Below are 103,112 nucleotides of genomic sequence, written 5' to 3'. Positions count from 1 at the left end.
GCTCGATGGGGAGGTTGATCCCGAAAGTCCCTTTTTGTGATCAAGTATGATCTCACAGAACAGTCGACGATGGAGTTCATAAATTTCCCACCCGTGACATCAGGTCTCTTCATGAAGTGAAAATAAACTCCCAGATAAAAAGTGAACACCCGGAAGTGGATCAGGAAAAAAAATGAAACTTCAAAGGTTGAGATTGTATGTGATGTTATTTCAATGATTACAACATAGAGCCAAATTAAAAAAAACTGCACGGTATGGGACCACTTACCACTATGATAATGCACCCCCTTTGGTCTGGAGAGATACACTGGTTCGTTTGGGAATAGTTTCATAAAGCCGTTGAATCTTCTCTTGAGCTGGTCCACAACTGTGTTAACTGGAAATGGGACAGAGTTGACGTCCGTGCTGGTCCCACATACATTCTGTCTAGGACAGACCGGGGTATCTCACTGCATACAGGAGTAACTCGACACAACGTATAGTTCATAGACGCATGCAGTGTGGATGAGCATTTTCCTGTGTAAAAGAGACACCGCGATACTTTCACATGAATGGCAACACATGAGGACGCAGGATATACTGCTTGCTGTTCCGTTAGAGTTCCCTCATTGACTACCAGCCGTGACCTAAAGTCGTACTCCATATCTCCCCTCAGGAGTAACACCGCTGTGACTCTCGGAAACACTGGAAGAATGGGACATCTCCCAGTTCACTCCCATATGCGCCGACGACTGTCATCCAGGTTAGTGCAGAACCGTGATTCAATGGTGAAAACAGTGCGATGCCCTTCACGAGTAGTCCATGGCAGCCTTTCACGCCACCACTACCACTCGAAATGTTGACGTTTGTTTTGCGGTGATAATGGCAGACCGCGCATGGGACGGTAATTCCCTAGTTCCGGTGTTGTAGTCTCCAACCAATGGTGCGGGATGACTCACAATGTAGCAGGAAGTGGATTAATTGTTCTCGGATTGCAGGCGGAGATGTGAAGCAGTGCAAATTTGCTTTGTGTACGTACGGCGATCTTCCTTTGTGGTGGACAGAAGTGGTCCACTGGAACCACGACGGTGAATATGCCTGCTCTCACGCTTGCATGTTGTCCTACATCGCGCCACTCTCACATCTGAATGCCCCACGAAACTGGATACAGCATCTCGCCATTTGGAGACCTATAGTGACGCCCCCTTTCAAACTACCTCGGCGGGGTCAGGGATTTTCTCTGCCTCGTGATGGCTGGGTGTTGTGTGACGTCCTTATGTTAGTTAGGTTTAAGTAGTTCTAAGTTCTAGGGGACTGATGACCATAGATGTTAAGTCCCATAGTGCTCAGAGCCATTTTTTCAAACTACCTCAACGTGATGATAACGCTCTCTCACACGCTTACGTGACATCTCCATGTACTAATGATCTCTCAACGTCTGACGCTGTCCACGCATCTTATAGTCTCCAGGCTTGGTAAAACCACTAAGACTAACAACACTAATGCTCCCTGGTGGCCGTTCTATTTGTTCCAGAAATTGCAACTCCAATCCTTTACATATTCGGCGATGGGGCTAATTTTATTCATATTTTAAGATGATTTAATTTGTCACATTAGCACCGATTGTATTCTTACAAGGGAACCTCCCCATCGCACCCCCCTCAGATTTAATTCTAAGTTGGCACAGTGGATAGACCTTGAAAAACTGAACACAGATCAGTCGAGAAAACAGGAAGAAGTTGTGTGGAACTATGAAAAAATAAGCAAAATATACGAACGGAGTAGTCCATGCGCAACATAAGCAACATTCAGGACAAGATGACCTCAAGAGCGCCGTGGTCATGTGGTTAGCGTGAGTAGCTGCGGAACGACAGGTCGTTGGTTCAAGTCTTCCCTTGAGTGGAAATTTTAATTTTTCGTTTTCAGTTTGTGTCATAAAGTCTTATGTTTTCATCCCTTTTTTGGGAGTGATTATTACATCCAGAAGAAAACCTAAATCGGGAAAGGTAGAAGAATCTTTTTACCCACTCTCCAAGTGTACAAGTTAGGAGGGTCGACAAAATATTCCTGTCATGTGACGCACATGCCGTCACCAGTGTCGTATAGAATATATCAGACGTGTTTTCCTGTGGAGGAATCGGTTGACCGATGACCTTGCGATCAAATGTTTTCGGTTCCCATTGAAGAGGCACGCCCTTTCGTCGACTAATCGCACGGTTTTGCGGTGCGGTCGCAAAACACAGACACTAAACTTATTACAGTGAACAGAGACGTCAATGAACGAACGGACAGATCATAACTTTACGAAAATAAAGAAAGTAAACTTATAACTCGAGGGAAGACTTTAACCAAGGACCGCTCGTTCCGCAGCTGCTCACGCTAACCACAAGACCACGGCGCACATACGCTTAGATTATCCTTGATGTTGCCTATCCTGCGCATGGACTACTCAGTTTGTATATTTTGCTTATTTTTTCATAGTTCCACACAATTCTTCCTGTTTTCTCGATTGATCTGTGTTCAGTTTTTCAAGGCCTATCCACTGCGCCAACTTATAACTAAATCTGAGGGGGGTGCGATGGGGAGGTTCCCTTGTTAGGTGCAAAATTTTTATTTAACATTTCTGTACACCGAAAAGTGCGAGAATTATCGCACAACCAGCACAACAGCTAATGCATCCAAATTTTTGACAATAATAATATAATACACAAGAATAGAAAAGGAAATTGGGAATTTGTTGGATGACAATCAGTTTGGCCTTAGGAAAGGTAAAGACACAAGAGAGGCAGTCCTGACGTTGCGCTTGATAATGGAAGCAAACAGAAGAAAACACCAGACACTTTCATCGGATATGAGCACTCATAAAAAGAGTTCGACATGTAAAATGGTGCAAGAAGTTCTAAATTCCGAGAAAAATAGGATTAAGTTATATGGAAAGATGGATAATGTACAGTATGTACAAGAATCAAGAGGGCACAAGACGACTGGAAGACCAAAAACAAAGTGCTCAGATTACACAGGGATGTAGTCCTTCACCCCTGCTGTTCAAGAGTGGGATTAAAAATGAAGGGGAAAGGATATCAATGTTAAGATTCGCAGATGACATTGCTATCCTCAGTGAAAGTGAAGATTTGCAAGCTCTGTTGAATGGAATGAAGTCTAATGATTTCACAATATGGATTGCAAGTAAATCGAGGAAAGACGAAGGTAATGAGAAGTAACAGGAATGACAACAGCGGGAAACTTAACATCATAATTGGTGATCACAAAGTAGATGAAGTTAAGGGATTCTGGTACATAGGCAGCAAAATAATCTATGATGGAGGGAGCTAGGAGGACATAAAAAACAGACTAGCACTGGCAGAAAAAATGGTTCAAATGGCTCTGAGCACTATGGGACTTAAATTCTGAGGTCATCAGTCCCCTAGAACTTAGAACTACTTTAACCTAACTAACCTAAGGACATCACATACATCCATACCCGAGGCAAGATTCGAACCTGCGACCGTGGCGGTCGAGCGGTTCCAGACTGTAGCGCCTAGAACCGCACGGCCACTGCGGCCGGCCGCACTGGCAGAAAGGACATTCCTGACCAAGAGAAGTCTGATAGTATCAAACATAGGTCATAACTTCAGGAAGAAATTTCTGGAAATGTACGTCTGTAGCACAGCATTGGATGGCAGCGTGACAGTGGGAAAACAGGAACAGAAGAGAATAGAAGCATCTGAGATGTGCTTCAGAAGAATGTTAAAAATTAGGTGGACTGATAAGATAAGGAATGAGGTGGTTTTCGGCAGAATCGGCGAGGAAAGGGGTATAAGGAAAACACCATTAAGAAAGGAAAGGATGGTAGGACATCTGTTAAGAAATCACGGCAATAACCTCCACTGTACTAGAGGGAGCTGTAGAGGGTAAAAATTGCAGAAGAAGACAGACACTGGAATACATCCAGCAAATAATTGAGAACGTGGATTGCATGTGCTAGTCTTAGATAAAGAGATCGGCACAGGAGAGGAATTCGTGGCGGGTCGCATCAAACCAGTCAGAAGACTGATGATTCAAAAGAATGATACATTGATATCCACCAAAGTTTGCTTTTTCGAATAAAATTAGAACTCACATTAGCAGTTTGTCAAATCCACTGTATATACTTACATTTGTCTTGTAGTTTTGTACAGAGCTGCAGATACGTGGCTTCATGATGTCTGAGCTGATTTTAAAATTATGAATAACAAGCAGAAACTTCTGCGTAAAGTTTCATTCTTGTTATGAACGTCAAGCAAAACATAAAATATCTGTTCCACTTCACTTTGGTCGCCATCGATGTTCCCTCCACAGCTCTACTCCCGACTGAATATAGACTGTGTCATTTGAAACTATGAATACAGTCCACAACTATCACTCCCATCAGTATGACAATTATACAGTTTCAAATCATAGTAAAGATCAATTTTAAGCAAGAGTTAGTGACTCAAAATCGAATTCAGGAGTCCTTAGCAGATTGCTCGTTCTGTTCACAGGCAGATCATACTTATAATAACTTGAGTGACCCAAGCTGACAAGAGGATGGAATGCCTAAAACATACAAAAACCAAAATCATTACAAAAATGCCAAAATAATAGTAGAATGATGTGGTAAATGTCTGTATCTAATGAATGTATGTTACTAGTAGATTATAAATTTAGGATCGGATTTTGTCAAGGCAAATTCTGTAGCCTGGTGCATGAACCTGTAATATTATTGGGATTTCCGTCGTATGAAAGCTATGGGTACCCTTGGAAAGGCATTCACCTATCTGTATATTAAATGATCAACTTATGAGATGAGATCTATTCTTTGAAAGACATTTGTTTTATATAATTTACGTAACTGTAAAGATGCGCATCTAGCGCGGACGCTAATACATCGATTGCGCAGTCAAAGAAACATTTTAACAGAAGCTGAACTGTCGTTCCGCTTCGATCTAAATAAAAGATGACAGTAAAAAAAAAACTTTTGTAGATCTTCAGATTTTAATGTACTTCTGCTTGTAGTGTGAAAGCGTAAAGAAGGTCGTTTTTTAAGCTATAAAAGTGAACGGTCTTGCCAGCGTGCAGACAACATTATTAATTAATAAAATTAAAGTAATTTATGTTCGAAACTGTAAATCGGCAAGTGATTGTTATGAAGGTGTTGAACAGTGCAAGAATTGTCTTTAACGAAGGAGATAAGTAATGACTGTAATTTGTGACAAAAACCTAAACCAAGGAGCTAGTACAGGACAGTCTGAAATCTGATCGCACCATAGAGTTAGAAAATTACTTATGTAAGTTATGCTGTTTATAAAGTAGCTCTAATTGCTTGTGAGAATTATTAGAATATATTTAGTGTTTACCAGATTTCTTATTCTATTCTTTCCCTTTACACTTTTTTAACCTCCATGCCATATTATTTTTATAAATGTCAAACAGCCTTTACTACAGCAGAGAATACTGCAGCATCCTGGTCGTGTACAGAAGGCCGCCCCTTGTCTTCTATACAACTCATAGCTGCCCCATTTATTAGTGATTTCATTTGCAAATGCAATTTTTTTTACTGTTCATTGTTAAAGGTCCCTTAGGTAATTATAAAATTCATACTGATTACGTAAAGAAATCCGGGTTGTTCTTTTCCAAATAATAGAAGTCTTTGCGTAATCAAATACTAGCCTCCTTCTGACAACGATCAGGAGCCGACCAGAAGACGGACGTCTTCGACCGCTTTCGTGTCTCCTGTGGCAAAGCTGTGCCAAACTGGAAACACGACATTCTAGTATGAAACACAGATTTAAATTGAAAGAACTGAAATATATTTAACCTAATAATAATAATTTTTTTATCATACTAGAAACCTGATAACACACATCTAAGAAAAATGCCACTACTGGTAATGTGTACTTGTAACTAATAATTCTCTAGTGCAAGAACCTGCAAACTTTAGGAAATGGCCAAACAAAAGAAGAGATTTTCTGCTCCAAGAAAGCCTGACTTTCCAAGCTTAGTGGTGTCTAATAATTCAGGTAATATACACTGGATTTAAAATATTGTAATATTTTGTTGATTGGATAAACATATGAATAACATGTTAACAATTTCAACATATTCAATTATTGTTAAAGGTGATGATGATAACTGCTCTGTTGAAACCTTTAGTAATTTGCGTGACTGAACAGAGTTTGATAATGAACCAAAGGAAAATATTAAATATAAGGTAGGTATAACATACTTACAACTTGTAATACTCAGCTATTTATAAACACACTTAGATATCATTAACAGAATACCAGACTACAGCATTCATTACAGAAGGAGACATAATCCTAATAGAAAATACATGTCTGCGTAACTCTCTGAAAGGAAGCTGTATGACTTACGTATGGAGAGTTGAGCTGATAATGCACAAGAACGCTCAACATTCAACTTCTTCACATACATATTCAGAACTGAATGTAATTTACGTTAGACGAACCCAGCTGTGTGACTGGCTAGCAATACTATCAGAAATACAGCAAAGGAGCATTTTAAGAGACAAAGAGCTGCATCTTCAGAAAGCTGAACAAGACCGAACACAAAAGAAAAATGGTATTGATAACGCTGCTGGAAGTGAAACACTTTTCACAACAGTATTTGATAAGTAGCGAAGCTTACCACTTTCACACATGCATGCCAGTGTCCCATTTTATTCCAGGCGATTGTGGACACAAAACCTTGGAGTCCATGCCTCTAAAAGAGAATCCCACATGCATTTGTGGTCAGAGGGTACTGCTGGATGTGGATCACAGGGAGTATTATCAAGTTTATATGCATGCCTCAAATATTAGATGGGTCAAAAGAAGCCAAACACTTGATCAGTTGGTCATGCTGATGTGGAAGCCAAAATAAAAATGTGACTTTGGTATCCTTCTGGTACTATGTTGTTGATATATGCAAATTACTTCATGCAGTGGGACATAAATTTCCTATACCTCGGTATACATTCTTATCTTGTGACGTGACTTCGCTGTTATAGAAAACAAGGAAATAAAAATCCCTGTTGTATATACACCAGAAGGTTGGTATAAATTACTAGAAACACGAAAGAAGACACAGCCTTTTCGAGTGAAACAGATGGCCTAGTAGACTTAGTGTCGGTTGAAAATATAAAGAACTATCTAATATTTAGGAAGAAAGACGCTGATAACAGCACTGTGAGACTACAGAAGGCTGCAAGCATCATCGTTACCCAACGGTTACCAGGAAAATATCGCATTGCATATTCAGTAAAATAGTGCGTTGCATATGCACACAAACCAGATATGGAGCAATACAAAGAAGTAAATACTGCAAAGAAAGGTAAGATACCAAGAACATGCCTAAGAGCTCTCCACCAACACCGTATACTTTATTAAATTTTCGGAAGTAACAATCTGCTGATTATCAAGTTCATGAACCAGGCCACAGCTTTTTATTACTAGTTATAGATGCAATTTTGTCGATGTTAATTAATAGTAATTAAAACTCCTCTTGTATATGCATAATGTTACCTGTATCGAGGTATTTTTAGCTTCTACTTCGGCTCAAATACCGCAGTTGCTTCTAAATAACAAGTTCGGCAGTCCACTCCTAACAGATGCATGGTATTTGTTCTTGGAAAATACCAATTACGTCACTAAGAATAAGTGGTAATTTTCACTTTGATGAAATGTTAATAATATTGGAGACAATTTCTAACGCGGAAACCAAATGTGAAACTATGTAATTTAAGTTTTTTGTTATGAACTGAACTAAACTGGACTGGTTTCCTATTCTTTGACTTTCGTGTATGTCTGTGTTGTAATCCTGAACAATGCAATTGATGTGGTTACGTAAACGCTATCTGATGAAATGAGTCGCCAAAATTTATTTAATATTGTATAGCTGTATCTGAATTAGCGTTTACCAAAAGAATTAGAAAATTCAAAACAATATGCTAAAGAAACTGTTGCGAAATTCTGTATTGTGCGATGCAGTGAACAGTGCTACAATGCTTGACGTCACAGTATGTGACTTGCAGCTCCAACACAGAAAGCTAACACAATAAAAATTCTACATAAAATTCCAAATAGAATATTGAAAGAATGACTGTCGAAAATTATTATGTGAAAATTCCATGTGAATTTACGTATGCAAACTGACTAAATAAAATTCTAAAGATTAAATGACATACACGCGAATGTAACACAACACTGTAAGAATTAGACAGGCTGATAAAGTAAATGAAATCTGAACTAATCTTTGCTTAACTGAATCTGATAATGATTCTGAAATTCAATGCTTTTCGTCAGTGCTTTTTCTGTGTCCTAACTACAACTTTAAACTGGTCCTAACAAATTTTCATATCTTACCTTGTCTCAACGGGAACTCGGTACTGTTTGGAAGTGATCAACATTAAAATACAGCGCATCAGAAAACCAGCTAAACAAAAGAAGGCCTCGCACGAGTGCAATGCAAGGACGTGGAGCTATGCTAAACAGCTTAAGCTTTACTTAGAGTGTCAGTGTTCCACCTCAGTGCAATGCAGCGACACACGATTAGATAATAAAACTCCGTAAGACAGTGGTAAAAACTCGACTTACTAAATGATTGAAAGAGACTAGAGTTGAAAAACTGTATTGCGGAACTCTGTTTACTCAAAAATGACAACCATTTTTACAAAAAAAGTACTTCTTATTAAAAAAATAGTACTCTGCCATGAGATTAGTTACTGTAATGGTAAGTTAGTGGTGCATCAACATCGCTGAGTGCAAGCTATATGAGGAGATTGCTTAATAATTTATGAACAATCAAACTAACTAGCCCGAAACAGCAACGAAAAATCCCTCTAAAACTTTCCTTTTCTTAATATATAATAAAATTACGCACAAAGAAGCAGTGCAGCGACAACATTACCCGAATATCTTCACACTTCTCAAATCAATCTTTGCAAAATCATGTTGCCAAAATTCAACATCCGCTCCATTTGCATCTCTGTGTTCTGCTAGCTGTTTCCAGACCAATCAGTAGCGGAACCAACACGCGACTCCTTTCACTGAACTTCTCAGTGAATGCTATTGGCAATGACAATGTGCAGTGGAATTTGCGCTGATATGAAACTATCTGGTACATGAAAACTGTCTGCCGGACAAAGACTCGAACTCAGGACTTTCATCTTTCGCGGGAAAGTGCAAGGTCACGAGCTCGAGTCTCGGTCTGGCACACAGTTTTAATCTGTCAGAAAGTTTCATAGATCACGTTGCTTGCACTTAAAACTTCTGTGGAGTAACATATCGACTATTGAACACTTCTGTTTGAATTGTGTCCAGAGTACAGACATGAAGTATGACACATCGAATAAAAATAGAGCTCACATCACTTTCAATGAATATCAAAAAATAAGCTGGTAACCTTACAAATGCAAAAAGAGACCGATATTATATTAATTTTGTGATATAGCCAGAAGTGCCTTTTATGTTACATCACAACCAACTTTTACTGCTAGAAAATGTAGTGTGTGATGAATAAAGAGTCTTTGATCTGCAGCAGTGGATTAGATGTAGATTGACGAAAAAGTGGAGTACGTAATGGAACTATATGACAACGCATCCAGATTTTTTCACACAAAACGCTTAAGAGTAGTGTCCAACGTCACGTTTACTAACGATTTCTAGAAAATGATTAAAGGGCGAAAAGATGTGTGCGACAAGCGTCTTGTCCTTGTCTCGCATTTGCTTATCTTTGGGAACATGCTGAGTGTGAACTTATCAGCTGTCTCGTTCAGCATTACGTGTTCATTATGTACGCTTGATAATGGTGCAGTGTCAGTTGCTAATATGATAACTTGTTATGAAAGCAACGCTTCTGACGTAATCTTTCAGAGGGTGTGCGTTATCTCTCTCAAATCACTGATGCTCGGCACCGCTTCTCAAGTGCACCTAATTGCATGTCTAAACACGCAGCAAGAAGTAGGAGCCCTGTTTTAAGATTTAAGGAGTCTTTAATCGTATTATTTTTGGTAAAGTAAGCAAAAATTATAAGAGAAACGAACTTAAGGACAATATTGTAGAAAGAGAAGAGGAAGTAGGTAAAGGTGAATTGGGAGATATGATACTGCGAGACGCAGTGAAAGCACTGCAGGGCCTATGTCGAAACAACGACTTCGGGGTGGGCCACATTCACAACAACTGAGAGTCGGGAGAGCCAGCCACGACAGAATTATTCCACCTGGTGTAAAAGGAAAAATGTAAAGATTCTAATTCCAAAGGAGGTAGGTCTTGACTTGTGCGAACAAAAGTTTGATTAGCCATGGCTGCAAAATATTGACAAGATTTATTTACTGAGGAATGGAGAAACTGATACAATCACATCTCGAGGAAGATCAGTTTGGGTATCAGAGATAGGAAGAAATACGCGAAGCAATACTGATCTTGCAATTTGGAACATCGTTAATTCCTCTCGTGTATGAAGATAACTGTATTTAGCCTTTTTGGTGGTAATTGGAACAAAATACATCGGTTTACATACAGAGCAAATAACTTCCCAAACCCCAACCAACAACGTACTACGGAACAAACTGCCTGTATCAGGCAGTGGAAGTCTAACAGGGATGCATTACTCAGTTTCAAAGAAGACCTACCTCTTGGTAGTGCCTCCCCGAAGTGCATTCTCACATTCCCGTCCTGTAAACTTACCTGTAGTACAGTTGCTACTACGCTGCACTCAAAATACTAACTCCGATGAACTTCGTTGCCACTGTAGTGTCCTCGTCGACACTGTAGAGTCTTGCATCATAGAAATAAGGGAGAGGGTGTTGTTTGGTGGCCGGAATCCCCTTTCTACAACACAACTGCACACAGGGTTCTTGATTAACATGAACAGAAAGCTACTTAACTTTAAGAGTCATGTGTTGTAGTACAAGCTCTTCAACATTATTCCACGTTAGCCTCACTGTTGTTGAAGTACAAGTCCCATTACGCGATGAATGACAGATGCCAAACTAAATTGCGAATTAGTGGGCCAGTGACTGAGCGACTGCGCTGTTGACTGAGACTGAACTAGTAATTGAGACTGAGCCCTCTGGTCAGGAGCGGCGATCTAAATTCACTACGTGATCAAAAGTATCCGGACACCCCCAAAAACATAAGTTTTTCATATTAGGTGCATTGTGCTGCCACCTACTGCCAGGTACTCCATATCAGCGACCTCAGTAGTCATTAGACATCGTGAGAGAACAGAATGGGGCGCTCTGCGGAACTCAAGGACTTCGAACGTGGTCAGGTGCCTGGGTGTCACTTGTGTGATACGTCTGTACGCGAGATTTCCACACTCCTAAACGTCCACCGTTTCCGATGTGATAGTGAAGTGGAAATGTGAAGGGACACGTACAGCACAAAAGCGTTCAGGTCAGCCTCGTCTGTTGACCGACAGAAACCGCCGACAGTTAAAGATGGTTTTAATGTGTAATAGGCAGGCATCTACCCAGACTATAACACAGGAAATCCAAACTGCATCAGGATCCAGTGCAAATTCTATGACAGTTAGGCGGGAGGTGAGAAAACTTGGATTTCATGGTCGGGCAGCTGCCCATAAGTCACACGCCGGTAAATGCCAAACGACGCCTCGCTTGGTGTAAGGAGCGTAAACATTGGACAATTGAACGGTGTAAAAACGTTGTGTGGAGTGATGAATCACGATACACAATGTGGCGATCCGATGCCAGGATGTGGACATGGCGAATGCTCGGTGAACGTTATCTGCCAGCGTGTGTAGTGCCAACAGTAAAATTCGGAGGGGGTGGTGTTATGGTGTGGTCGTGTTTTTCATGGAGGGGGCTTGCACCCCTTGTTATTTTGCGCGGCACTATCACAGTGTAGGCCTACATTGATGTTTTAAGCCCCTTCTTGCTTTCCCTGTACGTAAATGAAGGATGGCCTCGGCTATATGTTTACGAATTCTGTTATAATATACAGAATATACAATATCTCACTGTTAAATTCGTAAGCTTTCCATGTAATTTATCACTATGTGAAATACGGAATGTTCTTTTTTCAAAAACTTTCTCCACGTGTGACGTGCGCAATGGATATCGTATTCGAATTCTGAGAAAACTGACTGTTGATTGGCCCTGTGTTGCGCATGTGAACAATGTTGTCAAATAAAACTTAAATCTTAATGAAATACTGAATTCGAAATAATTTCAATGAATCTAATTAAATGCCAAAAGAAAATAGTTATGTCGTCAGTGAAAACGATTTAACTGACACTCGATACTGAAGTATATTATGAAAGTTACGTAATACGGACTGCAATGTCTGACTCGAAATATTCACGAAATAAAATATTGCTCAACACGGAAGAAAATAACTGTTTAATATTACCTTCACTGTTCACTATAAATTACTTTGCTTACTTAGTACAAAACCTGAACATTGTGACGGCGTAGTGCTTGCTCACAAGAATGTAAAGTGAGATCTCTCTTGGAAGAAAAGTAACTTACCTCTTGCTCACGATGGTACTTTATGTCTGGTGTGCCGATGTTCTCAAAGCAAATTGAAAGTAGCAAAATGCAGTAGCTAAGAAAAAATAATCTACTCTAAATTTTTCTTTGCTTTTCAGAAACAAAATTTTCACGACAAAATATACAAAACTTTACTATGAATGATGGAGGAGAGTTTTACTTTAAAGGAAAGCGCTCTTGAATATTTAAACTCTGATTATTGTAAAAAAAAAAGACCGTACAGGGTAATAAGACTCTAACAACTACGAAATTCACTCATTACAAAAATTACAGACATTTAAACCAGTTGCGTTATTTGTGACAAAATGAAAACAAAGAGATCAAATGAACACAAACATGAATATTATTACTTATCTAAAAGACAAATATTTTCTTCAACTCATAGTGCTGACAAACAAACATTTCATGAATACTTGTTTCGTAAATAAAACCGCTTTTTCTTGCTGCAACTTAATTTATTTTTTCCAGACGCGTTTCGCTTTTTCTTACTCTAAGGCATCTAAGTTCTGTTATTTTTAGATTAACAAACAGTTCTCATCGCGTTTTTATGTGAATAAGTAATTACTTACAGTCTGTTGGCATCTGCGTCTGCTCTCATCTCATCTGGAAGTGCCACTACCACTTCATTTCCGAAACATAACTACAGTTTTGTATTCCGAACTTTTTCTTTGACATTGTTCACCATCTTTCTTCTTCTTCTTTGTGATATACACTGGAGGGGGATGGTTGGTGGTTTGACTTGTTGAGTGTTGAATACGAATGTCAGAGAGTGGTTGATAGCTTTGGTGATCACATGATCTGAGTTTTGGTTTAAATGTTCTGTGGAGGGGTCGATGGACAAGTGAGTGAAAAGGTTTTGAGTGGTATTATTATTATTGTTATTGTGATAATAATCGTCCTTTGGGGTGTTATTCTATTATTTTATCTATTAGTGTAAACGGTGAATTGTTTAGCATGTGTACTAGGATTTTCCTTTCTGCCTTGGTTTCCTGTTTGTGGTAATTTTCTTGCACGTTTAGGAAGTGTCTTTTATTACTGATTCTTCATTCTTGCGCGTGCATGGGTTACTCTGAAATATTTCTATAAAAATCTTCATCATCAATACAATCAACACAATCATCAAATTACCTTCCGTTAGGAAAGTAGAATGCGCTCCATGACGGTGATATAACTTTCAAAATGCTAAAGAGCAGCAACCAGTTGTCGTTTCCGTTCTAGCTTTATTAGAGCAGTACAGATTTCGATTAGTTACTAGATTAGTTAATAGCCATAAACTGCATCTGCTCTAGTTACTAGATTAGTTAATAGCCGAAATCAGTATCTGCTCTGATCAAAATAGAACGGAAACAACGACTGATTGCTGATCTTTACCATTTTGAAATCAATAAAATAGCTTTATAAACTAGTTCCCATCTCCATAATAGAGTATTCTAGATAATTTCTCCCAGATTCAGAAATGTCAGATCCCCCTTTCTAAAACTGCTCGCTACTCTGCCTCTAATAAGAATGCCCCAGAACTGCACAACAGACTGGGGACACAGAGTCAAGGATCTTATTCACTACTCGCCCAGCGCGCACATGCAACTTTGTCCTCGAAAAACAAAACGTGAATTATTTACAATAGCAAAAACCGTATGAAAACCTTAACCGTATGAAAACCTTATAAACCTTAATCAGTGTTATCAGTGTGGAACCCCTTGTCCAGCTTCAGTCTCCTAATAATTTGGGACCCTTTGTAAGTGCGAACGCAGTGTATCGCCTCCCATGATCGAGAGTGAGTTAGATCTGATTTAAAGTCCGTGCAGCTTGAAATTTTCCTCTCCAAAAGGCAGAGCCTATTGCTCTCGCCTGGAAATTAGGTGGCGAGCTGTTTACAACTTGCTGCTCAGTCTTTAAGGGCGCACCGTAAAACGTGATTGGGGTTATACATACACCCAGTCATACTGAATGTTATGGCCATTCCTCGAAGCACTTAACCGTTTTTATCACTACTTACCTGCAAGACATTTTCCACTGAATTCGCATTGTCTAATTGCTTTGCAGCACACACAGCAAATGATTATAAAAGTCGCTTTGTAACACTGAAAGCAATTAGCGGCCTCCCTTTCCAGGATGACACGTAAGTTATTTTTGGAAGTTCGATGTGACTGTCGTCCTGGAGACGCCACTGAATGTTTGGAAAATAATATATTTTATGGCGAAGTCACACAAATTTCAATTCAAAATTACCAGTTTCGGTGGTCACTGGCCTTCCTCAGGTCATAAGCACATGCCACGGTTCACTCCCACATTACCAGCAGTGGGAGTGAATCGCTGCAGCTGCTTACCACCTGAGGATGGCCAGTGATGACCGAAGCTGGTAATTTCGTATTGAAAATGGTGTGTGTGTCGTTATGCCGGAAAATAAATTATTTTCATATTAGAAACTGAAGCACACCAGTATTGATGTTCCACAAGAATATTTATTTCATAGATCGTTGTGAACCAGATTTCAGCTTTGTAGGCCATCTCCAGACAACTTAAGACTAAACAGATAGTCCACACAACACCAGAGAGAGTTTATATACAAAAATGTTTTTTTTTCAAACATATCTGACATTTTACTAGCTGCTGGATAAAAATGCAACACTCTAAAGGAAAAAGTCATTTTACTGGCAAGTAAGGTGACAGTAGTTCCTCGTCATAGGAGTATAGGATAACGCATTCAGACCAAATGAAACGCGGACGTCACAGTAAAGGGCGCCCGAAAAGTCTCATCAGCACACTGTGTATAACATTCTGGCGCAATGTAGGCGTGTATTTTCGCGTGAAAACAATCATTAAGGTGCCATATTACATCCTGTGATATATTGTCCCAAACATTTGCGCCTTTTGTTGCAGTTTAGCAATGGTTCTTGCAGCTCCTGGAGAAAGTGTACACTCCCGCTTCATCATCCCCTCACACGTGTGCAACGGGCGAGAAATCTGGTTATCTTGCTATCCAGAGCAGCTGCACAGCACAAAAGGCACGTTGCGTGGCAACAGCCGTATGTGGATGTGCATTTTCCTGCTGGAAAAGTCCATCACCTTCCAGTCGAAGAAACGACAGTAGCGTAGGGATGACAGCCTGTGCAATGTAGCAGATATGGTTACTTGACCCTGGAAAAACACCAAATGTGACCTCTTACTATAAAGCCTATGGTGGGGACTGTGTTTCGGGAGCGAATGTATTGCGGAATAGACCGCTCACCAGGTCTACGCCATAGATGTGTATGTCCATCACTTGCATGTAGACAGAATCTACTCTCAATACTGAAGACAAAAGAGTATCATACCACTCTCCAGTCGACTCTTTCACGACACCAGAGTAGCCAGCCGTGGTTGGCGGTGTCGTGGTGTCAGCGGTAGCCTGGCACCCGTCATCTTAATACTGCTCCAAGCAGACGGTTCCCATTGCTGCCTGATGACACAGCAGGTAGTAGTAGTAGTTGTAGTAGTAGTCTTATTCATCTGTGAGGATATGGGACATGTCAAAGTATTTACAAATTTAGATCAATTTAAAATAATCTAATTCCTATACACATATATTCACAGGCTTCTAGTTAGAGACAATAATTAGATTTACTCCTGGTCCACAATACTTTTTTTACAAATAACATTAAATAATGTAATGCCACACTGTTCACTCATATCTCACTATCAGTCGCTGCACACACTATACACACATTGTTTCTTAACACTTCACTCACTACATACACACACACACACACACACTGGTGATCTCTGGGCTACTTTCTGTACCGCAACTTCCCATTTGCTATCCTGAAAAACTGAGTCAGCATCCCTCCATAATGAGTGAGATGTTGAGCTCAGAAAGAGGAAGAGGTGTTAGTACTGTGGTACGCCTAGCTTGGGGGTAAGTATTTCTAGAAAGGAAAAAAGAAGGAAAAAACATAAAGTGAAGGTGTTATGCGGAATGTAGGATATTTTATGATCATTAAAAATGGTTCAAATGGCTCTGAGCACTATGGGACTTAACATCTGAGGTCATCAGTCCCCTAGAACTTAGAACTACTTAAACCTAACTAAACTAAGGACATCACACACATCCATGCCCGAGGCAGGAGTCGAACCTGCGACCGTAGCAGTCGCGCAGTTCCGGACTGAAGCGCCTAGAATCGCTCGGCCACCGCGGCCGGCTATAATCATTATTCTTACTATTTATTTGCAAAACTTTTTTTATCAAACCCCTACTCTGTTTTAGCTAAGTAATCCTTCAATGTATAAAATGTATTGCATAATAGGTACTTTTTAGCTGCCTTTTTAAATAAGTGTATTTTTTGCAATTTCTTTAATCTCTTTTGGTAATTTATTGTACAGTTTTATTCCTTGGTAGAAAATGCTGTTTTGAGTTTTATGTTTATTTTTTCTCAGTAAATGTAAGTTGACTCTATTTCTTGTTGCATGGTCATGGACAGAGCTGATTGTGCAGTAATTACCAATGTTATTTTTGATGTGTACTACTGACTGGTAAATGTAGTCACATGGAGCAGTTAAAATCCCCAGTGTTTTGAACAGATCTTTACAATGAGCTCGACTAGTAGTTTTGGTTATTATTCTTATGACTCTTTTCTGGAATTTGAAAACTTTGTTCATATTTTGTGCATTTGTTCCCCAAAAAGGAATGCCATGGCTAAGAATTGAGTGTACATATGAATAGTATGTAACTAAAAGACACTGCATGTTACACACAGATGACTGGATTCCAAGGGCATAACATGCTCATGACATGCTGTTTGCAAGTACCTTTGTGTGTTCACACCACTTCAACTGAGAATCAATATTCATTCCTAGAAATTTTGCATTTGTTACACAGTTTATAGAGGTGCAGCATGTGTCGGGATTTGTCCCTGGATGATGTCCTGTCGACCACCGCTTCTCGCATATTGCGTCTACCTGGACGTCCTTCTATACTGCATGGATGTCCGGAACTTAGTCTACACGTGGGGTGATGTTCCACAGAGCACTTCTGAAAGCAGCAACACACCACCGATACGTTATGCCAAACACGTGTAGCAATCTGAAGACTTGTCTATTCAGCTTCCCGTGTGCCCACAACGTAACCCCTTTTAAACGGATGAAGCTGTTCAACAGGTGTACGTATTGGTCGGTGGGTGTTGGTTGTACACTAGAATGAATGTTGCAAACACTGTTCTCCTGTAAACTCGGTACAGCTACTGCCTACAGAGTCACAACAGAGGGTGCACAGCCGGCTTGAGTGGCCGAGCGATTCTAGGCGCTGCAGTCTGGAACCATGCGACCGATACGGTCGCAGGTTCGAATCCTGCCTCGGGCATGGATGTGTGTGATGTCCTTAGGTTGGTTAGATTTACGTAGTTCTAAGTTCTAGGGGACTGATGACTTCAGATGTTAAGTCCCATAGTGCTCAGAGCCATTTTTGAAGGTGCACATACAGGCTTCCTGAGCGCCATCTGATTTCCTATGACTGTGGAAAATGAAACAATAACACTACAAACCCTCGTGCCAATGAACACAGTTTTCGAGAGTGTTGCATTTTGTTTCTAGCAATGTATCTATACACACTGAAGCGTCAAAGAAATTGGTATAGACATGCGTATTCAAATACTGGGATATCTATGTAGGCAGAATACAGCGCTGCAGTCTGCAGTGCCTATGTAAGACAAGTGCGTGGCGCAGTTGTTGCATCGGTTACTGCTGATACAATGGCATCAAGATTTAAGTGAGCTTGAACTTAAGTGTTATAGTCAGCACACGAGCGATGGGAGACAACATCTCCGAGGAAGCGATGATGTGGGGATTTTCCCATACGACCATTTCACAAGTCTACCGTGAATATTAGGAATTCGGTAAAACATCCAGTCTATGACATCACTGCGACCAGAGGAACATCCTGCAAGAACGGGGCCAACAACGACTGAAGGGAATGGTTCAACGCAACCCTCCCTCAAATTGCTGCAGATTTCAATGCTGAGCCATCAATAAGTGTCAAGAGTGCCAACCATTCAACGAAACATCATCTATACGGGCTTTCGGAGCGCAAGGTCTACTCGTGTTGACGTGTGGCCCCTTTCACCGCTCCTGTCTAGAGCCTGTGTATTGCGAGAATGACTCCCATGCATGCACTTTGACAGATGGTCTGAAGCGGGCTCAGTCGAGTATGTAGTTCTAAGTTTCACTTGCTAGAGGACAGTAGCGGACAGGACTAAACAGAAAGAACTACGAGGGCGGTTCCGAAAATAACCTCCGATTGGTCACAGTGCGGGTTGTGGGGGGAGTAGCGACGCCATCTGTGCGTTCACGCACTCAACAGGTCAGTCGGCATCAAGCCGTGGTCGAGTGAACGTTGTACCTGCGCTAGTTTAGTTTTTGTGGCAGTTTGAAATGTGTGCTGCAATAGAAAACCCCGCCAAATGTGAAGTGCGTGCTGTCATAAGGTTTTTTACAGCCAAAGGATATTCTGCAGCAGCTATTCATCGTGAGCTTTGTGCCGTGTACGGACCAAGAGTTATGAGTGAAGGAGTTGTCCGTGAATGGGTACGTTTATTTAAAAGTGGACGAGAAAACGTTCATGATGAAGAGAGGAGTGGTAGACCATCATTGGTGACTGACGAACTCGTTCAGACAGTTGATGCAAAAGTTCGTGAAAATCGACGTTTCTCAATGTCGGAGTTGTCTACTGGTTTTCCACAGATTTCTAAGACTCTCTTGTACGAGATAGTGACAGCAAGATTGGGTTACCGTAAGTTCTGTGCACGATGGGTGCCCAAAATTCTTACCAACCACCACAAAACTCAAAGAATGGCCTCTGCATTAGACTTTCTGTCACGTCATGAGGACGAAGGAGAACCATTGTTAAACAGAATCGTGACCGGTGACGAAACCTGGATTAAGTACGTGAACCCTGAGACAAAAGAACAATCAAAGATGTGGGCACATTCAAATTCGCCTACCAAACCAAGAAAAGCCTCGCAAGATTTTTCTGCCAGAAAACTGATGGCAACGGTGTTTTGGGATGCCAAAGGGGTGTTGTTGGTTGAATTCATGGAACGTGGTACGACCATTAATCAAGACGTGTACTGTGAAACAATAAAAAAGTTACGACGGGCTATACAGAACAAACGCCGTGGTATGCTGACTTCCGGTATCGTTTTTTTGCACGATAACGCCCGTCCTCACTCTGCTCGCAGAACAACGGCCCTTCTTGAGTCCTTCAAGTGGGACGTTATCAACCATCCACCTTACAGCCCAGACCTGGCGCCAAGTGATTATCACCTCTTCATGCATTTGAAGAAATGGCTCGGGTCACAGCGGTTTGATGACGACGAAGAGCTCAAAGATGCGGTCACAGGCTGGCTCCAGGCACAAGCGGGTGATTTTTATGCAGAAGGAATTTCAAAGCTTGTGAAGAGATACGATAAGTGCCTCAATCGCTATGGAGACTATGTAGAAAAATAGTGCAAAGATGTAGTTGTAAGATGTATATATTAAAATATTTTTATTTAACTTGATGTATTTTTTTAAATCAACCGGAGGTTACTTTCTGAACGGCCCTCGTATAATGTAGTTAAGAATTTTGACCAACAGAGTCCAGTAGTGCACAGAAACATTCAAGAAATAGGTCAAGAGAATGTTTTTGTGAATTGGTCGGTCTATTTCTTGAAGGATTTTTTGTTTCTTTATATGCTTTTAGTAGTGTGAATGATGCGTGAACGTGATCTAAAGTAAATATGTAGGTCATTGTTCTACTGATGGACGCTGTACGAACTAGTGTGAGAAAGTTTTAAGACAGAGTGAATACAGACGACGGGGAGTTTTGTATCATAATATATTAAGGAAGTTTATGGTAAAAGGAAAGCTAATTTGATTGAGAATGAAAATAGTTAATAAACAAAATATCAGACTGTTAAATATTTATTTGCGGAAAAAGTAAAGTTCGAAAGTGTGTTATTTGTTGATTGGTTAGTCACGAAAAGCACGGACTAACGCGGGAGAATAATGTTTTTCTATTGGCCTTAAAGAAAACTGACCAATCAGAACGAAGTATTCTTCACGCGTCTTTTCTCTTGGAGATACAGAATGCTTAAAGCAGTCTAAAGCAGTCAGAGTCCAGCCTTTCAATGGTACGGTCGTGTGTTGTATGAGCTCCGAAGTAAGTTATAATTTGCCGGTTTTAGTTGTGCTACATGTTTCAAAAGGGTTTTAAAGTGAAGGCATATTTATTCCGGTGGTTTTTTTTTTTAGAAATTATGGGATTTTTAAGTAATTTTGGTATGAGAAAAGACAGTAATTTCTCGTGCCACATTGAGCAGATAAGGGACCAAAAACTTGAGTCCATTGGACACCAATAAACTTAACAACATGGCGAACCTTTTCATTTAAGAACAATCCGTGCTTGGTAGCTGTTCAGATTTCGGGAAATATGTTCCATAAACTTGCTAACGTGAATGAAAGCGTTTGTGCGTGACTGCTTTAAGATTAGCACGGGCTTCGCAGTGAAAGTGTAAATTATCAAGATTCAGAATATTCCGAAGTTTTGCCAGTATTTCCACCTTTCATTCAAAATTAAGACCTTTTCCCGATTCTAGGAATAGTTACGTTGTATGCAGCCTGGTGCGAGTTGCAGTACGGTAGGTTTTTGCTCGGCTTTCCTACCGGCGATCTGCTGCAACGAGTTCACAGATAGGTGCAGGTAATGGACGAAAGTAACCACGCCCCCGCAGTGTACCCTTGACTAATGCACGACACAAAGCTTTACGCCTTGCCTGAGCCCGTCAACACCTATATCGGACTGTTTATGACTGGAAACATGTTGCCTGGTCGGACGAGTCTCGTTTCGAATTGTATCGAGCGGATGGACGTGTACAGGTGTGGAGACAACCTCATGAATCCATGGAGGGGACTTTCAAGCAGGTGGAGCTCTGTAAAGGTGTGGGGCGTGTGCAGTTGGAGTGATACGGGACCCCCTGATACGTCTAGATACGACTCTGACAGGTGACACGTATGTAAGCATCCTGTAGATCACCTGCATCCATTCAAGTCCACTGTGCATTCCGACAGACTTGAGCAATTCCAGCAGGACAATGCGACATCCCACACGTCCAGAATTGCTACAGAGTGGCTCTAGGAACTCCCTTCTGAATGTAAACACTTCCGCTGACCACCAAACTCCCCAGGCATGAACATTATTGAGTATATCTGGGATGCCTTGCAACGTGCTGTTCAGAAGAGATCTACACCCCCTCGTACTCTTACGGATTCATGGACAGCCCTGCAGGATTCATGGTGTTAGTTCCCTCCAGCACCACTTTAGGCATTAGTCGAGTCTATGCCACGTCGTGTTGCGGCACTTCTGCTTGCTCGCGGGGGGTCCTACACGATATTACACAGATGTACCAGTTTCTTTGGCTCTTCAGTGTAAAAATAAAGGAGCTATGAAATCAGTAGCAATCATTTAATATTTTTTGGAGAAATTCGGTAATTTTTTATTTCGTCCGTCTCGATATCAGTCATATAAAATTCTGCTGTATTGATTACAGGTTTCGTGCTCACATATCCATTCTGTAACCACACATCTAAAATTGCAAAATACTTGTCTTACAGTAATGTGTTCAAACACTATGTATGTCCATATTATTGGTAGTCATTTGCTTTTAGACATACCTTGCTATTAACCGTTATTATTCGTACAATATGGTGTCAGAACGCTACATTATCTTCTGTACAGCAAAGTATACAGTGGGCAACAAGTACCCTCATTCATATTAGTTGCAAGTGAGTGACACAACCAGACTGGCAAATATTACCTACAGCAGTCAACAGGACATTTTCATAGATGTCGTCCTCATTCATATGCGCAAGCACATATGGCTGCGTGTTAGTTTTCAGTGGTGCTGAGGCAACCATTGTTATTTATTGATAAGTTTCTTAGAAGTAAAGAAATATGAAATTTACATTACAGAAGAAGTTGAAAATTCTCTTTTTACAAAATATTGTAACATACAAATGAAAATATAAGTATTACATTACTGGAAATTTAACTTTTTTTTTTTTACAAAATAACGTTGCCTCAAAATGCAACATACAAAGCCAGGAGCCGATGACATTCCGCGGGCCTCGGTATTCAACCTTGTATTTTTATAGCAGGGTATAGTAGCAACCATTACTACCTTGCACATTGGGAGTCAACGCTAAAACCTAAAATATGCTGCTCATTATTGCATGTTAGCCGCATACTGTCTAAAAATAAGTCAAGCCGAAAGACACAAAACAGTTACAGCTTTATAAACTACATTATTAGTGTAACCTTTGGTACCAAATCCACAGTAATGCATTAAAAAAACATTACACAGCAGCAATTGCACATCATACATGGCGCGAAATAAAAAACCATCCAATTTTCTTAGTACCAAACAGTTGCGGATATACCACCCTGCGGCAGCATGCCTCGAATAAGCAATATTTTTTGCACCACAAGATAATTTACCTGTCGTAAATAGTATAGCTCCCACATTACACTGACTCATTTCTCCTCTCTGTCCCATTCTTTTTCCCTGTTCACGACATTCACCACTTACTTTGTCCATATTACGTAGCAGTCTGTGCTAAGACTCATCGTGTACCATGTCTGGTCTGTACCTTCTTATACTTTAAATCTTTGAGTGTAGAATAATATATATTCATTATTCTTGTGTTTTTGTGCAGACGTAATATATACATGATAACTTATACATGGAAAAACAATCTTTGTACTGATATAAACTCTGGCTATAGTTGAGTGCACTAGCTGTATAGTTTCAATTTGTCTGAGAGCGGCCTAGAAGATCGAGAGCTGATTTACAACGAACTATTAAATAATATTATTGTGGAACATAAATACTGTGTATTGCAGTTTTTCTTATGTCTATGCACCTACAAGTAGCGACGGAATATCCCGAAAATGTGGAAATATTTTCACATACGTGTACAGCAGACACACAAACGTGGAAAGAATGACTCTTCACTGAGAATGAACATCACACATACACAAACAGTGGCTACGTTCAGTGAAAATGACAACAACCACTGTGGGAATGTCAAGGTCCTTTAGCATGTCCCGCCTGTGAACTACTTTGTCACCCACAGCCGTCCAGCTAAGGTCCCTGAGTCATAGCTTGACAGTTGTTGCAGTGAGAGATACTACGGTCTAGTCATAGTGACAGAAGAAAGGAAATACTGGGTACCCTAAAATATAACTGGGCACATATTGTGAAAGCCGTAAGGTCGAAACAGAAGTAGTCATTTTATACATCCATGGATCGCATTTACGAGGATACTGAACATGTCGTTGTACTGAAGTTTAAGGAGAAAAAAATTCATACTCACAAATATTTACATACTTGTCAGTTCAGTTCGATGAAGATATGACAGCTGGCCAATTGCAGCTATTATTTCTGACAAGTTTGAAACTAGGTCTGTGGTGAAGTTTCTGCGTACATGCACATACAAGTGAAAGCGATCGAAATTCATTGCCAGCTCCATCCATTGCAGGAGCAAGCTGACGCCGCATTGTATAGCAGGCAGGTTTCCCGTAGTCTTCAAGATGTCGAAGACGGCAACGTGCTGCCGACCATCATCAACAGTGACCTTGTGGAACAGGCATGGCAGCGCAGTATGATGTCGAATTAAGATTACTGAAAACACCGGCCGCTTTCTGAATACATCGATACTCCGTGAACTTCAACGGAACATTCAAGTAGCCGGAACCCTGACGCACGGCCTAGAGCACAGGACATTTTATCACAGCATGTGGAGAAATATCGGTGCTGTCAGCATCTGCACACCAGCGATAAGCTGCAGTCAGTCCTAGGAGACAGCTGTCACTACTGGATTGCAAAATATATAACACAGTATGAAAAACCTCAACGAAACCGAGTAGCCAAAAGTTTCGTGAACGAGTCCCTCATTTGAACATGCTCTGTGTGTGGGTGATTCACTGATGGGATTACAAACTTTCAAGGATGATGGAGAAAGGTAAATATATCAGTTTGATGTAAGGGACTCTGGTCTAGAAAAGACCGAGTCGAAAGTTATTAGCGTAAATCATTTGATACATCTGACAGTGGAATACATTTACTGGCACTGTTGCTAAGACTGTATGGCAGGTAATCCTGAACAGCACTTAGGTGTAGAGGATGGGATAAAAACTCCACTAATTACATGAACAGTCCTGCTGCACAATGCCTGTACTGTAGGGGACTGCAGTATATATATATATATATATATATATATATATATATATATATATATATATATATATATATATATATATATATAAGCTGAGGTACTAAAATCGATCAGCCCCTACCAAATAGAGTTGTATTTTGTGACGGAACTTGCAGAGATGATTTTCCTATAGGTGCAAGCAAATGGAAGAAGCAGAGAAGCGGAATTGTTATACAGGACCAAATATCCGCGTAGAAGACATCCGGCTCACACCATGTTTCCAAAACTGTTCCAAAGATTAGAGAAACAGGGATATTTGTACCACAATACAATGACAATGAGAGAGGAGAGACAACTAGTAATAGCGAATACTCTGTTCAAGAATCACAAGAGGAGGAGGTATACTTGGAAAAGGCCGGGTGATACTGGAAGATTGCAGTTACAATACATTATAGTCAGACAGAGATTCGGAAATCAGATACTGGATTGTAAGGCATACCTGGGAGCAGATATCACAATGTAGACTCAGATCACAATGTAGTAGTGATGAAGAGTACGCTGAAGTTTGAGAGATTAGTATTGACGCAAAGAATTGGATGCAGAAGTACTAAGGAATGACGAGATACGCTTGACGTTCTCTAAGCCTATAGATACAGCAATAAGGAACAGCTCAGTAGGTAATACAGCTGAAGCGGAATGGACATGTCTAAAGATAGCAATCACAGAAGCTGTAAAGAAAAACAAGGTACAAAGAAAATAACTGCGTTCGCCTGGTGCAAGTAATTCGATCTGACGCCACTTCGGCGACTTGCTCCTCGATGAGTATGAAATGATGATGCTTAGGACAACACAACACCCAGTCCCTGAGCGGAGAAAATCTCGGACCCAGCCGGGAATCGAACCCAGGCCCTTAGGATTGACATTCTGTCGCGCTGACCACTCAGCTACCAGGGGCGGACAATACGCACATGAAAAACGTAAAGAAATCGAAAACGAAATTATTGTCGGAAGGACTGACTCAACGGAAAGGAAAGTCAAAACAACCTTCGGTGAAATTAAAAGGAAGAGTGGTGAGATGAAGGGTGCAGCGGGAATTCCACTTTTAAATTGAGAGACGAGAGCGAGTAGGTGGAAAGAGTACTTTGAAGGACTCTTAGATTTGTATGGTGTGACAGAAGAAGAAACAGGAGTCGATTTAGAAAAAATATGGGATCCAGTATTAGAATCAGAATTTAAAAGAGCTTTGGAGAACTTATGATCAAATAAGGCAGAAGGTATGGATAACGTTACATTGTTGTTGTTGTTGTTGTCTTCAGTCCTGAGACTGGTTTGATGCAGCTCTCCATGCTACTCTATCCTGTGCAAGCTTCTTCATCTCCCAGTACCTACTGCAACCTACATCCTTCTGAATCTGCTTAGTGTATTCATCTCTTGGTCTCCCTCTACGATTTTTACCCTCCACGCTGCCCTCCAATACTAAATTGGTGATCCCCTGATGCCTCAGAACATGTCCTACCAACCGGTCCCGTCTTCTGGTCAAGTTGTGCCACAAACTTCTCTTCTCCCCAATCCTATTCAGTACTTCCTCATTAGTTATGTGATCTACCCATCTAATCTTCAGCATTCTTCTGTAGCACCACATTTCGAAAGCTTCTGTTCTCTTCTTGTCCAAACTATTTATCGTCCATGTTTCACTTCCATACATGGCTACACTCCATACAAATACTTTCAGAAATGACTTCCTGACACTTAAATCTATACTTGATGTTAACAAATTTCTCTTCTTCAGAAACGCTTTCCTTGCCATTGCCAATCTACATTTTATATCCTCTCTACTTCGACCATCATCAGTTATTTTGCTCCCCAAATAGCAAAACTCCTTTACTACTTTAAGTGCCTCATTTCCTAATCTAATTCCCTCAGCATCACCCGACTTAATTCGACTACATTCCATTATCCTCGTTTTGCTTTTGTTGATGTTCATCTTATATCCTCCTTTCAAGACACTGTCCATTCCATTCAACTGCTCTTCCAAGTCCTTTGCTGTCTCTGACAGAATTACAATGTCATCGGCGAACCTCAAAGTTTTTATTTCTTCTCCATGGATTTTAATACCTACTCCGAATGTTTCTTTTGTTTTCTTTACTGCTCGCTCAATATACAGATTGAATAACATCGGGGAGAGGCTACAACCCTGTCTCACTCCCTTCCCAACCACTGCTTCCCTTTCCTGACCCTCGACTCTTATAACTGCCATCTGGTTTCTGTACAAATTGTAAATAGCCTTTCACTCCCTGTATTTTACCCCTGCCACCTTTAGAATTTGAAAGAGAGTATTCCAGTCAACATTGTCAAAAGCTTTCTCTAAGTCTACAAATGCTAGAAACGTAGGTTTGCCTTTCCTTAATCTTTCTTCTAAGATAAGTCGTAAGGTCAGTATTGCCTCACGTGTTCCAGTGTTTATACGGAATCCAAACTGATCTTCCCCGAGGTCGGCTTTTATCAGTTTTTCCATTCGTCTGTAAAGAATTCGTGTTAGTATTTTGTGACTTATTAAACTGATAGTTTGGTAATTTTCACATCTGTCAACACCTGCTTTCTTTGGGATTGGAATTATTATATTCTTCTTGAAGTCTGAGGGTATTTCGCCTGTCTCATACATCTTGCTCACCAGATGGTAGAGTTTTGTCAGAACTGGCTCTCCCAAGGCTATCAGAAATTCTAATGGAATGTTGTCTACTTCGGGGGCCTTGTTTCGACTCGGGTCTTTCAGTGCTCTGTCAAACTCTTCACGTAATATCATATCTCCCATTTCATCTTCATCTACATCCTCTTTCATTTCCATAACATTGTCCTTAAGTACATCGCCCTTGTATAGACCCTCTATATACTCCTTCCACCTTTCTGCTTTCCCTTCTTTGCTTAGAACTGGGTTTCCATCAAAGCTCTTGATATTCATGCAAGTGGTTCTCCTTTCTCCAAAGGTCTCTTTAATTTTCCTATAGGCAGTATCTGTCTTACCCCTAGTAAGATAAGCCTCTACATCCTTAAATTTGTCCTCTAGCCATCGTCTCCCTTCACTATCTGAATAATTTCTTTTATTTCATCATACATTTCTTCAATTTCTTCGTCATCTGCAGAGCTAGTTGGCATATAAACTTGTACTACTGTAGTAGGTGTGGGCTTCGTATCTATCTTGGCCACAATAATGCGTTCACTATGCTGTTTGTAGCAGCTTACCTGCATTCCTATTTTCCTATTCATTATTAAACCTACTCCTGCATTGCCCCTATTTGATTTTGTATTTATAACCCTGTAGTCACCTGACCAGAAGTCTTGTTCCTCCTGCCACCGAACTTCACTAATTCCCACTATATCTAAATTTAACCTATCCATTTCCCTTTTTAAATTTTCTAACCTACCTGCCCGATTAAGGGATCTGACATTCCACGCTCCGACCCGTAGAACGCCAGTTTTCTTTCTCCTGATAACGACATCCTCTTGAGTAGTCCCCGCCCGGAGATCCGAATGGGGGACTATTTTACCTCCGGAATATTTTAACCAAGAGGACGTCATCATCATTTAATCATACAGTAAAGCTGCATGCCCTCGGGAAAAATTACGGCTGTAGTTTCCTCTTGCTTTCAGCCGTTCGCAGTACCAGCACAGCAAGGCCGTTTTGGTTATTGTTACAAGGCCAGATCAGTCAATCATCCAGACTGTTGCCCTTGCAACTACTGAAAAGGCTGCTGCCCCTCTTCAGGAACCACACGTTTGTCTGGCTTCTCAACAGATACCCCTCCGTTGTGGTTGCACCTACGGTACGGCTATCTGTATCGCTGAGGCTCGCAAGCCTCCCCACCAACAGCAAGGTCCATGGTTCATGGGGGGGGGGGGAGGGGGAACTTTACATTAGGATTTCTAAAATCACTAGGGGAAGAGGCAACAAAACGACTCTTCACATTGGTGTGTAAAATGTATGAGTTTGACGACATACGCCGGCCGGGGTGGCCGAGCGGTTCTAGGCGCTACAGTCTGGAACCGCGCGACCGCTACGGTCGCAGGTTCGAATCCTACCGCGGGTATGGATGTGTGTGATGTCCTTAAGTTAGTTAGGTTTAAGTAGTTCTAAGTTCTATGGGACTGATGACCTCAGAAGTTTAAGTCCCATAGTGCTCAGAGCCATTTTCTGAAGACATACCATCCGACTTTAGGATATAAAAATTCAACCTATTTCGACGACTGCAAGAGCTGACAAGTGCGAGAATTATCACACAATCAGCTTGATAGCTCATGCATCCAAGTTTCTGACAAGAATAATATACAGAACAACAGAAAATAAAACTGAGGATATGTTAGACGACTATCAGCTTGGCTTTAAGAAATGTAAAGTCAGCTGAGAGACAATTCTGACACTGCGGCTGATAAAGGAAGCAAGACTAAAGAAAAATCAAGACACGTTCATAGAAATTTGTCGATCTGGAAAAAGCTTTCAAAATGTAAAATGGTACAATATGTTCGAAATTCTAAGAAAAATAGTGTAAGCTACAGGGAGAGACGGGTAACATACAATAAATGCAAGAGCCAAGAGGGAACAAGAGTGGACGACCAAGAATGAAGTGCTCGGATTAAAAAGGGTGTAAGGTAAGGATGTAGTCTTTCGCCCTACTTTTCAGTCTATACATCGAAGAAGCAATGCTGGAAATAAAAGAAAGGTTCAGGAATGGCATTAAACCTCAAGGCGAAATCGTATCAATGACACGATTCGCTAAAGAAATTGCTCTCTTGAGTGAAGGTGAAGAAGAATTATATGATCTGCTGAACGGAATAAATAGTCTAATCAGTACAGAATATGGACTGAGAGTAAATCGAAGAAAGACTAAAGTAATGAGAAGCTTCAGAAATGAGAACAGCGAAAACCTTAACATCAGGATTGATGTCACGAAGTAGATAAAGTTAAGGAATTCTGCTACCTAGGCATCAATCAGTATTCATTACTAATTACGTACTTAATTATCTATGGTCGACAACTGGGAGCTCCGTTGGAGCGCTGCCGAGGCTAACGCGGAACTTCAGAGGATTTTCGCTTGTACTTTTCGGTTCGGTCATTTCCGCACTAGGCTCCCTTACCTCACATTGGTACATTGACCCTTGTCTGTCATCCCCTAAATATTGTAACATCATCACGTAATCACCCAGCCAAAGACCGAAGGTTGGGCTACATATGGCGTTGGCGTGAAGGCAGTCTCTTATAGACAAGTACTTAGTGAACATAGCAGCACGTGGCAGGTTGAATGACTTGTACGTGAGATGATAATCGGTGCAAGGCGCATGGCTCAAAAATTACCGGAGGTCAATCAAGTATTCGCGTTTCAGAGGTCAACAGTGTCCAGGGTGGATCTTGGATATCGCAGAGGGACCGCACACATAACCCGCCGGAAGTGATGACTGCCAGTGTCTGACGAACAGAAGTCACGTCGTACTCGTGCAGTAAGTGAGGCTTGATGAAGCCATTTCTGTCAGATTGTAAGGAGACAAATTCACCGCACGGGCTTCAGCAGTCTACGACCAAGATCACAGCAAGCGCCTACCCATTACTTTTGGGCACTGACGAGGAGAACACGGCAAGTGCCATAACGTGATTTCCCAGAAATCAGTGAAACAGGAGCAAAAAATGAAGTCTGTTGTAAATAATCAACTACAGTTCAAAAGGATCAATGATGTACACAATTACAATACCAGAAGGAAAAATGACATTCATTGCTCTACATTGAGGTTGTCTTTAGCATAAAAAGGGGGCACAGTGCTGTAACAATAATTTTTGGTCACTTACCCAGTGATTTAAAATGTCAGACAGACAGCAAAATAAAATTTGAAAACAAACTGAGAAAGTTTCTCGCTGACGACTCCTAATCAAAAAAAAAAGTCAAATGTGTGTGAAATCTTATGGGACTTAACTGCTAAGATCATTAGTCCCTAAGCTTACACACTACTTAACCTAAATTATCCTAAGGACAAACACACACACCCATGCCCGAGGGAGGACTCGAACCTCCGCCGGGACCAGCCACACAGGACTCCTAATCCGTAGAAGAATTTCTATTATTGTAATGTGTAAAAGGTGGCGGGTATGAGCTAATAGCTCACATTTGTAAGTCTTTTTTTCTTTAAAAAAAATGTACGAGACGCGAGCTGAAGACATTCTCCCCCTTCAGATGTATTCAGCATCCAATCATAAGTACAAACTCATTTGCGGTGTCAACGTTAATTTACGATTTACGTGCAAAATGATTCGTGAAACATGAAACTAACTGTCTGAAGTAAGACGCCGCGTCGCTGAGACAGCTAACTGGAAAGTTTTCAGACGAGGAGTGTTACAGCTCGGTGATTGGCCGAAAGCGAAGTACGCGTAAACAACGTGCCAGCTGTTTGACGGCAGCCCAGACAGCTGGCTGTGTTTAGCTCGGCACGCAGTTGTCTGTCGGCAAGGCGTGCCGACCAACTGATCCGCCTAGTCAGGCCGACACGCGGGTTCGCCTGGCCCCGCTTGTGGCTTCCCCTCTTGAGACGGGCAGCGGTCACTACGCCCTTGCCACGTAACGCTGCTTCAGCGTCGTAAGGTGAGGCAGCTCCCGCTACCGCGCAGACGCGCAGCTCTTGAGATAGTGAAGGAATTTAAATAATGCTGAGCGTGCAGGATGCAAAACTGAACTCCAGTGAACGATTACATACAGATAACGTATCAGGCAGATTATAAACACTGCTACTTTGTCTCCGCTATCCGCCGTATTTCTTGTGGACGACTTTAGATTCCATTTCCTTAATGGAGTACTAACGTTCCTGCATGGAAAACGCTGGAGAGGATATGAATAACCATATGAGATGACATAACAGGCAGCTTATAAGGATAATCTGCCTTTTAAATTAACAGTGAAGATTTCCCTAATGCGTCCGATATCTCTCTATTTGTTTGTTAGGTTCCTTCAGTTATGCGAGCCAAAGCCTTTTTGTCATGGTACAAGTCAATATACGGTTTACGGAATGCTGATTAGAAAGTTAGAGGAAGTTTCTGCACTATTGCGAGAACTCTTGTACAGAATACAAGGAGTGTCATACAGAAACATTTTAACTGAATTTGAAGACTTGCTGTTCCTCACTCAGTTTTTTTCAGTTTTACTTGAAGTGTACTGAAAATAAAACCTGCTGAATAGTTCACACCTTTCTATACAATGCTTAACGCTAAAACTTTAAAGGGGGAAAAATTTCGTTGTTGCTAAACCATCGTAAGGTTTACTACTACAAATTTTATTCAAAGGAAGTCACAAGGTACAGGTTATGCATTAGTGAATTACAATTATTAGATCTTCAGTGGTATGTTACATACCAAATTAAGTACAGAATATCCTGTTTCATATCCTAGTGCAACTGTAGATTTTACGAGGGTTTAGTAATGTGTGGTTAAGAAAGTTTTCTCCCAGCGCATATCGTTTTTCCATCTAATGTTCCCTGAATGCATGATGTAGTTTCATCTCAGTGAGTCAATACCGTAAACAACAAATCCCACAGTGGAATATGTGTAGAGAGTTACAATTCCGAGGTACCTGAACACTGGGCTACACGATGTTCGCGAACTGAATTGCGGATCAGTATCACAATTTTTATTGTATTGTAAAATGAAATTAAAATTATAAAACAAAATGAGACATTTTGACCAATTTGCAGTAGAGCTGATCAGGACGGCTAAATTGCTGGTTTCTGCTGTGCGAGTGACGTTATAGGCAACGCAACATATTATTTTTCTCGTCCAATTTCGGTTAAAAAATGCGGACTTTATTGTGTAACGTCGTGGAATAGTCCCCCTTCAGCCCCTACAGTTTCATGAAGCTCCCATAGGTGCTGGCACTACACTTAGCCCTCAAAACGGCGTCTGTAACGGAGGTACGCTCGAAGCAGCGAACTGTCATTGAGTTTCATTTGGTGCGAAACCAGAACACCGGAGGTATTTATAGGTTCTTGCAGAATGTTTACGGAGACCTAACAGTGAACAAAAGCTTGCTAAGTCGTTGGGAGACGCCTCTGTCATCATTGCAACAAGGTTGCGCAAACATGTCCGCTCTCCCGCGTGCAGCTGACTCCTCAGGATACTGAAGAAACGACTGCGGTTACCACAAAAAAAAAAGGAACTTCTCCGTCTCCATGACAACGCCTCACACGTCTGCGCACCCGACAGGAGCACGCAAAACTTGATCGAACTGTTCTTCCTCATCCGCCTACAGCCTAGATCTCGCATCTTCCGGCGTCTTCTGTTTAGCCCAGTGAAGGACCTTCTCCTGGGAAGCAGTGTGTGGACGATGAGGAGGTTATTGACGCAGCAGGGCGTTGGCTCCAACATCCACCAATAGTGTGGTACCATGCGGGCATACAGGCTCTCCCAGTAAGGTGGTGTAAGGCCGTCGCATTGAACGGAGATTATGTTGAAAAGTAGGGTTTCGTAACTGAAAGACTGGGGAATAACATGGTGTTATGGAATCCTGAATGAGACCAACCTGCTTTCAGACAAAAAAGTGTTGCATTACGCATTGAACGCCTCTCATATAGTCCTCAATGAAGTATGTTATAAATGCAGTAACTAACTACACTCCTGGAAATGGAAAAAAGAACACATCGACACCGGTGTGTCAGACCCACCATACTTGCTCCGGACACTGCGAGAGGGCTGTACAAGCAATGATCACACGCACGGCACAGCGGACACACCAGGAACCGCGGTGTTGGCCATCGAATGGCGCTAGCTGCGCAGCATTTGTGCACCGCCGCCGTCAGTGTCAGTCAGTTTGCCGTGGCATACGGAGCTCCATCGCAGTCTTTAACACTGGTAGCATGCCGCGACAGCGTGGACGTGGACCGTATGTGCAGTTGACGGACTTTGAGCGAGGGCGTATAGTGGGCATGCGGGAGGCCGGGTGGACGTACCGCCGAATTGCTCAACACGTGGGGCGTGAGGTCTCCACAGTACATCGATGTTGTCGCCAGTGGTCGGCGGAAGGTGCACGTGCCCGTCGACCTGGGACCGGACCGCAGCGACGCACGGATGCACGCCAAGACCGTAGGATCCTACGCAGTGCCGTAGGGGACCGCACCGCCACTTCCCAGCAAATTAGGGACACTGTTGCTCCTGGGGTATCGGCGAGGACCATTCGCAACCGTCTCCATGAAGCTGGGCTACGGTCCCGCACACTGTTAGGCCGTCTTCCGCTCACGCCCCAACATCGTGCAGCCCGCCTCCAGTGGTGTCGCGACAGGCGTGAATGGAGGGACGAATGGAGACGTGTCGTCTTCAGCGATGAGAGTCGCTTCTGCCTTGGTGCCAATGATAGTCGTATGCGTGTTTGGCGCCGTGCAGGTGAGCGCCACAATCAGGACTGCATACGACCGAGGCACACAGGGCCAACACCCGGCATCATGGTGTGGGGAGCGATCTCCTACACTGGCCGTACACCACTGGTGATCGTCGAGGGGACACTGAATAGCGCACGGTACATCCAAACCGTCATCGAACCCATCGTTCTACCATTCCTAGACCGGCAAGGGAACTTGCTGTTCCAACAGGACAATGCACGTCCGCATGTATCCCGTGCCACCCAACGTGCTCTAGAAGGTGTAAGTCAACTACCCTGGCCAGCAAGATCTCCGGATCTGTCCCCCATTGAGCATGTTTGGGACTGGATGAAGCGTCGTCTCACGCGGTCTGCACGTCCAGCACGAACGCTGGTCCAACTGAGGCGCCAGGTGGAAATGGCATGGCAAGCCGTTCCACAGGACTACATCCAGCATCTCTACGATCGTCTCCATGGGAGAATAGCAGCCTGCATTGCTGCGAAAGGTGGATATACACTGTACTAGTGCCGACATTGTGCATGCTCTGTTGCCTGTGTCTATGTGCCTGTGGTTCTGTCAGTGTGATCATGTGATGTATCTGACCCCAGGAATGTGTCAATAAAGTTTCCCCTTCCTGGGACAATGAATTCACGGTGTTCTTATATCAATTTCCAGGAGTGTATAAACAGAGAATTTTACAGGCATTACAAGCCTTCTTTGAGCGTTTGTATAGTTAAGTGAACTTGAGACAGATGTTTAATAATGAAATTAATGACATTCTTGGTGTGAAGAAATGGAAGGCGTCATGAGATGTTATGGTAGAAAGGACAAAAACCTTGCAAAATTATTTACAGATTGTCTCAGAAATAACTGTGTTTCCTCAAAACCGAGATAATGCTGTAAGCGTTCTATTTCACAAGAAGGACCACACGCAAAAAACAAAAGAAGCTAGAACCATCAGCCTCCTCTCCGTAATGTACAAGATTTTTGAAACTTCCTGGCAGATTAAGACTATGTGCCGGACCGAGCACCTGCCCGAGAAAGGCAAAGCAGAGTGTGCGGAGAAATAAAATTTTCTGGCTGATTAAAGCTGTGTGCCGGTCCGAGACTCGAACTCAGGACCTTTGCCTTTCGCGGGCAAGTGCTCGGTCCGGTCCGGCACACAATTTTAATCAGCCAGGAAGTTTCATATCAACGCACACTCCACTGCAGAGTAAAATTTCAATCTGGATACAAGATTTTTACCAGCATTACAGAAAAAAGCTCGTATACTCAACTTACAAAGGAATCAAATGGTTTCCTAATTGTAGAACAATGGACCCCCTGAAAGCCGGAGGAAAATGCCGAGATAGTTCTTTTAAAAACCACACAGTCGCTTTAAGTACCTGTCCCTGACCAATTTAAGCTTCCGTATATGATACTGTCATGTCGACATGGAGTTAAATCGCACTGTTTCTTTTTTACCACCAAAACGTTCTGGTACAACATACTCAAGTACATTGTTTAAAACTGCAATACTGGAAATGACAGCAAATAACGCAATTCTGTTTGCTGTGCGTATAGTAGGAAGAATACATGACTAAATTTATGGTTGATTTTATGGTGTGAATATCGCGAAATTTAGTGCACAGAGCTGCCACCTGTCTGTGTAACGAGTCAAACTGAGGTTGGATGACATATAATTACATTATTGCATGTTGCTTCAGCTCTATATTGGAATTCATAAATTGTAGTAGGTGGCGAGTGGTAGAATACCATCCTCCCTGTCACCCACTATGAAATGATTTCACAGGGTGAGAGATACGGAGAGCGTGCTGCCCGAGGCAATAGTCGAATTCGCTCTGTATCGACGTAGGTCAGGACGGTACTGAAACTTGCTGTCTCGTGTTGTCTTGTTGAATGAGATTTTGAAGCTAGGGCAGAGCAACCAGCCTCAAGAAGGCACAAATACAGCAGCTGCTGTCCAAATTACCGGCAATGTGAAGTAGAGGACATCGTGTTGTGTCCCCAGTGGAACGCCATCCAACCATACCCGAGCTTATGAGACGACGGTGAGTGCAATATGGTATCATTTGTCCTCATTAGAGCCCCCAAACACGGCCACGAGGGTAGTTTGATAAGTGTAGGAAATTTCCACGAAAGACTGGAACATTTTTGTTTCTCCATCACAATTTGTAAGACTGATTGTCCCAAGAATCCTATAAATAATTTCAACAATGTACAGCGTACCTATCGTTGACAGCCGTCTGAACTGGTCTGTATTGGTGAAGGGGAGGAAACAGAGTTGCATGCTGTTATTAAACATTTCATTTGAAGGGCTGGACTGCCATACAAATCAAAACAAAATGTGCGTGGACATGGCACCATCATTGGAGACCATTTATTTTTGGGCTAATGAATTTAAACATGGGTGAGCAAGCACCAAAGACGAAGCACGCTTCATCCGTCCAATTGAGGCCACAGGAAGAAAAGAACTGACAAAATCCATGACATGACAATGCAAGACCGTCAGACAAAAATTCGTGGGATTGCTGAGACTGTAGGCAACTCAACTGAGCGAGTGCATAACATCCTGCACGGAGAATTGACAGTGAAGAAGTTGCGTGCGAGTTGGGTGTCGCGATTGCTCACAAACGACAGAAAGCGCATCCGACACGACATTTCAACACACTGTCTGGCGATCTTTAACCGCAAGGCTTTTCGCACCGATTAGTGAATTCATAAAACCTTGATGAATCATTGCACATCAGAGTCAAAACGGCAGTCAAAACAATGGACAAAGGTTGATGAAATTGCACGGAAGAATGCAAAGACTATTTTGTCAGCTGGTAAGGTGAGGGGCACTGTTTTTGGTATTCCCAAGAATAATTTTCATAGATTACTTGGGAAAAACTGTTGACGCGCCCATTTCCTGGTACTACGTGCGTGACAAGTCTGTTCGATCCTTCACGGCCGAGCGAACAGTATACCTGTCCTGTTGGGCGCTGGTCACATGGAGCCGTTGAGATCTTGCATGACGGTGGGTATGGACTTATCGAACAAATATCTTGGATATTACATTTACAGTTTTGGCCTCGACCAACGCGAGCAGCAATAAAGAAATAAACTGCTGTTTCAATAGGCCACGATCCCACTGTTATTGAATCCTGACATGTGCTGTTACACGTCCCTCTGTCTTACACGAAGCGTAACGCGATCTTCTCACGAACAATATACAAATACGCTTACGAATGAGAAACCCGTTGTAAAATTCTTCCTTAACTCTTTCGCCCTGAAAGAATGTTTTAACCGTTATCTGAAATGTACCAATTTCCATTCATTATAATCTGTAGAATCGGGTAAAAAAACTGAAAAAGATTATCATGGTGACCGTTTATTCAAAATATCTCTAGCATGATCGTGCTACTCAAAGTACAGACAAGTGTAACACCCAAATGGCACTTCATGCATTTGCTGAAATATCTTATATATGTTAAGTAAAACCTTACCAGCCTAAAATTATGCAGGAATTCCCTTAAACTAACGAAATATGCGAAAATATGTTGTATTTACCTCGGAGACACATGCCTCTGTCTTGTTTAAGTTTTAAGTGATCTTTTGCCCTCCGGTAGTCACAAAACGGAACAAAAAAGCTGGCAAAACCGGGAACTCGCACAATCGTTGCAGTCCGGAGTGACACAGAAAAGTGATGTAGTTGACCCGCGCCAAATTAAAAACCAAACCAAAACAATCGTGCGGGCCAAAGTGGAAAGAGCAACATATAGACTGTAAATGGAGTTACTCCCAACTACTTCGAGCTGTTGCATGAAATACTGTTCATTTGTATATCCAGGCATGAAGTACACTTCGTGCCAAATTGATATCTGTTGCATTCTATGTGCATGGTGTTGCAATTTCAATGACCAGCAGCGTGTATAAGAGTAACTTCCGTGCTGAAACTCTGTTCACTTAATAATAGATCCAGATCTTTTCGATGTTTAGTGCATATCTCCTCTTCAACTTTTACTGGCCTGCTGACGTAGTGGACGCAGTCGGGAGTACAAGGTCAGATTCCCCGTTCGTCCATCGAGGTGTGTATTTCCCACGGTTTCCCTGGATCGCTGAAGGCAAATACCGGAATGGCTCTTTTGAAGAGGACACAGTCGATTACCTTCCCATCTCTGTCCAACTGGAGAATGTGCTCTGCCGCTTAATGAGCGAGATACGAGCATGGACCAACTGTGTGATTGGACTGAACAGTGTCTAGCAAACAGAACACAGCATGACATTCTCAATGGGTAGAAGTCTACAGACATAAAAGTGACTTCGGGCGTACCCCAAGGGACTGTTAGGCCCATTTTTCACAGTACACGCAGGGTGTTTCACTACTACACCGAGAAACTTCGAGGATGTAGAAGGTGCCTCCAGAACAAAATGAGGATAGGAACCGTGTCAGGAAACGTCATCAAACCACGCTAAGGAGCGTCGAACTCGCAGACGGACGACGCCTTGTACCTATACATACAGGGCGATTCCGTAGTGATAGGTACTGTTGTTGCTAAGACTGAGCATACGCAACATACAGAGGCGGTAATATGGACCAAAACATAAAAAGTCAAGTAAACAAGGGCCGTAAAGTGCATACCGTGAGAGTTATGAGCAATTGTTCAACAGAGATGTGTTTCCCAGTAGTGAAGATGAGCAAGTGGTTTTAGTTCCTCAGCTATGCATCTTATAACTCATGCGAACTGGGCATTTCTTCTTGTATTGGTCCACACTACTTCCTTTGAAAATTTCATACCCTAAAATCTTAGCAACAACAGTATCGGTACACGTATTCCACTGCCCGAGGTATCAGAACGATTTTCGATTATAACTACAGAGTCAGTCGTTTCCAGACCAGATCCCTTACCTCAAATTGATACATTTATATTTGTCCATCATCCCTGAATGATTGTAACTTCACGGAATCATCCTGTGTATACGTACATATAAGGGGCCGGCGCATATAACTTCAGCGCTTTGTAGCTTCGTTGCATGAGACTTTTCGCAGATGATGTTGTTGTATACAAAGAAGTCGCAACGCTAGAAAATTGTAACGAAATGCAGAAAGACCTGCAAAGCATAGACACTTGGTGCAGGGAGTGAAAATCGACCCTGTTCGTAAACGAATGTAAGGTACTGGTTACACACAAACAGAACGATCCGTCAGTGTAGGATTACACGATTGCACAAAAATCACTGGGAACAGTTACTTCCATAAAATATCGGGGTATATGCGTAAGCGGAATTCACAGCGAGCCACGCAAAACTAATCGCAGAAAGGGCTGATGACAGACTGAGATTTATCGGCCGAATCCTCAGGAAAAGTAATCTGTCAAAAAATGAAGTAGCTTGCAAAACCCTCGTTCGCCCAGTACCTGAATGTTGCTCCTCAGTATGTATTCGTACCAGATACGGTTGGTAGAGGAAATAGGGAAGATCAAAAGAAGAGCAGCGCAATTCGTTACATGTTCACTTAGTAAGCACGAAAGCGACACAGACATCACCAACCATCTCCAGTGGCAGCTGCTGCAAGATAAGCTTTCTGCATCACGGTGTAGTTCATTGTTAAACGTACGAGGGGTACGCTCCTCGAAGAGTCGACAAATATACTGCTTCCTCCTGTGCGTATCTCGCGGAAAGACCATGAAGATAAAAATACAGAGGGTCGAGCCCACAGGGAGAATAACTGTCAGTTGCTCTTCCCTCAAACTACTCGCGACTGGAGCAGGAAAAGGGGGAAGTGATAGTGGTTCACAAAATACCCTAACCCACGCACCGCTAGGTAGCCTGCGGAGAGTACATGTAGATGCAGATGAATCGAAATGTTCCTTTCTTCTCTCCAAAATTTTCAGGTACTGACGTTTTGGGGATCCACGCAGTTCCTACCAGTATTCACAAATATTTTTGAATTCATGCCTCTTGCAATTCAAATGCAACCCGAAGGCCATCTTTTCACTCGTTTTTGCATGCTTCTTGAAAAAACTTCAAAACTCCTGTTTGTTTCTCCAACACAGAACGTATCACAGTTTCCATAGTTAAATGCTGATCTCTCTGTCTTTCACGCACTTTTCCCCGTCACCTTCACGAGGGATATAACTTTAATAATAGTTCTCACGTGTGCTGGGTTGAAACTGGAATTGCTTAACTTGAGAAAAATTCCACTACTGTTACATTGCTGGACTGGCCCTCCGACTTCATCGGAAAAAATCTGAGACCAGCTCGAAAATCCATCATGACATAGACTTAAATGGCCTAACTGTTAAACGTGTCAGAATGGTTGAGTGGTCACGTATCCTACGTCTAAAATCTTACCCTACACATTCCACAGTCAATTGGAGCTCTCATTAGAGCTCCTGAAGGTGTTATAGTCTATTAGAACCATTGTTACAAATACTTAGTTGGAAAGAGCGCTGACAATATTTCTTTAGTTTTCTGAAAATTCTGACAATAGGTTGTGGTGACATATTGATCTGTAGCGTAGCCCGAGGTCTTGGTTTGGTGTGAACGGTGAATTGATGGCGAAGCGGTATCGAACGCTTCAGTTAATAAATTTTTGTTACCCAACAGGCACTTTCTTCATAACAAAATGATCACACACTCACATATGTACAGGCCGAATTAGGAAAACAGCAATCATTTACATGAGTTAGAGGAGCTATCTTTCTTTAACAGTGGACTGATTGCTCTCTTGCCTTGCTCATTTCTCGATAGTTTACATTCAGTACGGATGCCTAGTGCGAATGATGCACACTTTAATTGCACCACATGCCCAATTAACTTGGTAAGTACCTGGTTTCCGATAAAGGTGTCATGATTTGTACCAGCTCATTTAGTGTGAAAGCAGACTCGGTCTGTTTTAGTGCAAAGACGACAAAGTGTGAAACTTCCTGGCAGATTAGAACTGTGTGCCAGATCGAGATTCGAACTCGGGACCTTTGCCTTTCGCGGACAAGTGCTCTACCATCTGAGCTACCCAAGCACGACTCACACCCCGTCCACACAGCTTTACTTCTGCCAGTACCTTGTCTCCTCCTTTCCAAACTTTACCGAAGCTCTCCTGCGAACCTTGCAGAACCAGCACTCCTGAAAGAAAGGATATTGCGGAGACATGGCTTAGGCACAGCCTGGGGGATGTTTCCAGAATGAGATTTTCACTCTGCAGCGGAGTGTGCGCTGATATGAAACTTTCTGGCAGATTAAAACTGTGTGCCGGACCGAGACTCGAACTCGGGACCTTTGCCTTTCGCGGGCAAGTGCTCTACCATCTGAGCTACCCAAGCACGACTCACACCCCGTCAACACAGCTTTACTTCTGCCAGTACTTTGTCTCCTACTTTCCAAACTTTACCGAAGCTCTCCTTCAAACCATGCAGAACTAACACTCCTGAAAGAAAGGATATTGCGGAGACTTGGCTAGGCATTATGAACGACAAAGTGTGCTACGTTTGTTCATATTGAGATGGTATTGGTAATTTAAATGGCTTGTCTGTTTTAAGACTGCAAACATGAATAAAAAATATCTTCTGCTCATCTCAGAAATGTCACTTGGGTGGGAATCATGCAGTGGAAATAAAATAACCCACATAAATCTCCTGTCCTGAAATGGATGAAAATAATTACACTAGTTACTAGCAACGGTTAAACGCTTCACAACAGTGACCTTAAAATTCTATAGGTCCTTTTCTTTTCCTAAGATTTATCCCCATCTCTGGGTCGCTTTTCCAGAATTTAGTAAAATTTATTTCAATCCTTAACTTTGTGGCTAGATGCTCTTTTAATACCACAATCTTCAATGTAACGTAAGGAAGAGAATATCATTTATGGCGACAGTGTCTGTGTTTACGCAGCAAAAACATTTACTACAGTGGAAAGTAAGAAATGCAAGTACTGCGTAAACAGGACACTGTCAACATTCATGATAAACACTGAAAAGAAAAAAAAAGTCATGGGATAGCGATATGCACACATTCAGATGGCGGTAGCATCGCGTACACAAGGTACAAAATGGCAGTGCATTGGTGGGGCTGTCATTTGTATTCACGTGATTCATATGAAAAGGTTTCCGACGTGAATTTGGTCTCACAACAGGAATTAACGTAGAATGGTAGAGTAGAGATAGACACATGGAACATTCCATTTCGGAAATAGTTAAGGAAATCAATATTGCGAAATCCACAGTGTGAAGAGTGTGCCGAGAATACCAAATTTCAGGCATTATCTCTCATCACGAGCGCGGCAGCATTCACTTAACGACCGAGAGCAGCGGCTTTTGCGTAGAGTTGTCAGTGCTAACAGTCAAGCAACAGTTCGTGAAATAACAGCAGAAATCAGTGTGGGACATAACGATAAACATTTCCGTTAGGAGCGTGGCGAAATTTGGAGTTAACGGGCTAAGGCAGACGACAGACGCGAGTGCCTTTGCTATTAGCAAAACATCGCCTGCAGCGACTCTCCTGGGCTCGTGACCATATCGGTTGGACTCTAGACGACTGGAAAACTGTGGCCTGGTCAGATAATCCGGATTTCAGTTGGTAGGAGCTGATTGCAGGATCTGACTGTGGCACAAGCCCCACGAAACTATGGACCCAAGTTGTCTACAAAGCACTGTGGAAGTTGGTGGTGGCTCAATAACGACGTGGGGTATGTTTACATAGAGTGGTCTGGGTCCTCTGGTTCGACTGAATCGATCACTGAATGGAAAAGCTTATGTTCAGCTACTTGGAGACCATTTTTAGCCACTCGTGAACTTCATGGTCGCAAATAAGCATGTAGTATCAGAGTCGACAATTGTTCGCGATTGGTTGAAGAACATTCTGGATAATTCGAACGAATGATTTGGCCATCTAATCGCACTACATGAATCCTACATGTTTGGGACATAATCGGGAGGTCAGTTCGTGCACAACATCCTGCACTGACAACAGTGGCGCAAATATGGACGGCTATAGAAGCAGCGTGGTTCAACATTTCTGCAGGGGAGCTCCATCAACTTGAGTCCATGCCACGTCGAGTTGCTGCACTACGCCGGGCGAAAGGAGATCCGACACGCTATTAGGAGGTGTCCCATGACTTTTGTCACTTTAGTGCGATCGCGCCGGACGTGAATAACATGACGACACAAAAAAACATCGCTCTTCCTGTGCTTAGATTAAAAAATGTGCGAGCATTTGTATTGTGGCTACGTGACATACGGAGGTTTGGACCACCAATGGAGGCGTGCTCAGATGGCCGAATTGGTTAAGGTGACTGCTCATGACAGGTGGGAAATAAGTGTTCGAGTCCCAGTCCGACATTTATTTTCATTTGTCAGTAGTGCTACTGGACGACGATATTATTGCACTTGGGCTCCCATGGCTGATATCGGAAACATGCGGTGGCGTTACAGTAACGAAATACAGTGGTGATTAAGGAAAACATATCGCACTGTGAAAGATTTCAGGACACTTGTGCATACAGTATCAAATGGTTCACCGTGTCCTCTTGAAGTATCAAGATAAAAACTCACGATAAGCTGACTGAAGTACGCTTACGCTCACTCTCAGGTGCAATAATATTGTGCTCGACTCTTAGCTGACGCTAATACATATTCGCAATACGTGAATATATTTCATAAGGGAAAGAAACCGTGTGAGCATCTGTTGTGAATCGTGTGTGCTTTGTTTTGTGTAATCGAACTTTAACTGTTTGAGTATCGTATTACCTGAGACGTAAATCCATCATTTGCTTAAAACAGCGTGGAAAACCGCCTAAAGGAAGGGTTGAGGCTGGCCGTTGCGCCAGCACACGATTGTAAAGTCGCGGTGCGGATTCGATCCGTGCCTAGCCTACCTCCCTGTCCCGGAAACTAGCGCTCTGCGCGTTACGCTAGGCGAGCACGCCGTTGTGACCTTGACGGCAACGGCGTTAAATAGCAAAATGACTAGACGAATTTCCTTGATCAGTGGCAGGAGAGGAAGTAAAGACTCCAGTGTTTTAAACGACGCGGCCCAATTGCTTCGTCAGGAACACCCACGTCTAGGTGACTCGGCGTTTCGAGCCGGGCAGTATATAGGGCACTGCCAAATCGGTGGGAGGCAGATCTGCCGTGTGCATCAGGGAGCTCACCTCGTTACTGCTAAAGTCTCAGTTCTCATGTAAGTCTCCCTTTTCAGAATTCTGTCAGTGTAGACCAATGCATGTTGTTCGTTGCCTAACGTCAAAACCACCTTCTGTGTTATACAAACGAAGGGTATAAATGTCAAATTTTCTGACTTAAAAAAAAAAACACGTTTCCAGTGCTATTGTATTCTCGGTTCTCTCTTGCATTCCCCTAGACTTGTTACAAGTGCCAAATAACGGAGAGGAAATGTTCCAAATAAACAGTACGAGCAGGCGTGTGATTTTTCTGCCCAGCAGTGATTCCCTCGGGAGGTCCAGGTGCTATGCGTAACGCTCTCTTCCATTTAGGAGATGAATTGTATGTGTATGTGGGCGAAATTTTATTGCCAGGACACTTAGAAATGAAACAGGTCTATTAAAGCAACTGCCTACACTACACTTGTTCGTCCTCTGCTAGAGTACCGCTGTGCTGTGTGGGATACTTACCACATAGGATCGACAGGGCATTGAAAAAGTTCAAAGAAGGGCAGCACGTTTTGTATTATCGTGAAATAAGGGAAAGAGTGTCACAGATACGATAAGCGAGTTGTGGTGACAACCATAAAAACAAAGGAGTTTACGTGGCAGTGAGATCTTTTCAAGAAATTTCAGCCACCAACTTACTCCTCTGAATGTGAAAATATTCTACATAGAGAGAAATGGCCATCATAATAAAATATGGGCAATCAGAGCTCATATAGAATGATTTAAGAGTTCATTTTTCTACACGTGCTGTTAGAAATTGGAACGGTAGACAAATAGACTGAAGGTGGTTCGAAGAACCCTCTGAAATGCAGAGTAGTCATGTAGATGCAGGAGATCTTGCTGCACGAAGTAGTTCTCAGGTTTCTTCGTGCTTGTTTAAAATCGCCCGTTTGGGGCTGGTTACACGTAAGACACTTGTCAGCAGGTCAGACCTCTGTGTTGACCAAAATAAAAAGAGCACAGCTGCGTTTTCTGTGGTGTTTCTGCTAAGCCTGGAATAGTTTGAAGAGGAAACACACAAGTTTCTGTTCAGTTTTTTTTTTTTTTTTTTTTTGGTACTGTTTTTTGACCTGCGGCAGAGATTTTACAATTATAATGAAACGAAGAAACGTAAGTACGGCCTATGTTTGGCAAGATTTACACAAGATTGTAGAGTCAGCTAAAGCTGTGGACACATTCCATATAATTGCAATGCATGCAGATGAAGTCTTTGATTTGAAAGATGCTGCTAAAACATGGTCAATGCAAGCGTGTAACATTACCAACCAACTGCAGTATGATGAAAGTGTCTCATACTAATCCATCTCAAGTAACTATTAAAAATTATTGCTCTGAAACAGAAGAAACGTTACTAAAATACGACGATCTCTGTGATGTCACTGGAGTTTACACGTGGTCTACTTAAATTAAAGGATTAAGTAACCACTAGTAGGAAAGCAAGTTAATACGTACAGGTGAGCAGTGTAATTTACAAGGTACATCGGTAGCCGAAGGCGCTTGAAACTAGGCTAGGCGGTGTTTGGCGCGGAACTGAAGGAAAGGTAGTTGTGTAAAATGTCCTGGATTAAATTCCAAATCACCCCGCAGTATCTCGTGAAGTGAAAGCCTGTAAAAGAAAGTTCAATTTTTTTCAGGTTCCTTACAGGTGTTCCATGCCAGTCTTAGTCACAAGGACAACATCGAAACGATAGTCTTTCACGCCATATATTCTGAAATTTAAGTGGGTCGTCAAATCGAGAGCGTTGATAATGCACATTTTGTGTTTTGGAATTTTTTCCGCAAAAGACACTCATATTCAAGGTCTTTCACATAAACCCGTCAAAAAAAGGGTGTGAGGTCCGGGTATCTAGGTGGCCGAGTACAGAATGCAGAAAGTACGACCGACCCAACGGATCTACGTCACTGTGCTTGATCAACGATCGAAATTTTGGACTTTCTTTTACATTCTGTGTAACTGTTATCGACGTGTCACTATGCATTAAATCGTTACAGCCGTTTGTAATTTCTGTATTCGTTTTGTGTCGCCCTGTCCATATACATAAAGGGTAATACTACTTCACTGGGTTTTGTACTGTTCAATATGTTCTCATAAGTGCTAGATTCTCACTATAAATATTTCCCAAACTGTTTAGAAATCTAACGTCTGATCGTTTTCACCATGGGCGTACTTATTGACATTGTGTATACAAAACATGCGCCACTATTTCATATACGAAAGCGGCGTAAGAAACTATCTGCAATATAAATTTGCTCTCGTCGCAGTGTGGGGCGGAGGTTAGTCATTCGCTACCGGAGCAGAAGATGGCGTCGAATTTGTCCAAATAGTAATTCTTAATTCAGAAAAAAACAGTAAGGAAGGAAAAGGAAGTAAGACAGTATCTACAAAGGAATGCACAAAAAGCTTAGGACCCTACTGTGGAATATACTCGCAGAATTAGGCATACCGCTGATAAGCGTTCGAAGTGTCAAATCGGAATGAGGTTCCGTAAGCATCGATTCCCAATAAAATAGCAGAAAAAACGCGACCTGCCAAATATAAATTTTACAGTCACAATAATAAGTTGCCGACTGTCAGTGAAATAAGTCATGGTACTCCAGCACTTGAGTTTATTGACAGCACTGCTTGACGTTCTAACAGCTATGTCCATCCTGATTTAGGTTGATTTCGGTCTGTTTTCAGACTGTACGCAAGCATGCCTATTACGCTGTACTATTACCCAGCAAGTCCGGGTCCGAGACTGGTCCTGGCCACGGCTAAAGCAATCGACCTAGATGTCGACGTCAGACTTGTTGATCTGCTCGCGAAGGAGCACCTAAAGGAGGAATATCTCAAGGTACGTTGCACAGGATTTTTTTCTAGATAAGCTGAACTTAGAGGTACTACCTTCGTTTAATCTTTCTATGAATTCAAACAACCATTTTCAAAACTCATGTTCATCAGTTCTCTTAATGTTTGTTGCACAGGGATTAAGAAATCACCCTAAGAGTACTTGGCACAATTTTACGAGGGCTATTTGGAAAGTAAGATTCGATCGGTCACGAAATGGAAATTACAGTGAAAATCAAAACTCTTTTATTTGGTACACCCTCCAGCTACTTGTCAACATAGTTGCCGCTCCGACTTAGACATTTGTAGTAGCGTTGTACCAACTTCCCAACACTTCCGCCATAGAGGGCAGCCGCCTGTGCTTTCCGCCACTTCTCTACGCTGGTCTGCAGTTCTTTGTCTGTGGCAAAATGTCGTCTTCACAGCCAGCGTTCCGTGTGAACAGAGATGACTGTCAGAAGAGGGAGCTAAATCCGGATAGAATAGTGGGTGATCAAACACTTCCCATCAAAAATGGTGTCCTCAAAGCCCCTGCAGTGTGCGGCCGAGAACTGTCATGAGGAAGGAAATGCATGACAGGAATGTTATGTGGGGGTTGCGTGAAATCAGGCGAAACCTCGCAGCGGGCAGCAATACGAGGTGCATTCAAGTTCTAAGGCCTCCGATTTTTTTTCTCCGGACTGGAAAGAGATAGAAACATGCGCAATGTTTTAAAATGAGGCCGCGTTCATTGTCAATACGTCCCAGAGATGGCAGCACCGTACGGCAGATGGAATTTTACCGCCAGCGGCGAGAATTAGAACTGTTTTAAATACTTAAAATGGCGACGTTTTCCTTACTTGAACAGCGTGCAATCATTCGTTTTCTGAATTTGCGTGGTGTGAAACCAATTGAAATTCATCGACAGTTGAAGGAGACATGTGGTGATCGAGTTATGGATGTGTCGAAAGTGCGTTGTTGGGTGCGACAGTTTAATGAAGGCAGAACGTCGTGTGACAACAAACCGAAACAACCTCGGGCTCGCACAAGCCGGTCTGACGACATGATCGAGAAAGTGGAGAGAATTGTTTTGGGGGATCGCCGAATGACTGTTGAACAGATCGCCTCCAGAGTTGGCATTTTTGTGGGTTCTGTGCACACAATCCTGCATGACGACCTGAAAACGCGAAAAGTGTCATCCAGGTGGGTGCCACGAATGCTGACGGACGACCACATCTGCCCGTGTGGCATGTTGCCAAGCAATGTTGATGCGCAACACAGCATGAATGGGACTTTCTTTCGTCGGTTGTGACAATGGATGAGACGTGGATGCCATTTTTCAATCCAGAAACAAAGCGCCAGTCAGCTCAATGGAAGCACACAGATTCATCACCACCAAAAAAATTTCGGGTAACCGCCAGTGTTGAAAAAATGATGGTGTCCATGTTCTGGGACAGCGAGGGCGTAATCCTTACCCATTGCGTTCCAAAGGGCACTACGGTAACAGGTGCATCCTACGAAAATGTTTTGAAGAACAAATTCCTTCCTGCACTGCTACAAAAACGTCCGGGAAGGGCTTCGCGTGTGCTGTTTCACCAAGACAACGCACCCGCACATCGAGCTAACGTTACGCAGCAGTTTCTTCGTGATAACAACTTTGAAGTGATTCCTCATGCTCCCTACTCACTTGACCTGGCTCCTAGTGACTTTTGGCTTTTTCCAACAATGAAAGACACTCTCCGTGGCCGCACATTCACCAGCCGTGCTGCTATTGCCTCAGCGATTTTCCAGTGGTCAAAACAGACTCCTAAAGAAGCCTTCGCCGCTGCCATGGAATCATGGCGTCAGCGTTGTGAAAAATGTGTACGTCTGCAGGGCAATTACGTCGAGAAGTAACGCCAGTTTTATCGATTTCGGGAGAGTAGTTAATCAGAAAAAAAATCGGAGGCCTTAGAACTTGAATGCACCTCGTACTTGGCGGGAGACACTATTGTCCTAGGCATCTTTACGTGCTCACTGTGCGCTCAGAACTGAAAAGAGCGACCTGACGTGATCGACAGGCATACTAGAGACACTACCCAACACATCTGTGCAAAGCTACATCAGATTTTCACTGTTTCGCGACTCATCGTACCTTACTTTCTGAGTAGCCCTCCTGTACTGGATAGACAAAACGACGTTAATGTTTTCATGGCCAGAACATTCTATGTTAACCACACATGTGGAAGATTGGTTTGATGCAGCTCTCCACGTATCCTGTGCGAGCCTCTTCAACTCTACATAACTACTGCAACCAACATCCAGTTAAACCTGCGTAACAGTTTTCAAGCCTTGGTCTCCCTATACAGTTCTTAATGCCCACACTTCCCTCCGTTACTAATCTGAGAATTATTGATGCCTCAGAATGTTTCCTATCAACCCATCCCTTCCTTTAGTCAAGCTGTGATACTGATTTCTGTTTTCCCCAACTCGCTTCAGTACTTCCTCATCAGTTATCATATCTACCCATCTAATCGTTACAATTCTTCTGTAGCACTTCACTGAAAAACTTTTATTCTCTTCTTTTGTGAACTGTTGAAACACGTATGTTGTGCGGCAGCGATGCTGAGACATTGTAGAATCTCTGACCAGAGCAGTTGCGCTCGACTCGCAGTAGCGAGCAGTCTGTCTGTAGCAGTAGCAGTGTGCAGTAGTCAGTCCTCAGTAGTGCTAGGAGTCTGTGAGTAGTGGTAGCCCAGAGCAGTCGGCGGGCGTCGGCACAGCAATGGTCGAGATTCAGGATGAGGTATAATTTTATTAAATAAGTATTCATGCAGCTTTGCGCTCATCACATAATCTAATCTATATTCGTTGTAATTAATTTTCAAATCGCCCCAATAATAATCTGATTTCAAAGCAATTTTTTAACTAAAGAATCATTCAATTTCCTTCCATTTCCTTTAAACAAAAAAATTTTCAATTAACTTCAAAAATTAGTTATTGCGATGCATCTGCTGCAAGCTGTGGCGCAGAATAAGAGCAGAACTTTGACATGCAGTTATATTGAGGTAAGAAAATAATTCTGATTTTTGCACAGGGCCAAAGACCGACATTTCGGTTAAATTGAGTTTTGATTATCACTGTAGTTTCATTATCATGGGATTATCTTACATTTTGTGTGGAGAACTTATACTTGAGTCAGATTACTAATTTTGTTTAATTGTCTTTATCATTAATATTTTTGCGGGAAGGTTACACTTAGCTGTGGCTCCATTTCTATTAAGTATTGTCTTTTAAATTTTCCGTGGGGAGGTTACACTTGGCGACATCCGGTCCAGGATCGTATTTCGTAGAGAATCTTTTGAAAAACAGTCAGATATCTGCTCTTATTTGCTTAAATATAATTATAATTTGGCGCAACGCTTTTACTAATTTGTGACTTTCTTTCCTCAGATCATCGGCAATTCGTTGCTCTGTTGTATTTGTGTGTTACTTTTGCATTGTGCTTATTTCTTTTGTGAATATTTGTGACTATTGTTAAAATGCCGCGAAAGACTGTGAATAGTGTATCGCGAGGTATTTTGAATGAAATTACCGACTTAAACAACATGACCGATAGTAATTGTGACACGCAGTGTAATGATGACAATGCTGTGTTCACTAACAGTCAGTGCGTTCCAATCGCGAATGACGACTTTTACCTTAATGATGAACAAGAGAACTCATTTGTCTCCTCTGTTAATTTGACGACAATTGATGACGCGGGGCGCCCTATTGTAATGAGCGCTGCCCAGGTTAACACACCCGGTTTGGAAAATTCAAGTAACGCACAGACAAATTTTTTGAATGAAAATGGTCAGTGTACTGAAAGTACGACGGATTTATTTAATTCCGAAATAGTGTCTGACAATGTACATCCGACTGATAAACGTTTTTGTAAATTACAAAATGACCAAATGGTTACACAAAATGAGACAATTCCAGATCCAGCATTAATTAACACAGAGAACAGAAATGCTAATTTTCTATCGGATCCAATTATGGCATTTTTGCAACAAAATTTCAGACAACTTAGTGAACAGGTCAAACAACAGAGTGAAAAATTAGACAACAATGATGTAAATCTCAAACAACTTAATGAACAGGTCAGACAACAGAGCGAAAATAATAAACAATTTAATGAAAATCTCAAACAACTTAGTGAGCAGAACAAACAGTTAAATGAGAAATTAGACAACAATTCGAGGCAGCTTAGTGAACAAATTAGAGCCGTTGCTACGCAGTGCTATGACACTAAGGAACAGTTACGCGAGGAAATTGAGGCTTGTTCAAGAAAAAGTAGCGAAGAAATTAAGTCTGTTGCTCAGGAATTAAGGGAATTGCAAACAGCTACAACAGAAACACTTAGAGCGGAAATCAGTACAGTCGCTAAACAATGCTCTGAAAAGGCTACACAATTGCGCGACGAGTTTAAAGCAATGACAGCAGAACTTTCGCGCACAATGGATGAAAAGATTGACGCGAAATTCGAACAACAGAACACACAGATTAACGAACGTCTTAGTCTTCACATACAAAACAGTGATACGCGTTTCCGCAAATTTATTGATGATCAAAATAAAGTAAAACGTCAAGTAATGGAAACAATCACTGCTCAGAGACAGGAAGACAAACGTAAAATGTTTGCGAAAGCAAAAACATACGTAGACAACAATATTGTTACAATGTCCGACAAAATTAATACCATCGAACAGTTGAACGCGGAATTACGTGATGAAATTTCTGATCTTAAATCAAAAACGGATACACACACAGCAGATATTCAGACAGTGACAGACAGATTTGAAGAATTAGAAATAACACAGGATTCCGATGTCGTCAAAGCTGACGTTAAAAATCTGAACGAAATTACACGTAAGTTGCAAAAACAGATTAACGCGTCCGATTCTAAAAACGATGATCAGGCAAAAATACTGACTGAAAAATATGATGAATTGGCCAGTCGTATTGATGCTATTGAAAGTACTAATGACAGCAAATCAGACGACATTTCACCGGTCTCATTTAACCAAACACCTGAATTTCAAAATTTACAGCAGACAATTAATGAGATTGATTCATCTAATAACACTTTACGTAGAAAATTGTCTAGTTTACAACAGGAAGTCACAGAGATGAAAAGTATTTCGGTTAATAACGCATCACAGCAGACGCCACTTTGCGAACATTTGTCAGATTCGCGCAACGCGTGTAATTTGGGTAATCTACAAAGAGCACACGACTTTGATTCCGAACAATCACAGTTCAACAGATTCTCTTACAACCATGAACCTGTTCCATCACACAGAGACGATAATTTCGATTACAAACATTTTCTGTCAGTGAGAAAGTTTAAAGTGTTTAAAAACGACAGAACACAGATTCACCCACTAGATTGGATACAACAGTTTAGCTTTGCTTTTCCACCGACTTGGCCCGTTACGCACAAACTGGAATTTATTTGCAGCTTTTTGGAAGGCGAACCGGCAACTCGTATGAGGCCGATCGCGAGACAATGTTATTCAGTAGAGGAATTTCAGAATGCTTTTCTGTCAGCGTACTGGTCGAAGACGACACAGCGCGGAATTAAAGATCAGCTAATTAGTTTGCCAAATTATGAGAACACAAATTTTCCTAGTGTCACGCAATTTTTTGAGCACATGGTGCAACAAAACCAGTATTTAAGTGAACCCTATAGTGAATCCGCACTCATTCAATTATGTATCTCTAAATTACCACGGTCATTAAGAGTTTCACTTCTAACCGGTCAGCAAAAGTAAAATATTTCAGCATTCAGAGATCTGTTACAGCTCTTGGAAGTACAACAATCTAATTATTCGTTTGTAAACAAAAAATTTTCATATAACAACCAAAGCCAACAAACTTACAGTAATTATGATCAGACACGTAATTTCAATAGGAGAGGTAACAGGCGCTTTAGGACCGACAACCATCCAAACTTTAATAACAGACAAGATTCTAATTGTCAATATCGTCAGAATTTTCAGCAACAGGAGCCATATTTTAGTAACAACAGAGGTTTTTCACAACAGCAACAAAACCAGCCGGTTAGCATACCTAACCAACAATGGAATGCACAAGGTCAACCAGGCTTTAATGCTTCGCCGCGTGCACGTATAGTCCCAGGTCCAACAAATAGTAACGCACGGGAGCAAGAAAATAACTACGTACAGAGAAGACAGTATTTCAATTCTTATCGCAATGCACCGTATAGGAACGACTATCACGACAGACGTAAAAACGATGAGCATAATTTTCAGCGTACATCTAACAACAGTCGGTCATACCAACAGCAAAATTATCCACAAGAACCTATTCTCATGAATGAACCCGACAGTAGGTATCATCCAGAGCGTAATACGTCTGGAAGAAGTAATAGAACTGTTCAAATAGTAGAAATGCCACAACATCCTCCTGATAATAATAACACGTCAGATAGAATCTGACTAGATACTGTACAGGACGCATCTTCCAGTAATACGAGCACTACCTTAGACACGCATAATGTTGTTCACGAAAATGCTATTACTTTCGACGACATACGAGATACTCTTTTGCAGGAAAAACCAGTTGTTCAGAAAACCATTTCACATCCTGTCATCGAAATTAAAATTGGTTCATCCAAATTTTCAGCAGTAATTGATTCCGGATCACCTATGTCAGTTATTAATGAAGAAACTTTTAACGAGTGTAACAAAGAGAACACCTATCCCACATTACCTTTAGGCAAAACGAAAGTAAAAGGAGCAGTATCGAGTAAAGGAGTGGATGTGAAATTACAGACGCATTTATCATTTTGTATTGGAGGTCATACTTTTCACTCAAATTTTTGGATTGTTCCCTTGTTGACAACAGACGTAATTTTAGGTACTAACTTTCTCGTACAACACGACGCAGTGGTTGATTTTCAAAATTCTTATTTAATGTTGAAGGACGAAAAAGTACAATTAGCTTTAGAGTTTCAGCATTCTTTATCTGCGGAAGAACAAACAATTAACCGCACAGAGGTCATTTCCGCAACACGTAACATAGACTGTAATTCCGCATTGTTCACAGACACGTACGTACATAACTATAACACTCCAGACGAAACTGACTACGACGTAATGCAGATGATTTCCAATAAAGTTGAACAAAGCAGTGCAAATACAGACGACGAACGAACGCAATTACACAAAATTCTTTTACAGCAAGCCCCAGTTTTCGATAACATTCCTGGTACTATGTCCGGCTTTATGTACGAATTTCAAGTCAAACAGCACGATACATTTAAAGCAAAGCATTATCCCATTCCATATATCCACAGAGAACAAGTTAAAAAAGAATTGCAGGATATGCTCGACCAAGGAATTATAGAACCGGCAGTTAGTCCGTACATAAACCCGCTACATATTGTTAAGAAAAAAGATGGCTCACTTCGCCTTGTACTTGATTCACGTCACATTAATGACATTATTATTAATGAAACAGATCGACCACAGACATTAGAGGAACTTCTACAGAAATTTCACGGTACAGCTATTTATTCCACATTAGATCTGAAATCGGGATTTTGGCAAATTCAACTTCATCCAAATTGCAGAAAATATACAGCTTTTCTCTGTTTTGGTGACTGTTATCAGTTTTGCAAATTACCATTCGGCTTAACTATTTCTTCTGCTGCTTTTATTCGCGGTTTGAACACAATACTTCCGACAGAACTGAAAGACAGAATTACGACGTACGTAGACGACATTCTTATCGCAGAAGCTAACTGGACTGAACACAATATGATTTTAGAACGACTGTTGCAAACTTTTCACGCACAAGGACTCACAGTTAATCTCAGTAAATCGCATTTTGGTAAAACTTCTATAAAATTTCTTGGACACGTAATTTCAGCAGAAGGCATTGCGCCTGATCCGGAAAAACTTCAAGCTCTACGTGACATTACTGTTCCTACAACGAAGAAACAATTACGCAGTTTTTTGGGCTTAATTAACTTTTTTCGCAAATTTATTCATCATTCTGCGTTAGATACACCTAGATTATGCCAATTAACAGGTAAAAACACTATTTGGTCATGGGATAAGCAAGCACATTCTGAATTCGTGAACCTGAAACATGCTTTGTTGAATGCTCCACTTTTATCGCACCCAGATCTTACTAGAAATTTTTCCATTGCCACCGACAGTTCCAACACAGCTTTAGGCGTACATATTTTTCAGGAAATTGAAGAAGATGGCTCAATAGTAATTAAGAACATCGCATTTGCAAACCGCATTTTGTCACCTGCTGAACGAAATTACTCCGTTACAGAACTAGAAACATTATGTGTTGTTTGGGCTTTTACGAGATTTAGACACTTTCTTTATGGCAGACATACCACCGTTTACACAGATCACAGAGCTATACAATTCTTACTTTCGGCTAAATTTACTCATGATAGATTAAGCAGATGGAAACTGTATTTACAGGAATTTAATTTTACGATTGTTTGCATTCCCGGCACACAAAATGTAATAGCAGACGCACTTTCTCGTTCTCTCAGCAACAATCAGCAAGAAGTAGCAACCAACTTCTGCAAAGCAAATTTCAGTGTCATGTACATTCAGCAAGTTGCATTTGAAAATTTTATTTCATCGTCATTACAGGACATAGCACGAGAGCAAAGCAAAGACAATGTGTGGAAAGAAATTAAACACCTTTGGCAAGATAAGAATAATGTTACGATTAGGAACCACTACACTGTACGCAATGACATTCTGTTTCGCCGCTCTCATCCTGACAGCAACAATTGGTTATTATGCATTCCTGACGAACTTGTTAACAAATTAATCTGGTATACTCATTTAAGTTACGCACATTACGGAGCAAGAAAATGTTTTCTTATATTGAGACAGAACTGTTATTTTACAAACATGGAAAAACGTATACGACGAGTTTTAGCGTCATGTAAAATCTGTCAGAAAGCTAAATCAGATACGACTTCATATATTCCTCCATTACATCCCATTGTACCTGTTAAATTGAGAACCATGGCCGCAGTAGACATTTTTGGTCCAATTCCGAGAACTAATAAAGGTTTTTGCTACATCTTTGTCGCTGTTGAACTCACTTCAAAATTTGTTACTTTCACTCCGTTACGCAAAGCTACTGCTAAAACTGTTTCGAAAGCATTTGTAAAACATTTTCTATTTCATGTAGGGCATGTGATGAGAGTAATTTCAGATAATGGATCACAATTTCGTTCTGCTATATGGACACGCATGTTACGAGCTAGAAACATTTCTCCGATTTATATATCCAAGTACCACGCTTCTTCGAACCCTTGTGAACGATTAATGAAAGAAATTGGCAAACTGTGTAGAATATACTGCCACAAAAGACATGATAATTGGGACACACACATACAATCATTCCAAGATGTAATTAATTCCATTCCAAATGAATCCACTATGCTATCTCCGTCTGTTATACTGAAAAACGTTGAACCACCAAACAAAATCAAAGAGTTAGTAAATTTTCCTACATCTCGTCGATTACGACACCACGAAATAATTGACATTGCGCTGAACAACATCAAACGTGCCGCAGAGCGCCGGAGAAGACAGCAAAAACAGGTTTGTAGACGTCGAGACTTTCACATTGGACAGAAGATACTAGTACGTACACACTATTTATCCAGTAAATTAAAAGGTAAGTGCAGTAAATTTGAACTTCTATACGCAGGTCCATATCGGATTCGCAGCATTCCTCACCCTAATGTTGTACACGTCGAAACTCTGAGAACCAGGAAATCGAAAGGCAACCACCATAGGTCAAACATAAAACTCTTTATTGAGTGAACATACTTTATGATTTATCACGCCGTAATGCTATTTGCTAATTTTTATGACCACTTATGCAATTATATTCACATGACTACTTATTGATGATTATCGTATTTTTTTTTGGCAAGTGCCCGGCAAGGTAAGGTTAGCAGGTCGCTCTTCTTGTCGTTACACATCAGACCGTGCATATTTTCCAGATGAACTTACACATTTTGTGACCACTTATGCAATTACATTTATGTGACTACCTATTGATGATTATCGTATTTTTTCTTGGCAAGTGCCCGGCAAGGTAAGGTTAGCAGGTCGCTCTTCTTGTCGTTACACATCAGACCGTGCATATTTTCCATATGAACTTACACATTTTGTGACCACTTATGCAATTACATTTATGTGACTACCTATTGATGATTATCGTATTTTTTCTTGGCAAGTGCCCGGCAAGGTAAGGTTAGCAGGTCGCTCTTCTTGTCGATTACACATCAGACCGTGCACATTTTTTCATATGAACTTACACATTTTATGACCACTTATGCAATTATATTTATGTGACTACCTATTGGTGATTATCGTATTTTTTCTTGGCAAGTGCCCGGCAAGGTAAGGTTAGCAGGTCGCTTTTCTTGTCGTTACACACTAGACCGTGCATTTTTTCAGATGAACTTACGCATTTTTATGAATAATTATGTAATTCTCTGTAATGACGTATTAATTTTATCAAATTTTATCTCCATTGAAGTCTTTAATTATCGCTTCTATTAACTACACCATATACAAGCTGAGCACAACGAATGTCACATTTTGTCTTTCTTATGTATGTACGATGTTTTCATGTTTTGTTTATATGCACTGTGAACTAGTTAAGGTATAACACACACCAGTTGACTTTGACATTTTTTGCCCTATGATATCTCAACATCGTGACTGTTTACATTTTCTTCTTTTGCTGCTGCATTGTGATATTCTCTGTACATTTTTTTTGCCTTTGAACACTGTCTATGCTTTTGACATATTACGTTTTTCTGTCATGTTATGCTGTATGCTTAATTGTGTCACCATTAACCAGTCATTATTTAATGGGTATGTGATTTAAATGCAAGACATTAATCTTTGTTCATCAATTTCAGAAATAAATGATGCGTACAGGAAATGAATTAAATAGAAGTGGGAATTTCACCTACGGAATAAACGAAAGAAGATGCAATAAGCTAATGAGGACGAGTAAATGGATCAGAATTAACAAGCATTAACCAGAATATATTATACACATCGCAGAATAGCAGTCTTAACTAATTTTTTCTTTCAGAATACAAGGCGATTGATGCAAGCTGTCAGACAGAACTACACATTTTAGTTTTAAGTGATGAAATATGCTAGGGATAAGGAATAGTTGTGATGAATAATGAAATGATTTTTGCAGATGATAATGAATGCTGATAATGAATAATGATGAAGAATATGGTACTATGAATAATGAAGTTTTTGTTTACAGGTGATGATAATGATGAAGTTATGATGATATGAATAATGAAGTTTTTTCTTTACAGATGAGGATAATGTTGAAGTTATGTATTTATGCTATGTAGTTATTTAAGTATTTGTTGCAGTTTACTTTGACAGCAGGTGTTATATTGCATAGTAGGATGACTGAAGATTTTGGAAAGGACAGCCATGGAACACATATTTTTTATACACATTTCACTACCTGTTAATTCGAAGTTCACTACTTTTCAGCATAGTCTGCGTTTCTTCTTTCAGCTCAATAATCCATTTTGTATTTTTTTCAGGAGAAGCTTTTTATGATACTTACTAAACTTGTTACCTATTATACCTGTTCTAGTACTTGCATTTTTTTTTACCCACTTGTGTCTATCATTTATAAATGTGATAACCTTGCTACAGCTGACTCATGACGAATGACGTTACACATCTTTTCATTTATAGGAACAACCTAGAAGCAATTTTTTCTCTTTTTTTTTTTTTTGTTTTCCCTTATAATTACGCAAGCAATGCATTGCTAGCACAAAAAACAAAAAGTATTACCAGTCCCATATAATGTCACTAGTTTATGATAATTCTGCGTAATACTAATTAGCTCTGAATAGTATGTCACTTGAATAATGACTTCTTATTGTAATGAGACTACTTATTATGCCCATGATTCTTAATGCTATGATTGTAATTAACTGATTTTTAATAATGACTTGTTAATTCGATAATTGATGGCCACTGTGCCAATAATTAGTGTCACTTAATGAATTATGTATTAATTGTCATTAATTAGCTACTGTATTCAATTCTGACTTCATGTTTTTAATAATAGGCCACTGAGTGCCAATAATTAATGTAACTAAATGTTTTGTTAGTAATTATGCCATTAATTAACTACTGTTTTCAATGATGACTTCTCCTATTAATACTGAATGATGATAAAAGTTGCTAGGCCACTGAGTGCCAATAATTAATGTAACTAAATGTTTTGTTAGTAATTATGCCATTAATGAGCTCCTATTTTTCAATGATGACTTCTCACGATAATACTGAATGATGATAAATGTTTTGTACTAATCAATAATTGCTAGCCACTGAGTGCCAATAATTATTTGTAAATATGTCATTTGAATGAGGAAAAATGTTTTGTAATACTCAATACTTGATGGCCATTGATTGCCACTCTTGTCTGTAAATTAATTAATGAACATTTTTCTGTAATATTACATTCATGGTACAGAAATGTTCAATAACTGAGCTATGTATGCCGCATACTACTTATGTAATCACCTATTAAGGCTTGTCTGTTAGTTAATGTCCTTCAACTTCTGAGCTAACTACCCTGAATTACTGTAATATCCATTTGTCCTATACATCCTCCTAATCATGGAGCACTATATTTGGTTTTGCACTAATTCTACGTTGGTGTGCCTCTTAAGAGCGTGGTGTTGACACGACATGCTGTCCACCACCGTAAGCGAAGAAGACGTTATTATGGTCCCACTGTTTGGTGTACCTGATGTACTGCCAAATGATAGCATGGAATAATACTACGACGTTTCACTGTCTTGATACGCTGATAAATACTTCTGGGAACGGAACTGCAGATTGTATCACTTAGTTGTGATTCTGTGGAAAGATATGGACTTTCAGTGCAGCTATGTGCAAACTAAAGTGCTACAACCATGATGCAATCCTTTCCTTTCCTATCCTAATAGTGAAAAACATTTTTAGCTAACATCATTTATGTTCATGGCCTATACATTTTTTCTCGATTTGTTGAACTCCAGTGCGAGTACACTTATGTCACCTGTCGACACGATTTTTTGCTATTATGTTTATTTATTGTGAAAATACTAAAGACATTTTTTGATTTGTTCTGAAGTGCAGTATGTGTGCACTCTTGTCATTTATATTGTATATACTTTTGTGATTTGATGATTTTTTTGTACACTTGCGTTTATTTCTTATGAAAACGTTCAAAAATTTTCAGTGCATGTGCACTCATGACACTTGTCAAAATGATTTTTTTTTGCCTGTTATGAAACTGCTAAAGAATATTTCAGTGTGTGTGCATTTTATTATCTGTCAAATAATTTGTATATACATTTTTCCTGATTTGTTTTACACTTATATTTTGTCTTGTCTGTAATGTTTTGTAATTGGTGCATGCGCACATTTAATTCATGTATTACATCCAAATATTTTGTAAATGTTAATTAATTAAAGGAAAAATTTGTTACGATGGCAAGTCCTAATGACTCACCATCGCTGCCAAATTTTTGCCCCCCCAGTGGAGGGTTATGAAACACGTATGTTGTGCGGCAGCGATGCTGAGACATTGTAGAATCTCTGACCAGAGCAGTTGCGCTCGACTCGCAGTAGCGAGCAGTCTGTCTGTAGCAGTAGCAGTGTGCAGTAGTCAGTCCTCAGTAGTGCTAGGAGTCTGTGAGTAGTGGTAGCCCAGAGCAGTCGGCGGGCGTCGGCACAGCAATGGTCGAGATTCAGGATGAGGTATAATTTTATTAAATAAGTATTCATGCAGCTTTGCGCTCATCACATAATCTAATCTATATTCGTTGTAATTAATTTTCAAATCGCCCCAATAATAATCTGATTTCAAAGCAATTTTTTAACTAAAGAATCATTCAATTTCCTTCCATTTCCTTTAAACAAAAAAATTTTCAATTAACTTCAAAAATTAGTTATTGCGATGCATCTGCTGCAAGCTGTGGCGCAGAATAAGAGCAGAACTTTGACATGCAGTTATATTGAGGTAAGAAAATAATTCTGATTTTTGCACAGGGCCAAAGACCGACATTTCGGTTAAATTGAGTTTTGATTATCACTGTAGTTTCATTATCATGGGATTATCTTACATTTTGTGTGGAGAACTTATACTTGAGTCAGATTACTAATTTTGTTTAATTGTCTTTATCATTAATATTTTTGCGGGAAGGTTACACTTAGCTGTGGCTCCATTTCTATTAAGTATTGTCTTTTAAATTTTCCGTGGGGAGGTTACACTGTTTATTGCCAATGTGTCACTTTAGTACAAAGCTACACTCCACGCACAGTCTTTCAGAAAGGACTTATTAACATTTACATTTATATTCAATATTATCAAATCCTCTTTTCCAGAACTGGTTTTCTTTCTCTAGCCAGTCTACATTTTACATCCTCTCTAGTTCGACTGGAGAGAAATTCTCTCTTAGCAGGACATCGTTTTATAGTTTTGTAATCATCCATATATGATCAGCACTGAAAAATTATTCTATGTTATCCTCTTGCGTAGCTTATATGAACTGCTGTCTCAAAGATATTTATATATACCAAGGACTATTATTGGGCGTCAAATATTTTAGATTTGTCTACATATGGCATCTGGTAAAAACACGTTTCACTGAGTTGAGACATTATATGTTGTTCGCAAGCTATGATTAAAATTTAAAATGTGACCCCACAGCCAAAGATCCAACGCATTCAGGTCCAATGAACGGGGACGCCACTCTAACAGACCTCCTCCACCAATCCACCGCCACTGAAACGCTGTGCTGAGGTACTGCCCCATGGTCCTTAGAAAATCGGGTGCTCCTCATCTGTGGGTCGGACATTCTGATACTTTTTTTCTGGTCTAGTTTCTGGTGTGGTGTGGGTATGGTAGATGGTAATCGCCATTGACTGTTGACTATCGACAGGCTGACTGACCGTCGCTAAACGACGATTTCTGACTAGGCGCTTTTACGTCTAAGTATGTCAGGACAAATCAAGCTCCAACAGGAAACTTAAAATGAAACTAACATCAAAGAGCTGCTAAATTTTATCACCCTTCTCTTTTTTCCATTGCTACATTATGTAGATTCGAGGGTTTACCATATTTCCTGTTCGTCCTTCTTCGAATACGACTTTAACAAGGCTTGTTACGAGTAGTTTGTATCCCTTGTTTGTTTTGTAGTTAATCTGTTTACTTAATTTTTACATCTTCCTGTAGCGCGACATTTCGAATGCTACAAGTTCCTTGTCCTACGGCTGTGCTGCTGTTTTTCGTTTTCAAAAACATTGTTTCGTTCCAAACATACAATTTTAGAAACGTTTTGTGCAATTCTAGCGTAATATTTGACACCAGCGAATTTCTGCTTCAATTTGATCGCTAAATTGTTGCTATTATTGTTTACACCATTCCTTATTAGTACGTATTTAATTTGTTCATCCTCGACTAGACTGTTGGGTGTCCTGAACATATACTATTTTTTCCTACTTTCAGTCGGAAGAGTAATACGTAACCGAACAGTGGCTCTGATTCATATTCTCTATGCTCATTCACATTTCTTTAGAAATCTGTAATAACCGCCGAGTATCACGAACCAGAACACTGAATGACTGTTTTTGTTTCAGATTAATCCAGAACATACGATACCAACTTTAGACGACAACGGCTTTATTATATGGGACAGGTAAGCTACATTTAATTACAGTTGTTTTCTTATGTAGTGGAAATGGGTTTCCCTGTAACGTATGACATGCCTGATAATACTGTGCACTGTGCACTTTGGCAGCCATGCGATCGCGACGTACCTCGTGTCGCAGTACGGAAAAGACGACTCTCTGTATCCGAAGGACCCAAAGAAGAGGGCACGAGTTGATCAACGGTTGTATTTCGAAGCTACAACGCTTTTCCCACGGTTGAAGGCCATTACAGTGAGTACAGAGATTCACGACTATTGCGGATTACCAATTCTATCCTTACTCAATTCTGGGCTAGAACACATATTAACTGAATTAAATACACTGAAATGAAATTAAGGGAAGCACTGGGGGTACAGTTACAAAAAATGCAATGACGTGAAATATCATAGAAATGCTGTTGGTAACACTACGGAATTCTACGTCAGATCACCTGCTTATCATGGACAGGTCATCTGAGCAGTGAAATCAGTTCAGCTGATGTATGTTCCTACGGCAGGTTAAGCCGCGCACTTTCTTCAAACAGGTGGTGCTATTTCCCATGGGAGAGCTTCAAGTTGTTGATTCTGGAAAACAGGAGGAAAATATGACATTGAATGTTTGGTTTGGTCATGAAAGTGTGCTCGAATACAATGATCTCCTCCATAAGAACTAGCAAGGATTACAAAAATATCGGTAATGTGAAACCCAAATGAAATGGTACGCCACTTCGGCGTCAACATAATTAGCTGTTCGGTGGGAGGGTCATATTAATAATATTTCAAACACGATTCACAATTAAATAACAAAGTTCAATAAAAATTTATTTTCAAAGGTTACATTACACACTACTTATAATGAAATTATTTAGATCTTGATTGCAGCCGCGCGGGGTAGTCACGCGGTCTTGGGCGCCTTGCAACGGTTCGCGCGACTCCCCCCCCCCCCCCCCCCCCCCCAGAGGTTCTAGTCCTGCTTAGGGAATGGGTGTGTGTGTGTTCTCCTTAGCTGAAGTTAGTTTAAGTAGTGTGTAAGTCTACGGATCGATGACCGCAGCAGTTTGGTCCCATAGCAACATACCAAAAATCTGCAGTTTTCTTGATTGTAAGCTTTTTCCAAAAGAATACAAAATCAAATATAGAATTAGTATTTTTAAATAGGCGTCATCGCAGACAGTCACAGTCTGGCGGATTCAGTGGCCATAACAGATCACCCAACAGGACCCACAGGCATGGGTAGAGGGTAGTTATATTGAAATTACTACAAAAGACTTACAGTCCGCGGCTCGTGGTCTTGCGGTAGCGTTGTCGCTTCCCGCGCACGGAGTCCCGTGTTCGATTCCCGGCGGGGTCAGGGAATGTCTCTGCTTCGAGATGACTGGGTGTTGTGTATCTTTCATCATCATTCACTCGCTAATCGTCGTAGTGGCGTTAAAGAACTTGTGCAGCGGCGGCCACCAATGCCATAGGCTCATTATTATTAACGGACTAACAACTAAGATTACGTTTCAGACATAAACAGCGCACCAACAAAATTTTTTGAAGCAGAAAGCTAAAACATTTTAAAATCTTAAACCATGGCACGGTAGAAAAGGCCTGTAAATATCAAAATATTTTGAATACTGGTCTTGGATTGGCATTAACGGCTACAAACACAATGATGTCAAAAATCGCAACAACAAGAAGGAGTTGTGCGACATAAACGAAAGTTGGTGGATGTGTGTCTACAGCTCTGAGATGACGTCTATTCATATTTCGAAGTAGTCGCACAAAGTGCCGCTACTAGTGCCATTACGAGGAAGCAAATTAGGTTTGCTTTAAATACACGCTGAAACGGTTACCTTCGAGACAGGACGTGGTGGGCTGACGTTAGCAAAGAATGCCTTAAAGGCGACAGAGACGCTATTATCGACACATTATCAGCACCTCACTGAGCTTGAACGATGTCGTGTTATACGGCTACGAGAAACTGGATGTTCCTTCTGCGATACTGCAGAGAGACAGGTCAGGGATGTAGCCACTGTGCATGACTGATATCAGCGGTCGTCACGACAACGTGGGGTCGCAAGAAGACCAGAGAGGGAAGACCACCGTGTTCGGCGTATGGCTGTGTCGCATCGTAACTGCACCTGCAGCAGCACTCTGAGCAACAGTTGGCACCACAGTGACACAACGAACTGTTAGAAATCGGCTACTTCGACAGCAAGCGCCCTGTAGCGTGCACTCTACTGATCCCAAACCACCACCATTTACGACATCAGTGGTGTTAAGCCAGAGCTCACTGGAGGGCAGGATGGAGATCTGTTGCGTTTTCTGATGAAAGCTGATTTTGACACAGCGCCATTGATGGCCGTGTGTTGGTTAGAAAAAGGCCAGGTGAAGACCTGCACAATCTTTCTATGTGCTGGACAAACGGAACCTAAGCTTTGAGTTATGGTCTGGAGTGCAATGTCGCAGGAGCATTCTCGTGATTATCCCACGCACCCCGACTGCAAAACTGTACTTCAGCCTGGTGATTCGACCTGTTCTGCTGCCATTCATAGAGAGCATTCCAGGAGGTGTTTTCCAACAGAATAACGCTCGTCCACATACCGCTGTTGTAACCCAACGTGCTCTACAGAGTGTCGACATTTTGCCTTGGCTTGCTCGATCACCAGATGAGTCCATTCGAGCACATATTGGATATCATCTAACTACAAATTCAGCGTTTGTTGATACCGTCCCCACATTGACTGACCAAGTGCAACAGACGTGGAACTCCATCCTACAAACTGAACTCCTGCACCTGTACAGCACAATGCATTCAGCATTCTGGCGGTTACATCGGTTATTAATGGACCAGCATTTCATATTTGCAATGACTCATCTCGCACCTACATTAACCTGTGATCTTGCAGTGTTAATTACATAAATATGTTACGTAGAGACATGTTCTACATTACTTATGTTTTGGTGTTGCGATTTCTTCCGTCAGTGTAATTTAAATCTTGAATTTTTTTTTAATTCAATCTCTTTAAGAACATTCCAATATGGTTCCAGAAGACCTCTACTTTAAACAGCCCTGATCATAATAAATGAAATTAAAAAGGTTAACCTAAAAACAAGTACCTTCTTGAGGTTTAATAACTACAAGAAATTCGGAACGGTAACGAACATCTATGCAGTAAAATTTATACCGATTTCGTTAACTACAATTAAACGGAAAATGCCCTTCAATAGCAGCTGCTGTTTGTGAATCCAACTGTTTAATGGAACGGGTATTACACCCACTGCTGAATGCGCTGCAATGATTCCAAAATCTCATTCAGACTGCACAGCAGCTTTACAACTTAACAAACACAAACTTTTCTACGCTATAAAGGTGTTCTAATCAATTTGGCCAATACTGGGAAGTCACATAATTCTCAAGATTACGATACCCAAAGAATGGAACAGCTTTGCTCTCCAAAATGCTCTAAGAGAATACATTTTAACTACTCTCATTAATCACAATGCAACCTGAAAACAAACGGTAAGAAAGTTCCCTCAACAGCTTGGTGTCAACTAACGTTCAAATGTTAGTTACAAAATACCAGATGCACAAAGGTTGTCATGCGTATGCATTGCGTTACATTCCCCCTAACTGACAACTTACGACATAATACAGACACCAGCGGAATCAATTACCATTTAAATTTGTAATGTTTCCTATAATGCAAGAGAGCAGGTTATACACTTCTATAGTCAATCTACAAATGAGTCACACGCTGGTGAACCACATAAAAACTGCAACACTTCGTTACACGAAGATCAGTTTCACTCCTGACAAGTAGCCATGTCGATTGATACGTGCACATTCCCGGTACAGACAGTTAACATCAAAGTGCATGAAATCCAGAGCAAGGCGTTCCACTGACGAGGGCCACACAGTGCATCCCAGAACCGTGCAGGTGACCTGGTATACTATCCAAGGCCAGGCGCCTGAAACCCACTCCCATAGCCACGTCACAACAAGTGATCCCGGCTCGCCGCGCTTGCACTCGGTGCTGGTGCTGACTTCCTGGTGCCTGGCTGAACCATCACTCCACGACTGCCTCTCGCCGGTCTGATCACTGCCCGCATGCACCCTCTTCCACTCTCCGCGCCCTCTACTCCACCCCAGTGTGGCTCTGTCCAAGATAGCGACAACCGTCTGGAAATAAGTTCCATAGGAGCCCACATGTCTCGGCAATCAACTCTTCTTTTACATGTCAAGCTGAAAGCCATGGACTGAGGCAGTCTGGTAGACACAGTATTCCCGGGTTCGATTCCCGGCGGGGTCAGGGATTTTCTCTGCCTCGTGATGACTGGGTGTTGTGTGATGTCCTTAGGTTAGTTAGGTTTAAGTAGTTCTAAGTTCTAGGGGACTGATGACCATAGATGTTAAGTCCCATAGTGATCAGAGCCATTTGAACCATTTTTTTTAGTCATTTCCATTTCCTTACATGGTTATACATTACTCCGTAAGCTTTTAGGAGTCTGAAAAGTATGTTGGTAGCATGTTGCTAGTTGGAAATTCAAGTAAAAGAGCGCTGAATGACGATTATTTGTTGCAACCAAGCAAGACGTATTAAGTATCTTCTTCTTTGCCCCAGAAGAAGTTGTTTGCCCACCTTGCGTGTGTGGAACAAATATTTCTTGAAGCTTGCATGATTTGATTCCCATTAAAAAATAGTCACAGAAAATTTGCGGAATTTAGTAGCAATCTCACATACATTACTCTTGTACTCAGTGGCGATCACTGCGGTGGCCGTATCATAATACATTCCAAGTCCAAACATTTTATCAGTAAATTCAACCTGCTGACACTTGTCTGGCATTTCAACACGTATGGCACCAAGCCTAGCAAACTAGTAGGTATCCCCACATAAATGCTTCTAGTCAAGGTGTATACATTGAGTAAGTTTGCATACTATCTCGATGCAGTTAACCAACTGTAACTCTTCTTGCGCTGTGCCGTAAAATTTTGTGTACGAAAAGGTATGATATAAAACAAATGAAACTGATGACGCTAATTTGTATTCTATTAAATACTTTTTATAAATGATGGCATGCCGGCCGGAGTGGTCAAGCGGTTCTAGGCGCTACAGTCTTGTGATGTCCTTAGGTTAGTTAGGTTTAAGTAGTTCTAAGTTCTAGGGGACTGATGACCCCATAGTGCTCAGAGCCATTTGAACCATTTTTTTGACATGATGGCATCCTTCAAAAACAGGGCCCATTCTATTCCACACAATTCTCCATTCGTTCATTTCATTGTTCAAAACATATGTGCATGTTGTAATTCTTCAGGCTTTCCCAGTGAACTATTGACATCGTGGGATATGTGCAAATTGTTTTGCGTGTATCTGAAATTTTTGTCTTTGAGTGGAGCGCAGACACACGTCTGTGGTAAACTGTCTCTGTGTCGACTTCGATAAATTTTATCATAGTATCAACACAGCTAAGTGTCGGGAAAATGTCGTGTATTAATACGCCACGACAAACATTTACTTAAAATGGCTCTCTTGTATCGGTGTTGTATTGCACACATTATACATATATATTGTCTTCTTCGCAGTTTCCACTGCTGTTCCTGGGTAAAAACGAAGTAGAGCCAGATAAGAAGGCAGCCCTCTATGACGCCGTGGGACTCCTTGAGAAGTACCTGGAGCCGACTGGCTGGGTTGCTGGAGACGGCGCCACCATCGCCGACATCGCCTGCGCCGCCACGGCTTCCAGCATTCTGGTGAGTTCACACAGAGCCTCTGCATCCAGATCCACTCCTTCACGAGAGAAGGTCACAAATCGCAATGTTTCCGCGGCTATGGGTCTCGTTATTCTTAAATTTTATCAGGCTTCCCAAAAGAAGAGTGAGTAGTGAAAACCGTCTAAAAATACACTGCCTAATAAAAAAGGAGAGAGAGAGAGAAAGGAGCACCCAGAAACAATGTAGGAAATGAAACAAAATTTCACAGGTTTAGAGGGTATGCGATATTATTTCAGGAATTGCAATGTCGAGGCAAATTCACAGAGAACTTGACAATATGAGACTACTTATCGGACTGCAAAGGCTGTAGCCTTGATGCATCCACTGGTTCTGCTGGGAAGGGTGTCACAAAGGTGTTTTATCTTCTGAGGCTAGTTGGCTCACAACTGTTGTAGCTGGACCTTGATACTGACACGGGATCACAACTGACATCCGAGGAGGTGTCACACATGTTCTATCAGAGGCAGATCTAAGGACCTTGCTGACCGTTGTTTCATCATATTTGCCTCAATCGCTACCAGACCTGACCTGAAGTCATATTCGACATTAGGTAAATAAAATTGTATCACCTGACGATACAACAAAATTTTGGAATCGTGTTGTAATCAATAAAATGTGTAAGGCAATCTCTGGTGAATTTAAACACATTGCTGCCCTGTTTGTAGCGATAAAATATTACAATTTTTTTATATTTACAAGAATAAAGTGCAAATAAATTCCTATAAAGATGGTGGGCTTGTAACTTATCTAAGATCGATTTCGAATTAAATTTTGTCGACATTCCTCCTGAGATATTATAAGCGCATATAAGTGAACATCGTAAGATCAAAAGTACGTAAATTCGTTATAACAGCTCGTTAAAGGTGTTGCTAAAATTTCCGGAGAACACAAACTAGCTACTAAACGAATTTAATTGATATAACGGAAGATACTAGTCTTTCCTGTTAGAGATGTTACAACTGTCACTGAACTAATCGACGAATTTTATTGCGTTACCCGTCAACAGTTCTTAAACAAAACAAAACAAAGTGATTTTTAAAAGCAGAGTCAAAATGAAATACATTTTTCCGTTTAAGTAACGAAAACAGAGTAAAAATTATACTTACTTTAGACCAAGCCCCAGTTATGAGACTGGTATTGCTTGAATGCATACTTTGTTTTGTAATGATGCCGTTAGTTATAGGTCGGAATAAGCGATAGCATAAACGTCTCTTTTGAAATCGGCGTAATTGGGCGCCGTTAAAAAAGAAGTGGTCAGATAAAAATTTAAACGTTCCATTGTGTATATGAGAAAATACGTCTGGAAAACCTGGACAGATAGACACATTGTTGAGCCCTGCAAGAGACACGACGGGAGTTAACTTATTACTGGAGTAACTATGGAACGGTAGATGTTAAATGTTGCATGGAAAAGAGTACGCGACATACGAGAGGGGGTAGCGAAGATTATACAGAATCATGGTTTAACAGGTATACAGGGACGACGTCATCGACTTGAGGGGCCAAGAAATTAATAGCACCAAATGAATGACAAGAATGATGAGCAGTTTCAAAAACGTTTGACTGTAAGACACTGTTTCAGTCAGTTAAGACAAAGGGCTCAGAAGACCGCAGGGAGTCACGAGAAAGGCGATTTAAGATACAGTACAGTTCAATAAAGTGGATAATAAAAATTACCATGGTAAACCATACAGAGTATACGTCTATGTTGTGAAAATTAGTTTGTTATGCAGCTACAAGTTACAATTAAAATATAATTATAAAAGCGACATATGAAGTTCTTCGAGCTGCTGGTGATGTGTACGTAAGAAGATCACAATGCTACCTTCTGCTTACAGACACTGGTGCATCGAAATTTAGATTACACGCATAACTATTCAAATGGTAGAGTCCTTAGAATGGTTATACGACGAGTTGAAGTTCTAAACGCGTTATCAGTATATCACAGTATATAATTACTCAGAACGTATGCGTTTATTACTTTCATATATACGCATAACGAACCCATTTTCAGAAATATTGCTTCTAGAAATGTATACATTTTATTAATGTATGAGTTTGCTGTGTTGTGAACTCTAAACTTACAATTGACACAATTTTTTCCCGAAATCTATAATAAAACTTAATTTCATCTACAATCAGTCGTTGCAACATCTGATTTAAAATGGGTGTTGTAAGCTACTAGAACAGCTAATGACGATCCTTACCTTTACAGCGCGGAATAGGACTAGAGCAGCAACTGTAAACCTTCAATTGCTTCCAATCATACGCGCTAATTTAATTGCTCCGTAAACGACTTAACAACTGTACGACTCACACGCTGCTCTTTCTGTTTTACAGGAAAGCGGCGTAGATTTCACTGCGTTTCCGAGGACTCGGAGCTGGCTGGAGCGCTGCAGTCGCGACGTTCCTGGCTTCGAGGCAGCCAACGCCGAGGGGGCGAAGCAGCTCGGCCAAGTTATCAGCAGCCGGCTTCCGCCAAGCGCTCTGGCTCTCTGAGCAGGACAGCAGGCGGAAGATGTCTCAGCACAAAAAGAAAATTAACCAAAGAATTTCATTTGACCTTATGTAATTTGTTTATTTATTATCGAACAATAAATTTCATCCAGTATGTCTTCGCATCCCTTGGTGTTTATTCATGCATCCGTCCAGAGATAGCCACAAAAGCTTTGACATCATTGAAGTTGCTAATGGCGTTCTGTACCTAATCGCCCTTCAGTGCGCCCCTTTCTTGCAGCGATTAATTTGGTTGTAAAAGTTGGCGTTTTGGCTGCTGAGGGAATGTTCCATCTCGTCTTTGATAGATCTACCAACGATGCAGTATAACGTTGAAACATCTCTCTACTCTTAAGATACCCGGCTCTTCACAGAGAGTCGGTCTGCTGTTTCTTTGACATTTACACTTTTTTGAACGCACTGAAAGTATCTGTACCATCTGAGAACTGTGCCATATTGTGGCGGTTTCCCAAGTCTATCTCAAAGGAATAGATGGCCTCCATCCCAAGCACTAACGTTCAGAATAAAATTTACAACTGTATAACTATGTTTGTATAAACTATCGCTTTTAAGGAGCCCAACTAAAAATTCTCTGGAAAAACTATTTTCACCAGAACACAATACATTCATTACTGGAATCATAAATAAGAGTCTGATTGCATAATGGTAATATCACAGTCCAACATACACAATCAAGACACTCACTGCTGTGAAAAATGTTATCGTCTTAAGTTGGAACGACACTAGCGCCCCTAGCAGGACGAAGATTAATGGTTTTTTAAAATTATTTTTGTACTTAATTAACGTATAAGTTGCTATATGTTTCCCTTCGAAGCGTTAGTAAATGATCAAGAGACATGAATGATCGTGAAAGAAATACAAAAAACAGGTGAATCTCCCTGATCCAGTGACAACAGCTACAACTTATTTGTGAAAAAATGCTACCGAATATGCGTATAACTGCAGCTTACTCCGCTGAAATCAGTAAAATACAAACACATATTCCATACTTGAGAAGCATACACTGTTGTGAAAAAAGTCATGGGATACTTCCCAACATCGTGTCGGACCACCTCTCACCCCACGTATTGAAGTATTCCATGGGGGCTTAATTAAAATGGAATAATTTTTAGTAGCTGTGTGTCCGGTTACGAAGTCTGGTAACCGGTTGGCCCTGAGTAGTATTAGTACGCAATCTGACTGCATAAAATAACAATAAATAATGAAAGGAAATTTCCGTTAACACAATTGATTAATTAAGTCCCCTGCAACTATAAAAGCTACGAAACAACAAAGCACAAGTGTAACTGTTCTGTGTGTGGTAGTGTGATTCAATGTACATGTATCTGGCACGGTTCTTCCTCAATACGACAAGATATTTTAAACACCATTTACAATGAATTAATTGAAAAACCAGAAATACTATAATTGCTCATAGAAACCAGAATTACAAGTCTAACGCATCAACACGAGCCAGATGCTTTGTTGACTGAACCTGTGACCAAGAGGCATTGTCATTAAGGATTTGTGAAATAATTTTTTTTTACCTCCATATATATTGACGAAAAATACACTGTGATCATTGCAACATCTTCCATCTCTACATTACACCAACCGAACAGCATCTGCTGTCTAGCCCAACAGAACAACAACTGCACACAACATGCTCTCACTAGTACTGCTGCCGACATCCTCTCAACAAGCACTGCCCACGACAACCTCTGTACTACTACTGCTCACGGCAACCTCTGAACTACCACTGCACCAGTGGAGGCGGCAGAATAATAATCTTTGGCGCAATCTCTGGCGCTGTGACTCAGTGTAGCCACCTTTCATATGCCCCTCCTCCATGGGCTAGAATTTGATGGCATTTTTGCCACCATTGGTGGTGAAAATACCACCAAATTCGTCCAAAAAATACAGACAAAAATAAAATATGATAAGTAAATATCACATAACTAAATGAATTTAGGCTTTGCACTGACCCTTCAATAACCTAATATATAACATACAGTAAGGAATGCAAATGCTTGCATACATGTGATTTTACATAATGGTTTACACAAGTATCATTTGTCAGAGTGGTTAAACAATTCAATCAATGGCACCAGCAATGACGAGTAGGTACAGGTAGGAGTCTCATAACATTTCATAAACAGTAAATACACAAAAAATCAGTTTATGCAAATATTCACATAAAATCTTTTCAATAGTTCAATAAACAAGTAGCACTCCTCAGAGTAGTTGACAGTTCCAACAGTAGCACCCAGCAATGGTCAACAGGTGCATATAGCAGTCCCATAACATTTCATCAGCAGTATTTAAACAGCTCCAACAGTGGCACCCAGCAATGGCGAGCAGGCGCAGACACCAACAAGTGACATTATCTCAGTAGCAGCAGTTCCATCAGTGTCACCCAGCAATGTTGACAGGTGCAGACACCAACAAGTGACATCATTTCAGTAGAAGCAGTTCCATCAGTGGCACCCAGCAATGTTGACAGGTGCAGACAACAACAAGTGACATCATTTCAGCAGAAGCAGTTCCATCAGTGGCACCCAGTAATGTTGAACAGGTGCAGACACCAACAAGTGACATCATTTCAGTAGAAGAAGTTCCATCAGTGGCACCCAGCAATGTTGAGCAGGTGCAGACAGCAACAAGTGACATTATCACAGTAGAAGCAGTTCCATAAGTGGCACCCAGCAATGTTGAGCAGGTGCAGGTAACAGTCCATAATATTCGCTATCAATAATTAAACAGTTCATCAGAGTTCATCAGCAGAAATTAAACATTTCCAAGTGGCAACCATCAATGTTGAACAAGTGCAGGTAACAGTCCATAATATTCACTATATAAAGGCACATTTGCATGCCGAGCGTGAGTTTCCGCGAAAACGCGAAATATTAATTAAATAAATAATCAGTGACTAATAAATAAAGCCTATGGCACACAACTGCAGCGCTGTGTCGCTGATAAAGACAAAAGAATAATTACGTTACTCTTATGTCTGTTTAAGAGAGGGGAGAGCTCAGGTAGAAGTGGTGCGAGAAGCACGTATTTTATTTTATTGTCTGGCACACCGCCATATTTTCATGTTATAGAAGAATACTGCGAGTTGCAACCACACTAGGCACTCGATTCCGTAATGAATTTATATTTATAAAAGTAAGTAGGATTATGAACTGTAGGCTATTTCATTGAATATATCTGATTTAACTAACTGTGTAACTTTTTTATGTTTAGTAGACAATCACCTCTGTACGACGTATTGGCATGGCTGGCAAATCATTGTAATATTGAGATTAGATCATGAGTCCGTACCTACCGCAGCAGTCTTTGGAAACGATTTAATTACGAAGTCCGATTATTTCAGTTTTCTTTCACGGTCAACTACGAGTTACATTGCCTTTTCCAAATAGCCATTGTCAAGCGTCTGATACCGAATAATTAAACGTCAACGTTCCAGATAAGCAAATACCAATTACAACCAATCATCATACATACAGAATAATTAATCATTAATATTTTATTCCAAATTTTATTTTTATTTATTTTATATTGGCGACTGCGTGTCGGACTTGTTATTTTGTCATTTGTTACATTGTTCTTTTTTGTTTCATGTCAAAAATCAACTTTCTGGACCTGGACGTGAATGTATGAGAGATAATGAAAATCTGAAGATATTTTCCAATTCTAAAGTTTTGCCGGAAGACGCAATGAAGCTTCCAGCAAAATAAGGTAAGACGCAGCATCTTTGCATTAGCAGGCTTGACCAGACGTATAATTCAGTGTATTAGCTTTTCAGTAAATTCTGTAGTGTTTCTTTCGCGCATAACAGTTTTCAGTAACAAATTTCATTCTTAGCACTTTTCCCTAAACAATAACGTATCCAACAATACCAATACACGAGTGTACAATATGGCCGACTTCTGTACGATATGATGTAACATGGCCAGCAGCCATTACCAATAATCTCAAATTCAGTTTATATTTTTAAATTAACGGGACAGCCATTGTTGCTACGAGCGATTCATGCTCAACTGCATTTCATTTTAAAATCAGTGTCAAATATTTTCTTGAAACATAAATCACGTGTGGCATGGTAATGACTAGAAATCAATACGCAAAAATGGAACAGCAAAGACGTACTATTCAGACACAATCCGACTCGGACGAGAGACAAATGTTAGAAAATGACTTTACGACAGCAACCGGTAGTGACGATTTATCAAACATTGACGCAAGTGTTGACGGAAATTTTGACAACAGGCCGTCCACCACAAAAATTTCAAAGTCTCAGTCAGAGCCCATGTTAATGCATGACGTCACGTCTAATGACGCGGCGCGGGCACAGACGTTGCAAACGGTAAACATTGCCGACATGTTACAAATGATAATGAAACAGAACGCCGAAAACATGGCAACCTTACAGACACAAAATGACGAAATTAAATCTGACCTCATAGCACTCAAGACGAGTAATGACACTTTATGTAAACGTGTGGAACTTATAGACGCCACACTGACCAAACAGATGACTGAATTCAGTACTAAATTTTCCCAGCTTAATACGACACAAGAAAAGACTACAACTGACGTAGCACTTTTACAGACACAAGTAAAAAATCTTAATGTCACGTGTGAAGTTCTTACTGAACAAATTCAAACATATCCTTCAGTACACGACAACCTTGAAAAACGAATTACTGACGTACAGAATAAATTTGACAATGTTGAACAACACCTGACTGACATCTTACAATCTGATGCTACAGCTCATTTTCAAAACATTAATAAAGAATTTCATGATTGGGTAGTGAACAAAGACAAACATTTTGATAGATGCCTACGTGAAAATTTACCAACAATTGTGCACGACTCCGTAGCGCAATACATTACTAATAACAAACAGCTGATCAGTGACGCAGTACAATCCGTCACTGGACCAATGACACAATTCACCGATCGACCACAGTCTGAATGTAACGAAAATATCAGTCAAAATGTACAGTTCAGGAACCAATATACATTCGAGTATGACACACACATACCGCACACGACAAACACACAAGAACAAAACACACCACGACTACAACACATACCACGATGTACAAACACAAACACAAGCTATTATCATGGTAAACCACAGCAACATTATTGTAATTACTCGCCAGCTGAACATTGCAGTAATTACAGTGGAACAAATCCATATCACAATGCGAAGGAAGAAGAAAGCTTAATGAAACACAGGCAATTTCAGATTTTTATCCCAGAAAAACGAACCATTCATCCGGTGATTTTTCTTAAATCTTTTAGTAACGCATTTCCACGCACTTGGAGTGGTTCAAATGGCTCTGAGCACTATGGGACTTAACATCTATGGTCATCAGTCCCCTAGAACTTAGAACTACTTAAACCTAACTAACCTAAGGACAGCACACAACACCCAGCCATCACGAGGCAGAGAAAATCCCTGACCCCGCCGGGAATCGAACCCGGGAACCCGGGCGTGGGAAGCGAGAACGCTACCGCACGACCACGAGATGCGGGCGCACTTGGAGTGACCGGAAAAAGATTTCATATATTGTCGGTTACATCCAAGGCGATGCAGCTGTCTGGGCATACAGTCAAGCTGACGTATGTACCACGTACAGTGAGTTTGAGCGTGCTTTTCTGAACAAATTCTGGTCGCAATCCGTCCAGGAGCGACTCAGAAGACAAATTCTAGAACCTGAAACTTTTAACAGTAAAAATGGCAACTTACGCCGATATTTTGAAAAATACTTGAACATGGGACACTTTTTAGACGAACCAGTCGCAACACGCGATATACTCCGTGCGTTGAAGGCCAAATTGCCTTTCAACATTAAAGAAAAACTCCTACATATCCCGGATGACGATTCAGATTATTTTTTAACAGCTTTAGATTCGGTTGACATGTTACTTGAAGATCAGCGCTTCGCGCGGCAAAACAGCAGCCACAATGTTTACACTAGTGGAATGCAAAACATGCAGGCTTCCCAACTCAATTCTGGCGCGCCCACAGTTGGATACGCGGTACAACAAAAACAGCAAACTCACATGCCGTCTCAATACGGAAATCAAAATCAACACGCGTATTCCAATACAAACAATAGTTACAACAGTAATAACACTTCATGCGGCAATCCATACAAAAGGCACCGCGGTAATAACTACAACGGTAACAACGGATACATAGGCAACAACAAAAACACAAACAGAAATAGAAATAATAATAACTACGAGCCAAGACAGCGTCAAGGCTGGACTCGTAACGATCAGTACTTTCATTCAAACTCTGCTTTACCACAGCAGCCACCAGGACAAAATTGGAGCATACCTTATGACCGACAGGTAAGTTATAATGCGCAACAGCAACAACAACCGCAAAAGTTTGGAGATCACAATAGGCAATATCCGAATGTGAATATAATAGAAATGTCACCTGACACACAACCTCAATCTGTGTCAGTACCTAGTACAAATGCTAATCCAACAAACTAGAAACAGTCACTTCTATGCCCCAGGTCGTGGCTGAGGAATTCTTGGGGGGCGACTTCAATGTTAATCAGTTATTTGGCACCACAGTTGAACATCAGAATAATGATATGCCGAATAATTCTAAACAAAAATTACCTGTTTTATTTATAAGATACAACCACAATAACAATATATCAGATGAACTTTTACAAGACAGTACACAATGTCGTTCAAACACAAATGAAATTGTTTTAGCATCTACCACTGGTGTAGTAGGTGGGATTCCAACTACTATTATTCTAGATACAGGTGCAGCTGTGAGCTTTTTGTCTTTTAATTTCTATAAAAAGATGTGTGAATTGGAACCTGTGCCTGAGTTTCCTGCCCAAAACTGTAAAATAACTACTGCACTAGGTAATAAGTCATGTAGGGTTACGAAGCAAGTTTTTGTAAACATTAAAATAGGTAATGGAACCGTACAATGGCCATTCCTGGTTGTACAAAACCTTGTGACAAATTGCATATTAGGAATAGATATTATGAGCGAGAAGGACTGCATTATAGACTTCTCCAAAGGTAAATGTATTTTAAATGATAGAGGCAGTGTAATTATTATTGATTTGGACAGGAGAACTCTAAAGCATGACAAACACTGTACAGGGTACAAGGTTCAGTTAGTACTTGACAATGACATTCAAGACACGCACACACACTCATTTGACACAGAGCTAATGGACTTGAAAACATTGCTTGATCATAAAATAAATGAAGCTACAGCTCTCAGTGCACATGAACGTATAAAACTACAGGAAGTGTTATCCAAATATTTACAAGTTTTTGCCAAGCGAATAGGTGTTATCAACACGTATGCGTACAAGATTGAAGTTAAGCCTCACAAGATCTTCTACCACAAGACATATAACGTACCGTTATCTCAACGACCTGCTGTGTGGCAAGAATTAAAACAAATGTTAGACTGGAAGGTCATTGAACCATCCACCTCACCTTATTGTAGTCCTCTACTTGTTGTCAAAAAATCAAATGGAAGCATTAGGTTAGTGTTAGACGCACGAGCAATTAATGAAATAATTTTACCAGTTCACACAAAACCCGAAAATTTAGAAGGGCAATTACAGAAATTTCTAGATGCAAAGTATTTTTCCACAATAGATCTCACTAATTCATTTTGGCAGGTGAGTATCACTCCTGATTCTCGGAAATATACTGCATTTATGTTCGGGGGGCGAACCTATCAGTTTTGTGTTCTACCTTTCGGACTGAATGTCAGTTCTGGGGTATTCATTACAGCCCTGGATACCGTGCTTGGCGATGATTTAGTTGAGACAGTCACACACTATGTTGATGATATACTGATAGCTACACAGTCTTGGAATGAACACGTTGACACACTTCAAAGAATTTTAGAAAAATTTTCACAAGCTGGAGTCACAGCCAATCTTAGAAAATCAAAGTTTGGTTGCAGTGAGATAAAATATTTAGGACATATCATTAATTCACAGGGCATACGTCCTGATCCCAGTAAATTAGATGCTATCAGAAACTTTCCTAGTCCTCGAACTAAAAAGCAGTTAAAATCATTCCTTGGGCTATGTTCATTTTTCAGACGTTTTTTGCCACAACCACTTTTGAACAGTAAACATCTGCTAAATCTACTCAGAAAGAATCAAGTTTGGATCTGGTCGGAACAGTGCCAGAATGACTTTAATACAATTACACATGCTTTAGTGAATGCAAACATATTGAGCCATCCAGATTTCAATTTAGATTTTTGTATGACTTGTGACGCTTCACGTACTGGTTTGGGATGTTGCTTATTTCAAGTTGTAAAGAATAAAGATAAGGAACAGATAAGAATTATTGGGTTTGCGAGTCGTACTCTATCTGAATGTGAGCGTACATACTCCACTACTGAGTTAGAAACACTTTCCATAGTATGGGCATTCAAGAAATTCAATTATTATTTATTTGGAAAACATACAGTAATTTACACCGACCACCAGGCCCTGACATTTTTGTTAACTTGTAAACTTGTACATCCTAGACTATCACGATGGGCAGTTACACTTCAGAACTACTCTTTTGAAATTAAGTACATAAAAGGTAAGGACAACACCATTGCCGACGCTTTGTCTAGACTTCCACAAGGTATGAATGAAACCAACAGTGACTTAGAAAATATAAATGACTACAGGATTCTCTTAATGCAAGACAAGCAGTATCACCAATATTATATTGATATGTGCAGAAACATGGCTAAATTACAAAAATCTGATCCTCACTGGTATAAGATAATAACATTACTGGTAGAAAAACACAATCATCCTTTGACTAAGTATTACAAGTTACACAATGATGTGTTATTTTATCGCCGACATTCAAATGCTACTAACTGGTGTGTATGCATTACCAAAGAGTCTGAACGTAATCTAATTTGGCACACACACTTAGTTTGGGGTCATTATGGGACGAAGAAGTGTTTAGCAAAGCTCAGCACATACTGTTATTTTAGCAATATGAGAAGGAAAATTTACAGGGAACTGAAAACATGTGTCATATGTCAAAAATCAAAACCTCAGAATTTATCCACAAAGACAGATTTACATTCTATTTTACCCAGTAAACCCCTGGAAATTCTGTGTACTGACATCGGTGGACCGCATCCAGCAAGCTCTGGAGGCGTCAAATATATCTTGGCTTTTTACGATATATTTTCTAAACATGTAAAACTTTATGCTTTAAAATCTGCCACTGCAAGTGCTATAATACGAAGATTCTCAAGTGATTACCTGACGCACGTGGGAAAACCTAAAGCAATTCTGTCAGATAATGCAGCATACTACTCTGGGTACAAATGGAGAAATTTCTTGAAGGACAATAACATTAAAAGTATATCTATTTCAAAGTTTAGTCCACAATGTAACGCGACTGAGAGACTTTTCCGAGAATTAAACCGATTCATGAGGACCTATATTTCATCAAAACATACTAATTGGGTGTCCTACCTAAGTCTTTTCGAAGACGTACACAATAACTTAAATATTTACGATACAAATTACACACCTAACGAGATCATGTTCAATTGCAAACAGAACGATCAGTGATAGAACCATTACCTAAGTTGTCAGACAAGGAAATCACACCTGAACAGAAAATAAAAGAAGTTTTGACTACGCTGACACATCACGCACAGATACGAAACAAACATCACAGAAACATAATAAAAAGAAAACAAAAATTCGAGGTAGGAATGCTTGCACTACTTCGTACTCATCATAAATCTGTAGCACTCAAACGACGCAACGCTAAGTGGCGTCTGCTATATGAAGGACCTTATATAATTGTTAACATACCGCATCCTGGTGCGTATTTGTTACAACATCGTAGAACTAACAAAATTATTGGGCTATACGCACACCGAGATCTTAGAGCATTTCATGCGGAATAATGTCAAAGTCACATCCATCAAAACATTGCTAAGCAACTCCAAAAAACTCTGTTGCTACAACACAGATAGTAAGTAGTATAGAAATTTTCATTTCAGCGGTTCCAGTGACGCAGTTGAAGGCAGAAGAACTCTTCTTTCAGCGCGCGCCACCACCTGGAAGACGGAATATTAAAATAAAATTTATGTTTACGTAGCAGTGAATGATATATTAATTTTTTCACGGAACATTTGTGACTGTAGGTATCACTGACTTGGTGTGACACCTGACGAACCGACAGACGTCATCTGTGAAGCGAACTTTTACTTTGAGAAATAGATTAGACGCACATCTCTCAACACGAAAAGCATCTATCAGTAGTCAAGGCCACACAAACACTATACACACACGCACAAAACGCGAGGAATCAAACATTTTCTCTCTTACTATTTTGAATATTTATTGAGTAGTGAAAATGCCTGGTCTTGCCTACTGATGTAATGAATGTTGTGTCTAACCTATCTTAATTTCAGATGACATCACAAAATAAACATCGATAAAATCCCAGCAAAACTGATAAAGAGGACGTAAATATCTGCAATTCATGTAATCAAATGTGACACAATGAGATAATTTATAGCTATGTAATGATGATGAAAACATGTTTATGTGCAACAGTATTATATTTATGCTAAGAAAATATGTGACGTGTGTATGTATGATTACTTATATTTTTTTTGCTTCTCTTTCAATGATGTATAATGTAACTGTTACTATGTAAAAGAAATTTGAACAAAACGAGTGCCAAAAGGACATTGCATAGTGAACCATTGTTCACGGACATTAATGAACATTACTAACTCTGCAACTACGCAGAAACCTATGTGAAAGAAACTATTAATGACATTCATTATGCATCGTACCTATGTAAACGCGATGAACCATTTCTTTGATTAATAACTACGAACATTTAGGTGAGCTATATTCAGCAAAAAACTGAAAATGTGAAGTGCATAATTCGTGCATCGTCTAGTGACAATACTACAGTACCTAACTTCAAGATGTTAACTGGATTAAACGGACACAAAGTGCCTGTCCAGAAAACAACACGACGGGTGGAAGAATTTTGGTTGGAACTTCAGGGAATGAAATGTTCTCGAAATGTGACGGACACTCTTACCTGGACTGTCCAAGGATCCACGCCAGCTATGTGCCGTCCGAGGTTCTGCAACCAAGCTTCCACGGAATGTAAAAAACGAACTGCACGTGGACCAATTACTAACGGGTCACGTCAGATCTGTAATAAACAATGCCTTTTTGTCACAACGAACAGCATCACAACGACTATAATGGAAATGAAAATGGACACGCTTATGTTTTAATCACGTTGTTATACAACGATGATACTAACCTGTGAAAAAATTATTGTGCAGCAGATGAATATGAACTGTAATAACGACACGATGTGAATAGGTCGACGCACCTGAAACATACGGACATTTTTCTTTGAAGTATTTCAAAACAATACTATGTAACTAAGAACATTCAACAATCTGAGTTGTATGGTGATATAACAAATATTGTAAATTTAAAACTAAGTTACCTGTTATAGAATGTAGTCTTCATATGTAATCTTGGTTGAATATTTTCTTTGTGCAACGACTAAGATACGCGCGCACACGAACAATATGAACTGCATTACTGTGCCGCGTGATCTAACTGTATGATATAACGGCACTGCCGGAGTCACACAGACGCTTCTGCGCATGCGCGCACTCTATCTGCCAACATAAGAACTTTTACGGCGCACCCGCGTCATTCAAATTTTGTATATAATGTGTATAATGTGTGTAATGTAAGTCATGTGAATAGTTGTAGATAACTTAGATTTTCTTGTGCCTTTAGGTGAATTGCTCGCCTGCAGGTGCGTCCTTTCGCCTCGCAATTCAGGGGGCAATATAAAGGCACATTTGCATGCCGAGCGTGAGTTTCCGCGAAAACGCGAAATATTAATTAAATAAATAATCAGTGACTAATAAATAAAGCCTATGGCACACAACTGCAGCGCTGTGTCGCTGATAAAGACAAAAGAATAATTACGTTACTCTTATGTCTGTTTAAGAGAGGGGAGAGCTCAGGTAGAAGTGGTGCGAGAAGCATGTATTTTATTTTATTGTCTGGCACACCGCCATATTTTCATGTTATAGAAGAATACTGCGAGTTGCAACCACACTAGGCACTCGATTCCGTAATGAATTTATATTTATAAAAGTAAGTAGGATTATGAACTGTAGGCTATTTCATTGAATATATCTGATTTAACTAACTGTGTAACTTTTTTATGTTTAGTAGACAATCACCTCTGTACGACGTATTGGCATGGCTGGCAAATCATTGTAATATTGAGATTAGATCATGAGTCCGTACCTACCGCAGCAGTCTTTGGAAACGATTTAATTACGAAGTCCGATTATTTCAGTTTTCTTTCACGGTCAACTACGAGTTACATTGCCTTTTCCAAATAGCCATTGTCAAGCGTCTGATACCGAATAATTAAACGTCCACGTTCCAGATAAGCAAATACCAATTACAACCAATCATCATACATACAGAATAATTAATCATTAATATTTTATTCCAAATTTTATTTTTATTTATTTTATAACTATCAATAATTAAACAGTTATCAGAGTTCATCAGCAGAAATTAAACATTTCCAAGTGGCACCCATAAATGATAATAGGTGCAAGCACGAACAACAGTTTGAATGCACACACAATTGCTTTTACAAAGTTATTATCAATGCTCTTACACTAAACATACAAATTATAATAAACACACAAATGATATCACATATTTGTCATATTAAGTATTACAAATACACAAATATCAGTAAACCTATAATATTTATGGGTGCCAGTGCAAGCCACAACAAACAAGTAAAATAATATTTAGGAGGTAGGTCGGTACCAATTATTTGGAATTAGGAAAGGAAAACGCACAAAACACACTCACTCATCTTTGTAATTGAATAGTGTTAACTGTGTAAATGCAATTCTGTCAAAATTTGATGTTCAGCATGTGTATCAAGTAATAGTGACAACAGTGTATAACAGTCATCATAGTCATAATGTCAAGACCAATGTTTGCCAAGCCAAATCAAAATGTACGGTTGCTGAACAACTGTCAGTGTGCCAAGATATGCAAACACTTCCCCTCTCCAAAAAAAGTATATACTGCTTATTGATTTAACAAAGTGTGTGTGTAGACAATCTTCCTTCCACTTGAGTGTTCCAGTCTGCCATCTTCATCCTCCTTGTTCCATATAAACCAACAAAAAAAATATGCTCCTCACTTACTTTTCCTCTTATCCACCAAAACTCCAACAATCATCAGCATCACATAATCTTAATACTTCAATAATACCTCTTACGTCGATACATATAAACCTTATCATCAATATCATTTACCTTACCTCTTGTCCACCAAAAGTCTAATAATCATCAACATCACACAATCTCAATACCTCAATAATACCTCTTCAATACATCGATACATATAAACCTTATCACCAATATCATTTCACTTCCTCTAGTCAGTCTCCTCGAACAAGTACGGATAAAATCCTAGTGCAAACTTCAATTCATGGTCCCATACAATCTGAAGACACAATGTCTACACACAACCTCTGTGTAATCCACCTGACCCAAATTTTCTACTCATTATGAATTATAAAATACATTTTGATTACCTTGTCCATCATTAAATAAAAGAAATGCATACATGACCTCTAACAGCCTTTAGTTTGAATAACTTTCAGTAAGTAGGAACGAGTATGGAGTATGAATGGTCACATAAGACTTTGAATGAATAAATTGTAATATTTCACAGTGTGAACACCACTTCAAGAATCATGGCAAAACAGAAGCAAACATGTGGAGTATTTTTTTTTTGTTAAGTGTCACTTGCTATTTCAATTGCTCACGAAGAATGCAGTGTAATAACTGTCAATGGTCTAAACCTAGTGTTGGTATTTAATGTCGTTAACTTCCTTCTATTAGCATAAATTTATACAGCTTCCATAAAACCTCCAGCTCATGTGACTTCAATGAAGTTTCTCGTACCAATGTCGTTCGTAGAATTATAGCAGTTCATTTTCTTATCTTAAAATATAAAGCACTGAGCGTAAGCAAAACATGCAATAGCGAGAGACCAGAATGTCAACAAGTGGATGTAGCACAATCCCTACAATGAGGCTCTCCCAAGCGAACAATCTATAATTAATACCATGTTGTTGTTGTGGTCTTCAGTCCTGAGACTGGTTTGATGCAGCTCTCCATGCTACTCTATCCTGTGCAAGCTTCTTCATCTCCCAGTACCTACTGCAACCTACATCCTTCTGAATCTGCTTACTGTATTGATCTCTTGGTCTCCCTCTACGATTTTTACCCTCTACGCTGCCCTCCAATGCTAAATTTGTGATCCCTTGATGCCTCAAAACATGTCCTACCAACCGATCCCTTCTTCTAGTCAAGTTGTGCCACAAACTTCTCTTCTCTCCAATCCTATTCAATACCTCCTCATTAGTTACGTGATCTACCCACCTTATCTTCAGCATTCTTCTGTAGCACCACATTTCGAAAGCTTCTATTCTCTTCTTGTCCAAACTAGTTATCGTCCATGTCTCACTTCCATACATGGCTACACTCCATACAAATACTTTCAGAAACGACTTCCTGACACCTAAATCTGTACTCGATGTTAACAAATTTCTCTTCTTGAGAAACGCTTTCCTTGCCATTGCCAGTCTACATTTTATATCCTCTCTACTTCGACCATCATCGGTTATTTTACTCCCTAAATAGCAAAACTCTTTTACTACTTTAAGTGTCTCATTTCCTAGTCTAATTCCCTCAGCATCACCCGACTTAATTTGACTACATTCCATTATCCTCGTTTTGCTTTTGTTGATGTTCATCTTATATCCTCCTTTCAAGACACTGTCCATTCCGTTCAACTGCTCTTCCAAGTCTTTTGCTGTCTCTGACAGAATTACAATGTCATCGGCGAACCTCAAAGTTTTTACTTCTTCTCCATGAATTTTAATACCTACTCCGAATTTTTCTTTTGTTTCCTTTACTGCTTGCTCAATATACAGATTGAATAACATCGGGGAGAGGCTACAACCCTGTCTCACTCCTTTCCCAACCACTGCTTCCCTTTCATGCCCCTCGACTCTTACAACTGCCATCTGGTTTCTGTACAAATTGTAAATAGCCTTTCGCTCCCTGTATTTTACCCCTGCCACCTTCAGAATTTGAAAGAGAGTATTCCAGTCAACATTGTCAAAAGCTTTCTCTAAGTCTACAAATGCTAGAAATGTAGGTTTGCCTTTTCTTAATCTTTCTTCCAAGATAAGTCGTAAGGTCAGTATTGCCTCACGTGTTCCAACATTCCTACGGAATCCAAACTGATCTTCCCCGAGGTCAGTTTCTACCAGTTTTTCCATTCGTCTGTAAAGAATTCGCGTTAGTATTTTGCAGCTGTGACTTATTAAACTGATAGTTCGGTAATTTTCACATCTGTCAACACCTGCTTTCTTTGGGATTGGAATTATTATATTCTTCTTGAAGTCTGAGGGTATTTCGCCTGACTCATACATCGTGCTCACCAGATGGTAGAGTTTTGTCATGACTGGCTCTCCCGAAGCCATCAGAAGTTCTAGTGGAATGTTGTCTACTCCCGGGGCCTTGTTTCGACTCAGGTCTTTCAGTGCTCTGTCAAACTCTTCACGCAGTATCTTATCTCCCATTTCGTCTTCATCTACATCCTCTTCCATTTCCATAATATTGTCCTCAAGTACATCTCCCTTGTATAAACCCTCTATATACTCCTTCCACCTTTCTACCTTCCCTTCTTTGCTTAGAACTGGGTTTCCATCTGAGCTCTTGATATTCATACAAGTGGTTCTCTTCTCTCCAAAGGTCTCTTTAATTTTCCTGTAGGCAGTATCTATCTTACCCCTAGTGAGACAAGCCTCTACATCTTTACATTTGTCCTCTAGCCATCCCTGCTTAGCCATTTTGCACTTCCTGTCGATCTCATTTTTGAGACGTTTGTATTCCTTTTTGCCTGCTTCATTTACTGCATTTTTATATTTTCTCCTTTCATCAATTAAATTCAATATTTCTTCTGTTACCCAAGGATTTCTATTAGCCCTCGTCTTTTTACCTACTTGATCGTCTGCTGCCTTCACCACTTCATCCCTCAGAGCTACCCATTCTTCTTCTACTGTATTTCTTTCCCCCATTCCTGTCAATTGTTCCCTTATGCTCTCCCTGAAACTCTCTACAACCTCTGGTTCTTTCAGTTTATCCAGGTCCCATCTCCTTAAATTCCCACCTTTTTGCAGTTTCTTCAGTTTCAATCTGCAGTTCATAACCAATAGATTGTGGTCAGAATCCACATCTGCCCCAGGAAATGTCTTACAATTTAAAACCTGGTTCCTAAATCTCTGTCTTACCATTATATAATCTATCTGAAACCTGTCAGTATCTCCTGGCTTCTTCCATGTATACAGCCTCCTTTCATGATTCTTGAACCAAGTGTTAGCTATGATTAAGTTATGCTCTGTGCAAAATTCTACAAGGCGGCTTCCTCTTTCATTCCTTCCCCCCAATCCATATTCACCTACTATGTTTCCTTCTCTCCCTTTTCCTACTGACGAATTCCAGTCACCCATGACTATTAAATTTTCGTCTCCCCTCACTACCTGAATAATTTCTTTGTTCTCGTCATACATTTCATCTATTTCTTCATCATCTGCAGAGCTAGTTGGCATATAAACTTGTACTACTGTAGTAGGCATGGGCTTTGTGTCTATCTTGGCCACAATAATGCGTTCACTATGCTGTTTGTAGTAGCTAACCCGCACTCCTATTTTTTTATTCATTATTAAACCTACTCCTGCATTACCCCTATTTGATTTTGTATTTATAACCCTGTAATCACCTGACCAAAAGTCTTGTTCCTCCTGCCACCGAACTTCACTAATTCCCACTATATCTAACTTTAACCTATCCATTTCCCTTTTTAAATTTTCTAACCTACCTGCCCGATTAAGTGATCTGACATTCCACGCTCCGATCCGTAGAACGCCAGTTTTCTTTCTCCTGATAACGACGTCCTCTTGAGTAGTCCCAGCCCGGAGATCTGAATGGGGGACTATTTTACCTCCGGAATATTTTACCCAAGAGGACGCCATCATCATTTAATCATACAGTAGAGCTGCATGTCCTCGGGAAAAATTACGGCTGTAGTTTCCCCTTGCTTTCAGCCGTTCGCAGTACCAGCACAGCAAGGCCGTTTTGGTTAATGTTACAAGGCCAGATCAGTCAATCATCCAGACTGTTGCCCCTGCAACTACTGAAAAGTCTGCTGCCCCTCTTCAGGAACCACATGTTTGTCTGGCCTCTCAACAGATACCCCTCCGTTGTGGTTGCACCTACGGTACGGCCATCTGTATCGCTGAGGCACGCAAGCCTCCCCACCAACGGCAAGGTCCATGGTTCATGGGGGGGATTTAATACCATAGTGTGACCTAAACTCAATGTTCGTACACAGTATATCAGCATTTCTATACACCAAATTAAACAGTAGTTATGACAACAAAACAGAAATGTGTAAATATGCAATCCATACACAAAGCAGCAAGTCTATATCTTACATAATAAACAGGTCATTAGCATCATATCAGCATAAGCAAATAAATGTTCATATGTAGTCTTAATAAGTAAACATGAAGGCGCAAGCAGATAAATCACAAAGAATGACCTACATACATAACCATATCAGCACAACTAATCAGGTGACAATTATAATTTAAATAAATAAGCACAGCAGGCACATAATAAAAAAATATGACATCAGTGAAAAGGCAGAGCAGCCAAGCGATGCATAATATACATAAGTAACACCCTGTTCATTAATCAATCATTTTCAAAATCAGTTAACACAAAGTATAAATCACGCAATCGCAAGCAGCAAATTACGTATAAAGTACATACCTAAGTAGAAATATGTTACCTGAAAAATATAGTAAATTAATAGTACCTTTTTAGTTTATTACTTTCTTCTTCGAAATTACATTCTTCATGAAATTTTCTCGATAGCAAGTTCTCTCAACGTCAGACACACACGGAATTTACCTGAAGTTCTTAAATATTTTATACAACTGTATCCTGAAAAAACTGAACGTTAATAACATAATTTATCAAGTCATTATAGCTTTATACTGAATTTAATCGGAGAAATTAGACGGTGTGTTTGTTTACGGCTGTCAGTGAATTCGCACTGAGCGCTCGATCAGCTGTAGGTACGCGTGACGTAGGAAGTAATTGTTTGCGGCCAACGACTGCCTTGTGCGGCGCGCAGACTTGACTGTTGCTTTGAGTATGTGCCGCCGCCAGAACACGGCGCGGTATCCTTGTATTCTCTGCGTGTTTACGTGTAACTGTTAATTTCTCAAAAGTATGTCATTCCACAAAAATTTTAACGTTCGATATATTATGTATTCCCTTAGAGCGCTGAGATTTAAGAGTTTCTACTTCGACAGTGTTATCATGAATATTTTTGCGAACACTATATGGACCGTTATAAAGCAGAAAAAATTTGCGACACAAGCCTTTTCCTTTGTGAGACAAACGATGAGACTTAATTAACACCTTTTGACCAACTGACAAGGTTTCTAACGACCAGGACGTTTAGCTGATTTCTCTCTTCTAGCAGCCGCAGATGCAATATATTGTAGAGCCAGGTTCACAACTTCAGAATGCCGCAGTTTCCGTGTAGGCGGAAAAGGAACGATTTCAGAAATGCGATTTGTCGGTGCTTTATTTTTTAATATCAATATAGGCGGTAAAGAAGTTGAATCATTAGGGAGTACATTCAGAATGTTTTAAAAAATATGAAGATACTGATCCCACGTTCTGTGATTCTGATGACAATAACGACGACACAATTTATTGATTTCCTTCATCCATCTCTCTGAAGCGTTAGATTGAGGGTGAAAAAGTGAAATGAAAATTGGTTTACTCTTACGACGCCGCTGAGTACGAAGCCAAATTTTAGAGCGAAACTGTGATCCATTATCTGATATAACTTTATCAACATGACCCACTTCTTTAAGAAAATGTTTGATGAAAGCATTAGATACTGAACGAGCTGTTGCTTTGCGTAAAGCAAATGCAATCCGAAAACAAAGGAAGTAGGTTACAGTACGCTTGTTCGCCCACTGCTTGAATACTGCTCAGCAGTGTGGGATCCGTACCAGATAGGGTTGATAGAAGAGATAGAGAAGATCCAACGGAGAGCAGCGCGCTTCGTTACCGGATCATTTAGTAATCGCGAAAGCGTTACGGAGATGATAGATAAACTCCAGTGGAAGACTCTGCAGGAGAGACGCTCAGTAACTCGGTATGGGCTTTTGTTAAAGTTTCGAGAACATACCTTCACCGAAGAGTCAAGCAGTATATTGCTCCCTCCTACGTATATCTCGCGAAGAGACCATGAGGATAAAATCAGAGAGATAAGAGCCCACACAGAAGCGTACCGAAAATCCTTCTTTCCACGAACAATACGAGACTGGAATAGAAGGGAGAACCGATAGAGGTACTCAGGGTACCCTCCGCCTCACACCGTCAGGTGGCTTGCGGAGTATGGATGCAGTTGTAGATGTAGATGAAGGTGTAAAACACACATATTTTGATGTCAATTCCACTGCTACCAAAATGTACGCAAAACCATTAGTAGAACGAACCACTGGACCGAACAAATCGACTGCAGCCATCTCCTTTAATTTCGCTGGAATGATAGGAAAAAACGGTGCTCTGTGAGAAATAGTTGGCGGCTTAGCGTTTTGACATAATTTGCATTTGGGAAGAACAAATCGAATACGTTTTTCCATATTACTGAAGTAGAAATTTTCTCGTAATTTATGAAAGCATTTTCTGGAACCAAAGTGTGCATAACTGAAATGTGTAAATCAAATCAATTTATTAACCCACTCATCAGGAATGCACACTAACCAAACAGAGTTGTCAACCGATTTTCATTTAAAAAGAATATCATTGCAAACTAAATAATACTGTCTAATCGCTACGCTTTCCTCTGTCATAAGGCTGGTATCTATTGTCCTGTCTGTTTCGTCTGTCATATTCAAAATTACCGTTATAACGTCCGTTCCGATCATTATCCCTTTTCTCTGAAAATCTATTGTGATTACCGTTACTGAAAGAATTACAGGAAGTTCCGTCGTCATTGTCATACTCAAGTTCTTGTAGCAAAGTCTTAAAAGTTTCAATGTCGTCTTTACATCTTCCGGCTGAAGCAATGTGTCTTATCGATTGTGGCAGCTTAGTTAAACAAATGCGAATTAATTCAGTCGGGCTATAAGGGTTGGAAAGGAATTGATTCTTTCGAATCATATCTTCAAAGTAATCTGCCGGCGTGCGGAACTCAGACTGTTTAAAATTACGCTGCATAATAAGACTATGTTTGACTCTGTCTTGCGTTTTTCGGACCATTATGCCGATTGAAATGCATGATAAAAATCATTGAAACTATTACAATCTCTAATAAGTGCGCTCATGCGCGTCGCCGGTTCGTTTATCATCAATATCCTGAAAACTGTCACTTTTGGGTAAAATAGTCATATCCGGTTAGTCTTAACTGACTTCTTTTCTAGATAGATTAGTAGTTGAAGAGTTGTTTTGATAGATACAAAGAATAGTAAAAGAGTAGGCAGCAGTGCAGAAAACTTAAAGGGAAATAGCACCACTACAGCTCGGGGCCCTGTGCACGCTACGGCACATATTCACTTAGTGTAGTGAATCCCCTGAGGACATAAACAGCCACACATAAATTCCAGTTTGTGACTTAGTGGCCAATTTGGTGGAAGGCGAACATAAATTGATCTAACCATGAACATGGTGTATGTCATTATTAGAATTGCGAAAGATCTTAAATTTCCTCGCCTCGTGGCAACAAAGACCTACCGCGTCTGTCCCAGTCCGAATGTCGATTATTGTCAAGTTCGCGCGCCTGGCGCTCTCTTGTTGCATCTCGTAAATGAAATAAATTATTTTCTTCAAAACCCGCTGCTATCGGTGATTCCAGATTTCTTCTACTGTCTTTTCCTATGATTTCGCTTTCAATTTGTTTAACTTGCTTTCGTAACGCCTCCAATTCCGTTTTAACGCGTTCATTAAATTTTCCCTGATTTTCAACATGTTTAATTATATTCTGATACTCTTCTGTTTCTGCAAATGGCAATGGAGCTATATCATCTGAATCTCTGTCCCAATTTAAACTAAGATTAGTCAATTTATCTGAAATCTACTCAACTCTTTCCGATAAGTCACCTATTTGTTCTGTTTATTTACGTCTTCCGCAAGTGTCGCGATTCGGGTTTCAGTATTGACACATTTAGTAGTTAACTGTTCATACTGTTGTGTTAGGTTATTTATTCTGTCATTTGGTACGGATTCCTCGATTCTTTCAAATATTTCTTCCTTAACGTGTGCATGTTGAAGATTTAACTCTGAAAATTTTTGTACTATCACACGATCTCTTTCTTCCTGTTCTCTATCCTGTTCATTTTGTCTAATTTCTATTGAAATTAATCTATTATTGTGAGCATTCAAAATCGGTTGTACTTCTTCTCTAATTTCTTTCTTTAATTCATCTTTCATGTTTTTAAAACATGTCGCTATTCGTGAGTCTAACCGTGTTTCCATTGTTCCCCTCTCTGTTTTTAATTCAGATCCTAACTGTGATCCCAAATTTAATATTGCACTCATCAACTGCTCCATATTAACTGGTTCAAAATTCTTTTCGCTCCTACCATTTCCCGTAAAACTAACTTCCTTCGTCGTAGCTGTAAAGCTATCTGTGTTCGATACTATTCCAGAATCTTCTGTCGTTAATATCGTATTCTGTGAATTTTTTAATTGTGAAAAATTTTGAACTGGTTCCGGACTATTTTCCCGGCTTATTAAATTGTTTTCTACTTCATTATTCATCATACTGTTCTCCTGTGTTGGCGAGTTCGCCATATTAACAATTTCGTTATTCTGACTATCCATAATTTTTGCCTTTTTCATCGATCGCGTAATCATTCACAAAACATACAAAACTCGTCACTATACGAAAATTACACACAATATAACACTTTATCACCAACAATACCATTCACACGAAATGCCTCCCGACAAACACAATTAACGAACAATTAAAATCTTCATAATTGCACAAAATTGTCAACCCGTATACGAGACATCAGAAATTAAATTCTGCAAAAATACCATTAGAAGAATGACAAAATAACTACAAATGTTCAATTACCAAAGCTGCACTGCATTATAGACTACAATTACTAAACTACAAATTACTACAACAATACTGCTGTCTGCTATTTTTACTGCCAAAAGAATTCCAAGGGACGATCCGAAGCAGCGGTCGCCACGTGCATGGGGGCTTAATTATTATGCAATAATTTTAGTAGCTGTGTATCCGGTTACGAAGTATCGTAACCGGTTGGCCCTGAGTAGTATTAGTACGCAATCTGACTGCATAAAATAACAATAAATAATGAAGGGAAATTTCCGTTAACACAATTGATTAATTAAGTCCCCTGGCAACTATAAAAGCTACGAAACAACAAAGCACAAGTGTAACTGTTCTGTGTGTGGTAGTTTGATTCAACGTACATGTACCTGGCACGGTTCTTCCTCAATACGACATGATATTTTAAACACCATTTACAATGAACTCATTGAAAAACCGGAAATACTATAATTGCACATAGAAACCAGAATTACAAGTCTAACACATCAACACGAGCCAGATGCTTTGTTGACTGAACCTGTGACCAAGAGGCATTGTCATTAAGGAAATGTGAAATAATTTTTTTTTTACCTCCATATATATTGACGAAAAATACACTGTGATCATTGCAACATCTTCCATCTGTACACTACACCAACCGAAGAGCATCTACTGTCTCGCCCTTTTATACCTTGTGTACGCGATACTACCGCCATCTGTATATGCGCATATAGCTATCTCATGAGTTTTGTCGCCTCAGTGAATCTCTCTATGTTGTCCATTCACACAGTATTATGGTTGGCACTTTTTTGACACGTAACAGTTTTGTAAGTAGTTTAATGATTCGCAAATTATTACTGTCCGATCGATTTTATAAGAAATGAATATTTTTGCAAAAGTAATTACTTATGCTTCGAAAGTGAATGTGTTTAAGATTGCTGCCGTTTGTGGCTCAGATGTAGCAACAATTGTGCAACTGATTTCTTCTGTGTTGGGAAACAGTTTCATTGCTTTTGACATATTATTATCACGTCGAATTGTTTTCCATTCAGTTACAGCTGTGATGTCTTATCTGGTACGTCAAATAACTTAGGTATTGCATTCCACACAAGTCTCCCACGTTACACATTGAGTGATTTGACTGGAAGTACAGTGAAAAAAACTTTTCGTTACTGAATAGATACACGACGCCCTTCTGCAATTGGTCAGGTCTTGTGCTGTTTACTAACCATTATATTATTCTTAAAAGAAAACAGCATTCTTCATTAAATTTCTGTAGGTCACAAGAGAATCGTAAATAAACTGCCCCTTAACGTGCCTTTTCATAGCTCCCAGAGTTCTTACGAAACCAAGGAAGAAAAATGTGGTGTAATTTTATAGCCGTTGCCAAATTTTTATGGCACTAGATACAGTCCTATTGTAAACTGTTGCTGGTTGTGGTGGCCGAGCGGTTCTAGATGCTTCAGTCTGGAACCGCACGACCGCTACGGTCGCAGGTTCGAATCCTGTCTCGGGCATGGTTGTGTGTGATGTCCTTAGGTTAGTTAGGTTTAAGTGGTTCTAAGTTCTACGGGACTGATGACCACAGATGTTAAGTCCCACAGTGCTCAGAGCCATTTGAACCATTTTTTTATAAAACTGTTACGAATCGACATAAACGATACTGTTCGTACTCATTCCGTATCGTATTCAGAAGTGTAGCTTTCTGTCCGCTTGGGTCGTTGCTGTCACAGTGCATAACAAAAATTATCATGAGTGTCGTGACCGCATCTGTTAGATTGTGCTAATGTTCTGCCTCTGCGCAGTGACTCTCCAAACAAATTTGGAATCCCGAAGGATAGACAACTGTCCTAGCTTAAAATGTCGATTATAAATAAAATTTTATAATATTGCATTACTCTCTTTAAGATAACGTAAATGTTGCAAATAAACTTTTCTCATCAGTTCACTTATACTTCATGAAATACAGGAAGGTCAAGGAGTGGAATTTTCTTCATAGACCGCCCTAACACTACGAACACTTAATTGTTTTCCATAATATTCTGAATATGGAGCAATAAAATCTAGAGTCCTAGCCTGGCACAACCAAAAATTCTGTTCAAATACAAAGCAATTTCTAATTTTAATACAATATAAAGTTAATTGTTTATTAAAACCAATTATCGGCTGTGAAGGTTCTCTCATGGCATTCCTCGCTCTCTCTTAACGGCCCCCGCAGCATCCATATCAGTTTTCCAAGTATTTAGTTCCCCAGTACGCGATGCTGGATGACACTGCCCGCGTGCAGCCGCGGTTAAAATATATCTGCATGGCAATATGGCGCTATCCAGCTACCAAAAGTGTGTTCAGTGAACGTCGCTGCGTACGGGCCCCCGCAGGAGGCTCCGGGTTCGTGCTGACTGCTGTTCATTGCCGACAAAGTCTAGAATTTGCACGCCAATACCGCAACTGATGTCCACTGAGTGGCCGCAGGTAGCCTTCGCTTTGTGTTCCATTGGACAGATGGCCTTTGACCTGTACGGAAGGATACGTCTGAAAACACCCTTCAACAATCACGAGTGCGTTATGTGCTGGAGAATGCTTTCGTGGCCGTCCGTGGACGATGGTGTCCGCCAGCAGGACAATGCAACTTGTCACACAGTTGGCAGTGTACGTGTGTGCTTCGAAGAGCACCACGATGAGTGCCAAAGTGCCGTACTTCCCTGGCCACGAACCCCCCTCCCGACCGCATTAAAACCCAATCGACAATCTGTGGAACGATCGGCTTGTTCGCGCCATGGATCCTCAACCGTGAAACCTGGCGCAGCTGACCTCGGCACTGAAGTCGACATGGTTCCACAACCCTGTCCGTACCTTCCAGAACCTCACTCTCTTCCCACGCGTCTCTCAGCGGTCCTCGCTATAAAAGGTGTGTTGTTCAGGCTTTTGATAGGTGATCACATTAATGGAACTGGACAGTGAAGCAATATGATGGTGCTTTGATCTATCAACACAGTATGGTTTTGTGAACCGTTGTTCCGTTGAATCCCATTAAAAGAATCATCGCGTGATAACCACTTTATCATCGGGCTACACCATTTCGTTTTGTCTGATCTAATAGCTTGCTACAGTACTATGCACTGGGACTTCAGTACGTACCAGAGCTGCAGACACATACCTGAAACAAACAGAAAATAAAAAACCTAAACCTTTTTTTTCGAAGTGTTCTTTAGAACTTCCACTGCTCGTCGTGTGGTTTCGTCAACCGTACATCACCTACAATTGTATGTTCCCTTTCTCAGCACAATGTATAGCTTCTAAGAGAATTCTCACGCTCTCTTAGCTCAACAAATGTAGACTCGTATTTCGCACATCATTTGACCTTAGAAAAGTCTTTGGCTATATAAGCCGTTGAAAAATGTGGTCTGTTGTTTGAAATGGGTGACTAATGCGGTATGATGATCTCTTTATCGTCTTTCCTTCTCAGACAGGAAGTTACACTCACCTGCTGTTCTGCTGTCCCTGAACTGTAAAGTTGAAGGGATTCTTCTCTCAGCAGGTATTTTGCTGCCTAATTGATAGCTTCAGTTAAAGACAAAGAGACAGTCGGGAAGTTACGGGACATGGTAGGCAGTAAATACGATAAAAATTGGCATATGTATTGCAGTAAAACACACGAACCGATCTGTCTTCTGTGGTAGTGGCAAGTGTCAACATGGGTTCCTCCAAAGTTCCAAACATGCAGCACCAGCTATTAGGGGAGAGGAGGAGCCCAACCGAAGAATGCTTTGGTTTTTGATTATTACTGGAGCTCATCGACAATCTTGTTGCTTATACTGGTGACATAAGTTACACCGAGAATGACATGCTCCATAGCAAGGTGGTTTTAAACGTCCAGTACAGGACCGTTTTGCAACAAAATTATTATGGCTAAAATCTGTGACCAAGTGGACTGTCAGGAGCAATTAGAGAAGGGCAGATCTGTAATATTAAAGAAAAATATGTTTCGTTCTTTTAATTATTATTTACGCGGTAAATTCTCGAAGTTCATCTCTACAAGCCATGACATTGAGGCAAAGCTTCCATTTCTGCTGAACGGGAATGATAGGTTTACAGCAGATGAATAATGGGAAATGTCGTCAAAGAAGGACTGGAAACCATACCGAGGTAAAATCCTGTTGTTATACCATATAAAGAGAAATTGGCTGACACTAAAATGTGTGTACCAGTGGAAGACCTGCCTGGAATATTGCAGCAGCATCTTGTAGGTGTAATGTAAATCCTAGGTGTAATGTAAGATTTTGCTGGGATTTTTAACAAAATGGAGATGTGACTACCTAATATGAAATCAAAACTTCTGTATGCAAGGAGGCTACCAAGGAAATAGCAGTGTGGTTGCGGATGACAAGTTTTAAATTTCGTAACAATTAGACAATTGCTATAAACTGTTTTATGTGAATAAGCTCCAGTTGCAGAATAAACTTACATAACAAATTTATATGTCAAATCATAAGCACAGGAACGAACAAAGATATTCGTAACCAACTTATTGATTTTATGAAGTGTCAAAACATGCGTCTACGATAAACTTTGTTGGTTAAAGTACGTGGTATTACGAGGCTGGAGGATGCAATACACAGCTACAGAATGACGTAGATACGTAGGCTTCTGCAGCCATTGCCAAAATGATCAAAAATCTTGCAAGTATTGTATCATATCTTGTTTTAAAATAGTTTAAAATATAAAGTATTAAACCGCCGCTTCGGCCATGCCCTAAGGAAGACCATTGTAATATGGCCGAAACGTCGTTTTAAATTTTAAGGTATTTTGCACAATTACGCAATACAACATCCAGAAGAATTTCAGTCAACTACAGAATGGGTCTTTGTTTGACCCTGTGCTAGACTATACCTAAGTATATGAAACACCAACAAACAGAATTTTCAATGAGCTCCACTACATGCTGGGCCAATCTTCCATGTGGTGTCAACTAACCAATAAGTTACATTGTAACTGCTATGTGCAGCATCAAGACCAAGAAGAGATTATAAGCTATGTTCTGTCTCCCTATAGTTTTAATTATTGGCCTGCAAACCTTAATTCAGATTTCAACAAAAACAACGTATTACACTGAAGTGCTACATTAAAGCAGGATAAACATATTTTTAGCACTCCAGAACATTGTAAAATTAGTGCTCCCAGGGCTGGAAACGTCACAATTAATAAAATATCTGGGGGGGGGGGGGGGGGGGGGTTATGCCTTAGTCGAATGGATTTCACATTAAAACCCAATGTTTCATACCCATTTGCGTAGGATATTTTCAGGGGGGATCGTAGCTTCTTTGAGTGTCCGATTCACACCCTGGCTCGCCACTGACTACAGTAAACTTCCGTTTATGCTGTCTTCCGCACAGTGCCATGACGTCACACGCTTTGAATACCCGAGTGCAAATGGCCGTTGTTGGCAGGGAAGCGGCGATGCACAATGAGGGGAGGAGGAGGAGATGAATAGAGAGAGAGGGAGGAGTTTAGGATGTATATCCAATTCCCATGCATATTTATCAATTGCGATGCATTGTATGGATGTATAGTAACATATATTTACAATTTCTACAATCTGCACAATACCAAATGTACTAGTCACATCAGAACCGATCGGCTGAAGACAATAGCGATTGAATCGAGGCGCACACCCTGCATTCTTTCTCAAACGATGTTACAGAAACTATTCAATAAAAAATGATTTTTGATTTATTTATAGCTTTATTTGTCAGTTTCATTATGATGTGCCAATCATTTCGTTAATGGTAATAATTGTCGTGATATTTACATGGAAGTAACACACTGCACGAAATTCAAAAAATTTGCAATGGCAAATAGAGATCGCAATGATTTTGCGTGTGGTGCAAATTGCATAATATGTTGCTGCGTATGAAATTTAGCTAACATACTGAATTTTACTTTAGACTTAAGTGGAGGTGTCTGTCACCACTCTCGAGAAAACTGATCTGACGTAGCACATTCATTTACAAACTCGCAGCGCCAGCAATGAAGCCAGAGTGAAATATCCACAAAATTCCTCATATTTCGTAAACAGTTTCAGATATCGATATGACATTTTGGCAAACAATAGCAAGCAAAGAGGAGAGTATTTTGCCATATCGTTATTATGCCAAACGTCATTTTCTATTGTGTTATTACAATAGCTACAGAATTTTTCAACGAAAGAATGTAATTTTTAAGGGCCATAGATGGCTGGTGAAATGGAACAACATAAGTGAAGACATTACACTTTTTTTGTAGCGAGAAAGTGCTTTTTCATAAGCTACTGGCCTTACTTTTCCTCATTTCCTCACTTAAGAAACTTAATAAATCACTATTTCAGAATTGTCTCGCAGCTGTGTCTGCACAAGTTGGTAGAAAGGTGAGATTATGTAAACTTGCAGTGTCTTGGAAAAAGAAGCAAATTTTTAAGTGGCAGCCAGAGAAAGGTGTAGATTTTACTCAAAATTCGCTAATCAGACGTTTCCCTGAAAGTTACATATGGTTAAAAAGCCAGGCAAAAATATATCGCTGCATTTTTGGTGGGATTCTTTTTATATACTAACCAAAACAGAGATGACAGATCTTTTTGAATGGTCACCGTACAAGTGTGGGCGTAGAGGGTCTCCACTTAATATTTCCAAAATATGTGAGCGTAGGCTTCGGTTTAGAACTGCACTTCCCCTCCAGCACTCCGCATTTTCCCTACAGCCCTGCATGGTGACAAAGCCCCATCTCACACAACCACATCTGTCACGTAAGCTTCGATCTCAAAAGGGATTCCTTTTGTCCCACAGCCTCCATATTCACCTGATCTGAGATCTTGTCACCTTTTTCTTCTCTAGAAATTGAAAATTGTATTAAAAGGACGTAATTTTGGGACTCTGGAGAACATTCAAAAGAATGTGACCGAAATGTTAAAAGCCCTACCACTTTGAGCCTTCCAGCGTTGCTACCAAGACTGAGCATTACGACACCACCAGTGTATGCCTGCTGAAGGAAACTACTTTGAAAAGAACAATGTTGTGGACAATACTGTTATTTGAAAAGAAAAACTTCAGTAGATAAAAAGCCAGCATCATTACTATTCTCACACAGCCTGAACGACACATTTGACAATATGAAGCTGGTTCACGCTCAAGTGTATCAGAGCACACCAACTAACGCACGTTGTTCAACAAGATGCTCTATGGCAGATCAATCCTAAGTGTTCACATGTTGACCCAAGGACATCATCAACTGTGATCGCAGTAGGCATTTGGTCGTCGAAATTGGACAGTAGATCAATGAAAACGTGTTGCCTCGTCGGATGAATCACATTTCTTGTTACACTATGTCACTGGAGGTGAGGGGATACGCCGTTATCCAGACTAACTGCTGCTTGAAACATGCACTGTACCGCAGTCACGGATTGCCGGGATCAGTATCATTCTTCGGGGGTAATTTTCCTGCTATTCCCTGGGACCTGTGGTAGTAACAGAAAGCATCGTGATAGCTGTAATTTACATTGTATTACTGTGGACCATGCTTGATGTCTTCCCCGATGGCGTCAGCATGTTCCAGTAAGATAATTGTCGGTGTCACAAGGTCAGAATCGCGCCTCGATGATTGGAGAAGCATGATAGTGGAGTCATGGGGATGTCTTGGTCACCAAATTTGTCTTGTCTGGACCCAGCGAACACATCTGAAACACTACTGGGTGTCAGCTCCTCGTGTAAAACCACCAGCCCGTAATTTGCGAGCATTTCGCTACTCGTACTTCTGGAGCCACATCCCCCTGGAAACCTACCAAGGACTTCTCGAATTAATATCACGGAGCCTCAGGGCGAAAAGGTTCCAAAGATGGACCAACGCTATTAAGCAGCACGAAATAGCAGTGCCTATGTCATTATGAAGTACGATGCTTCGGTCATGTATGCTTGCCCGAAAGAACTTTACATCGTACTTCTTAATAACACAGACATATCCGGAGGACATTACATCGTACTTCTTGATAACACAGGCACTGCTATTGCGTATTTATTCGTCAATACGAAGCCCTCGACTCAAAATCAATATGTCCTTTCTGAGCGGGAATACGAGGGGCGTTTGAAAAGTCCGTGTAAAGTCCGAGAGATGGTACCACCGGTGCGTATCGATGTCATGTTTAGTTAGTAGCATCTTTGGAAAGAACGCACACCAAGTTTCAACCACATTGATCTATTTCTTTGTGTTTGGCATTCGTGTGAATCAAGGAAGTCGAGCGATTGTCAAAAAATGGACGAAAAAGAATTTCGTGTGGTGATTAAACATTACTTTATGAAAGGCAAAAGGCCTCAGGAGACTAAAGAGAAGGTTGACAAAAACATTACGGTGAGTCTACACCTACGATTAGAACAGTTTATAAGTGGTTTCAAAATTTTCGGTGTGGCCAAATGGGCACAAATGATGCTGAACGTTCTGGACGCCCTGTGGAGGTTACGACTCCAGAAATCATTGATAATATCCATGATATGGTGATGGATAACAGAAGAGTTAAAGTGCGTGAGATTGCTAGTGCTGTGGGCATCTCGAATGAATGGGTACATAATATTTTGCATAAACATTTGGACATCAGAAAGCTATCCGCAAGGTGGGTTCCGTGGTTGCTCACGCTTGACCAAAAACGGAATCGTGTGAAGTGTTGGAAGGATTGTTTGCAGCTGTTCACGAAGAATCCGCAGGACTTTAAGCGTCGTTTCGTCTCTGTGGATGAAACATGGATACATTACTATACTCCTTAGACCAAACAACAATCTAAACAACGGGTTACCAAGGGAGAATCTGTACCAAAAAAGGCGAAGACCATTCCTTCGGCCGGAAAGGTTATGGCTACTGTATTTTGGGATTCGCAAAGGATAATATTCATCTACTATCTGGAAAATTGTAAAAATATTACAGGTGCATATTATTCATCGCTATTGGACCGTATGAAAACCAAGCTGCAAGAAAAACGCCAGCGATTGGACCGCAAAAAAGTCCTTTTTCATCACGGCAATTCACCAGCACACATCTCAGAAGTAGTGGTCACAAAATTAATGGAATTGGATTCCAACTCTTTTCACATCCCCCTATTCTCCAGACTTGGCCCCCTCGAACTACTATTTGTTTCCCGATTTGAAGAAACGGCTGGCAGGACAAAGATTTTATTCAAAGGAGGAGGTGATTGCAGCAACTAATAGCTATTTTGCAGACTTGGACAATTCCTATTATTCGGAAGGGATCAACAAATTACAACAGTGTTGGACGAAGTGTATAAGTCTAAAAGGAGACTATGTCGAAAAATAAAAAAGGTTTACATCAAACACGTAAGTAGTTTTTACTTTTGCACGGACTTTTCAAACATCCCTCGTATACGTAACATACGAGTGCAGGTTGTGACACCTGGATGACAGCGAATGGAAGTTTGAGTCTGAGGCACAAGTTTTTACTGTCGTCATTTCAATATACAACAGATGGTGGTTCATATTCGCAATTACGAATACATTTCCCGCTATGATGCAGGTCGTCATAATGTTTGGGCTCATCAGTGTATTTGCAATATTTATGTTGACACATGGCTCGTTCTGTACATATTTTTCGACAAAGCAAACTGTAAATTTGGTAGTATGTTGAGCTGTAGCACGACGAAGCACATC

At 40.5% G+C, this 103,112-nt stretch overlaps 1 protein-coding gene across 3 annotated transcripts; it reads left to right on the top strand.

The window, feature by feature from the left end:
• Positions 1 to 6,120: 6,120 nt before the first annotated feature.
• On the top strand, positions 6,121 to 71,205 carry LOC126198666 (glutathione S-transferase 1-like). Of its 3 annotated transcripts, none has more exons than XM_049935149.1 (6): positions 6,121 to 6,208; positions 46,935 to 47,088; positions 62,798 to 62,856; positions 62,959 to 63,100; positions 68,420 to 68,587; positions 70,949 to 71,205. In XM_049935149.1, exons 1-6 carry the CDS (start codon positions 6,123 to 6,125, stop codon positions 71,105 to 71,107), a joined length of 768 nt encoding a protein of 255 aa, XP_049791106.1. In that variant the 5' UTR covers positions 6,121 to 6,122; the 3' UTR covers positions 71,108 to 71,205. The 3 variants fall into 3 exon arrangements, with proteins under 3 accessions (XP_049791106.1, XP_049791107.1, XP_049791108.1); XM_049935150.1 differs by lacking the exon at positions 6,121 to 6,208 and adding an exon at positions 31,214 to 31,350; XM_049935151.1 differs by lacking the exon at positions 6,121 to 6,208 and adding an exon at positions 44,227 to 44,265.
• The last annotated feature ends 31,907 nt before the right edge of the window (positions 71,206 to 103,112 follow it).

Source organism: Schistocerca nitens, chromosome 8 (assembly GCF_023898315.1).
Source record: "Schistocerca nitens isolate TAMUIC-IGC-003100 chromosome 8, iqSchNite1.1, whole genome shotgun sequence".
Taxonomy (NCBI): Eukaryota; Metazoa; Arthropoda; class Insecta; order Orthoptera; family Acrididae; genus Schistocerca; species Schistocerca nitens.
Note: the sequence above shows the minus strand (reverse complement) of the source record. Positions and strands in the feature narration are given on the sequence as shown.

Bases quoted from the DNA above. Each gene is read 5' to 3' on its own strand.
- LOC126198666 (XM_049935149.1), top strand. From the start codon at position 6,123: ATGATAACTGCTCTGTTGAAACCTTTAGTAATTTGCGTGACTGAACAG. The intron at 47,089-62,797 runs GTACGTTGCACA...TTTTTGTTTCAG, and splicing joins TAAAGGAGGAATATCTCAAG to ATTAATCCAGAACATACGAT. The intron at 62,857-62,958 runs GTAAGCTACATT...GCACTTTGGCAG, and splicing joins GGCTTTATTATATGGGACAG to CCATGCGATCGCGACGTACC.